General features: G+C 41.7%; 5 protein-coding genes across 9 annotated transcripts in view; 4 read left to right on the top strand and 1 right to left on the bottom strand.

The window, feature by feature from the left end:
- The first annotated feature begins 8,468 nt into the window (after positions 1-8,468).
- Positions 8,469-70,608, top strand: camkk1 (calcium/calmodulin dependent protein kinase kinase 1). Its single transcript, XM_022745899.1, has 17 exons — positions 8,469-8,539; positions 31,146-31,599; positions 39,860-39,907; positions 42,798-42,851; positions 46,008-46,059; positions 47,355-47,488; positions 52,903-52,939; positions 53,330-53,351; positions 55,950-56,038; positions 59,454-59,653; positions 61,055-61,108; positions 61,419-61,492; positions 63,323-63,410; positions 66,084-66,212; positions 67,706-67,809; positions 69,271-69,318; positions 69,735-70,608. The coding sequence occupies exons 2-17, from the start codon at positions 31,267-31,269 to the stop codon at positions 69,805-69,807; spliced, it is 1,539 nt and encodes a 512-aa protein (XP_022601620.1). The 5' UTR covers positions 8,469-8,539; positions 31,146-31,266; the 3' UTR covers positions 69,808-70,608.
- Positions 70,609-74,972: 4,364 nt separating this feature from the next.
- Positions 74,973-86,852, bottom strand: p2rx1 (purinergic receptor P2X 1). Of its 3 annotated transcripts, none has more exons than XM_022745851.1 (14): positions 86,554-86,852; positions 83,227-83,371; positions 80,352-80,423; positions 79,893-79,962; positions 78,527-78,614; positions 78,237-78,317; positions 77,714-77,855; positions 77,418-77,563; positions 76,245-76,335; positions 76,092-76,157; positions 75,894-75,989; positions 75,391-75,480; positions 75,222-75,266; positions 74,973-75,131 (listed from the first exon to the last, which is right to left on the bottom strand). In XM_022745851.1, exons 1-14 carry the CDS (start codon positions 86,688-86,690, stop codon positions 75,126-75,128), a joined length of 1,275 nt encoding a protein of 424 aa, XP_022601572.1. In that variant the 5' UTR covers positions 86,691-86,852; the 3' UTR covers positions 74,973-75,125. The 3 variants fall into 3 exon arrangements, with proteins under 3 accessions (XP_022601572.1, XP_022601573.1, XP_022601574.1); XM_022745852.1 differs by having other exon boundaries at positions 79,905-79,962; XM_022745853.1 differs by lacking the exon at positions 75,391-75,480.
- A 5,161-nt stretch (positions 86,853-92,013) lies between these two features.
- Positions 92,014-100,441, top strand: dhx33 (DEAH-box helicase 33). The gene is made up of 12 exons (XM_022746035.1): positions 92,014-92,329; positions 92,604-92,764; positions 93,270-93,497; positions 93,694-93,864; positions 94,149-94,334; positions 94,557-94,668; positions 95,864-96,023; positions 96,272-96,360; positions 96,449-96,576; positions 96,759-96,962; positions 97,075-97,161; positions 98,306-100,441. Exons 1-12 carry the CDS (start codon positions 92,119-92,121, stop codon positions 98,612-98,614), a joined length of 2,046 nt encoding a protein of 681 aa, XP_022601756.1. The 5' UTR covers positions 92,014-92,118; the 3' UTR covers positions 98,615-100,441.
- A 1,069-nt stretch (positions 100,442-101,510) lies between these two features.
- Positions 101,511-103,996, top strand: c1qbp (complement C1q binding protein). The gene is made up of 6 exons (XM_022746037.1): positions 101,511-101,894; positions 102,256-102,406; positions 102,503-102,593; positions 102,742-102,837; positions 102,965-103,090; positions 103,181-103,996. The coding sequence occupies exons 1-6, from the start codon at positions 101,642-101,644 to the stop codon at positions 103,328-103,330; spliced, it is 867 nt and encodes a 288-aa protein (XP_022601758.1). The 5' UTR covers positions 101,511-101,641; the 3' UTR covers positions 103,331-103,996.
- A 98-nt stretch (positions 103,997-104,094) lies between these two features.
- LOC111222332 (carbohydrate-responsive element-binding protein-like) overlaps positions 104,095-125,287 on the top strand; it is a 21,565-nt gene continuing 372 nt past the window's right edge. The window contains exons 1-17 of one of the 3 annotated variants that reach the window (XM_022746034.1): positions 104,095-106,316; positions 107,885-107,991; positions 108,185-108,267; positions 108,426-108,515; positions 109,183-109,224; positions 113,635-113,809; positions 115,320-115,400; positions 118,440-118,591; positions 118,705-119,317; positions 119,431-119,504; positions 120,301-120,571; positions 121,842-121,957; positions 122,175-122,297; positions 122,484-122,611; positions 123,353-123,476; positions 124,955-125,084; positions 125,180-125,287. The exon at positions 125,180-125,287 is cut by the window's right edge and continues 372 nt beyond it. In XM_022746034.1, the coding sequence (XP_022601755.1) occupies positions 106,051-106,316; positions 107,885-107,991; positions 108,185-108,267; positions 108,426-108,515; positions 109,183-109,224; positions 113,635-113,809; positions 115,320-115,400; positions 118,440-118,591; positions 118,705-119,317; positions 119,431-119,504; positions 120,301-120,571; positions 121,842-121,957; positions 122,175-122,297; positions 122,484-122,611; positions 123,353-123,476; positions 124,955-125,084; positions 125,180-125,287 (2,683 nt within the window). In that variant the 5' untranslated portion in view covers positions 104,095-106,050. Of the gene's footprint in view, positions 106,398-107,884; positions 107,992-108,184; positions 108,268-108,425; positions 108,516-109,182; positions 109,225-113,634; positions 113,810-115,319; positions 115,401-118,439; positions 118,592-118,704; positions 119,318-119,430; positions 119,505-120,300; positions 120,572-121,841; positions 121,958-122,174; positions 122,298-122,483; positions 122,612-123,352; positions 123,477-124,954; positions 125,085-125,179 lie in introns of all 3 variants that reach the window. The other 2 variants (XM_022746033.1, XM_022746032.1) reach the window with 2 other exon arrangements.

The raw sequence follows: 125,287 nt of genomic DNA, 5'->3' as shown, positions 1-125,287 counted from the left end.
ACTGGTTTCTGCATGGTGTAAAATCTAAAGGGAAATCCATCCTTAAAATCTTCAGTCTGCTGTTGCTTGGAGTTCTCTATGTTGTTGTTTTCATCTATTTTGTTGCTTGGTGATGTTTTTTTTGTTTTTTTTCTTACCCCAGAGGAGAACCAGCCAAACTTAGACGGCATGACATCATTGAGTCCAGATATTTCCAGGTCCACATTCTCTCTGGGGTCATGGTTGGAAACGTACAGTAGGAAATCACTCGCTCCAGCAGAAGTTGATGATAATTAAGGGGAAGGACACTAAAAAGTCAATAACAACATGTCAGCAGAAACAACATGCTCTGAACATCACAGAATAATGATTTAAGGGTGGACTGTTCCTTTAATTTTTATCCCAGACGCTAGATTTTTTTTTTTTTTTTTTTTTTTTTTGACATAAACCTCCTTTTTTCTTCCGTGGTTTTTTCGGTTTTTTTTTTTTTTCCTTTTTTTTTTTTTTTCACCCCCATGACAATGACAATGTGGCACCTCTGTCCAGACCAGCAGACACCCGTCCCCGTCCCAGGGCTCCATGGCTCTGTAACATGCTGGCACTCTGGCCACCGGGCACTATAGGTCTGTATAGCCTTGTTATTTACTACTGACTCCTCAACTCTGTACAGAAGAGGAGAATATGATCGCATGGAACCTTGTTACTGTAATAATAACCTATACAGTATATAATATTTAATTTTTGATAACTTTAATCAATTAAATCTACTTACCAACAACAGACAGACTTGCGAAAAACCATTTTTTTATGTTTCTTTTTGAGCACATGTTTTTTTTTTTTGGTTTTTTTTTGTAGAATAGAAAGGTTGTTTCTTCATTGTTCCCGTTTGGTTTTTACAGTTACTGGGGTTTTTTGTGTCTTTTACTGTAGGGAAAAGAATATGACGTTATCACTTTAAAGATAGACAAGAGTCATGCTTACGCTAATTAAATGATGATGACCCTGATCATGTCAGTGATAGTTATCCAGTGTGAGAATGTTCAAGAATTTGTGAATGAACTGTGTCTGGTTTACACTGAGCGATTAGCAGTGATGAATCCTGGCTTATGAAGTTTTATGACTGTATATTGAAGGGCTTGGTGAGGATGCAGGCTCTAGAGACCCGTGACAGTCCAGCGCGGTTCTCAAAGTCATCTGCCACCTATAAAAAAAAAACAACCTCCCTTCCTAACAGTGAAGGAGTGATCGGTTTCATATCAAAAACATTTGACCAGTGGTTTCCTTTTATTCATTGTCTGTATAGACAAGTGAACAGTCTCTAGAGCCTGAGTTCCACCTCTGAGAAATTAAAGGATTCTCTGTATTGCCTTGTTAATATTAATTGTGGACACATAATTTTATAAATGACAAAGACGTGGAAATAAAGATTATTTATCTTGTTATTTATTCAGAGCTTGTGTTATTTTTCATGCACCTTTTTCTTTGTGGATTATCCTGAATAAACAACAAATTGTTTTTATAATATCATTTTTTTGGTTGCTTTGAGGAGCCCAGACACAATTCAGAGTATTCAGAGTGGGATAACTGTAAACTGGGAACAAAAGATAAAGTTATCTGCACAGCTAGACGCCACGAGGGGGAAAGGTTTTCTTGGTAGAAATGGGTTTATGCATTTTTCAGACAGTTTTTCTCCATTTTTTTTTTTTTGATGCGATGTAGGAAACAAAACATCCAGTTCTGAGAATAGGTGACACATGGAAAAAAAAAACCTAAACACGTGCTGCAGAAGGTGCTGTGTCCTCAGAACTGTTCATGACCAAGAGTGGAGCATTCACATCCAAAAAACTATAAATCATCCAAACAGAAAACAGTGAGTATAGAAATAATCATATATTGCAACAAAAGATTTGAAGACTGGAGACACAGGACACATCAAACCTTGAGCTGAGACCTGCAAACATTTAATGATGAAAACACAGATTGCAATAATATTTGGGGAAGTCTGTTCACTACCATATTTCTCTCCTCACCACACATGTAATATCAGACAACTTCACTCAACTCAACTTCATTTACATTACAACAAACTTTACAGAGACTCTGCCTCAAAGTATCACAAATATATAAGATAATTAAAAATCAAAATGACTTATCATGCAAAAATCAGAAGTCAGATTAGCAAGCTGTTAAAATATGCAGAATGTCAATTAATTACAAAGACAATCAAACTAAACTAAAGAAAAAATGACATGTACCTTAAAGTGCTACTTTATAATTCAAACGTCACATAGCTTCAACCTGATGATCCAGCGTTACGATACTGTGAACGTTGCTTTCTCTTTAAGGGACCGAGCTGAGACATGTAAACTTTTGTGTCATCGTCTCTTCGGTTTTCCCAGAGTTTATCTGAAGGTTATGAGATTACACACCTCCCGCCAAACACCGTGTTTTCTCCTCGACAAAGGTTCCGCTATGAACATGAGTCAGCTTTTCACTAAAAGCTTTTTTTTCCCCACATTTTGACACATTCTTTTAGTCAACTATTTACTCAATTTAGACTATTTTAAATAAACTAAAATTAAAATAAGGCTAAAATAAAAATTGCCTCAGGCTGTACGACATGCTCAGAAACATTTTCACCACGTGTTCTCTCTTTAAATGTCACTTAAAATAAATAGTTTGTTTTAATTTGAATTAAATTTTCCAGCATATGGAGGCTGTTATGTCGCTCAGGTAGCACAATCCAACTGACAAAGAACCGTTTCTACTGAGTCAACTCAATAGAGACACATTCCTCTGTAATGTGAGCAGAAGACTCTCACTCAGTGTCCGCATGAAAACGTGCACGCGAGCATTTGAAGCTGTGATCACTGTATCTTGCAGCATCAGCAGAAGGTTTGCAGTGCATGAAATCAATGGAGAGGAAACAGCGACACAGTGTGTGCACTGAACCTTTTCGACCAGCAGGGGGAGATACACTCCACCTTTACTGTATGTGTAAAGCTGCAAGGTGGGAAATGTGAATCCATCCTTTACAAGAAGAAGCATGAACTGATTCTGTAACACAATGTCAACACAAACACATCTGCTCAGGTGGAGGAAATGAAGCTTCTCTGTCACAGATGAACAGAACAGATGAAGAAGGAGTTTTTGTTCTGTGATTTCTCCACGAAACAGACACAAACACTTTGGATCTGCATTTAGCTTTTTAGGTTTTTTTTAATCGGCTGACTCAACGTGTTTACCTGCACCTACGCCTGCCTGTCTGCATACAAATTACCCACACAGCAGAACTGCTCTTGCTCCTGCTCATGCTTCCTCAGCTCTCACATGTGAGAATGACACACGGCCCCTCTCCAGAGGAAGTTCCTGGAGTGAAGGTGGGATCCCGAGGGGCTGCGGGGAGAATAGAAAAGCATCTCATTAGTATTAGGCGGTTATTTCCACCCTGAGCCTCAGGAGGATGCAGGAGAGGGAGCCTCAACAGGGCCGGTGTCCCAGTGAAACACACAGGCCAGGGAGCTGCTGGAAAAAAAAAAAAAAAAACTTAATGCAATAATGAACCAGTGGAAAGGTCGAACACAGGGAGAAAGGTGTTGGAATAGAAGATGTTCTTTTTTTTTCTGTCTAAATTTTAATTGAAGTGGATTATGTGTTTTTTTCTGCTGATAATTTTATATCAGCGTGACCGCTGCCCGAACAACAAGGTGGAAGATTTCCTCTGATTAAACTGGATGCTCTGCTAAAGCCACAGCAACAGGAGAGAGGCACTCCAAACGCACAATCATGAAAAGTGCCTGTGATAAGCATTATTTGGCAATTTCAGTATTTTTTTTATATATATATATTTAAACTGAAATCAAAGTTTAATGTTGATGAAACGCAAGAAAAAAACTGGACTTTGTGCAGATGAATAAGAAGACCCTCGGAGCTGTGGACACATATTTAAAATGACAGACAAAATCAATGCAAACATGACAAGCACAAACAAAGGCTAATGTGAGCTGCACGACAAGAAAAGTCAGAGAGGAGATTGAGATTAACTGAGGACCGTTCTCTTTTTCTTTCTCTCTGTGACTCATGTCTTTGTTTTTCTGAAACTGACCACAGTTCTTTGCAAAGGAACACATGAAAAAAAAACTTTGGTTTCATTATAGGCTCCCACTCGAGGCTTCATTAAAACATCACTACTGTTGAACCAGGATGGAGCTCTGACACAAACAGGGGTCACAGATCTCTGCAAACCATCTGGTCATGCACCATGCCTATATTAAGCTGGTCGTACTATGCACATACAAGGCTTGGCTGTGGCTGATTTGCACTATGACTCATATGAGAAGAAGCAGAAGCTACTTGCTGTGCAGCGGGCTGTGTGAGGACACACGTCTAGAAAAGCGCCTCGAGACAGAAAGGAAGACTTTAAATTTGCGGGGTGATTGTGCTGTGAGGGAGGACATTCTGCCCCTTATCCCGTGGTGTCAGTCTGTGTTGTGCTGTGAGGCTGAAGCTGTTGCCAAGAAACTAAATGAACTTGCTGTGAACTTCCCCTACGGCTGCTACGGGGAAGAGAGACAACTCTCGAAGGCTAGAGCACCCATAAAAACCACTACACGCTCGGTCCAGCAGTTACTGCAGTTGTAGTGCTGATAAAGAGTCTAATACACTGTGCAGTGTCTACAGCGGACTGTGGGGGACAGACAGTCGTAGAATGTACAGTAGATATATATACATACATTTGCTAAACATATGTATTTGTACTTGAGTATTCTTTTCATAATATTAAGTGACAGTAACATTAGCTTCTAATTCTGCCTAATACAAATGTAATATTGATATGAAATGAAACAATGACAGTTACTTTGCCTGCCAATAGTAATATATAGTAATGCTAATAGTAAAATGTTATAGCCTTAGCTGATTTAGTGGCTATTAATTTTAATATCTAAGTAAAGTATAATGTTTTCAATAGCTATAGCTGCTAACTTTGGTCATCACAGATCTAATGTTTAGATAAAATCTTAAAAGGTGTCTTTAACATTAGCCGCTAATTTGGTCATCAAGATTTTAATGTCAAAATAAAAAAAATCTATGCTACTTTAGCTGCTAAGTTTCCAACAATCTAACGGAAAAGGAAAAAGTGACAGTCACATTAGCTACTAATTCTGCTTCTTACCAATCTATTTTTAAAATGAACAACAGTAAGAGTTAGGTTAGCTGCTGGTGTTATCTGCTGACAATGACAATGTACTGATACTAAACTGAATGCAATGTGAAAAAGGTCAGTAACCTTAGCTGCTAAGTTGGCCATTAACTATAATGTCTAGATAAAAGATACTGTAAGGTTGTATTTGTTTTGCATGTTGGCAACTTTGGTTTTAGGATGTGAAGAATGTGAACCTTAAAGCTGCTGACCTTTGGGGGAGCAGGATATCAAGGAGTCTGTCACACATCTAAGTTTTATGGTTATATTGGTGTTTAGGAGGTTATCTACATCCTTGCAGAGATTTAGTGATGCATGTACTTCCAGGAGGATATAAGCCATAAAAGTGAAACATTGAGAGAAAGGTTTTGAGGTTAACAGATGATAGTTACCACGCCCTGATCAAGTTAGGATATAAGCAGCTCAAGTTCTGTCATTCAGTGAGAGACTTGGTGCACCCAGCACCAGATCTGTCCCTAACTTGTTAACTTGTGGGTCTGATTTGTACACTTTTCCTTCTCTCGGTCACAAGAAATCATCTTTTCACATACTTTCAATAGCATTAGTTGTTAACTTTGGCCACCACAAATCTAATGTTTAGATAAATTAGCGGGAAAACTTTTTGATATCACTGACACAATCATTATGTATGCCCAAGCGAGGAAATTTACACTTAGTGCTGGAAGACATGACACCAGGACGCTATTTCTTATAGTAATATAATCATAATCTATGAAAAAACAAACAAGTGAAAGACAGTTTCGACAGTTTAAATATTTTGGGAATTAGACTGTATTTCAGACACAGTATCAGCTGGTAATTATAACTTTGCTGTTTGCAGGTAGACAGCATACACCAGATCAGAGAGGGCAGAAATACTGGCTCAGAAATATTAATACATCATACTATTTAAATGTTATTGCAACACTGTGTATTAGTTGTTTATTTCCTAAAGATGAGACAGTTCTGAAGGTGTCAACTCTGCGTCCCCCATCCTTCCACAAGAGAGGAGGAAAAGTCTTCAGACTCACCACTGACGAGTCCCACGGGTCATTTACTGACAGTGAGTTTTACTTTACATTAGCTGCTTCAGTGAGGGTGGACGTTCACTGCTTCGCCTGCTTGATAACTCTCAAGGTAATTAAGGACCAGAATGTTTGACAGGAAAAAAAACAAACAAACTGTGAATGTAATACGAGACTCAAAGATGATAAAATTAAACCAGTAAATGAGAATAAACTAAACACTTTGCCTGTAAGAGCTGGTGTGTGCAAAAAAGCAGTTATATGCTAACAGTTGTGTGTCTTTTAATGTTAATGACAAATATCAACATTAAATTATTACTTCACAAATTACAAATTTAATGTTTTGCGATGTTTTATTTTTTTACATACTTCCACAAAATAAGCTTGATAACTTACATGTCAGTTATATTGCAACACTCAGCGACTGATGTGTAATTAACAGCTGGAGACCAACATGGTGAGTGTTTACAGAATGCAGAGACCAGTCAACCGTCCCTGCACATCTTGTACCTTGGGGAAGAGATGACAACGTGCCAGCCCTTCACTATTATTTCAGGCCGCGCCATCGAAACAGATTCTCCATGTTTGATATCTATTACACCAGGCAGTGCCTCGCCGCCTGGGAGCTTCTCTAGCATCAGGTGTATTGTTTACATTTGTATTCGTGCATGATAACCTGCAGAAAATGTGTAGAATGTCATTAAAATGCACATTTAATAATAGTTGTATAATATGCCAATGTTGTTGTTGTTGTTGTTGTTGTTGTTGTTGTTGTTGTTGTTGTTGTGATAATAGTATCAGATCATTGAGACAGGAAATAACCTAGTGTATGAGTGATATGTGACCCAGATATAGAGGTAATTTCCCTCACCAGGTTGGGTCAAATGAACAACAACATTCTGGGTTAAATGGTAAAACCCAACGCTTGGCCCAACCCAGCACCTGTTCTGCCCCACAGTTAATCAGAGGTGGGGTTAGGGTTGGGTTATTTTTTAACACAGTTTTTTTTTAATGCATGAGTAAAAATGTGTACCGGCTACATGAAAATACAACATTTTTTAGGAAAGGTCATAAAATTTCAGGCATAAAGAATTTCATTCACATAGTTTTTAATGCTCTTAAATGGCAGCATGGGTCAAATTTGACCAAAACAGTTGTAAAAACTAAAGACAGGTCTTTAATCTTGCGCAATATATCTAATAATACATAAAATACTCTCAAAGAGAAGAATGTTTTGGGCAGCAACGTGACTCCTGTTTTATTTCTTTCTAAATCCAATCTCCTTTATTTATCGCTCAGTGTCTAACAGTGTGAGGCGACAGTAGAACTCATGGCTCAGCCCTGACATGTATATGTATGTATCTGACTGTGAGGCACAGAACCACTGCTCAGCAAATATTCCCTGGGGGAAATAAAGGTCAAACGTATCTGTTGGGAATTAAATTGATTCTGATGGCCGGAGCTGATGAATTTGTTCCTACAACATGTTCAGTCGGATAAAGTGGAGAATGAGTAATTAGATCACTAATTCACTAATCACTGAGATGCTCAAGTGAATTTTGTCAATTGGATAATAAAGGAGGAATATGGCCAGTAGAGGCGCAATCACACATTCCCCACCACATTCACTTTGTGGTAAATCCAGTCTGTAATGGAGGAGCAGAATGGAAGAGTGTCATCTGTGAACGTTTGATCTGTTCACTGCGGGTATAATGCTGCAGCTTATCACATAGAGATATAACGCTATAGGCTGCCTTACTGTATAAAGCGGTAATTGAGATACTGTGGTACAGCTCAGGGGTGGCTGGTCATGGTGCGGGAACATGGCGGATTTTAGGACCCATGGAGTCATTCCCTGTCGAATAATAAAAGTTGGGGTTATCTGTGAGCTGTCGATGTGCGACAAAAGCAGTCAGTCAGTGTGTTTCCAAGTGTTTGTGGCCGGCCCCTCTGCCGCCCTGTGCACATTGCAGCGCTGCAACAATAGCCTGCTGCGGGCTGTGTGTACGTTCAGCCGCTGGGTGTCTTCACTCTGCGTGGCTTCACTGTAGTGTGTGGGCTGGTCTGCCCGTGTTTTCCGGAAGAGAGGGTGTGAAACATGGGACACATCTCAGGTCAGCGGCTGATCCTGCCACACATCTAGTGTGTGTGTGTGTGTGCGGGTGTGTGTGTGTGCGTGTGTGTGTGTGTGTGTCGGGGTGGGGGGGAAGCCCGTGCGGATGCGTCTCTTGTCAGTGTGTGTGAATGATCGGCTGTGAGCAGGGAGAATCAAGCGGGACATCCCTCTCGATCCCTCTGACTGAAAGGCTTCAGGGGCTCAAACACGCTCATTAGGGTAAGTGAAACTTTTAACATCATCTCGGTGCGAGTGCGTGTTGCCTCGGGTCTTGCAGGGGTCTGTCGCTGCTGTGTAAATGTGGGCAAGTGGAGCTGAATATGCCCTTGTGCAATGCAGCTGGATCTCAGTGCACGTGTTTCCCCCCGCCGTGTTTTATTGATACTCAGTGAATTGCTCAGTGGCGGGTACGTACGGATAGTGCATCCTCTGCAGTTTGTTGCACTGGATTTTTTTGGGGATTTTTTTTTTTTTTTTTACCACTTTACACACAGGGGCGGGCACTTTGCACCGGGAAATTGGAAGCTGCAACGAAATGCAGCACGCATGCACGACAGTAATGTGCCACTGATCTGTATCATGCACCTGACATGACATGATGTTGCCTCACAGTCACACAGGGCATTTCACTGTTTTGCTTTGTAAACTGAGCTCCGGGTCCCACCGTGGACCCGTGAAGGAGCTCCCAGTAATCTGGGGATTTCTTTTCAGTTTGCTCTTTAGGAATTAGGATGATGTCTGCTTTGATCACAGGTTTTCCAGATTAATTGATCAGTCAGTGGATAGGAAATTAACCAGCAATAAGGCTTCTGATTATTGATGAATCATTTGGGTAATTTTTCAAGAAGAAACACGGCAAACAATTGCTGGTTCTGGTTTGTCAGATAAGAGGATTTGCAGCTTCTCTGGTTGTTTGCAAATGAAATATCTTTGGCTTTCAGACTATTGGATGCACAAGAAAAGCAATTTAAAGATGTTCACTTGGTCTCTGATTACATTTTTTTTTTAAATGATCTCATCCAGGTGAGTGTAAACCTGTTTTTTTTTTTCTGTTTGTCTCTGTGGCATTCGTTGCTCCAAAGGAACTTGGTGTCTGGTTAAAACAATGGCTTCATCTCAGCCTCCAGTGGTGTTCATGTAACCCTGTTCACAGGTTGTTTAAATCCTCGTTCAGGAGGCGCAGGGCTGAAGCTTCCCTTTGAACTGACTTGAAGGATGACTTGAAGTTGAATCGACTCCTCAAGCGCTGCACCTTGAAAAACACTCAGCAAGTATCAGAATGACATGCAACAAATTACTGCAGCGTCTCCACTTTCTTTCTTTTCTTCTAAACCCTGCCTAATGGATTTGTCTGCATAGTGTTTGTCAGCAAAGCCAGTTCCAGTTGTGTCTTGTTTATAGTGTGATGATTTAAATATTCACATGCTAATATTTAAAACGAGTTCTGCTGAGATGGCCAGAGGCTTTACTCAGCGCTGCGTTTGCGGAGTTGTTCTTCTCTCTTCCCTCTTGTGGGTTCATATCATTTGTTCTGTATGCAACTTTATGAGCATTAAATACCAGAAATGAGACTGTGACACACACTGTGGTGCGACAGTGCTGTATCAGGACTAAGAGAGAGATCTTTCCCAGCTTAACAACGCAGCATCATGTGACTGCCTTACATTTTGTCCTGTTCAGAAATTGCTGATTCTTGAATCAAAATTCTGGTCTGGTCAGTCGTGCTTATTTTGATAGAAGATTGCTTTGATGTAACATTTCTGACTTATGTTTGCATGTTTCATGCTCGAGACGACTGTTGTGCTTTGTGTAAATTAGCAACCCCAGTATCACTTCTGTTTCTCTTGGCCACTTTTGGCTGCTGAATGTGCTGACGGCTGTAACCCCCTTAACACTTCGTCTTGCGGGCTCTGGTAATCATACCAGAGCTACAACCCAGCTACTGACAAAGAGGACATGTCAACAGCTCCCAGCTCCTTCAGCCCCTCTGGGAAATCACTTGAACAAGGTTTGTCGAGAAAGAAACCAGCAGAGTGTGTGTGTGTATGTGTGTGTGTGTCTGTCTGTCCTTGCCTTGTGTGAATGTGTGTAGTATTATGTGTTTATTGTTCTAACTATATTAGTGTCTGTAATAAATGTCCTAAACAGTTTCACATGGAGGCCTGGACATCATTCACCCATATTATGTCAAGCACAGCTCCACTCTGAGGATCAGAGAATGAACAGGGAGCGTCTCTGCTCCGTGATTGGTCCGTGCTGGTTGGTGAACACTGCTGTGCCTCTCTTACTGCAACAATTTTCAGTTTTCAGTCATCATATCAATTGATTTTGCTCATTGTAGAGCCACAAACAACTTACTGGAAGTGCTCAGCACAATCAAACCAAAAGGCCCTTCAATTTATTTGACATGTAAAAATCTTAATTTATCCTCAAGTGATCATCATCAGGAGGCTGGTCTTCTGAATGCATCTTTGTGTGTGTGTGTGTGTGTGTGTGTGTGCTACAAATTTACAGACATGAAAATGGATGAAAATAGAGGTCCGTGCATGACCTTGATCTAGAGGGATTAAGCATTTTTAGTGTTTGATGCTTTGTCTTGCATCCATTAAAAGCATGGGTTATAATTTTCACAGATGCTGCACTAAAAGACAGCCTATAATTAAAGTGAAATGTCATTGGACTTTTTTTTTTTTTTTTTTTAGCACAACAACCTTAATGAGTCATTTAGAAAAAGCTATTGCTGAGAGTGGTGTAAATGCTTTCACAGAATAGTTTCCCTCAGAAGTAAGACGACTCGTAATGTGTGTGACTCAAGTGTTTTCCAGTCTGCGCTGTTAAGACGCTCGGCCCTGTGGAATCCACACCGAAGAGCTGTTTATTTGATGTCTAACAGGCTTTCATGTTACAGCTGTGAGAAAGGAGCAGCAGCCGTACCTGCTGTGATGTTTCTGTTCGTACTGTTAGCACTACATCTCCCACCTCCTCCGTGGAGACGGCCTCCAATTCCTGGAAGCTCTTGAGGTGTGTTTGTCGACTTCCACCGTCATGGAATCACTCAAATGCGTATTTGTGCTTGAGTTGCAGTGTGGACTGACACTGGGAGTGTTAACTGGCGATCTCTCCGTCAGGTCAACATTCCTGTTGATGCACGCTCTGTTTGTCAATTGCACTGTCAAAAGCGCACGATGCTTCACATCTGCGATCTTAAAGTTGTTTTTACTGTGTTTTCAAATCGGGTTTCAGTCCTCAGTTCGTGGTTTATATTCAATCCTGAAAACTTGAAGAAACAAAATCTTCCCTGTGATCCGGTTACAGGGAGACTCTACCATATTTGCCTTTACACATCAAGGCCATGTTGAGCACCATTCCACATGACAGGTAACAATAGTTGTATAATGTCTTTTGTGGCTCTGTCTGGAGTAGTCCAACATCTGATGATGTCATGGTGATGGCACCAGTGTTATCTCATCTTGAGGTCGGAGATGACAAAAATATAATGGAAAGCCTTGCAAAGGTTAAGTGCTGCTAAAAGCAAACCAGAGCTGTACTCATTTCTAGGTAATTGTATCTATTGTTAATCGTCTTTGTTTGACGGTTTGTAGCTTGTTGTGCTGTTGTCTCTTTTTAGACTGAACATCTGAATATTTGTAGCTCATTGTAGGATATCAATTGTGTTGTCTGTTTTGTGTTGTTTTTGCTATTGACTGTTTGTTTTAATTACATCATGCATGTCGAAGCCCAACTACAGACGGAGTGGAGAATTAGCAACAGCTGTAAACAATAGTTTCATACCATGTTTTGAAACTAGGTTAAATTGCATTGTCTCTATCAAATGAAAAAACTAAAGTAAACCAAACTAAACAAACTGGTGTGCAGTCTGTAATACAAATATATTTACAAGTCTAACAAAAGGTTAGACCTCAAAAGGTTTCATTATGGGAAATGTAGGAGTCAGTGTTTTTAGGTCTTGACCCGTACTAGAGACTAAGGCCAGGGAATCTGTTTTGACTGTTCTCTTTTTAGCCAACGCTGTGTGGCTCCGAGGATGGTGATGTTGGTTGGTTTGTCTCCCACTCTGGTCCAGACTCAAATCTTTCAACAGTTATTGGATGGATTGACATGTACTTTATTTCCTCCTCAGGCTGAATTTGTAGAATCTCTGTTGATCTCCTGACTTCATCTTTAATTTATTGTTCAAAACTAATGCTAGCTTGCTAACATGCTGAAGTAGGCTGGTGAACATTATACCTGCTAACTTTCAGCATTTTTGACATTGTGAGCTTTTTAGCATTTAGCTAACATAAAGTTTATATCTTACAGAGGGGGAGGTGTCTAGCTAGCATTAGCGGTCTCTGTCTCATGGGTTCAGTTGTGGCGATGGCCAGTGACCAGACTGTCAGACTCACAGAAACAGGAAATCCTGTCACCTCGGCACTCCGTACTTCATCCAGTGATTCAGGTCGTGAGACAGAAAAATGCATGGATGGTACGGATGTCAGTTCCCTGCTGGGTAACTCCTGTGTGAAGAGACTCTCAGGGACTTGTGACAGTCTCTTATTCCCCTCAGTCAGAGCAGCAAGAGAAAGGACAGGAAACACACAGAGTGTCGAGGGGGGATTGGCAAGACTGGGGTTGAGTCTGCACAATTCTCATTGCCACCTAAGCTTGACATTGACGGAGGGAGTTGCAGCCACTCTGCCATCTTTACATTGTTGCTAGAGTAAGAGAACGCTGATGCAGAGAGATCGACTCTGTTGCAGGATCAGACAAGCAGAGACAAGTTGCATCATGCATCTCTCATCATTTCGGCTTGATCCAAGTAAGCACCATTAGAGTGTGGACGGGGGCGGGCTAGAGCCCCCTGAGGACCAGAGTGAAACACAGTGGAAATATTCTAAACTCTGACAAAAGTGATTTTTAAACAGTTTCTCTTCAAGTGCTTGTGGATGCATTTTGTTGTGGTTCAGGTAAAAAACATAGTAAATGTATGCATGTTCATATACTCTGTGTGTGTATATATGTATATGTATATATATATATATATACACACACACACACACATAGTTTTCTTCAGCTCAACTGAGTGTTTAGCCAAAATGCTAAACATAAGTCCATGGTAAATTAACGGCACAAAAAAATAGGCTTTATGGAAAAAAGAGACACAGCGTCCGGTATTGAGCGTTATCTGTACATTCCCATGTACATTTATGCAGAATTTACACTGCATTACACTTTTTAGGCTGCCTGGTTTTCTCCTGTAAATCCAGTCTTATTTTATTGTGACAGCATCTCTGTGTCCTGTGGAACCTGTGGAAGCACATACAACAAACGCTGTGTAGAGGAAGTACTGACAGGTGCTGATTCTGAGGACAGACAGGGTGAACACCTGCGGTATCTGAAACATGATGCATTAGAAATGCTGAATAAAATAACTTGTGTGTAAGTGGTAATCAGCCCATACGTGTGTTTAAGAATCTTTTTCTTTTCAGTTTTGCATATTTGAGTGAGTCATCAGCAGCTGAGCTTGTGGCAGGTTTAAATATCCTTCATATGGATCATGCTGTTGATCCTGCTGTCACTGCTTCCCATTTCTGGGTGCAATGTGTAAGATCTGGCCAGAATTTTAGTTTATAAAATGTTCAAAAAATTAGAACTAACACTATCAATAGTATGTGAAGGAGCCACAGTGATGATGTCATGACCAAGACCTCCACTTATTGTATTTCAGAGATATCTACAGAAATGAGCATGCTAACCAGCTAGCTCTGCACACTGTGTAATAATACCACTTCGTGACACTACATCCTGTGTGAGTCAGTGTAGCTTCTAGTCTGCCCTCAGTCCCACGAAGAAGAACAGCTTCCTCCAGAGCTTGAAGTTACACTACAGCTCCCGACTAGAAAAAAAAAAAAAAAAAAATTCTGGACTAGCATCACAGAAACACAGAGATGACTGAAGCTCCTGGAAAATGATCTTTATCTCCATGCCAAAGGACGGCCTCCGACAAGAAACCACGTTCAACGGCAAAAAAATAAGCAAATTCGGGCGAGTAAAGAGATGCTGTTTGATGCTGAGCTGCAACTTTTCTTTTTGGATTGGTGAGTAAAATCTAATGTTGGTCTGTAGCGAAAAGTGTCATTAGTGCAAATGACAAACCGTACCGACAAACATTTCGAGTGGCATAAATGTGTGATTAACCTGTTCCTGAACCAGCGGGTTCAGGATTTGCTTCTTCCCCTCAGTTGTCACCCTGCTCCACTCTGAACCACTCTGTACCACTTACTATTTATTATACACACACAACAGACCTAACATGTTTGAATATAAAGAACTTGTATGATTTAAACTAATTGTCCTCTCACATGTTTGTCTGTATCAAGACCAGGATTCCAGTCCAGTCATCCTCAATGATGGACCAGCACCTGTCTATGTATATTTATCTTTTTGATCTTTTTAATGTTATTTCCTGTAAATGCTCTAATTGGATACTGCACCAAACACCAAGCCAAATATCTTTGTAAGTAAAAACCTACCTGGCAATAAACCTTATTTTCTAATTCTGCCTTTGTGATGATGTCATCATCCCTTCCTCATGCTGCTGTAGCCTGACACCCATGTGTCATGCAGTATCCCCTTGCCTTCATATTTTTAAGGTAAATTGAAACATACTGTTTGTACTACAAGTACTCATAAATTGTTTCAGTGTTATCAACAATTTTGCACATATAAATAATAAATTATAAGGAACATGGGGAAAACAACAACATGATTAATTGGACTGGGGCAAAGAGGTGAAATGCTGCCCCCTATTGAGGTGGAGTAAGTAGCACGATCTTACACATTATACCTTTTAAGTATAGACTATAAACATAATATACGCTGGCATGTAAGCTGTGTCACATATCCAGGCAGCCCCACCTCAATGAAAGCAGCCTTCTCACTCGACTCAACTGTTAATAAATAGGTAAATGGTCAGGTGAAAAGGTACATTTCACACAATGAGAATTTAATAATGATGTTGATGATGATAAAGAATAAAGACCATGCATCCCTGATGCTTAAGGAAGCCATGCTAGTGACATTGCTCCATGGACCGCAGTGTCTCTCCACGCGGTCCAGACTGAAGTGTCTCAACATCTGTTGGGTGCATGTATGTTCATGGTCCCTAGAAGATGAATCCTAGTGACTTTGATGAGCCCCTGACTTTTCCCGTGGAGCCAGCGGCCAGTCAGAATATTCACTTAAACCTGTGAAATATCTCAACATCTACTGGATGGATTGACGCAAATTTTGTAGATATTCATGGATCCAAGTGGATAAATGATTGAAATAATTTTTTTGATTCCCTGCTGTGATTGAATGTCACATTTCACATTTGCGTTATATTCCAGGTATGACTCATGTTACTAAAAGACACGTAATCATGAAACTTGAAGTGAGCCGAGTCAGTTGCAAATGTTTTTGGGTGTTTGTGGAGAGTGGGAACATGAATACATTTACAGGTCCTCATTAGTTTGTACTGTGCCAGACGCACAATCGCATCTGCATATTAGCCTTCATTATTCAAAGCACGAGCAGTAAGGACTCTGGGGGTTCTCAGATCTTTTAGTTAACCTCATCCAAGTGCTAGCCTGCTCTCCACCCCACTTGCACTTCTCTCCCGTTCTCATTAGTCTGTGTATGAGAGATGCCAGCGTGAAGGAGGCACCAACTGGGAGCCTACACCAGTTAATGTCTTTTTATCGGAATATGTTCAAGAAGAACAGTGTGGCTTAGCTCTGAGGAGGTAAATCCAAATCACATTAACGATTCACTAATATGTTTCTGTTGATTTATTGAATTCTTACACCTGCTTGAAAGGTTTGGGTGGTAATCTGCTCGTTTATTTTCTTTCAAACTGTATTTTTGGCTAGGTAGTTCAATATGAAATTGGGATGTAAGGCAGTGTTAACAGCATTGTTGGGCTTTGTGGTCTTCTACCCCTGTCATCTTTAACATAGAATATGCACCACTTCCTAGAAAAAGCTCAGATATCTTTTAAGTTTTATTTCTAAATGTTTTATATCTAAATCTCCTGGTAGATGATGTTATTCAGCTGCACGTCCCCAGAGTTCTGCTGTTATGTCCGTATGGCTGGTGAGCTAACTGGAATAACTGATGGCTGGTTGAGTTTTGTGTCTGTCCTCCTGAGAGGTTTGTCTGTGAGCTGTCCGAAACTCCTCCTCAAACCCTGACACCGGCTTTCTCCCCTGCCGCCACTTGTCACAGTGGACTCCTTTGGGTATACAGTTTACAGCCACAGTCTTGCCTCTGTTCCGCACACTGGGCTGGCAATGTGCAGGAAGTTATTGATTTTTTTTTATTTTTTTTATAGCTTTGATAATACATAGAACAGTATTTGCTATTTTTAACTATGTGAAATCAAGTGAATGCCCACACACTCGCAGAGGCCTTTGTAGCACCCATCCCACATGTTGCAATGATCTGCTACTTACAACAGTAATGAAATATGCATTAACAGATGGTATTTTCTTTGTTTACATCAGATTGGAGTGGTACACGGGTGGACTTGTTAATTGCTTGGGTACCTTTTGTATTATGGCCAGGTGTGTGTTGCACACTCAACCTTGTATAGCTACAGTGCAGTGCAGACTGAAATATCTCAACAACCATTTTATGGACTGCCATTAAATTTGACGCGGACCTTTGTGGTCCTCGGAGGATGAATCCTCTGATGACGTTGGGGATCCGCTCCAGCGCCTCCAGCATGTTGACATTTATGTTCTAAACTATTGGATGTATCGCCATGAAATTTGGTTCCGACATTCACGCTCCCCTCAGAATGAATTGTAGTAACTTTTCATCTTATGCCCACATCACATCAAAATTTCAGTTTGTCCAATACTTTGCTTGATGACCAAATACTATTTGCAGTGTTCAACGTTAAGAAGGCGGGTCTTAACCAATCTGAGCCTATCAGTGACAGACAAACGGAAAAACAATCAGTGTAAGAAAGCTGGCGTGTTGCAGATGTTGCGGGTAACTCTTTTGTCGAGACTGTGATGGACAATGAATGACGGCTCTCAGCTCTGAGGTGTCTGGGTGTAGTTTCCGTCTGGGTTTATATGTTGACATAAATGAAGTGAAACCAGTTCTGAGCCGTGAACAGTCAGTGCACGGTTGGTGACATGCACGAGGACACTGGGCCCGGCTGCTCTGCAGGTGAGTTGGACTCGCCTGGGTCCCAGTAAGGCCCACTTCCTTTGTTTGGTGTCATCAGTTAGTGACACTCAACATAAATACGTTGCAGCCAAACTGACGAGACTTATCATCGGTGTATTCCACCAAACGCAACAACGGTTTCTCCTGCACTCCCTCTGCAATGACGACATAAAAATCACTAATTAATACATTAAAGAGAAAAGTTTCCTTCTCTACTTGTATTAAGTATGTGGGCCGTGGTGGTGTAGGAGGCTCTGGCAGGTTGTCTGCTAGTGCTGAGCAGTGACAGTGTTGCCGGGGGAGGATTCAGCTCTCATGGCTCCAAAGACAGGTTTGTGATTTCAGAGAGACTGCCAGCCAAAGAGAAGGAGCTTAAACCTCCGTTAAGTACTCTCCTCCTTAGGCTTCTCTATATGACATGCTTTACTATTTCTGCTCAGGTCTCCTTGCAATAGCCTTGTAGAAATATTCCTCTGTGTGGATGATGGAACTGAAAGACGCTGGTAGTCTTTTTGTTGAAATCCTGGAGGAGTGAGAAGCAGAACCTGACCCTGGGCCAGCTGACAACCAGTGCCCTCCTTTTGAGAAAACAACCTATTTTGGTGAGCAAACCATTCCTCAAATCCATTCCAGTTTTCGAGAACCGACCAACCTCGGCCCCCCTCTCCTGGCTCCTACATCTAAATTTCTCTTTGTAGCTTGCACCAGGGTGGAGAATAAGAGACTCTTCAGTGCTGCTGCTAACATTATTGATGAGAGGAGAAAGAGGCTCGCAGCCCAGAGTCCTGAAATTCTTGTATTTCTCCTTCCCTCCCGCCGTAGGAAGAAAAACACAACCGACACATCAGACGAGGGCCGAGAGAAGTCAGAAATTGCTGTCACTAAAAGTAAAAAGGCAGCTTCTAAAACCGAGTGTTGTGTGTTAGATTACAAGTCAGTTTTGGACTGTGGAAAAATATAGGGGTTGCTCAATTGCAGTGGATCTATGTTCCATGTACAGTAGCATGGAAAGGACAAAATAATTGTTCAGTAATCTTAAAAAAAAAAAAAAAAAAAAGGAAATAAAAAAGTAGTTTGGTTTTCTGCAGTCTTAGAAAAGTCTTAAAGAATAAGAGCAAGGAAAAGAAATAAGATGTTATTTGAGTTACGAAAGGCTACAACTAACAATCATGTTCATTGTCAATTAACTTGTTGGTAGCTTTCTTGATTAATCAATTAATTTAGTCTATAAAGGGTCAGAACAGTTAAAAAATATCCATCGCAGTTTCTCCAAATCGAAGGTTGTGTCCTCAGATGTTTCGTCCGACCACCGGCTCGAAACCCAAAGATATTCAGTTTACATCGATATCAACCAGAGAAAAGCAGAAAATCTCTCTATTTGAGAGGCTGATTTTTTGGCATGCTTTTTGCTTTATAAATTATTTCAATGATATTACTATCAAAATAATTTCTGATGATCGAGTAATTGATTAATCAGCTGATCACTGCAACTCTAGAATTAAGATGATGTAATTATCGAAGACCTTTATGTTTTGACTTTGGCTTGTAAACTCTTACCATTTTTAAAAATGTATCATTATTCAGTGTCACTTAAAGCTGCAGATATTCTGCTTCATAGGAAAATGTAAATGAGAATTTTTAATCAAATGAGCTGTAAAATATGTAAATAATCATCCTCTGTCTTTATGGTGTAACATTGTTGGGATGAGTCATCAAAGGGCTGCTGGGCTAAACATTTGCTCCATCTGTGATACCAGGAGCTCGTCCATGCATTGAACTTCTGTTGTCCTCTGCCGCTGACCTTTCCCCAAACAAAGAACTGCCTCAAGTCTGATTTTGTTGAACTTTGTTTTCTTTCTATCTCTCTCTCTCTCTCTCTCTCTCTCTCTTTTTTTCTTAAACCACAAAATCCAAAGGCTCCAATAGGAACCTGTTTCTGAGAGATAAGAGCTAAAAGAAATTAGCATTTTGTTTTGATGTTTTAAGTACCGTGAGAGAAGATCAGCTTGAGAAGAGGGCTGCTCAGTCTGTTTCTTGGCGGTGATGATTCTCTGGCAACACAATGCAGGAGGGAGCTCAGGGAGCAGTGATGATTACATGTGACTAACATCAAGGGGTCAAACCAAGTCACAGAAGAAACTGACATGAAGTCAAGTTACTACTGACTGCGGTCTTTGCTCATTTAGAATAACTGGCAGCAAGTGTAATTATCGACTAATTGTGTTCATTAGATCATTATCCACAGTGAGAGGCTGTGTCATCCTGTTAGTCATGTTGGCATTTCAGACACCTATAGTATAATCTGCACTTCACACATATACATTCACACAGTCGGCTCTCACTTGTTAGACTATAAACACACACACGCGCACACACACACACACACACACATGAGCATGAAGACACCCTGGTGGTAAAACACCTGTGACTGTGTGCTGTGTGGAGGACAACTGTGGCTCTTGCTGTTGATCATCTCGACACTGTCTCAGAATATCAAATGCACAACACCTTCCACAGTTTCACAGTCCACACTCTAATGCCATAAATGACACGGTACATGAAGATTATCCAAATGATTTCTTTTGTGTTTTTAGTCCTGTTCGTGTTGTGGACCTGTGCATGGTGACGTAGATCTGTCTCTGTCTCTTTTCTCCTTTTGGACTATCTGCAGTGAGATAAACAACTCCAGTATTATATGGAACAGTAACACAGTTTGTGTGTTTGCATTATTTGCTGCCATAGTTTTTGATATTTACTTTAATGATTACAGTAGGTGCATTGAGTAGATGCAATTTATCGTGCACAGTGATGCCACTACTGCAAATGTTGCACGGGTTTGAAAAATTTTTGGAAATGGAGCTCGGACTTTTACTTTTTAATAAAATGATTCCTCGTTCTGGGGATGGCGGCTTTATTCCAAACAATTTCACTGGATAAACTTGGAATGTTGTAAATCTTGTCATGTGTAAAAGTTGTCCATGTCCTGATGTGCATAAAATGTTAAATAAGACACACTGAACTAAGATGGTGAACCTGGTAGACGTTACCCTTGATAAACTTCAGCATGTTAGCGTAGTCACTCCTGTGCATATATGTACAGTACAGCCTCACACAACCAACGTGTTCCTTTAACCTTGGTCAGCTAGTCGACACACTGATCTGCTGTAAATTTTTCCTTTAACCCCTGATTAAAACAATATGAATTCAGTTCAGCACTTTCTCTATCGCCTGCATCGTTACCGCTCGGTCTGTAATGAGAAGTGAGACTCTGCAGCTCACAGCTTGCTGGATCCTGCATCGGTCAGTTAGATGAGAGTAAACTGCAGCCAGCAGCAGCATTTGTGCATCAGGACCTGGCAGGCTGCCTGCCACCTGACCACAGGTTCCTCAAAGCAATGAGATCACTGGGATATTCTGCCCCTCTGGGGGATTTAGAGGGCACTGAGTATGAGTCCCAGTGGAAAAGATAGATGGCTTCTCATTTTCAGCAGCAACAGATTAATCCTCTGCAGGTTCACATCACCACAGTGTTCCAGCATCGCGACATCCAAGGCTCTGAATGGGAATTTTGATTATGTATTATATTATTATATATTAACTCTTTCAGCCTCTCTTGTTATCACTTCCAGACTGAGCCCAGTGCTACTACTCCTTTCTAAAAATAGATGATGAAGTAGTAGCAGGTCCAGCACCCAGGCAGCCTGAGTAGTGTCACAAGGACAGAGGGCGGAGCCACCGTCAGGTCCCGCCCACCCTGCATACATATTGGGTCCTCTTCATCACAGATCTGCAGATCAGTTTTCATCTGCTTGCTGTCTGGAGGTGGGAGGTGGGAGGGGGGATTGGAGTGATCTTGGGCTGGTCTGTCTTCGTTAGAGGAACCCTTGTCAGGCGACATTTTTAAAATTCCAGGAAGGTCAGCCGCGCTGGAAGCCAAAGCCTCATTGTCAGTGTGAGTAGAGGAGAAATAATTGGCTCATCCAACTTGCCAGTTTGCACTCTTATATCCTGTGTAATCCTGGGCTTATTATTGCCTGAGGCAGCCAACCTCAGAGGGGGTGGCCCTGGATTTGGTTGAGATTGTCCCAGAGTTTATTTCTGTCCAGTCATTGATCGCTGCTCATGCACCCTGTGTCCAGCGTCTAGCTGGGTGGGGGGGGGGGGGGGCAGAGCTGCTTCCTGTTTAGTCTATCACGTCACATTGATTGGCCGTACAAGAACGTGTTTAACTGGTTTACGGATACGGCTAGTTGTGTCTGGTACAGCTGCCTGCTAATCCTGTGGATTGAATTAAAGAGTTCCAGGGATTAGTCTGTGACCGGTAACACACAGAAAAATTATTGCAGTTTCGCTGTTTGTCCCCCGTGTGTTTAAGGATGAAAGAAGGATTTTGTGAAGGTAGTTTTTGTTGATGGACATAAACTTCCTGTGCTGCCAGCTTTGACTGTTTATCATCAATAACGTGAAGAATAGAGTCTTTGTGTGAGTCAGGACCTGAGCTGTTTTTGCTTTGGGTATTAAACTGTAGCAGTGGTTGTTGGATTTGACGTATCCTGATTGATTCTCTTGTTCACACACGGTTAAAAGTTTTAGAACTCCTCCATTTTTCCAGTTGTGACTGAAATTTACACAGTGTGTCTCAGTGTTTCTGATATTAAAGCGTAGAACAAATGAATAATAAAGATAAAAAAAAAATACACACACTGAACACACTCGTGACTTCCTTTCTACATTGAAAATCAAACATCGATCGTTCCGACTCTGTTGCAGAAGTTTCTGTGACTGTGTTGCACCTGCAGGTTTCTTTGCCTTCACATTCAGTCCAGTTCTTCCCAGATCAGCTCCATGGGGTTCAGGTCTGGAGACTGTTGCTGGTCTTCCATCATGTGAAGCCTCCGTCTGCATCAGAGGGTGGATTCGCAGAGTTTGTACAGACAGAGGGTTTGTTAGTCATCAACCTGTAGGAATTGTCTGCATTAACTTCCAAGACACTTACTTCATCTGCTGCAGGAAAACTGGAACTAATATCTGAATCCTTGAGAAAAGGCCTGTTTTGACTTTTCAGTTTTTGGTGACCTGAACTTTTTCTTTTTCAATATTTTCTCTGATCACCCTTTGCATTTAAAACAGCACCACGTCTCCTCAGTACTCTTGCACCCAGTTTTTTTTTTTTCAGGTTGGCTGTTCCCAGCATGTTGGAGAAGTTCTTCTGTCAGCGTGTCTCCTGTCTCCTCATGTGATCCCAGACTGACTCTATGATGTTGAGACCAGGTCTCTGTGGGGGCAGGACCATCTGTTGCCGGACTCTGTTGTCTCAGATGATGGGTCTTTCGTGTGTTTGGGGATCGTTGCCGTGCTGCAGAATGAATTTGGAACTGATCAGACAGTATTACATGATGCTCCTAGGGATGGCATTGTCCTCAGTCCACCACTCTGCTCCCTGACTCCTCGTTAGTGTCATCCTGAGATTGACATGAAAAGTCTCAACAGCTATTGAATGGATTTCCATGAAATTGACTTCACAGATTAATGCTGCTGAACCGCTGACGCTGATGATGCTTTTTAGCCACTGACTTGTCGTTCCGTCTCTGTTATTGTCTCTAAGAATAAGTTGTCTTTGACATTAAATATATTCATCAACATTCACAGTGCTGACAGTTTCCCTTGATCACAGTAGATAGCTGATTACTATGCTCTCTCACTGGTTCCAGAGGCCCTGAAGATGCTGCACACTCTGCTCCATATGAATGAGGCTCACTCAGTCAAAAATGATGAGGCATAATCACTGCCAACTGTTTGCTACCACAACAGGAGGAACATGAGGAAAAGCTAATTCTCTATAGTGCGTGTCTGTGTGTGTGTGTGTGTGTGTGTGTGTGTGTGTGTGTGTGTGTGTGTGTGTGTGTGTGTGTGTGTGTGTGTGTGTGTGTGTGTGTGTGTGTGTATAGGGGGATAAAATGTCTCCCTTAATCCTTTTTCCAAAAAAACAAAACAAAATCAAGTGTGTGTGTGTGTGTGTGTGTGTGTGTGTGTGTGTGTGTGTGTGTGTGTGTGTGTGGGTTTGTTTGTGTGGGCAGGTGTGCGTGTGCATGCATACAAAAGCCATGCAAATCCAAGCTGTTCCCCAGGCTCCCTCTATCATCCAACAGGAAGAGCCAGGTAACGTCCCCGCTGGGCTTTCCCCCCTTCTTATTCCTTATTCCTGCGTTTTTGTTTTTTTTTTCCTCAGCAGTTAATGTGACCTATCTCCTTGAGTATGATGAAATGTGACGGGAGAAGGCACCAGGGGAGAAGGCCTAATCAACCTGTGGGGCCCGGGGAGAGGGGAGCTGCAGGAAGGGAAAAGATACAACAGCTCTGATTTGATATCAGGAAGCGTGAGGTGGACGTGTTAGTTTGGGCTGATTGTGGCTTTTTATTGAATATGGGATAAGAGCCCGTGAGAGTGCTGTCTGTAGTCTGTAGGACTCTGCCGTAAAATAGTGTTTTCTTTATTATCTTTTAACAAGATGCTCACTGCCTTCAGGAGATTTTTATTACCACTTAACTACATAAACGCCGATCCAACCCGGCCAAGACTGCAAATACTGGACGGACGGAGAGCACTGAATCCTTGTTATTTTACGATTGGCTTGACATTAAAATGGTCAGACATTAAGAGAAGATATTGCATCTGTAAATTGTCTATTAAACTGTCTATTTATTGATTTTATAGTTCAAATTTAATTTAATTCATTACAGCCCCTCATAATTAAACACATATTTGTTCCTTGCTTTTTGTCCTTTAATCAGCTGAGTGTTTTTTTTTAATGCTGTGAACAGTGGAGATGAAGCTGTCCATATGCACTGCAGTGCAGTCCACCATAATGGTTCTTCTAAGCCTTGATGTCAACTTCTGATCAGGAGTAAAATGCAAACAGCACCCAGCAGAGTCTGAGGCTACAGCATACACAGAGCTCCACCAGGCTAATGTCTGCACACTGCCTCCAGCAGGACTGTAAATGTTTAAAATTTGCCCTTTTCTGTGCGGGCGCAGGAGGGATCAAAGCTCAGAGATTGAGCTTGTACTTTCGAACGCGCGATAAGACGCAGCCTATTTAATTTCTTTTGATCAGCTGACATTTACTTTGTGTGGCGAGATTACCTGGCAGTGTGTTTTCCAGGTCTGTGTATAACAGTGATGCACTGTGCAGGTCAGCAGTCTGTAGGTGCGCCCCCCCCCCCCTTTTGTTGCTCAGGCTCTGAGCTTCAACATATTTAATTTAGAAATAAAGGATACTACATTAAAGTGCCGAGTCTCAGCTTTAATTTGAGTAGATTTAGATCAGTATAGACAGAAGTGTGTGGGAGACAGTGAGTTTAACACATGGTGACCCAAAGTTTAGGGGTCCAAAAGTAACTGGACAGATACACATGAAATCAAACTAAATCATCATATTTGATATTTAGTGTAAAATCCTCTTCGAGCCGCAGGCATCAGCAGACAGTTCGTATCGTCCCTGGTGATTCTCTCTCAGACCTTGTTGTGGCGTCTCTCTGTCTTCAGTCTGGTCCTCAGCAGGTGGACTGAAGATGTTCCCCGTCTTCGCTCTGGAAATCTCCGTGGTTGACTGATGAGCTCGTGGCTCTGGGTCATGAACTGTTGTTTTTTTGTTTTTTTTTTTCTCCACATTTTTCTCTTTCCATTGTTTTGATAGAGGTTGATAGGGAGGGTCTTCTCTTCATCGTTGACAAGGAGACATGTCCGCCTACATCCTGGAGAGCATTCTTGACTTGCTGTGCGATCATTACTGGGTTTTTGTGCTCCTTGTTCCATCAGCTCGTTTGCTATTTTCTAGGTTTCCTGTCCACATCGGCTTTTTTTTTTTTTTTTTTTTTTTTTTTTTTTTACAATGTGCCCAACTGATTCTGGCAAACCAACGACCTTTGATACCTCTTACCTCTTTATTATCCTCTTCATTTGCATGGTCACCTCTTTACTCCACATAATGACAGTCAGTCTAAATGGTAACTCTCAGCTCTTCATCAACTCTCAGACACGTGTCAGCTCTTTTGTGCGTGAAGAAAAGTTGAAACTAAACAAAGTTGAACTTTGTTGCCCAAGAAACATCTAGTCGCCAAGCGTTCAGGGACTTTTGAACCACTGCAATTCGGGCACCAGGTGTTACAGGGGCTTTATCTCACCTACAGTTCTTTCTGTGTTGACCGATTTTAATGTAGCATCGTTATTGTATTGCAAATTGAATGTGCTGAAGTTCAGAGCTTGAAGAACAAAAAAAGGATCCGTTTGGGCGATATTAGTTTTTGTCCAGTTCAGTTTTCAGTTTGCTAATACAAGGAAAAACAGCAAATATCTTTATTAATCCTGAATAACATGCACACATTGCATAAAGATGCTAGTCGACCAAGTCATCCTGGCGGCTGAATGTCTCCACACTGGTCTCTGGAGGACATTACCCACATTGCCCAGGTTTGGACACTCTCCCACAGCGCTGAAGGAATTTTGTATCACTACACATTATCAAGACGATTACAGGGTGATTCTGGCTGCAGTGCACCGCGGTTAGCTTCACATATTGCACAATGTCAGATCCTTGCTAAGGTTCATTCTTACTAGGGGAAGCACCGTGGCCACAGCGTGTCGTCCATCAACGTGAGCTCTGTTCCACCTGAGGAATTCAGTTTGTCAGTAGCATCACACAAACACATGCCTCTGATCTTACAACAGAGGAAACCTCACACAGTGACGCACACACTGCACCTTTCAGTGTGTTTTTCATGTGTTATGCATATGCAGAGACAAAAAAAAGATCTGTTTGGGTTTAACATAATTGCAGTGCAGATTGTCGTCCTATGACATCTTTGTAATCAGAGAGCAATCAAAGTTGATTGCCTTTGATCCTGTTGAGAGAGGTGGTAGCTGCACCTCACTTAAAATATTCACAGTGGATGAGAACGAAGACGATGAAGAAGAAATGTACTGCCGCCTCCTGTCAAAGGAAGAGGGTGCCAAACATATGCCTCCAACATCCCGCTACATGCCCCCTGCTCTCAACGTGTCCCTGTGTACTGCAGTTACGTGGTTAAAGACTATATTTTTCAGAAAGCATAACTCACTGCAGGTCTGCAAGGTCAGACCACAAGCCTTTCGTCTCTCTCTTTAATATTAGCTGTAGATTGTGTGCCTGCCCCCGGAGGAGGTAAAGAAACAACTAAATAAACATCAGAAAATGTGAGAGCAATAAGAATGAATAAACTCTTGATGACGGGTTTTGTTTGGCCTTGGCTGTCTCTTTCTGCACACAACAGAATAATGGGAGAGACAAACAGAAGCCAGGTTAAGGGTGAAAATGGTTTTCTAATGGAGCCAAATTGATTCATTTGTTCACCCTCCACGGAACCCCCCCCCCCCCCCCCTTCTCCTACTGTAATTGGCTCTCCTGAAGCTTCTTTCCATCTGAACCAGTTGAAAGATGGCAGCTATTGAAAACACTTCATATTCAGATGCAGTTCTCAAGGTTGTCACCGGGTTTCACCTATCCATTTTATTTTTCCTCAGTTTGTTTAAGCTAATAAACGAAAGCCGTTGCAGTTATCTGAGCTTCAGATGTTGAAATTTGTCACTGCAGCAGCACATTTTGTGTTTAATCAACAACAAAATACGGAGCAGCTGCTAATGAGCTTTATTCATATACTGTATGTACATGTATGTAAAAGGCAGTTTGATCATGCAGATTAGATATCCAGCACTTCTACCAGTCAGAGGTCTTTTTTTTTTTTTTAACAGTAATGGCAATGACAAAATAAGATAATGTGACAACCATGATTTTGTGGGCCGACTCGGATGTTAGTGTCACTCTGGTTTCCCCGACAAAAAGTTAATGGGGTTTTTACGTTGGTAGTTTGGATGAGTGCAGGAAATAAGATGTAACAAACAAAAGTTTATGATCCTGACACATTTTGTTCAGCAGGATAATCAACAAAAGATGATAGAGTGATCCAGGTGTGTGATATCAAGGTTGAAGGGGGAAATCCCCATTGTGCCTCATCCTCCGGCTCTGAAAAAATACACAGAAAAACAAAGACTGTATCTTTAAAGGAAAATGTGTTACAACTTCAAATGTTTTGCTGCATTTGTTACACAAAGACATTTAACAGTCACATCACGTGTAAACCTAGAGACGAAACCTACCTGGCTACGTTTAATTTAATCCCTGATACTTATGTGAAAAGATGGATGGATGCAGTGGAAGCTAATAAGATTAGATGTGAAAGAAAATATGAAACCTAATAAAAAAAAAATACATTTTTAAAAATGTGTCCTCCGTAATGAAAATGTGGGGTTACCTGCTTCTGTAAACAAATAAAAGTCTCAGTGCAGCTGAAATTAATAACCAGTGCGCTGCTGCTCCCCCGCCTCCCACTTCCACCAGGATATTGCTCACACATACAGTGGGCTGGATGGTGCAACAGTGGAGATAGATATAGAGAGACAGATAATCACTAGTTGTGATAGGAATTAGCAAAATATGATGGTTCCTTTTTTGTTTTTTGCTCAAATGAGTAGCAGTCAAACAACGCACTTCCCCTCGCAGCTGACAGTTAAAAGCTTTTTCCTGCCATCTGAATTTAGTTTGAATAACAGTCATCTGAAATATGCAAATGATGAGTGTGTGTGTGTGTGTGTGTGTGCGCGTGTGTGTGTGTGTGCGTGCGTGCAAGGCACAATATGTGACATTCATGACAAGCCATTACCCTACTACAAAGAACCGGGGCGGCAGTGGCTCAGCAGGTAGAGCGCGTTGTTCACTAATCGGAAAGCGACCACAGATTGTCCCCCATGTATCATCGCTGTGTGTGTGATAGAAAAACACTGTGTGAGTGTATGTGGCTTGTAATGTAAAGTGCTTCGAGGGGTCAATGAGACTACAAAAGCTGATTACAAATGCAATCGATTTAGAATGAAAATTGCTGGCCAGGCACATAAATCAAAAAAAGTTTTGTAGTTTGCAAATATAAAACCTCCATGGTGTGGAAATTCTTAGTAGAAAGAGGATTGCTGTTCCAGGTGTTGTTCAGCAGCTTTACAGATGTTGCTTGTAATGGTGGTCTGTGAGGAAAATGCTGTTTAGAATTTATAATAATATGGACATTTTTTTGCCCTCACTTGCATTAAGTTGACATATTTCAGCTGTCCATCCCTCCCTTGTAGCTGATCAACCCCACGTTGCCTGGAATCCCACAATGCCTTGCAAAGCCATGCATGGGGCTAAACTTTGCATTGCCTCATGTTGCGCTCAGTGGGTCTTCACTGTAGCAGTCTACAGCCATGCTAGCAGCGCTGTGACACTGCACCTAGACGCAGCGGTTTTTGAGCTGAATGCTAAAATCAGCATGCTAACGTGCTCACAGTGACGATGCTAACGTGATGTTTAGTAGGTATAATGTTTACCGCGTTCACCACCTTAGTTTAGCATGTTAGCATGCTGACATTTGGAATTTAGCACTAAATACAAAATAAATCTGAGGCAGAATTTTTTTTTATTTTTTATTTTTATTACAGGTTTATAGAAATTTTGACTTAATGTTGCCTGATGAAAAGTTAAGATATTTCAGTCAGGACCAAAGTGGTGGAGCGACTGTCTGACATCACCACCCCTAGAGCCGTGCTGTGCAAACGCATGAATGACTGTGACCCACCTGGACGAAGTGGAACAGTTAGCCTATTTTTGAATGTGAAGCTCTACCTACCTGACACACTTCAGGAATAGCATAGCATGGCCCATTTACTGCACACCTAATACCCACAGAAGTGACTTTGTATATATACTGTACATATGTATATTTGTTTCTTTTCAATCTTTCACAGCACATTTGCAAACCCAGGTGGCAAACAACCACCACGCTTATTCCTCTTGATTCCTGCTGTTACATACGGTCGAGGGAAACTGTTTGAGTGGGGATTTAAGTGCCCTTTTCCTTGGATGACTGTGCAAGGCGCACTTTGCATATCTCTGTTCTTCCACCTGCAGAACAAAACCTGAACCAGATACGCGAAAGAGCTTTGATTTTTCCCTGTCTGTGGCAATCTGCCGCTGACTTGATTTTCATTAGAGATGAAAGGAAAAAATCCACAATAAACAAATCCCGCTAAATGTCTGTGTGTATGCGCACACATGCTAAATGTACACAATACCGTCAGTCTTTTTTTTTATGTGTGTATCTCTTTGTGTATCAGCCCACCCACAAACATTTGATGGGGATACAAGGTGCAATGACCAAAGAGGAATAAAGCATAATTAGTTTTGCAGCATTTGGTTAGGGTTTTATCAGGGGATTTATTTCAGTTTATGATCGCATGTCTGTAGGTAACTTGACCCACCAGTCCACCCACACACACATACAGATGACATTTTCTCTTTTATCTGTCTGCTTGATTAAACTTTAGTCTCAAAGCTGCTCTGGCTGCAAGATGTGGCCAGCCAAATATCTATAATAGAAGTCAAAGGTTCAAAATCAGTCTTTGCAATCATATAAATCTGTGTGTTTATTATCAAGTGACAATGCAACGTGACGAGCAGCTTATGGCAATTCTGGAAAAAGAAAACTGTAATGTGGATACGATGGTCAAGAATACGATAAGCAAGTTAGTGCGGATGTTGTCGAGCTAAAACGGTCAAATCAGCTCAGAAAATGTAATTTAACTGTAACACAGCCTTAAACACCAGACTAAAAGACAATCATACCAATCAATATCTCATCATTAAGTCTGGCAACATAGTACCCATTATACTGTCTAATTCTATTATAGCCAATAAAAGGGAAAGGGGCAGTTCACAAAATGAGAGCTTTGAATTAAGTTATCAAATACGAGAGAACTGAGGTTTTGTCAGACAATCAGAAACAGCGGACAAAGTTAGACGCACTAGCGCCTGCAATGTCAGCCGGTCCAGACGCTTGTTGATGGATTGCTATGAAATGCTGCACAGACAATCTTGGTTCGCAGATAATGTCTCCTAATGACCGAGGGTGTGGGTTTGGTTTCAGAAGTGTGGGGGGTTGCATGTAAATTGCAGCATTAATTCAATCAATACACTAACAACACTTTTTAATGATTTATGATAGATACATTATATTTGCTTCTGTCCTTTACCTCTTTATGTTTGGCTGATGTTCAATCTCTTTAGGAGAATACTGTCGACAAACACTAACATGCATTAAATGATTTATTTTACCTGAAGGATGTGCAGAGAAGTCTGCAGCGTTTTTACAGAGTAGTGTTTGAAGGTCTTCATCGAACATACAGACATGCCAAACGAGGGTGGTAAAATACCTGCTAAACAGCAGCATATTAATATTGTATGTACATATTAATATCATGAATTTCCCCCAGGGGATAAATAAGTATCTACTATTGGCATTGTGAGCATGTTAGCATGCTAATGTCAGCCAAACATATAGCCTCACAGAGCCACTAGCATGGCTGTAGTCTAGCATGTTAAAGTAAAACGTTTTTTCTTTTGATCCAAATGTGGATATAATGTAGATCAGCTTGTCTTGCAGTATCTGATTGAGCTCATAGCCCCTTCCCCCTCTGTTCCAGCTCCGGTGAGACGTCGAACATTGCGAGCACAGGCTGGCCCAGGTCACGTTGATGCTGGTGGGCAACCCCCAGTACTCTCCCTGTCACCTGCTCTTGCACCGCTCCCATCCCCCCGCCAGCCATGGCTTCGAGCAGTGACCCTGGCTGTGAGAGGCTGGACCCTGACTCTGACAAACAGACCAGCAGTCTCATGGACACCATGGCTGCCATGACGACAAAAGACTCAGGCGGCTCAGCTGCCAATGGCGTGAGGAATAGCGGGGCTCAGCAGGACTGGGGTCAGGCCAAGAGGACTCATCCGCTGCGCCCTCATCTGACTGGAAGGAAGTTGTCGCTGCAGGAGAGAGGCACCTACCTGTCCTCAGGCTCTGGAGGAGGCTTCACGCATATCTCCCCCCGAGTGGCTCGCAGGCCCACAGTGGAGTCTAAACGTGTGTCTATATCAGACGCTCAGGTGAGGAAGTCATTTTTATTCATGTTTTATTAAAATTAATAATCATTAAATTGTTAAATTTCCTTAACTGCATGAGAATTGATAGATTTTCCATTTACAGTGACACAGAAAGAGCCAAGAATCTTACACCTAGAACTTTCTCTGTTCTTTAAAACTATATTCCTCTGATGTGGAATTGCGGACATGAATTTGTGCGTCAGGTGTGACACCATAGCAGGGGGTAACACACAAACTGAGAGAATGCAGCTCCCCTGTGGTGATGAAAGCAGTCGTCATGACTAGAGACAAGCGGCATATAGTTCAGTATATCTGCATTATAACCAAAGGAAGAGGAGCAGGAGGTCAGTGGAGAACATGACAAGTAGGAGGAAGCCTGTGAGAAAGTGAGCACACTAGGCTCCCATTAGCACAGATCATCATAGAGACATGCCAGTGTCTATTAGCTGACTTATGTTAACACATCATTATCCCAGCTTCTGTCATGGATGTGCAGCCTGTATGATACCCCATGCCCTGTACTGTTAGCACGTGTGTGTGGTAATGACGTGAGGGCGTTGTGTTCTGGGGTTAGCTTTGACAAGAGCACTTTTGACTGTTTCATCAGACATGACATGCATTCAGGCCAACATTGTGCTGCTGGATACATGATAGAAGAAGTGGGTGAGGGGTGGCAGCAGCTGAGAATTTGCCATGGTAATCACATGTAACATTTCTACTTGTTTTTCTCTGCGTGTATATCTGTTTATATAAATTAGATGTAGCCTGTTCAGGTTGTTACACCGTCCCCTCTCATGCCTTCCCCCTGCTGGCTGTTGCATTTCTGACGTTTTTACTGCACATTCAGAAAAGAAATTCACGGTGTCTGAAACTACCTGCTTCATCGCCTGTTTTCCAGGGTTTCAGGGATGCAGGAGTGAGCTGACAAACCCCCACTGATGAACACACCAGATCTACTGGAGGTTCACTGAATGCAGCCAATAGCCTTCAAGTTTTACACAAACATACACAGTGTGGAAACACTTGGGTGGTGCATCTTTATATCAGCATACATTTCAACAGTTACAATCAGTCAAAGCCTCTTCACTGGTGATGATCTACATTGTATTATATTAGCTTTTTTAGACCCTTTTAAAAATTGCTTCGGGGTAAGCAGCTTTTGCACCTAGTTAGTCATGCTTGTAGCACCTTAGAGGAATAGTCGGCCATTTTGAGAGATATGCATATTTGCTTTCCTGCCAAGAGAAAGGTGAGAAAATATTTATGTTAGATATGAAGCTAAACAGGAACAAGCAATCAAAGCTTTTTGACTCTTCACTGGTGTTGCTCTACCTTTGCTTTTTAGATCCTCTTAAATATTGCTTTGAGGTGGGCAGTGTCTGCAGTTACTCATGTCTGTAACACGTTAAAGGAATAGTCTGAGAAAAAGGTGAGAAAATTGATACCACTCTTATGTTTTTATGCTAAATATGAAGCTAGAGCCAGGATATGGTTAACTTAGTGTAGCACAAAGACTGGAAACGTGGGAAAAGCTGGCCATCCTCTGTCGAAAGGTAACAAAATCCACCCCTGTAGCACCCCTAAAGCTCTTTAATTGGTGCATTATATCTCATTTGTTTAAGTAGTAGTAACTCCAGGAAGTCACTGCATCCAGCCAAGAAATAATTTCACACATAACTCACATTCTCATATGCTAGCCCTTGTTGAGGCAAGCATGTACTTCCTCCAGGCCATACGGCTCTGGGCAAAACTCCAGGCTGTGCTGTTGTTGAAACCCCCCCCCCCCCGAGGTTCTCCTGCAGTAGAGTAGTCCAGGTTGTCCTGACCATCCTCAGGGTGGTGGTTTCCAGAGCAGTCGGGTAGGTTTCATGGTGGATCGGACCTGATGATGTGGTCCTAACCTTCTAGTCCTGATGACTGCTGAAACTGGTAATGCAGCCAGGCATTGTAACCCCATGGTACCACCTCAGGCCTTCTGTGCTGCGATGTTGAAGGCATCAGGATGTCTTTTCTGATTTGAGGACAGAACAAGTCTGCAGCACACAGGAGAGACAGGATCGGGATGTTGTACAGTCTCAGTTTGGTAGATTGGCTGAGCGGTGAGGGTTTGGGGTGGAAGTTACTAAAACACTTCACCTTGGTCTTGTGCCTGTTGATTGAGAGGCCTAGAGGTTGGGTCTCCTCATTCATCACATGCGGTGTTAGTTACATCACCCCCAAAATCTAGTCCAGCTGTGCTACAGTCTACAGTGGTTGGTACAGTAGTTGGTACGGTGGTTGGTGCAGTGGTTAGTACAGTGGTTAGTACAGTGGGTGGTGCAGTGGTTGGTGCAGTGGTTGGGACGGTGGTTGGTGCAGTAGTTGGTGCAGTGGTTGGGGCAGTACTTGGTGCAGTGGTTGGTGCAGTGGTTGGGACGGTGGTTGGTGCAGTAGTTGGTGCAGTGGTTGGGGCAGTACTTGGTGCAGTGGTTGGTGCAGTGGTTGGGACGGTGGTTGGTGCAGTAGTTGGTGCAGTGGTTGGGGCAGTACTTGGTGCAGTGGTTGGTGCAGTGGTTGGGACGGTGGTTGGTGCAGTAGTTGGTGCAGTGGTTGGGGCAGTACTTGGTGCAGTGGTTGGTGCAGTGGTTGGGACGGTGGTTGGTGCAGTAGTTGGTGCAGTGGTTGGGGCAGTACTTGGTGCAGTGGTTGGTGCAGTGGTTGGGACGGTGGTTGGTGCAGTAGTTGGTGCAGTGGTTGGGGCAGTACTTGGTGCAGTGGTTGGTGCAGTGGTTGGGACGGTGGTTGGTGCAGTAGTTGGTGCAGTGGTTGGTGCAGAGGTTGGTACAGTGGTTGGCACTGTGGTTGCTGGGATGCAAGAATTCAGTCTGGCGTTGACCATCCAGGTGTAAAACCACCATGCTGCCATCTCTGCCCCTACCCAGTGGGATGGGTCTGCTCCGTGCTAGCAGGATGTAAGCAAACACCCTGACTTGGATGCTCAACGTGGTGATGCCCCAGTAGTTTGTGGTTTGGTCTTTTGCACCCTTATTCTTCCAGAACAGAAATATCACACTCTGTCTCCAGTCATTAGGGACCTGAGTCCCAGATGACCTTGAAGAGTGAGTGTGGCTGTGTTACCATGGCACCTCCTCCATACTTCAGGGGTGTTTCTTAGCTCGTAAATCAAGTCGGGTCAGGTCAGATCCATCACTGTCTGTCTGAAGGTGTTTGCGTGCTGCATTCTCAGGTTTTTTTGTGGACGGTTGCTGGCTTGTCACACAACCTTGCCACAATTTGGAAACAGCCTGGCAGTGGAGTCTCACTGGGAGCCATTTGACCCATATCTGGGGCAGTGGTTGGCTTGGCACCAGGGAATGTCCACATGCCAGATGATGATGTTTAGATGATATTTAGGGCAGGCCACCAGCTGAAAACAGAAAATGCAGTAGGATTACTCACACTACTCTAAACTACTGTTCTTGAATCACACACTCCACCTCAAACACTTAACCTCCCATAAAACCATAGTGATGTTTTTACACATCGGCTTTTGTACAGAACAAACAAACAAGATATAATGTTTTAATTAGTGATCTTAAAGGTCCTGGTAGGCAGATTTTGTTACCTCTGGACAGAGCAGACTAGCTGTTTCACCTTGTTTCCTCTTTGATAAGCTAAGCTAACCAGCTGCTGGTTGTTGCTTCATAGTTTACAGACAGAGAGGTATCAATGTTTTCATCTAAGTCAGCAAGGAAGTAGATAAGTGTATTTCCCAAAATGTTGAACTATTCATTTGAAGCAAGTTCATGTCACTTTTGCCGAGCAGCAGCTTCTGCAGCCACAAGTGGTAATTACAGGACACGGGCGCATTAAAACCTGTTGGGCTCCATGTCCGAGTGGTTAAGGGCACTGGAAGCAACGTCTCACTACAAAGGGGCAATCACACTGTCCACTCATGTGAGGTCAGCATTTAGATAATCTGATCTGACTAAAAACACCTGATCCCTCAGAGGCTGTGTGCTAATATGTAGATGCTAGGAGCTAGTCTCTTTGCCTCCGACGCGAAATCCGTACTGAGAATAACCAGCTAGCTTCTTCTTGTAGCTGACGACCTGGTGGCGTGTGACGTTGTGCTGTAAAGCGTTAACGCACTTCTCACAGCAGAAAACTAGCTCAACCCAAGAACAGGCGTTCAGGGTGGGGAGTGGGAATGAAGGAGTCAGTGTACCAACTAAATGATTTTCAAGCTGTTATTTTAAGCTAAAATTGTTGCATAATGTTGCTTTAAAACTTGACCTACAGAAATGGTTGTAGATTTCTTTTCAGAATACATGCAGGTGAAAAAATTGAATATCAGTGCCATTGTGCTAACCCATGAGAACTAGTAGGAGTATCATGTGGGAGTGGGTGACTCCTGAATTTCCATTTTCCTCTGACTTTTTTTCAATTCGGAGCGAGCATTAAAAATTCATGACATCTGCCAGGATGTGGAACCCCTCTGAATTTAACAGACTGCTGCCACAGACTCTCAGACCTGTCATTGTGTCCTTTCCTATCTGAAAATGGAGTTGCAGCTCTCGCACTGAACCATGAAAAGGATTCATGTTGCTTGTATTTCCCTGCTCTCACTGGGTCTACAGTATGGCACAGCAGAGAAAGAGAGAACATTTCTGTCTTGCACAAACATCAGTAATGACTGACATTTCATAAGGCCTGTGAGGAATACATACGAAGCAATGAGCAGCAGCAAGGGGTTTTCTCTTTTTGTTGTAGCTGGCATGTTTTTTTTTTTTTGTTTGTCTTTGTGGAATTTCAGTTTTTCCCTCTCTGCAGTCGGAGCAGGTACACAGATGTTTCTGTGTCTTTCACTGTTACTTGCTGTAACAGCAGTTACCGCACTGGGAAAATGTATAGGAATGATTTACGCATGCATGTTGTTATCCCCACCCTCATTATAGAGAATTGTCCTCCCTGGACAATGTGGGAAGTCCCGCACTGAGCCATATGAGGAAATACTGTGTGTGTATTTCTTATATAACATTTTAACTAAAGCACAGAAGCCTCTTAGCTCTTTTGTTTTCTCTCTGTGTTGCAGGAAACTTCTTTGGGTTCTCACTCCTGACTTCACCATCACTTTTCTTGTTGTGTTTCGCTCTGTTTTGTTCACAAGGTGTCTGTAATCTTAAAATGGGATGAATTTTATAACACAATGACTTCTCTGTTTTGTGCTTTAAGTTTAGGATTAAGAAAATCCAGAGATAACAACCAGAAATAAATAGTGCTGTGTTTGCCTTCAGTTTTCAGAGCATGATGTTCTGTGTCAAAGCAGGATATGAGGTCAAGTTTATTCATATAGCCATTATTCACAAGGATACATAACACCCACATTATGAAACAAATAAAAATGATGCATGACTATGACCCCCCCCCCACCCACCCACAACCTTAACCAGTAATGAGAACAAGGAAAAGATCCCACAATAAACCTTATTAAAGGATAGAACCACATGCTAGCAGTATTTTTCTTAAGACAGTCCACGCATGCTAATATGTACATTGACAGTACTGTTTTGATGCTGGCTGCAAAGGAATCGTTTTCAATAGAAGTGGTGGAAAAAAATCCACAGTCCTTTTTCTCTCTCAGTTAAAGCCTCATTAGCTTTGGCTCAATTTTTTTGGAGTTAATCTTTGTGCAGAAATGGGACCATGGATTAAATCACTTACATTGGAATCACAGGAGGACCAATTACAACGACAGTTCGTGCTTTAAATGTAATAATAATAATTTTATTCATATAGCACTTTTCTTAACACAGTTACAGAGTGATTCACAGAACAGCATAAATTAAACCATATCTCAAACATTATGCAAAAGGGTCTGACAATAGGTGAAGAGAGTGTGTTGTTTTCCAGAGAGGACTTGAATGTGAACCCATTCTTTATAGGAAACAAATGGAGGACGTACTTCGAAGGGCCTGACAAGATAAGAACTGTCATTGTAATGTGGTCAGATGGTTGCTGAGAGTCCACCAATTAAGATTAAACACTGTCCTGTACTGCAGTAATCTGTGACAACTCTCAGGGTCATTTTGCAAAGTAGGTTTTTGCAGCTTTATTACAGACAAGTCTCCTTTCTGTTTGTGTTCAAGAGCCTGCAGCTTCTTTGCGGGCTCTTACATCAAAATGAATTAACCTGAATTATTTTCTGAATGTTGACTATAAAAGCTTGTGTTTTGTTTTTGCTTTTTTGTTATTATTATTACCCATTTCCACATTTTCCGATCTGTCCCTTTTAGAAGTTTCTTTTGAAAAGTTAACAAAGCCTTTTCCTGTGTATCTGTTGTGTCTGACTAACTCTATGTTAAAGCTAGCAGCAGAAGAAATTTCAAAATGAGCCACTTTTGCAACCCCCTGAGCAACAACCAATGTTACTATCCTTTTCATCTTCACAGTACATTAGCACAGTCAATGTTGTGGTTATCTCAACTCTTGTCAAGTACAGCAGCAGCAGTAGTTGACAGTGGACACACACACACACACACACACACACACAGAACAGAATCTGTACGTGTTACTTAAATATTTCATAATGTGTCTTTCCTGTTTTAGCTGGTGCTCCTTCATTAAGCCACAAGTCTGCTCTGCTCATTTCAACCGTTTGCACCTGAACCCATAAAACAAGACAGAATAAACCACCTTCCTCTGCACAGCCGTTATACCAATCTCTCAAAATTGATTTTTAAAATGACAGAATGGGGAAAGTTATTTTACACTTACAGGCTTTAAATACGATCAAACACAAGTTCCCTTTTTTTCACACTTCCTGTGGCAGACCTGCGCATCATTTGTTTTAAGAATGAAATGCGCAGTCATTGGCTTTTATTGGCGCACTGACAGTGATGTATTTGTTAGGCACTGATATTGATCAGTTCTGTATGTCAGTATTGGATTGGAGAGATGTGGAGAGTTTGGTGCAGATGGGAGGGAAGGGTGTGTTTACATACTGAGGGAAGACACTGTTTATGTAAAGCAACAGTCTAACGTGACAATGTGATACAAAAAGCTCTGAAAGATTTATTGTGGCCCCGTGGAGCATTTGAGTTGAATTTGTGTGTGTGTGTGTGCTTGTGACAGATGTATTTAAGGCTTTCTGCCTGGCCCTCTTTATCCATCAGCCCTGACAGAGTATTAACTGCACTGCAGCGCCCACTGAGCATGTGCCAGCAAACTGTGAACCCAATGGAAGTCTTCACAGACAATCCCTCCTACTGCTCTTTTCTTCCGATCCTCCTCATTTGCCTTTCCCTTTATCCTCCCATCGCTCCGTTTTCTCCGCTCTCTTTATCTCTCTTTAACAAATCAAAGCGATTCTTTTTCCGAGTTGTGCCGCGCGCTTCACCTCACAAAAGCAAATCTTCTGTTCTATCTCTCACCCTTTGTCATAATCCCTGCCCACAGTACTTCACACCATCATAGCTACAGTGCATAACCCTCCTCACATCTCCTGCAGCACCAGGAATATTCAGCACAAGCTACATAACCGGCGCGTTATGTAACCCGCCATATAATGTCATATTTTCTAAAATACCTTGCCTGATGCCGAGTGAGGTCCTGTCCTACACCGTGAGTTGGTGCTGTACTTTGAGTCTGTTTTGTAACATCTGTGTTCTGCCACCGCCTCTCATCCTTTAAACATGTTCCAGTATGGTCTGGCTCACACTAAGCACCCCCACCCAACTGTAACGAGACAACAGCTTTAAATCCGCTTTCTCCACTGCTCCATCCCCTTTGTTTTCGCACTTAAATCACTGCTCACTTTGTGCTTATTGACTTTGCTGTCTGCCCCCCCACCCCCCACCCCCTCTGCCCTGCTGTGGTCTACTCTCCTCTGCCGTGCCCCTGGCTGACTCTGTGCTGTAGCTGGTGGTTGCTATGGAACTGCAAATCAGCCATTTAAGCAGCAGCACTCTAATGGATTTGAAGACAGTAAACAGAAACTACAGACTGCATCGTTACCTACATCTGAGAAATAAATGTCTTTCAACACGAATACACACACACACACACACACACACACACACACACACACACACACACACACACACACACACACACACACACACACACACACACACACACAGAGCGGGAACATTTTGTTCCTGCACCAAAGACAGTCCTGTTTCTCTTTGCTTTGGAGGATGCAAAACATTTACTGTGGTGCTGATCCTGTTTATACTGATGATTTAGTTCCTCATGCCCCCTCCTTTTCTCTTCCCTCTAACAGGACTGTATCCAGTTGAACCAGTATAAGCTGAAGAGTGAGATTGGAAAGGTGAGTTTGTTATGTTTCTGCCCTTTAACTCAAATTTCAGGTGGTTTGGGAAAATAACAGTAGCTTGGGGAAGATTGGCCGTTTGCTCAATTTACCTGGGCATCGAAATCATTACAGCGTGTGCACACTAACAGTTGTGTGTTGTCTCCTCGTATGGCTTGTGGGTTGTTCAATTTTACAAGTATAATATATTATGATATAGATAGGAGGGTTTGTTTTTGGACCTATTCAGGTGCATAACACCCCTCCATCCACCGTGAAGACAGGTAAAGTCATGACGTCATGTCTGGGCCAGCCTCCGTCTCACTAGCTTCATTCAGCGATGCTTTCATCAGCCTCTATGAGGGTGAAGCATTTTCCTGAGGTTTACTTTCCATATTCAAAGATATATCAACAAAGAATAGAATAGAATAGAAAAGAAAAGAAAAGAAAAGAATGCCTTTATTTGTCATTGCACAGCTATGCAGCGACATTTAATGCATCTCCGTAGTGGCACAAATGTTCAAGATAGAAATATAAAATAAGACAAAAGAACCATACACTAAATAGCATAAATAGCATACACGTGAATCATAAAAACAGGTGCGAATAATAAAGAGTCTGTATTGCACCGGTTGTTAAGAGTTTAGCTGTATTATTGCACCTAAACAGAGAATTATTGCACAGACCCAGCCTCAAGTATTTTAACAGAGTTCAGTTCTTTGATGGCACTTGGGTGACTGTAGAAGTCTGGAAATGCGGGTCTTGATGGACCTTTAGCACCTTCCAGAGGGCAGCAGCATCCACCACAGAGGATGCTGTAAGAAACTGAAATCTTTGTGATTTTTAGTTTAGTTTTTTTCAAGTTTAAGTCAAGTAGGAAGTTGAAAAAGTGACTTTCAAAGAGAACGTTGGTGAGTTGACACATAAAACTCTTTGAAAGTCACTTTTTCAACTTCCTACTTGACTTAAACTTGAGACTTGACCTCTAGCTCCCAGTTCAATAATGTTGTTTCCTATTTTATCCTACAGTTTTCTAAATCAACAGCTTTTATAGCTGCTCAAGTTCTTCATTTCAAGAAATATACTAACATCCTGCCATTTTGAGCTAAATGCTAACCTCAGCATGCTAAGATGCTCCCAATGCAAACAGATGTGACAATGCAAACATGCTGATATTTAGCAGGAGATGTTTACAGTGTCCATAAGAGCAGTTTAGCATGTTAGCATCATAACATTTGCCAGTTATCACTAAAAACAAAATGTCAACCTCGTGGTGGTGCTAGAAGTAAAGTCAGGAGATTACAGATGCCATTAGGATTCATCCTCTGGGGACCTGAATCTTTAAACAAAACTTTATTGCAGTCCACCCAACAGAAACATTCAGTCTAGTTTGAAGAGGTGGACCGACCGACCACCAGGTATAGGGTCAGGTACATATCCAGCCCAGATAAATGTGTCAGTGTGACAAAAACATTAGATCGGATATCAACATATAAAGTCAGGAGGAAATGAAAAGAGAAATGGCAAAATTTAAAGTCTGCATCATCGGTGTTTTGAAGGGTTAGAATTAGAGTCGAAATCTGCAGCATTTTAAACTTCAGAGGTCACACTGACCTGCAGCATGTGTTATTGCTACAGTTACTGTGACAGCTACAAGTTTTCCTTTTCACAAAGTGTCGCTTGGAGAGAAATACTCTTGGGTCTAACACAGGGGGAAATTCACTGTGGCAGCAACAGAGGTGAAAATTGTAAAACCTGGCAATTTAAAAAGGGAAGTGCCCTCATTGTATGCAGCAAGGCCAGGCACATGCAGAAAGTGGTGTAAAGATATGAAGGTATCGTTAGCAACAGGCGTTAAAAGGGCTAATTAACAGTAGGTATATTAAAGAGTAAAAAATTAGTGTCAGTTTATTAGAAAACAGAGAGAATATAAGGTGATGTTTGGAAGAATTCACACTCTGACAACGTGGTAACTAAAGCCCACAAATAGATCTGTGTCTGTCCATGAGATAGAAGCAATTTTGTTCTAAGGACGATTAAACCCTGAGTCATTTATGAACTGCCAGCTGGTGATTCTGGCTGTGGAAGACATTGAAGGTGATATAACTCAGTTTATTTAATTAATGTGAATGTTTCAAGCAGTTATGGTTCTTGTTTGCTGTTATCAAGAAGAAACCAGTGGGGGAAAAACAGGGCTATGATGGTAAGATCATATCCCGTGGCAATGTGTGTGTGTGTGTGTGTGTGTGTGTGGGTGGAGCCATTCTGTGCTGTCAAAGAATAAAAATGTTGTTTTTGAATGGAAACGGTGCTGCCTTCAAAACACTGTCAGTATGGTGCTGCCGTCTGTTCTTAAAGTGATGCTATAGAGATCTGAACAGAATCTACCACCACCTCAGCCCATCAGCTTCGTAGTCTGAATGTGTATGGAACTCCAAAATTATACAAATACACCGTGGAAATTCAATTATTTAAGCAGTGACTCAATTCACTATTATAAAATGTCATTCCGTCCATATTCTCATAAGAAATGACTTCATTTTATTTTGTACTAGATATTTTTATTTCGAAATTTCAGAAATCTGCTCGTATTTCATCATTACATTTTTCCGATGAAACATTTCATGTCAAGTCATGTCTACACTGAAATATAAAAATGAATGATGAAATAATACTTCATGATAATGACTTGAGTTTGAATAACTTCTTCAATTATTTCACAAATTGTTGGTTGGTTTACACACTTAGTTCATATGATTATTTCATAATGTTTTTTTATTTATTCAATATTAAACATAAATGTGGAGCTGAACCTCCACACCAAGGACTGAACCATCACTGAAGCATGTGTTGCTGTGAACGAGTCGGTCCGTATATGAAAACGAGTCTCTTTGTCGTTGCTTTGCAGGGCTCCTACGGTGTGGTCAAGCTTGCCTACAATGAGGATGATGAGAAACATTATGTAAGTCAGAGCTTTTTTCTTGCCACACAGTCTCAGCTCTCCTTTGAGATTTCATCCATTCTCTCTGCAGCTATTGTCTAGACAGAGGAGCTTTACACCTTCTCACCAGGGCTATTGATTTTTTTTTATTTTCCCCCTCTTCCACCTTGTAGCTTAGCTGTAAGTTCCATCCACTCAAATTGCATCAGTTGCCTCGGAGGAAACGTGGAAATGAGAGTGACTTCTGGTGCTACTTTAGGTGCATCCAAGACTTTATCATCTTCAAAGCAGCTCAGCTGTAGCTTTGTAGCTGCTTTGAGGTCAGCTCCTGAGGGAGCGTCTGGATATGAGCCGGCGCACTGACATCAGGTCATTTCAGCTGTTTCCATTAAGGTGAATTGTTTCCCGTAAAAGCTCGGCAACCTCGGCCCCTCTGCATGTAAGCTGTTTTATGTCTTAACATAGCTAAGCTTCCCTGTACAGTAACAACAATGAAAGTGTTTGGATGAGTCATGTGGACTTAAGCTGCCAACTCTGGATGGGTTTAAGATGTACTTTTGAACTGGAGCCAGTGGGAGCTCAGAGCTAAACACAACCAAATATTAAAATGGGAGCTTGTAAACGTGCTGATGCTGAACGGTAAACAACAAGGGTTTATATAAGGGCACAGACAAGGCTTATAAGACGAGTGAAATATTATTCCAAGCTAGCGATCTTATAAACTTTCCTGGTGGAGTGGAATGTAGACACACAGCTCTAAAACCATGTCGACCTGATGAGCTGGTCAGACATGCAGCAGGATGCAAGAACAAATGGCGTCTGTATACCACAAATAAGAACAGCAGAAATCCATTTTGTGCGAGACAGTGTTGCAGTCTGAGAGAATCCAGCCTCAGAGAATCATCCGGTCTGAAGTCTATGATTCAGCTCATTCTCTCCCTCTACATTCTGTCCCATCTAAAGTATAGGAAACCTTCATGTCTGCTGTTCAAGTTTCTGCATTTCCATCTTTCATTTTCTGGTTTTATTTGGAAGTGTTCTTGTATTTGATGCTTATTGTTTGACGCTGATAGAGAAGACAGACTGCAGGTCGCTACAGGCCGCCTCAAATGACAGACTCATCTGTAATAACACTGACAGGAATCAGGAGGGGAACAGATGAGTAATGGTGCCATGAAAGGGTGGTCGTATTTCCCGGCAGTCAGAGTTGGTTTCACAGAGAACTGATTGGATTTTTTTGCATCTGGGGTAGCACATATATCATCACACACACACACACACACACACACACACACACACACACACACACACACACACACACACACACACACACACACACACACAGATTACAATGCACAGGAAAGATAGTATCTCAACAGGCTCCTGTAGGCTCTTGTATCTCACCTGTATTTACCTGCTTCCTATGAGCTTGACAGAAATGTATTTGTTGTATCATTTCATTGAGTTAATTGAGATCGTTGGCAGCATGTTTGAGGAAAACTGATCAATTTCTATGTTGATGAAGCAGCAGTTCAGTGGTCGGCTTTACAACGGATGGAAATGACACAGTTTTGCACTCGGGACAAAAATAAAATGATGAGTAATTCTTCACAGTTTTATGTATTAACACAAGTGAGAGTTGGAAACAGGCGTAATCAGCAGATTACTAAAGGTCTTTAGTATGAGGCGTGTGTTTGTCGCTGCGTTCTGTTTCATGTAATTACCCTGCTCACAACTTGATTGGCAGACATCCAATTGTGATGAAGCCATGTATCAGTGCTGGAGGGGGAGGGGGGGGGGCATTCACTCAGCTCATTTCAAATTGGAAGAGATGAGTTTAAAGAGCTAACAGTTCGCAGATGCTTTCTCTCAGAAGTAGCAATCAGGGGGAGAGAGGTGACCGAGAGCCCAATGGTCACTCTGGCTGAGCTCCAGAGATCCTGTGTGGAGATGGAGAAACTTCCAGAAATACCAATTGAGGTCAAACAGTGTTTTATCAGCCCGGAGAATCTTGTTTCTCACAGTCTCAGAGTCCTTGAGCTGCTTTTCTGCAAACTTTGACTGAGGCTGAGTCTTCGTCTGGACACTGAAGCCCAGGTTGGTGGAGAGCTGCAGTGATGGTTGTTCTTCTAGAAGTTTCTCCCGTCTCCACACAGGATCTCTGGAGCTCAGCCAGAGTGACTCGGTCACCTCTGTTACTAAGGCCCTGCTCCCTCCCGTTGCTCCGTTTGGCCATCCCTGTGATTGAGAGATGCTTTATTTACCCACCTTAACTACCCTCCCCCACACACACACACACACACACACACACACACACACACACACACACACACACACACACACACACACGCATACACGCACACACAGACTCAGCAAACCATGGAAACTGCACAGGGGAGGATCTGCAATCTTGCTGGTTTCTGCACAGTCATCGTGATGGCGCCACAGTTTTAAAAGAAACTACAGAGCTGTGCATCACCAAAACTCTGGTGAAACGGTGAAATAGAACACAACGTTCCACCTCACCATGAATTAATGAAGACTGAAATCACTCTGACAGCACAGTGGCTCTAGTATTTTTAGAGAAATGTCCAACATGTGGTGAATGTTATTTACTGTGTCTCTTCTTCCTTTGCGTCACCAGCTCAAAGTTTGTTCACCCTCTCAGATTCAAAGGTGCTTTATTGGCATGAAAGTGTAAAAAACACTACCAGGTGGTGGCTTGTGGGTATGTCCTGTCTCCTTCTCTTTTTGATTTTGAGATGTCATTTACCTCACTGAAATGTGGATTTACAGCAGTATTGCAGTATATGTGCAGCTGTTGGGTGTAGTCCCTGTAGAGCAGGAGACAGTAGAACAAGGTCGTCAGCATAAAGCAGAGACTTCACCTCTTCACCTGCAGCACATTGATACGGTTTGTCCTTGAGAAAACAATCAGAAGATCCCATTGCCTCAGACTCACCTGTTCAGATTGTCCCCCGACCTTTTACACAGGACAATAACACAGATAACAAATCCAGCTGCTGATGGTTGTATCAGCACAGATGTTTGTAGTTAGTTGCATTCTTGTTGCATCATTTAATGTCATTAATTCATTTTATTTTATTGGTGCACTTGCTTGCAAGAAAGCTGTATGTGATTACACTGTATGATCTAAATCCTTTCTCACTTTCCTAGGCCATGAAGGTGGTGTCCAAGAAGAAGTTGATGAAGCAGTGTGGGTTTCCACGTAAGTCCCGCTCTATTCTTTTGTAGCCAAACAAAACAAAGCAGGTAAGAGATGAAGGAAGTGACCCACAGAGAATGATGGGGCCGTCAGCGAGGGCTCGACCAATTCCATCTAATATCAGATAATCTGATCGTCTGAGGACACACAGAGCCCATACCATGAACAACGTTCACACAATTCACTGTCCCTACGGGTGATTACAACAGCTGCTCACCCTGAAAAAACATCATCATAATTACATATAGAGAAATGAAAGTTGAATGCCAGTAAAAACTGTTTGTCAGTTACAACCGAGGTCTGACAGTCGGCACACTGATAATATGATTGTTCCACGAACAGCTCCAGAGGAGTGAAATCATCTGCAGCAGATTGCAGGCGCATTGCAAAAGGATTGTGTAAAGAAGACCAGGTTTCAACACTGTGACAGCAAACACCTAGAGACAAACAACAACAGGCACATTTCACAGAGAAAGAGGAACAGCGTGACAGACATAAAGAGTCTGTAGGAGGGTGACAAATACTGCCAATTAGCAGCCGGTTTAATAGCAGTGTTTTGTCACTTAAAGTTAAGATGTCTTTATTGTGTCTGCCTCATAAAGATGCAACACTGTATTCAATACTTTAAAAAGGTTTTAACAGATTACGGCTGGTCTGTTCACATTTAGAAAAATGTCTTCTTAATCTTGTTTTGAATATTTGCAGAGAGACAGAAAGTCTTGAGAAAAATGCTCTGCTGTTATAGCTTCATGATTGACAGATATATACATATATATATGTATATGTATATACATATACACATATATATATATATATATATATGAATCACCTGTAACCTAAACATAACCATTTGAGTAGCTGTTTGTTGGTGGTTGTGTTTCTGATTTCACACCCTGCTATCAGAGAGCACAGGGTGTAGAAAGGGGTACAGCAGCATACTGCTGCAGCAGGAGGCCTAGTGCTCCTTGTGATGAGTAAACTGAACTTCATGTGTAAAAACTGGTACACTGTTCCTTTAAATAATCTTTCAAATTAGATTTTGTGTGTAGAAAAAATGACAATCCCGGTGAAACTGCGTGAAATCTTTGCTTTCATTCTCAGTTTCTCTGACATTCATTTAAAACTATTTTCAGCAGGGACTGTATCACACTTTTTTCTAGAAAAAGGTTTTCTTTGTCTCATTTCCTTATCGCTCATATTTTAACACAATAGAGAAACCTCTGTATCTGATTCCTCGTGATCTGTACCTGAATCATGATCAAATGAATGTGTTTGGGGATTTGTGTGGTTGTCTGCAGGTCGCCCACCCCCGAGAGGTCCCAAGGCAGCCCAGGGACAGCAGCCCAAAATCTTAGGACCCCTGGAGAGGGTCTACCAGGAGATCGCCATCCTTAAAAAACTGGACCACATCAACATTGTCAAGCTGGTGGAGGTGAGAGTCTCTCCGTCTTCTGGTTGTTGAACACACAACAGTAAATGGTAAATGTCGTGTTTGCATTTGCGATAAAAGAGGAGATCGATCAAATGAGGTCAAATGCAGTATGATAGTATTTTCATATTTTGCCTATTTTTATTTTTTGCCTATTTTTATTTTTTCATTTTTAACTTCATGAGAAATCAATGAGGGTTCTCTGAACAAACATTTTACATTGAGAAAATTCAAAGTACTCGATGAGACTTGATGAGAGCGTGTTCTTATGTTAGTGGCAAAATACTAAGAATGTTAATGTCAGCTGGTTGGTCCACGGCTTTGGCCCGGGCTGGAGTATTAGATGGTTTAATAGAGGCTCTGACCTTTGGCAGATTCAGACGTGGTTCCAGTGAGACACTGTGGGCAGTAGAGAGCGTCAAGGTCGGTGAATTTGTTTTAGGAAGAGCAGTGCACAGACATCCATGCTGCTGGCGAGATGTTGCAGTTGTGTGTTTGTGTTCTAGAGGAAATGATATATACAACAAATGAAAATGAACATGACATTCAGAGACATACAGCTGCTTAATGTTGCCCTTTAATTCAGGAGCAAGTAGAAATACCCAGCTTTGAATATAAGCAGGTGTTGAAATTGCTGCTGATTAAATACTAAATATAATAGCAAATTACTGCAAACTACTTTACATTACTGTTCATAAACATCATAGCCATGAATATTTATGGTTAACAATAGCACACTGAAATAAACAGCACAAATAGCAACGCTGCAGTGCCCCTCTCCACCACTTGGCTGATTATGATCCGTTTAAGACTAAATCAGTAAAATAACTTTCAACAGCAGAATGCCATGGAAACATGAAGAGGACTTACATCGTGTTCATTTACTCAGCAGCAGCGTCCAGACGTTTCTCGTCTGATCCGGCTCTGCATGCAGCGAGTGCAGACACTGACTGTCGCGCTGGCACCGACACTCACCGATGAGTCTCGGCAGGTTCCTCACGCATGGATGGAACTATGTGTTTGTGTTTGTGTTTTTGCCACACTCAGAAGGTAATAGGTAGCTGGCTTGTTAATATCATGGACGTTAACATTTGTTGGAAAGTCAGTGAAAGAAATGCACAACAAGAAATAAACAGCTCAAAAGAGACGGGAAAAAAAAAACAGCAGAAAGATACAGAACAACTAGACGACTAGAGACCATCTTGTGATGGGATCACACCAGCAGCGATGCCCGTCACCACGGTGATGTCACCCATGAGTACTCACTAGTCATTACTACATTATTACACAAGCACTGCTCATCTGGTGGGCCTCCCTTCGTGCACAGTGACACCCTTACAGATGGTCCAGGAATGCATCAGGTCACATGTCACTCCTCGCTCCTCATCGACCTCCATTGGCTGCACATGGAGGTCAAACTCAAGTCTCACTAATGCTGCCTTCAGAGAGACTTCTGGGTCCGCGCCCAGTTACTCAGATCTCAGTCACTCAGCCTCATGCTCCTTCTCAGCCTCTGCGTTCCTCCAAGGAATCTCGTCTGACGCTGCCACCCCTGCACACGAGACAGTCTCAGTCCAGACCGTTCTGGTCTGTGGTTCCCCCGATTGTGGAACATGCTACTGAATGTTATCAGAGCAGGGGTGTCCCTCGCTGTCATCTCTCCTAACACCTCTAACACCCCAACATGCCTAACTGGCACTTACCGTGCACTTCTTAGCTTGATCTCCTTCACTGTTTGAATAGATGTAGTACCTTGTACTTACACCAAGGCTACTGCACTGAAGCTTTAGTGATGTCCCTCTCTTGTAAGTTTCTTTGGATAAAAGCGTCTGCTGAATGACTAAATGTAGTTATTACTACATTATTGTTACCTGAGTACTCGGTACTCATTGGTCGGACCGCACTCTGCCTTTATCTTCATCTGAGCTACATACCTGTAAAGTTTCATGACTGTGTTATGCGGTTGTGATGCTATCACAGTGACAGAATCTGTCCGCTGACATATAAACACCTGCTGAAGTACTCAGAGCCTCTGTGGTGAGAGGTGAAAGGTGAAAGCTATACCAACCACCCTGTCACGGCTGGTAAAGATGTAAAATCACCACAAACAAATGCAAAGTAACTACAAATGACCTCAAAAAGATGCAAAAGATCAACTGCATAGAACTGATCTTGGCTGTAAACTTATCTTTCAGCCTTGTACAAATAATGATGATAAAGATTAAAAAAATAAATCAATACAAAATGACGACAGAGGAACACAACGCAAGCAGCTGTGTTGTTTAAGCTGTTAAGTGTTTCTCTCAGTCTGGATGTTTTGCTGGATGTTTTGTGGTGGATTATCCGTTAGGACTGTATCGTCAGATAACCTTTGGTGCTGTGTGCCCTGACTCATCTTTTGTATTTATGTCATGTCAGTTTATGTCAGACAGAAAAGGTGGATAAACCTTGTGCTGCCAGGAAACAGGTGGGAAATAAGAGACTGTTTGCCCTGCAGCACATCTCTCACGCTTCTATCATTGGACCTTTATGACATATTCTAGAAAAGCACAGTTTCCACCCTGTAAGTAGCTTATGTTTACAACAACCAACGCTCTCAAACTGAGTAGGGAAATTTGAAGATGGATTGATTCCAGTTTCTACAGAGGCGGCTGTTTATGAAATACGATAGCCGACTTTGAAGATGTGATTCAAGATGTCCGCCGCTCCCTTGCGATATTATCAGAGCATTTTTCAAATCTTGGCCAGATGGCTGGGGCAGCGTCGCTGTGGCGGGGAGTTAAGATGAGGGAGTCGGTGGGAAAGCCGTCTGGCTTGTTCAGGTGGAGAGTGTGCCAGCGAGAGAGAGTTTTTAACTGAAAGTTGAGCACTTCTGCTCCTGTGTGCTCACTCCAGCAGAAACAACACACACACACACACACACACACATAAACCCCCATCTCTTCCGTTCTTTGTCCGCCCTCACTTGCATAATGGCCACACGCAGGCAACGGGAAGACCTGCTCTCCCACTTGCCATCTCTCTCTGTTCATCAGTTTAAATGGGCTGTGCCTGGGTCAGAATCATTATGGATATCCAACTGATTCCTGTGAGACTGCAGCCCAGTCCATCTAATTATAAAGAGACATTTTCTCTCGTTTTGAAACGTTAAAGCCCATGTCGATTGGAGCAGATTAAAACTGATGAAAGTGATATGGTCATTTGTCACAGATGGTTGGGAAGAGACCGAGAAACCGGCCCCATACTCGCCAAGGCGTGCGGTTGTTATGAGAGTTTAAATCCTGAACTCAATTTATGTCATTTCCTCATACATCAAGATACCAGGACCAAGATTTTAATGCATCTTAACATTGTTCAACATCTACAAGTAAAAAGACAAGGCTGCTAATGGTTTGCACTTTGCACACAACAACAGCTCATTTACTGTTTATGGCTTTTTGTCCTTTCACTTTAAAAAGGGGAAGACAGTGTGCAATGCAGAAAGAACTGTTGTTATGCTAGTAGCGGCTAATGTAGCCTTGTTTCATGGTGTGAAACTGTCATGTGTAAACAGTGTTCCTGTTGCTTTAGAGGTGATTACCTGCCCTTGTTTTTCCAGTGCTGTGTCCTTGGCAGACGTTACCTTCGCTGTGGTCATTTCAGTTCACCAGGATGTTGTATTTGGACACGTGCTCTGGAAGGACTGTGTGTCCCGTGGTTGGAACTGTGAGCTGTTGCCTTGCTGAAGCGCAGCATATGGGCCATGTAGTCCTGTGGGAACGCCTGTTTTCACTAACCTGGCAGAGGCTGCGTTATCGACCAGGCAGAGCAGGCAACTGCCCAGGGCCACAGATCTCCAGGGGCCTCTAAAGCTCCACGCTTAGTTTGTGTTGATCTAATTTAGCATTTATGAAAATATCACCCATAGAGGATAATATTAACTTACAGGTAGGGCTCCAAGGCAGGTCCTGCTTCTATTTTTACTTATAAGAGTATTCCACTGATTTAGCAATTCAGTCCTGTAATATGAAAGATAGTCTGAAAAAATGAAATGATCAGAACTGATGCAGCAGAACTAGTAATATCTTCTTTGTTATTCCACACATTCTTCTTTCTGGTCAAAACCTGATGCCTACATTAACCACAATGCAACTTGAACAGCCAGTAGTTTGGTTGTAGATTTAGGCTTGTTATGCTAGTAGTGGCTAATGTAGCCTTGAGCCTCCAGCTTCGAGCAGAGATGAGGAGCGGACTCTTTAACTCTACCCCAGATGTATTTCATTTTCAAACTTGTAGATTTCAGCCCCAGCCATTGCTGACTTTGCACAGCACAACAGGCTTTATACAAGTAGATACATACATACGCAGTACAGTGTAAATATTAGTCTTGTTTTCACAATGACAACAAGATTAAAACTATATGAAAAGTAACTAGGACTATGACGATGTTTTACATTTCAGTCTAATTCAGCAACCTGCGTGCAACATCACACAGTGTAGCCCCTGATTCTCAAAACACACTGCACACAAATGCAGACAGCACATCAACATTTATAATAAGGTTAGCTAATGTCGCTATTAAGTGCTGTTGATGCGCATCTAAAATTAGCATTGCTCTGAGTCAGATACCTTTAGTGTTTATCAGGAGGAGAGAGCAAGTTTCAAGATGAATGTTGGCTGTCAAACATCTAAATAGTCCTCCAGATGTTTGCTAAAGAAAGATCGCAGTGTTAATGTTTTCTGATATTACGGCGTTTCCTCTGAAACCAAGACGATGGTCTGCGGTGAACAGAACAAGGAGCTACAGTAACGCCATGTTAGCAGGAACATTAGATTAGAGAACGGCTCTCTTCAAACAGACACAGATTGGAAATGCTAACTGGATTCACTGAGTTCAGTCAGTCTGTGTGGAGATCTCGCGATAGACACCTGTAACCATGGTAACTGTTTAAAAAGATATCAAAAGCAGCTGAAGCCTCAAAATGCTTAGAGGACATAAAAAAAAAAATGCATGACGAAAATGAGACAAACATGTCGCTGATGAAAACAGGACTAAAATGGAATTGGTAATTGGGGCTGGGGGCAGGGGGGTGGTGGGGGTGGGGGGGTTCGCCCAGGGGCCCCACAGCATGTTAATCCGGCCATGAACCTGGCCAAGTGTCAAGAGCAGAAATGTGAATTTGCACACATTATGTAGAGCTGGTGTTTTACATTACAGCTCCCACCGATGTCCTGACTGTTGAGAATAACAAACGGCTTTCTTAAAGGCCAGAAGGTCATTTTCATCCAGTTGTTTCCAAGTGTCAAGGGCACTGTCATCACAGCTACTTGTTAAGGAGGAAACGACTCGCATGTCTCTCACACCCACCTGCGCCTTTAAGACCTTGAGATTTCCAACTGGACAATCTCCATTCATGATGATTATGTTCATATTGCAGGTGCTGGATGATCCTGCGGAGGACAACCTTCACATGGGTATGCCAAATCCAAATCTTTCTCTCTATTTTTGCCCCCCTCTCTCAGCCTTTAGCACTTGACACACATGCCACCAAGGAGCATTCATATAACTTATTCATAATTCAGATCACCCCTTGCTTCCCTCCACACCACCTCAGGGCTCAGGCATTATGCAGAAACCCTCCATCAGCAGTGCCAGGTCACAGTCAGGACACCTGTTAGTGTAAAACTTCAAACTCTTTGTGCTTCATGTGGCACATACGGCTAATTCAGTGACAGTGAATAATGTGATGCTGCCGTGTTGCCTCAGTGGCAGCAGTGATCAAAACCCAGCTGAATGAATGAATTAATGAATAAATTGTGTGGTCTGACATGTTCTCATTTCCTTCTCCCTCCCTTTCCTGACAGTGTTTGAGCTGATGCGTAAAGGGTGAGTAGAGAACATGTCTTTGTTTTTTTGAATAATGTAAGGCTTGTCCCCTCAGCGCCGCTACCTTCCACTCCTCATTTCTGCATCTCTCCATCCCTGCCTCGGTCTCTACAATGTTCTCCTTCATTACTCCAAGCTGACTGAGTGCGGGTGTTTGTTCCATCCCAGGCTTCAAAGGGACAGATAATGTTCTTAGGTTTTCACAGTTATTACCAGCGGCAGTCAGCCCTGTAAGCGTTTCAGGCCCTGATGCATGGGCTGCTCCTTCCTACACCGATAAAATATTTGCGATGATCTAATGATCTGAGACCTTTTGCTAGTGTAATTGAATGGAGGTGGGAGGGAGTAGCTGGTATCATTTCACACATTTGTGTATAGATAAGTTATATTGTCCTTTTAATGGGAAGATATGCTCTATTTGCTATTTGTTGGCTGTTTATAATGAGAGAGAGAGTTTGCTCTCTTATTGCCCCCAGGAGGAAGATGATAGACAGCTGAGCTGATTAATACAGCTGCTATTAATCTGTCTTCTGCTACTCATATAAATAATCACTTTTTTTTTCTTCTTTTATACATCGGATGCAACTAAAAGTGTTTCTGTTGCCACGCAACAACTGGTTCTACCACAGCCAACAGTGTTATTAGTATTAGTACTATGATAGCTTTTACTATTATATTTATTGCTACTGCAGTAGGATTTCAAGCATCAGCTGGTTCCAGTTTCTCAAATGTGAGGATTTGATTTTTTTTCATCATTGTAAATTGAATATGTTTTGGTTTTAGACTGTTGGTCGGACAAAACAAGCTGCACACGTACGTGACCTCAGGCTCTGGGGAATTGTTATGGGTATTTTTCATTTCTCATGCCATCCTATGAATAAAGGTTCAGCTAATTAAATGAAACAATGGTCACATTAAACCCCCATTTAACATGTAAAGGCAGCAGTAAATAAACAATCAATGAATAGTTAGGGCACTATATTATTATATTATTATGTTATTACTTATCTATAACTTATATATCTATAACTATCGATAAGAAATAGCTAGTGAATGGTTGATAACTCAGTGTGTCAAGCTGTAATTCTTAAGTAGATTTACATCATTTAAGATTTTAACTGTTATAACATGTAAAATTGTCTTTAGCTAATATACAAATATCTTATGTTATCATTTATTTAAAGATTAAATTATATCCATTCATACCAGGACATTAGAAACTAATGTAAATGTCATTCATTACTTTACTACAAACCATAAAATCATAGTGAGGAATTATGATTTTATAAACACTGAAGGAACCTGTTGTTTCTGTTTTCAGTTTTTTTCTGTCCTTGTTTAGTGAACTTCCAGTTAAAGTTTGCTTTCTTTATCACAGTCCTTCTCTACACACTCACACTGTCATTTTTATACAGTACAGTGTGTTCGTGACACATAAATGTTAAAAAAGCACTTTGTTTAATATTCCTTTGGTAGTTTCACTTTAACTGCATAGAAGAACTTTCAGTTAACAAATACATTAACACTTAAAAATGTCCTAATACCTGCTCCACTGTGGTGTTTTATAGTGTGATGAACCATTTATTCATTGTTTGCATACAGTATCAAGAGAGGGGCCCTCCTGGTCGCCAGTCTTATACACTGACCCTGTGCTAAGATCTAGTTTTACGACCTTAATTATTTTAATTAACATTGAGCTCAGTTGCTGTAAAGTTATTTCACCAAATTGCTTCAATTTTAAATTAACACACGGGAAACCTCGGGCAAGGCAGTAATATAACACAGATGAACTGTAAGGCTGCAACCACTGATTATTTTAATAATTAGTTGATTATTTAATATATAAAATGTCAGAGAATATTATTCCCTGAAGCCCAAGATCTTCAAATGTCTTGCTCTGTGTGAGCAGCTGTCAAAAACCTCAATATGTTGAGTTCACTGTCTGTGCGAGCTGTCAAACCTGAGAAGCTGCAACCAGTGAATTTTAGAAATGACAAACAATTTGTCAATTATCAGAAATGTTGCCAACTCAGTATCTGTCAATCGACCAACCATTTAAGCTTTATTGTGCTTGTTAGTCTCTGGGGGTCAATAGGGGCCAAACAACACATTTTTGCCCCAGGGCCCCTAGGAACTTTATATGGCCATGATCAAATGGCATGAATCCTTTTGTGTTCATATCTCTGTGGGTAAAGGTGGAGTTAGCTGGAGTTAATTCCCTTTTAAGGCAGGCTGAATATATATAATAATAATATTGATATTGATACGTAGTGAAAGGGGTTATAGCTTCTCTCTAAAAGTGATTTGATTAAGTGCTCTATTTACAGCCTGAGAGAGTCAAACTGAGACTCTTGCTGTTGCCTTTCTGATTCATACAAAGACGGTCTTGACTGTGAGACTGTGAGTATCAGTGCTGTTTGATCAGGACGTGTAATGTCTGTTTACATGTGTTTCCCATTTGAATGTCTTCACATTTGGAGTCAAATTCCAGTGCTAATGAAAAGACTGACACTCATAATCTGTGGATTTGTCTGCTTCACTGTCTGTTTGTCTGTGTCTTTTCTACGCCACCATGACTCTGCCTGTGTGGATTTGCAGTCCAGTGATGGAAGTGCCAGCGGACAATCCTTTGTCAGAGGAGCAGGCGAGGTTATACTTCAGAGACGTCATCCTGGGCATAGAGTACTGTAAGTATCTTATGAAAGCATTAGATTTTCTCTTTATGATAAACCTTATGATGTAAAAGCAGAAACATGTGGACTGCTGTGAGCTCTCTCGCTGCTCTGCTGATATGATAGTATTCTCCTGAAGGAACAAAGTGTTCCCCGCCCTGTTTCCATGCCCCTGGGGTCTGGCTGCAGTTGTGTGCTGTCCACCTCATCAGTATCGAGCCTCTGTTCAGATTGTTTTTTTCACCAGCTGTGTCCTCATTTGCTGCACTGGATCAATTTTACTTGGCTATAAGCCCAATCATTAGTGATCAATGCTGCCTCTTTCTGAGCTCTGGGGTCCAGAGACTCATCACACACTTTCAGTATTTCCACTTTTTTTTTTTTTTTTTTTTTTGGAGTGGTTACACCTCATACACCTCAGGAGTCGTAGGTCACATTTGAGGATCAGTTACATTTCCCGCTCAAAGGCAAATCAGCAGGGCGGAGGAACCATGTCCCTCTGGCGGAAAAGCAACTTTCTCATCACTTTACTTTTTATTGCCGACCCTCATAAAAATTATAACCGTGGACTGTGTAGGAGTATGAGGAGTATATTCATATAAATAGAGTAATAACTGATGACTACGAACTATGCAACCAGCATGTGTTCAATATTAAATGAATAAAAAACAAATTATGAAACAAATAATCATATGAATTAATTCTGTGAAATATAGAAATGAACCAACAATTTACTGCATAATTGAAGAAATTATTAAAACTCAAATCATTGTGACGAAATTTCGTCTTTCATTTCCGTAATAACAGATTTTAATTTGATACTACTTTATTTCATTATAGACCTTTTGGTATCACTTCACAATAAGACGACCCTTTTAAAGGACTTGGTTTATGATAAGGTTATTCACTTGGTTGTTAACACTTTATAAATCAAAAATAAAGAATTATAAACAAGTTATAACAGTTCTCATACATCGATGCAGCCTCACTAATTGGCATGATTAAGGTAATGCTTGCTTCTCATTAATCTTACTAATTTATTAATGAGTTACTATTATTTATAAGTGGTAAAAGGAGCCTTATAGTAACTCATTAATAATTGGTGATGTTTCACACTTTACAATAGGGCTCCTTTTACCAGTTATAAATACTAAAATACTCAGTGATTAATCATTAAGATTAATAAGTATCAAGCATTAAATTAACCTTGCCAAATAGTGAGCCTGCATCAACATACGAAAACTGTTCTAACTGTTATTGTTTGTGATTGTTTATTTCTGATTTATGAAGTGTTAACTGCCGAATTAATAAGCTGAGTGGTACTGACCGTTTTTCAAAAAGTCTGGTTTGCTATTGTTTACAGAATATTATTGAAATTCTTGTGTGACAGAGACAGACTCTCTCTGAGGAGCAGCGCTCGGTTCAAACTTCAGGGGGCTGAAAGGCTGAAAGGTCATGACTGCTGTCATGAAAAGTGACATTATGAAATAAAAATAAACTCCTGTAATTCTTATAATGAAAATAGGAATGATAAATTAGCATCTTGAGTTGTTTTAATTATATTATAGTTAAAACTACTTTTTCATTCATTTGATATAGAACATTTAGAGGCTTCCATAACAAACCACAGAGGTCAGTGTATGATTGTCTCTTGATGGACTCCAGTGTAGTGAAAGTGAAATAGCTTTTCCTTTTTAAAACCTGAATTATCCTGAATTCTAAACCTCAGTGGTCATTCTTTAGGTCACTGATGTTGTGTGTTTTAATTTGAGCATTATCAGAGCTAACAATGTTTAATTGCCAAGGCCTTTAATAAGTAAAGTACTTCATGGTTTTAATAAGACCTCTTCAGACGAGAAGGCAGCACTTATCCAATCAGTGAGGCGTCGAGGGCTTAGCTCCAGACGGCTGCTGAGTGTTAAGGCATAGACATGCACTTAACTTTCGGTTTCAGATGACCTGAAGTTGCTTCACATCATTCTGACACTGCAGCAATCAGACAGAGGTCAAACAATCATTTCTTAACTATATGTTATTTTTTTTTAAATTACAGATCCCTGTGTCTCACTTATACTGTACATCAGAATGACAACTGACATGCACCTTTATTAGACACATGGTTCATTTTAATATGATATGAATGGAAGTAAATGTTTCAGTAGTGTGTGTATTATATGATAAACATGTGCTCAGCTGCAGTGGTATAGTGGAAGTACATTTACCTGAGTATTTCCATTTATTGCTTCTTTGTATTTACACTCCTTCACTGCATTTCAGAGGGAAATATTGTACTTGTACTTCACTACATTTATCTGACAGCTGGAGTTACTGGTTACAAACCACGTGATGAGCTGAACAGTTGTCAACCTGTTTGGCTTTTGACACCCTCTGTCTGGTCGGAGTCATGTCCACTAAACTTCTCACATGGCATCAGATTAAAGTTAAAAAATCCACAAAAAAAAGCAAATAATAATAATAACTAAACAACTGAACTATGTATAAACTAGTTTAAACTTGCTCCGCCCCGACCATCTACATCAGTAAAATGCTCCTGAGACGTTAATCCATCTGTGTTAACAATCTGATAATTATGAAGGACAAAAAATAACTAAATAATTAAATAAGTGCATAAATAAATAATCAAATACCTCATGTGCTGCTATTTTATCTTAATATTTTTCACATTTTACAGTTTGTCTTTCTTGTACTGTCTCGTACTTTGCTGCTGTGACACTGCACACGTCCTAATGAAGGAATATCTTCTTTTAAATATGTTTTGGTAATGAAAAATGTGTTTTTATATATATTTACGTTTCTTAATTTAATCATGTGAGTCTGTATTTATTTATTTATTTATTTATTTATTCATTCATTCATACTGTGAATACATGTCATTTTTTTGTCTGTCATACTAGCACCATCTTGCTCCATGACACGGTGTTTCAATAAGAAATACAGACATGGGGCGTCGAGTAGCTCAGTTGGATGAGCATCCGCTCCATGTGTAGAGGCTACAGTCCTCGCTGCAGTCGGCCCCGGTTCGAGTCCCGCATCGGACAGCCCTTAGCTGCATGTCACTCCCCCTATCTCTGCCTCCCCATTTCCTGTCTCTCTACTGCACTGTCAATAAAGGCACAAAAAGCCTGAAAAAATAAATAAATTAAAAAAAAAAAGAAATACAGACATGTAGATAGAGAAATAGAGATATCAAACTCTACTCTGCAGCAGAGCGCCATAAAAATTTACGGAGTTCATTCAAACTTCCCCCTGAGAATAAACCTTTTAGATACTGCTTGAGTTTGTTTTGTTTTTTTTAGCCGCACTGCTCACCACAGTCCAAGAATAACAAAATCATCAGGATGTTGTTTGTTTGGTTTTTATTATAGTAGCTCTTAAAAAATCAGACTAACGACGCCCTCTTTGTCCTCAGTGCACTACCAGAAGATTGTCCACCGGGACATCAAGCCTTCTAACTTGTTACTTGGGGATGACGGCCATGTGAAGATAGCAGACTTTGGGGTCAGCAACCAGTTTGAGGGCAACGATGCTTTGCTGTCCAGCACAGCCGGCACTCCCGCCTTCATGGCACCAGAGACCTTGTCAGATCAGCGCAAGAGCTTCAGCGGAAAGGTGAGTTAACCTTACTTTCATATATGAATGCAAAGTGCTTCATCTGTGCTCGTGTGATGTGTGTGTGCGTGAGTTTTAACTGATGTGATTACAGCAGCTGCAGGTGCTGGCATAAGCCTTAACCACATGATTTGAAAATGAGAACCAATAAACCAAGATGAGATTTCAGACCTTTGCTGGCCCGCTAATCTGAGGAGCTAATTGCCATTGTCAGTCGTTTCCCCTTTGTGTTAGCTGGCATTAGTAACGAGGATGCTGCAGAAAACAAAGGCATTACCAGAGTAAAGAAATGGAACAAGGCTGTTAGTTTTACATATCTGTTATTGATTCGGCGATGATTCACATCATTATACAGAAGTGTTGCTGCTTTGAAGGTCGAGCAATGATCAGTCATGTTTGTCAAGGACAACCTGCCACTCTTCCATGATGCTGGAAGTGAATACCTCCTGCCTCCACACTAAATCCACATTATTTGAAAACCATGTTGTCGCAAAGCTTTAATTTTTTTATTGCAACTGAAAGAACTCATTGACGTAATTCCTCCATTTTCAGTTTTTCAGTATGAGTGATTTTTTTTTTTTTTTTTTTTTTTTTTTTTTTTGAGGCTTGTGAATCAAGCCTACCTGCTGATTTATGAACAAGTAACAACAAAGCCTCGATTCTCAACCCCCGACATCCTATTCATATCCAGCATGATTGGTACAGGTCGTGTTCCTTTCTGCGGTGGTAATCACCGAAGGCAGACTGATGGATGTGCTCCTGGAAGGAAGTTGCATGTCTATAAAAGAGGGGTCAGAATAGAATGTTTGATTGCAGACAAAATGCTATCAGGATGTAGGAGCACTTCAAGTGTCTCGGCCCACTGTTTCCCCGAGGCTCCGAGAAGTATATGCTGTGTTAACGGGCCGCTTTTTCTCTGATTAGTCCTGCTCTCTTCCTGATTTGGATTTGTTGTAGCCATGTTCCGAACAGCTCTGTGTCCATTATTCATCAACATTTGTGATTTGATTTGAAGTTTAAGTCATCAGTGAAATATTTAACATCTGACACTCAATCAGTTAATCCCTCAGTCCCAGTCGTACATCGGGCCATTAGGGCGTTAGTTAGTCATACAGAATAGCGGAGAGGAACTACAAGCCTGATGGATAGTCGTTCTGCCTCTGCTGATCATACACATCCATCTCTAAGGTGTCTGATGGTAGACGGCCCCAGAAAATAAGCTGAAAAATGTCTCATAAATCACAGTAGGCAGTCTATATTGATTTAGGTCTCAGTGTTTTTTTGTTTTTTTTTTACATGAGCAGGTGTTCGGATCGTTTCAGTGTGTTTCTAAAAGTATAGTTGTGCAGTCTGTTATGTCGTTATGTCGCATTTAACGTCACTACTGCCACTCTCTCACAGGCTCTGGACGTGTGGGCCATGGGAGTCACTCTCTACTGTTTCGTCTTTGGGAAGGCAAGTACGCACAGTTTCTGCCCCTCGGTCACATATCAGAATCTTTGCTCACGAAAGGTTAACGGTAAAGGCTAGGAAAATGTTCATTTCACAGACTCCGATGCTTGTAAACAGCACCGAGTGGCACTTTAGTAGGAACACTCTGTAGCATCGGTTTTGCTTTATGTGTCATACTGCAGAAGCTGCTGTTGTGTGTGTGTGTTTTTTTTTTCCTCTGTCGTCTTCAGGGATACAGATTTTCCCCGGCACAGTAGTAATTCAATGTTCCTTCCTTGTGTTTTTCCCTCGCTTTCTTCTGCTTCACCTGCAGTGCCCATTTATTGATGAGTACATATTGGCTTTGCACAACAAGATAAGGACCAAGCCTGTGGACTTCTCAGAAACGTGAGTCCATCTCTCTCCCTTCCCTTTATTAAAAGAGACAGCGGTGACGTTCCCGCCACCTCCTGTCCACAGCTGTAGTCACCGTCTTCGCCGATTGCCATCTTCTAATCTGCATCTCCGATCGCAAAACCATTTTGTTCTCCTCTCCGGTTACAAATTGCACCTACAAAAATGTGAATAGTTTTACGCAGCAGTCAGTCGGTGCCAGCACACAGTAAATGTCACCGGCGTGTGATCAAAACAAGCATTGAAAAAGAAAAAAGCAGGGGGCATCAGCAGCCTGGACACATACAAGCTGCTGTGCTTCCCCTATCTTCCTTCCCCCCGAAAGGTTAAAGAAAAACATGGAGGTCTTGTCGGGTGAATAATACAGACCAGAAAAGAGAGAACAAGAGATAAAAAAGCCAGGAAGAGGCTGGCTGTGGTGATAGACTGATGAAGTATAAACATAGCATGTGTGAAAGGCCTGTGAGTGGCAGTTGGAGTGTGTGTCAGTGTGGGGGGGGGTCATATCAGTAATGAAAGTGTCTTCCCCCGGCGGGCTCAAGAGACTCCGGCTGTGTGGAAAGCAGCTCATTCATTAAACACCACCCTCCGTCAGAACAGAATAGCACACCAACTAATGAAATCATCTCCACACTGCACATATCAATGACAGTTAGTGGCGCCTTCTTGTCAGCTCTGATGGAGTCATTACACTGAAGGTGTAGTGCAGTTAATGTTGCTACTGCCATTATGAGAATCTATCTATCTATCTATCTATCTATCTATCTATCTATCTATCTATCTATCTATCTATCTAGTAGCGTTAGCATAAACTTACCTAGCTAACCGTTTATTTGTTGCTTTTAGCTGCTTATTTTGACCGTTTATTGGTTAGCTAACTGTTTCATTTGTTAAGTAATTCAAGTTCCATGAAGTTATCTAGTTAACCACCTTTATCCATTACTTTTAGCTAATCGCTTGCTTGCTAACTCCCTCTCAATCACAACACATGTTAATGACTGACTGACTGACTGACAGACTTAATATGCTGAGGATATGCTTTTCTACTTTGTTTTGAATAAGTTGAGCTACTCCGCAGTCTTTCCACGCAGCAGGAGAAGTTAGCCCTTGGGGCTACAGCAGCCCTGGTTAGGACTCACTGCTATAATTTGTTTTAGAAGATTTTTTTTTTAAAAACTTAATTCACAGCGTCAACATTAAAAGTACCCATGGTGTAACACTGAAACATAAAAGAGGAAAGCTTATATAACATATGTCCACCAACCAGTCCAGTTGCAGGAGACACGGTCAATCTCCACTTCTGTTCCTGAGTTACAGAGTTGAATCATTTTTTCCTTAATAGACATTTGTGTTATATTTAATCATAATAATGCATGAATTCTTGAGTTATGGCCAAAAACGTTTTTTGTGTTGACCACCAAAATCGAATCAGTTCACCCTTGAGTCCTTTGTGCCAAATTCCCTCGAGGCGTTACTGAGATATCACATCCACAAGACTGGGAGGGACGGACGGACGGCAGCATCAACAAATTATTGTTTGTTTATTTTCCATAAATAAATCATATTCATTCAACTTAGTTTCACTCTCTGTATTTCCCCCCTGGTCCACTGATCCACACACACACACACACACACACACACACACACACACACACACACACACAGCCTCCCTCCCTCCAGTGGCCCAGTTCAGAAAGTTTGATCCAAGTCTGTATATATTGACCCTTGGGTCTAAACAGGACCATGAATGGCTTTGGTATACATTCTCTACTTTACATGGGCCTCAAATCTTGTTCTGTGTCATTATCATGTTGTTTCATGCAGACCAAACATCAGTGAAGAGCTGCGGACTCTGATCTTGCGGATGCTGGATAAGAACCCAGACACCAGGATCACCATCCCTGAGATCAAGGTAACGTAGAGAGAGAGCAAAGCAGCTGTGGAACGAGACCTTGGGGTCGGTCACTTATTGTTCAGGATGACAGGCAGCTGAGTTGAACACAGTCATTGCAAGAGGATTTCACCGTCGATGTTCACACACACGACAGGAATGCGCTTCTCTCTGCAGCGATTGGCTCGTCTGGCTCTGACCTCACTGTGATACATGGAGCAGGGTTCGTCATACATGCTGTGTTGCTCCAGGGCATGATGAAACCTGTTTGTCCGTGCGGAGGACTGGGGTAGAGGGGTAGGTGAGGTTCAGGAGCAGACGTGGACAGACGACATTCCCCACCGTGTTTCCATGACAGTCTGATCATGTCAGTGAGTGGTTTTCTCACCAGAGACTGTTTATACAACAAGACAAGATTAGGCTGTCAGACATCATACATGTCTTTTTTGCACAAACCACTGGCTACAGTGTAGGAGGGACAGCGAGACCGTTTGTCCCCCCTCTCTCAGGTTTTAAGCTAATAAGGTCAGTACTTAGTACTTTTAGAAATAAGCCCAGGGGACTGAACCTCACTGTGCTACAGTGCTATTTGTAAGTCGATAGGCATATTGGATGTAAAGTTTTAATAGGCACACAAACACACATGCAACAGTTCTCGCAGTGAAAAATATAATGCTCTGCATCAACAGGAGCCAGGATCCTCATTTTCAGTCAGCACCCACTTGTGTTTCATTTCTAATGTAAGAACACACATGAAGTGTTTCTCAGAAGAGCTCCGTGCACCATGGAAGGCCTATTGTAGACCACTGCACAAAAAAAAACACTGCTGACATTTTGATGTGAAGTACCCTGATGAGAAGAGGGAATGCATTTCTTACCATATTTTAGTCGTATAAAAAACAGTAGGAGGCTGAGACTGAAAGTTGTTAATCTCATTCTGGCTCCACTGACACCAACGCACAAGATCATCAGACTGATTGATGGTGAGACTCTGACCTCACTGTGATAAATAGAGCAGGGTTCATCAGACTTGCTGTGTTGCTCCAGGGCACGATGAAACCTGTCTGTCCCCGTGGAGGACCGGGCTGAAACTGAGTCAGCCAGTATTAGAGGGGTAAGGAGGTCCGGGAGCAGCCATGGACAGATGACATTCCCCACTCCCCGCCGTGTTTCCATGACACAGTCTGATCATGTGTCAGTGAGTGGTTTTTCTCACCAGAGACTCTGTTTGTGTTTATAGAACAAGAGATGTAGTAATTAGGCTGTGAGGGATCATGCATGAATTTGTGCACAAACACACAAACACATCTTTTTAGTTGACACAAGTTACGAGAAGAAACTCAGAAAACCCTTCAGTCAATAGAGATAATTACATTTACTGAAGATTTAATGTCACAAAAAGTCACGTTATTTTACAGTTTAATTAAATGCAACTTAAATGTAATTAATTCAAAGCAAAATCATGTTTTAGCCCTGAACTACACTGTGTCCTATATTATTGTCAAATGATTACAGCACACTTCAAGTCGAGTCACTGTATAAAAACGAACTTTAAGAGATTTGAAAGTTCAGGCAGGTAAATCTGTCCATTGCTTTTTCCTCAATGCGTATTGATGCTCACTGATTTGAAAGGTTTGCAGATCGTCTGCTGTCTTCCTGGATTGTGTGGATTTTTGATTGATTGGTTCTTCATTTGTGAAGAAGCAGCAGTGATGTTCATGATGTTCTGGATGTCAGAGCCTCCCAGGCAGCGTGCGAATGAATCTCTGCAGGCACTTTAAAGGATAAATCTAGAGATACTCAATGTCGTCAACGAATCCTATGACAAGACCAATGAAATGATCATATTCATAAATATATATGTGCGTCAGTGGATCCTTACACTGGGTGATATGTTCCTTCATTATGATAAACATAGACACTGTGGTTTGTCAGTCCCAGATAAACCATTACTCCACCCAGAGCACCTGATCCATGACAGAAAATAGTCCCCAACAAAAACAGTTTCCTCCTGTTTGAGTAACGTTTGGTAAAAACTACAGTGCCCAGCTGTTTTGAAAATGAAAGTATATACAGTACACCAGTGACCTGTTTTTATAAAAGTATGTCTGCAGTAGGAATGAGAGGGCTGGAGATGAAAGTCGGGAAGCACTGATTGACAGACGTACTTGTATTTGGTCTTTCCATTTGTTTTGATGGCAGTAAGAAAATATAGAATATCTGCAGCCTTCGAATTCAAATCACTGTGATCAATAATGAAGCAACTTGGATAAAAATCAACTGGGGCTGGTTCAGTTTGATGGAGCATTTGTCTCAAGCAGCTTTTACGTCGTTGCTTTTGGATTTTTGGAGCATAATGAAATGAATCGAAACACAGGGCGGCTGGGCTGCTAGAACATTCTCATTTATAAATCTAAACATGTCCTGCTTTAGAAAATGCTCGGTAGCGATGTAATGTCTGCATGCTGTGCAGTACGAAGGCTCCATCCTAATTCAAAAAGGCTGTCGCCCTTTGCAACAATTTAAAGATGAAACAATACAGAAATGTTCAGATGCAAACTAACTCCGGCTGATTGTTTTGAATATTTTGATTATTTTATGTTGTGTGTTGTGTGTGTGTGTGTGTGTGTGTGTGTGTGTGTGTGTGTGTGTGTGTGTGTGTGTGTGTGTGTGTGTGTGTGTGTGTGTGTTCAGATGGACCAGTGGGTGACCCAGGGCGGTACCGACCCCTTGCCTCTGGAGGAGGAGCACTGCTCTGTGGTGGAGGTGACCGAGGAGGACATCCAGAACTCAGTCAAGTTTGTCCCCAGCCTCTCTGCAGTGGTAAGACGCGCCGGGTGTCCCCTGTTCACCAAGCTCTTCATTCAGCAGCGCTCAGAGTAGCTGCTTCCTCTGTTCAAATCGAGGACAAGGTTGTGTCTTCTCTTTGTTGAGCACTGAAAGAAAAATCACCTTGATGCCCCAGTTTGCAGTTTGCAGCTGTAGTCCTGTACTCGTACCCGTTTGTTTTTTTTTTTAACATCTTGAAAATAAAAGGGGGGCAACAGGTAATCCTGATTTATTTTTCAGCTGCATCCACGCACTAACTTTATGAGTGATTCAAGAGGAGAGCAGGAGATAAAGGAGGAGTGTGTTGACGCTGCAGATGTTAATCACCGGATGAACATCCATCATGATACTGGAATTGATTCGGAGGCCGTTCTACAAGAGTTTTATGTAATGTGCAGAAGAACTTCAAATAGACAGGAATACTATTTGATTTTATTGTCTGATGTGGTTTTTTGATTGGTTACTGTAGCAGCTTGGTTTGGTCTTGCTGTTGTGTGTTGTGTATTGTTATTACTGTCTTTGTAGTTAGTTAGCCTGTTCTTATGATGATGATGCTGAATGAGGGAATCTGTTGCTTAATGTCGACTTTTACTGCACGTTTCTCTGGGATATTCAATAATAGTACATAATAGTATGTTGTAGTCTGTTATTTCGCTGCCGTTGTTGCTGCTGCGAAGGAACCACGTCCCTGAAAACAGGAAACCACATTCTGCGATGTGTGACTCCCGTAAATGTTATAATGTTACACCCGTGGAGATGTGCTCACACAGGCGAAGGCACGCACAGTGCAGCAGTGGAGCACGTTTGAAATTCTCACTACAGTCGATCCTTACCTTTTTAACAGTCAAGGGAGTGGGGGCGTAGTGTGTCATTGCAGTATCGAGACAGCTTACATATACTGTGTACGTACACACACACACACACACACACACACACATCAGTCTGCAGCTCGATCAATGGTTGCACACTGAAGCTCTAAACACACATCAAAGTGATCATCAAATCATTGATCATACAGATGTAAACACACTGTAGGTGTGAGCTGTCTTACCTTAGAACAAGTGTTTCCTCCACACCAGCTTCTGCCTTATTGATGGCAGAGCTAAGATCAAAGGTCGAGGTCAGTGTGACCTCACAAAACACTTTGTAGCCCCTACTCAAGACTTCACACAGAAATCATGACAAAATTTGACACAAATGGTTGATATTTTATACGACTCTGGATAAACAGAGATGTAATCTATAACTAGTCTGAGTGGAGGAGGCAGACAACCGCGAGGAGGTGATTGTAGTTTCTCATGCAGTTAATTGCACAAACACAACATGTTGATTTCCCCATGAGAGCACAGATCTTCTGTTTTGCTTCACCCCCTGCGCGCAAGTCTCACAATGACGTTGCTTGTAAATCCAGCTACTCTCCACGCGCACGACCACAAGCTCAAAACTGCTCACACCGGTAACCGTCCTGTGTTCTGTGACTGTTTCAGATCTTGGTAAAAGCCATGCTGAGGAAGCGCTCCTTCAGTAACCCCTTTGAATGTCCGAGCAGGAGGGAGGAGAGGTCCATGTCTGCGCCCGGCAGCCTGCTCATGTAAGCACACACACACACACACACACACACACACACTCGGTCCAGCAGCCAGATATGTCCACACCTCACTCACACACTTAATGGTTGCAAATCTTATCAGTGAAGGGAAAAGCAAAACTAAAACCACGCAGGCTCTTATTGCTGAGATTGCTTGAGATTGTAACACAGATTGATACTTCACACCTGTCTCCTCTTTCTGCTGTATCAGGTTAACTAGCACTCATTCCTGTGGCAGCAGCTGCTGCTTTGTGTTGCCATAGCACCATAATTCATTCTTTCATTGTATGCAGTGGAGCTTACAGCTTTTCTGAGTGTTTCTTTGTGTGTTGCTTCCAGCTTTGAAGGGCACAAAGATTTAGAGTGAGACAGAATGATACAGATCCACCAGTGCCTCGGGCTGACCTTGGATTTTCTGTTACATGGATTGGAAACAATTGTCCTATCCCATCATGCAGTTTTAACATAATACAGCCGAGGGCAGATTGGAGCATCTATAGCTGTTCCCTGCTGTCCTGCCGGCGTCCTTGGGACAGTAATCCGTGTTATGTGTCCAGCAGACTCTGTCATGAAGATGGACTACTGTAGTGCTGAATGTGGAACGGACTCTAATCTCCTATTGTGAGGGCGTCTTTTCGTCTTTTTGATGATTTCTTCTGTATGTAGGTCGAGGTTTCCTCCGTTACAGTCTGAGCAGTCAGAGCTGAAGCTGCTGTCTAAGGTAAAGGTGTTTTCAGAGGACATGTATGTTTGAGGCAACGCTGCCCCCTGCTGGAGGATGGGGGGGGGGGGACAAGACAAGTAGAATTTTTCTTTATCACAGGATGCAACTGGACATGATTTCATATTCATACTAATTATGCAGAGGTTTCAGAACATAAAATAATGGTAATGATTATTCATTTTAGTGATTAATGGAGCACTCCGCTGTCAGGGATCATAAAGAGACAATTTTACAAAAGAGTGATCCAAATCAAAACAGCAGATAGTAAGATATCCTGTTTTATAATCCCTAATACGGGTCAAGCTCCAAAAACATTCAGTCCTACATTTTTTAATAATAGCACCATTAGTTAGATTTTCCCTGCCTACCTCAAGTACCGATCATCCATTTGTAACGCACACTAACACACACACACACACACAAAAATGTTTTCAGACCTTGAAAAAGCTCCGTCAGAGTCTCAGAAGAGATTGTATGTTATATATCGGTGTGAAACAGAAAAACTGGTCAGTTCTTCATGTTAGAAACAGTAACTCAAGCGTTTAATCAGTTGTCAATGATCAGTGTTGACTGGCAATCTCAGCATTAACACTGAAATGTAGAAAATGACCTTCATGTTGTGGTGGGTGGGGTTAGCAGGGGGGAGGTCATCTCCACCGGCAACCTTGTTTTTGACCTCCTCAGGTGACCTTTGCCCTCTCACCTGTGACTTCTCCATCTTTTCTCCCACTGTGCTGCAGGGACTCGTGGCCCTTCCGGCCCTCTTTAAAACTTCACCCCTCCCTCAGGTAACACTCTCTCAGTACAGTGTGGCACGCCGTCTGTCAGCCGCTGCGCCCGCCATCATCTTAGACTCCTCAGCTCCTGCTTATCCCCATCATGAGGGGTGATCGGAACCCCCCCCCCCCCCCCCCCCCCCCCCCCCCCCCCCCCCCCCCCCCCCCCCCCCCGTCCCCCCTGCCCCTCCCATTCAATCTCAGAGCGTTTTGTCGTCTCCCTGCTGCTGTCATTTAGTTCTGTGTTTCATGGATAAAGCATTTTGTGTCTTTAACATTCATCATGTAGGAAACAGGGAAAAAGAACTTCTCTGAATGTGCTGCATTAGGAGAGAAGTCATAAGCTTTTAATAGCGTCATCATTCAGATCTCTGTCTTCACTGTGCGTATATGGTATTGATCTTTCTCTCTCTTATTTCTTCTCTCAGAAAGTGCAGCACAGGAGATGGACCCAGAGAGGGAGAGCTGGAGGACCTGCATGAAGACGAGCCCTCCTCTTGAGTCTCCCATCCGCAGAGCTTTGTCTTGGACTCCGTCCCTTTACGTCCCTTTGCTTGAACCACTGTGCACTCACCCCTTCGTCCTCCAAACCAGTGACTCACTACGGGCCTCTCCGTCTGTGCACCGAGGAAACACTCAAGGTTTTGAATCTGATACAGTGCTTGTGTTTGCAGTCAGACTTGTGCGCTTGCTTTCGTTTTTGCATCCAGTCTTTCCTTTCTCACCCTGAAAATTTCCTTGGTCACTGTGGAGTGTTCGATCTGCGGAGGTTGCTCGTTTAACCTGCTCAACCACTTACTGGCATGAGTGAAGCGAGGAGAGGAACTCTGCCAGTTCTCTGGATCGTTCACAGTTCACGTTATTGTTGCAGGAAAAGATGAGAACCTGTTCGTCGGCTTGTATTACACTGTAATGTGGAAAAAAAAGAGTCAAACTCTTTTGTTTTTTGTTTTTTGCATGGTGAATAGTTATGGCTCATCATCAGGCTGTCCACGGCCACCTGTCACAGTCAGAGGCTGATGAAGAGAAAAGAAACTCCTCTCTGACACTCATCACAGACTCCCGCATGTGAATGACACTGTATTGTCTCTTCAGCGAAGTACAGGGCTTTTGATTTCTGATCAGTGATCAGTCATTTTAATATTGTACATTGATGTCTTCAGTGCTCTCGTCTCGCAGCCCCATTGTACACGTGCCACCCATAGCTTTTATTTTGAAGCGAGGTTATAAAGGTTGAAGTCCTTCCTCCTTCCTGGTCGAGCTCCTCTGACAGGAGGGAGAGGAAGTCAGCCGTCTGAGGGCGATCACACAGAAAGGGCAGAGGCTTTTTTTTTTTTTTATGCTTCAACACATCTCGAAGTGACTCTCCTGCTGTGTGATGTGTAATTATTATTTTTTTGTTAGAAGTAATCTCACACTTCTTCTCCTCCTGTGTTCTGTGTTTGTTTGTCTGATGATTGTGGTTCTCTAACGCTGTCACTTTGCTTCCATATCGTACTGTTTCGGTCATTGTGACAGAAAATGGAGCATTTGAAAGTGAATGTTGTTTGATGGCGAGTGTGAACAGACTGAAAAAAGGACTGTAAACCGCTCAGATTGTCCACATTTCGGTCTATGCCACATTAGACGTTGTTAAGTAACATTCATGGATGCAGAGCTGATTTAAAGGCATAAATAATCTCATTGTCCAAGTTAAACATCAGTGATCATTCTTGCAGATGAAATTGAATCAAGTTGTGCAACGGCAAAGGGACTCTACACAAAATATTAGGATGGGAGAGGAGGTCAGAAAGGGGGGAGGGGTTACACGTGTTTTCTTTTTGTTGAGGGGAGGGTAGTCAGACTTTTTTGAGACTTTGACATTTTATTTTTAATAACCCAAAATTATATTTCAAGATTCATTTAAATCAATCCCAATTTTAAAAAAAAAAAAAAGAAAAAGAAAAAGATGAGTTCACACAGTGGGTCATACAGGTGTTCGTCATCATGTGCAAAGGACAATTTTTTTTTTTTTTCCAACAAAAACAAAGGAAAAAAAATGAAATGCCTAATATAAAATTAGCTGATTATCTTTGTGCTAAATTTAAAAATTGCTAATTCATATATATAAAGGTTGAAATTGACATTACATTATCCTTAATTCATTCATTATCATTCTTCATGCTTTGCCTTTTTTTTTAGTTATTAATTGTTGAACTAGTTGCACCAACCCAGTAGGGAACATATTTTTAGTTAAGGTTAGAGTCCAAATAAAATGTTAATGGTGCAGAAAGTCATGCAGTTTTAAAATGTAACCCCCTCCTCACCTGAGTCCTTTTTGCACAGTCCTCAATCAGTTCGCCTTGGCTGACGAGCCATGCAAAGTAATGTTGGGATTAAGGACGAATAAAAAAGAATGAATGAACATTTTGTAAGATATGAGTCCTTTGTCTGCCATTCAAAGTGGTTGGCTAACTTAAAAAAAAAAAAAAAAATCTGTGGGTTGTTTTGTTTCCGCCGACTCAACTCAATGAGAACATTTGTGCCTCCGCAGCAGCTCTGCCTCAGATAAAGGTTTATATAACTCCGGAGTCTTTCTCCTCCTGATCTGAATGAAGCGTGCTGGCGGGCAGAGCGCTCACATCGCTTGAACCGCAGTGAAAAGGAGCATTTTAATATCACGATTAGGCTCATGCTGCCAACAAACAACAAACAACAACAAACAACAAACAACAAACAACAACAACAACAACAACAACAACAGATCCCCATCCACTTCAGTGCCGTCTCAGTGAAGGACTCTGACTGAAGATGGATTGGTGGGAAAACATTTCACACGTTGCTACTGAGCCTCTGTGTTTAGGGCTGTACATGTTCACAGAGGCGGGGGCATCATTGCATCGAAATCATTTGTTATCACGCGGGAGAATGAAGATCTTTATATCTGTTTTTAATTGCATTATTCAGTCGGTAAAATAGATACGTGAAAATCTTTGTCTAACTGTCTAAAAATGTCTTAGTGTGCAGTTTAAAGTGAAGGGTTGTGGACATTAATGTGATGATGTGACGCTTGTGTTTGTTTTCTCTGTGATGAGGGTGATGTAAGGTGAAGTACACCTGTCTGTTTGCAGAGTAACCTTCAGTGAAGGGCTGATCGAACCAAAAAGTATGAAGTCTGAAACGTTGTGTTGTATTTTTATTTGCTTTGAAGGTGTAACACTCGTTCTTATAGGAATTCATTTTTACCCTAGGTGTCGCCAGCTTTACATGTGTGTGTCTGCACAGACGTTTTGTCAGTGACAGAGGTGCAATATTGTTGTCGTCTTAATCATCAGTGCATTATTGGCTCGTTCCCCTGCTGTCGGATGCACGCGGGCCAATCATCCTCGTGCGCGTGTTTTAGTTGTTGAAAGTTAAGCTCAAACATTACTTGTATTTAAATATTTGCACTTTTCCACTTACAGATACATATTGAAATTATTGTGATTACATGTAACACTACTGATACCTGCCAGCCATGACGCACTGTACAGTTTATGATCAAGAGAAAAACTGTGGTTCGCCTGTAAAAGACCACATTTACTGTGTATCGGTATGTTCTCACGATCTCCTGTGCTTTTTTGAGGCATTGCTCTTTGCTATCGATCTGCATGTCACAGCATTGCCGCGTGGTTTTTTGAGAATTTTTACTTATGAAACTCAAAATATGTTTCCATTTTTCCAGTAACTTATTCTCCTGTCTGTGTTAAAATGCTGTAACTGCAGCAACAGGATTGGTTTTGAACAGCTGTTTTCGTTGTGCATATCTATATGATGACAGAATTGTGTGTGTGTGTGTGTGTGTGTGTGTGTGTGTGTGTGTGTGTGTGTGTCTGACTGGGGCAGCGGAGCTCTGGGTTTTACTGCTGAAATGATGCATAAGGCTAAGACACTGTAAATCTCATCAGAGCACAGGAGCAGCTTGGACCCTCTTTTCATGCACCCAGCCAACTGGTTATTTAAAAGCTATTTCATATTAATTATTACCTCAGAGATGATGAATTACATTTTGGGGCGAATGGAGAACTGGTGCAGAATCCACCGCCATCTATAAAGCATTTTTATTTATTTATTTATTTTTTGTTTTTTCATTTGTAATTCCTGAACTTAGTCCAGCATTTGTCAATAGATCCATGTAGGCCACGCCCATTTCCACCTAGAGACAAAAGAATTTCATACATTTTTTTTTTGCCAGTCCTCACTAAATTTCAACGTAACATATCTGATTGAACCTGGGACACTTTTTACTTTTTTTGTTTGTTTTTTATAGGTTTACATCTTGAACACTTGAAGCAGTTGACTTCTGCGCACACCCTTTCAATCAGCTGATTGAGCCTGCTAAATTTCAAGCACATGATTAATTCATTTTAAATGGGTATAACTTAGTGGTCACATATATGATTCTTTTGAAACAGCACAGGTTATCCTTGTAGAGAATCCTAAAACTTACACATTTTGGCTGCTCTCCAAAACTCATAATTTTCCATCTCTGTTTGCTCTCAATGCAGAATACAGGTGTATAAAACATAGTGGATTTGGCAGAGGTTGCAGACTCAAAAATCTTTCCAGCTTTGTGCTTAGTTACAGCAGTGAAACACAGAAGAAACATTAATGGTTTCCAGTTGCAGCACAGGAAGTGAGTGACAGGACTAATTTGTCATGATTTCAGGTCATTATTATATCCAAAGGAGGAAATGGGAGCAGGACTGTGGGAAGGCGAGTCTGTAGATAATACGAAGTCAGGGACGATTGGAACCGCTGCTGTGTCTTCTGTGACTGTCCTGACGTGTGTGTTGAAGATGCCTGCTGTCTCTGTGTTTCTGGACGTCAGTCTCGTGCCGTCCTGTGCATTTCTCTGAATGTACTCACTCGCCTGCATAAGTCGCTCATATGAAAACAGACGCATGGCACGTCCCTATGGAATGCAGTTGTTACAATGTAAATATGTACCAATATATATAAAGAAGCTATTTTTTGCATGCTTTTTGTACACCTACACATAATCAGACAATAAAAAAAAAAAAAAATTTGAATCCTTTTTGATATTTTGTCTGTGTTCCTCTTTGCTCGCACTGTGAGACAAAAGAACAAGCAGGAATATCACTGTACATTTTTTATTGAACTCAGTTGTCGATCACAAGGTGCACACAAGGGATGAATCACTCTGACAGTTGTGGTACATCCACACGTGATGTGTGTATATCTTGCTGTGACAAAGACAGTGACAGAGGTAATGGATGACTTACGGATGGGTTGTGTACACACAAGAGCACCCAAGGGCCAGAAATTGTTCTTTCACCCGCACAGATATGGAAACAGTTAAGAGGTGGAGGTTACACCCAGAGTGCACGAACTAAAAGCAAACCGAGCTACACCCAAAAGAGTACACATACGTCTGAGCTACGCCATCAATAGCAAGAGTCACAGTCACTCGGGGTGGTTTTAAAGAGTGGGAGGATGTTGTTGGTAGAAGATGCTGCTGGAGATCAAAAAAAGAAATAGAGGGCACGGAGAGCAATGTCATTTGACACTGTCCTTTCCAGGCCTGGTCCCTTTTCAGCCCATTTACAGTGTGTGTGTGTGTGTGTGTGTGTGTGTGTGGGTGTGTGTGTGTGTGTGTGTGTGGGTGTGTGTGTGTGTGTGTGTGTGGGTGTGTGTGTGTGTGTGTGTGTGTGTGTGTGTGTGTGTGTGTGTGTTGTCTTGTCTTGTCTTGTCTTGCAGGATCTAGTGAAGGGCTCCCACGCAGTACAGCTTCAAATCAGCATGGCTATGGGCCATGGGCTTGAAAGTTTGTCCCCAGGTCACTTCTACACAAGAATAGCAGATGAACAGATCAGCCACCACATAAGTAAAAGCAAATAGGCTTTATTTATTAATCCAAAAAAAAAAAATCTTACTTTAGATACATCAGTCTCTATGCTACCTGCCTCTGAATCAGGATCCTGTAAAATAAAAGTCAAAGCCACAGGACATTTAGGCATCTCAGGTAATGTGCCAAAGGATTTGCTTCATCATCACATGACAAAAAAAAAAAACTCCACTGTCTGGACTTCTACATGCACTCACGTTGGACAGGTCAGTGCCTCGGACTTGTCTTGGATTTGCTTCAAGGGTGTAATAGACACTTGTGTCTAAACCGAGCGACTCGCTGTCATGCTGTAAATACAAAATGTTCTGCCTGGTTCAGTTACAGAGGGAAACTGTCTGGGTGAGATAGGAGGAGATTTCATCTTCTATCAGATAAATGGCTGCACTGTACCATGGTTCTGCAGTGTGCATGGATGTTATGGGCATAAACACAGCATTAATCTGATAGTTGTTGAAAGTTTACTGTTCTTGTGCACTAGCGTGGTTTCTAATTCTGGTGTGTAGCACTCCTTCACAGCAACTGAAATCCACCCAAAAGATGTTCAGATAGGGAATTAGACAGCTAAAAACTTTCCCCGATGTCTGCTCTGTGTCGGTCTGGACTCCCTTTGTAAAACGCCTCTCTGCTTCCATCTTGTGTTCAGACTGATTACAGCACAGTTTACATGTGATAATCAGGTTTTATGCAGAATAGATCTTACCTGTACTTGTGTATCTGTATATTTGAATTTCATGTTCTTGTAAAATTCTCTTTTTGGCAGCAAATACAGCAGCACCAAGTCACACACTACAGTGGCCTGAAGGATTATTTGAAGAAAGTAGAATTATATTAGTTTGCATGCAAAGTATTCCTCAGACAATAAATAATTATTGCAGGTATGAGTAAGGCTACAACATACCACTCCAAAAATGCCCACTCCAGAGCCTATAGCTGTCAGTGTTGGGATGATGTCAAACTTTCTTGCCTGTGAAGGACAGAGGGCCAATTATTCAAAAGCTTTTTCTCCCTAATTCTCAAGTCATGAATATGAATGAAAAATATTCAAACTTACCAGAGATTGCACAATGATATCGATTCTAATCCCAAACACTTTGAGAAGAGTTCTTTTTGGGACTTTGTCCTCCAGATAATGCTTCGCATACCTAAAGTATGTCACAGAATATTTATGACAAAGCATTTCCACATATTCCCACCATCCATTTGAGATTATAATTTTTAGGAACCTGCACAATAACACTCATTTCCCATATAATAAACTATTGTAAAACATCAGGGCTTTTAAGTCTTTAGAATTTAACCAGAACAAATGAAAGGTTTCACGTCCTCCTCCTGAATCATCCAATTAGAGAAGAATAAATAAAGGACAGCACGGTATTACCCATGCAATTAGAGTGAACAATTAGCACTGTCATAATATAAATAATAGCCTGATAATGACGATGCCCGGAGTATGTGTGAACAAAGACATCAGTCTGTGCTCAGAAACGCAGCGCCATGTTGAGCTGCTTGACTCAGGGCGAGGAAAGATTATAAACTTCAGGCTGTCTGCACTCCGCGCAAACTCAAATGAAGCAAGCAAAAAATAGTACACAGGCTACTGCATATGGAGACAGTATATGGACATGAAAGTAGAAATTCCCATCACCAAGAGACAAGACTAAACAAAATGGTGACAGAGCATCAAACCTGTGTTTAAAAAAACTTCTCTTTGGTTAATATGCTTTCTTGCCAAGAGGAAGAGCTAGACGGTATAAAACAGTTAGTCGTTGACCATGAAGCTACAGCCACTGTTAGCTTAGCTTAAGATAGAAAGAGAAACAGCTAGCGTGGCTTATCCAAAGGTAACAAAGTCTCCCTACCAGCTCCTCTGAAGCTCACTAACTAATATATTACATTTGATTTAAGTCACTCGGGAAAAAAAAATTAAAGTGAAGAGAAGAACAACACTTTGTGGTTTTATGCTGTGTTATAATGTCCCTTAAAGCAGAGCTAGGAGAGCTATTTCCATTCTTTACACTAAGCTAAGCTAAGCTAACCAGCTGCTGACTCCAGCTTCCCTCTTAAAAAGCACAGCCATGCAAATTGTATCAATCTCCTCATGTCACTCTCAGCTGAACTCCTTTCTCCAAACGTCAAACTATTGCTCAAGCACCACAGTCAGGACCAAGAACACGGCCTTTTCGTGCCGAGTCCACCTGAGTCCGTGTCCATTTTATTCTCACACCTGAAGTTGTATCCCACTGATGCTCTGGCTTTGTCTGTCTCCGCTGGGTTTCCATACAGACCGTGGAAGTTGTACGTCGGTTTACAGTGTTTTACATCCACATCAAAGTTACATGTCCAGTCGACCACAATGCCAATGGCCCCTCCCTGTCAAGATACGAGCGCATTATTATGTCATACAGGTCTCCAATACCACATGAGAAACAAAACGCTAACAATAGAAAGATAGAAAATCTGCTTCCAATCCACCTGGAAGTCGTTCCTATCCATTCAGTGTGGAGTAAAGATGAAACTTACCTCTCGGGCTATTGTTTCAAAATTAAAGCCAGACTCTTTAACTATGTCTCCCAGTCTGAATATTGGACACAGTGGAGCTTCCTTTGGATCGTGGAGGCATTTGCTGATGTATCTGGCATCAATACCCTCCACCAGATTACTCCTGAAAACACGACTGGATGTTAGAGAGAGAGAGAGAGAGAAGTCCAGGAAAACATTGTTCTTGCTTGCATATTTTTTTTTAGCTTGAAGCGACGCTACGCTGTCTCCAAAAATACTGTTGACTGACACCATTTGGGAGTCACTGCTTTCTTCACTTGAAGGCATGATGTCCTCTTTCATCCTTCACCCTCATCTACAGCATGACTGAAGTGGATTTTAAAAAGAGGTTTTAGTTATTTATAAAAGATCAGGTTCTTTCTATTTCATTTAAAACTTGCTTTTACCAACAACATGAGTTTAAAAAGGGTTTCATTAATTATTATCCACCTATCTGTCGCACCTGCTGAAGTAAATGTAGTTTGACATGAATGAGGACCATCACCTTGTGACTTTAAATAAGGGGAAGGTTACAGAGTTTTTGATGAACAGAGTGTAGTTCTCTGCAGACATCAGCAGAGGAGGGCTGGAACGGAAAAATAGAAAAGAATCAAACACTTTATGTTGAGGAGCTTCATACAAGTATTCAGCATAAATCATCACAAATTATGTTTGTCCTGTACAGACGATTATTTAATCCCACAAATGGCACAGAATTGCTGCAAATTTCAGTCATCACGTGCATTACAAATCAGTACCAGCGTGCAGTATGAATAATTCAGTGTCTCCACATACTCTGGTATGTTGTGATCGTCCTCCACAGGGCACCAGGCCAACACCTCGCAGGTCTTTGTCTCATTCACACAGACTCCCGTCATTTCCCCTTGAAACAGAAACACACTGGAGTTTATCATTGACACCAAACTGAAACTGAAGCAAATGTGTTTCAAGCAAAGCAGCAAGAAAAAAAAAAAGGCATAGGCTTTAACATTAAAGCAATTCTAAACATCGTCCGCCTCCACTCTCCATCTTATCTTGAATTAGCATCGCAAGCAGCAAGCGAAAAGTCAGGCAAAGCAAACGCTGACATGGCTGTTTCCTTTATCTTGCCCTGATCCTAACATATATAACTTCGCTCCACGTGATTAGTTTGTTGGTATCAGTCTCTCTCATCATGTGCTGGATGTGTTCACAGACACTTCTCCAGCAGGCGCTTGGTCACCCTGCTTCGGTCTCTGACCTTTCACCAGCGCCCACCACTGTGTTTAGCTACAGGGCCCCCCTCCTATGTTTACTTGTCTACAAGCACAGAGACAGTATGTCGCCTCTAAAGGGACACTGGCACCTCAAGGTGAATTTGACTGGTCTAAAACAGACAGATCTAAAGCTTTGGCTGACACTGGTCTTATTGAAGGTGATGTGAGACACAGAGGACTTGAAAGGCTCTGGATTTAACCGTGGGACAGATGGAGGACAATAAATTTATGTAAGTGCTCTTTGAACTCGCTGTCTGTACTGTATGTATGTATTTATGTTTGGACCTATTAAAAAAAGGCTCTTGTCTGGAAGGTTATTTGATTTTAATGTCTCTGTTTGCTTATATTGTGTGAGCTCATACTCACAAGTTAATGTAACAACTGTGCGTGTGTTTATACGTATACATGCACATGTCTACTTGCTTAAGGCAGGGTTGTGCTTGCACGCATCACTGATCAACAAGCCGTAATACAACACACACTCACGCACGCACACACAATGTGTTTGGCTGCTAAGACTTACATTGTTGATTTTAATCCATTTTTTTCTCGGTGATGGACAAGAGCAATGTCTGAATTACGTATGAGGTGTTTACTTTAGCAGCGATAGCGATGCGTCAGATCTGGTGTATTTTAGTTTCTACCTTGTGCGTGTGAGCCACAACCCATTTAGCAAATACACTGCTCCATAACCACAACCTGACATGATCCTCTACCTCCCTCTGTACATCGCAGCCCTGTCACTGGCTTTAAGAAGTTTAAGACAGGCTTTCGGCCCCTCGCGAAACAAAGCACGATAATGAAAATCCAGAGATCTGGACTGATCCGAGTTCGGCCGCAGGCAGACAGACGGTTACTCAGTGAGGACTGCTGAGATCACACACTGTCAGGCCGTCAGGATTTACCATGTCCCGTACGTTTGAAACTCCCTCCTTCACAGTCGGCATGTGAGCTGCAGTTGTGCTTCCCTTTGAGCTGTATCGTGAAGAAGAGAACACTGTCAGCGTGTGTGTACACAACTATAGGAATGAGGATGTGAAGAAACCAGAACATTTTAAACATGAATACAACACAACAATGTGAGAAGAAAGTTTTGCATTTACTTTCATATTCTGCAGCAAGCAGAAACCGCAGTTTGTCTCATCTTGAAGCCATTAAGTTTAAAAAGACTTTTTCGGCAATTTCACAGCTACACAATTACCCAATTACACAAACAGTCTCGGAATGAGACGCTGTTTCCGTTTTGTTTTTACTGTTTATGGAAGTGTATCAGTCAGAGAGGGAGTAAACAGAGAGGAAGAAAAAAAAAAAAAACAGCGGGAAAGAGAGATGAAAACAAAATATGTGGGAGCACTTTCACATACCTCTGGACATTTTCCCATACTCTGCCCTTCAGTTATAATGTAGTTTGTCATCACCACAAAGGATGAGTCCCCCTGTGGTAAAAGAAAGAACATTTTACATATTCAGATGTATTTATACCATAAAATGACACAATGCAGTAGTTATTATACAACATGCAAAGTTTATTGTAGGCAGCCTGTAGAACATGAATCAGCTGTTTCCCACTGGTGGCCCAGATGATATTATAGACACATCTAAACAAATACTTTTTCATCCCCCAGAGTATTCAACTTTAAGCAATAGTTTATTTTGGGATTTTTTTTTTTCTTTTTTTGGCTTTCTTGAGCTGTAGATAAGAAGGTTGATGGTATCTGTATGCTTTGACCTAAAGCCTGGAGGCTGTTAGCTTAGCATAAAGACTGGTAGCCTGGCTCTGTCTGAAGGGAAAACAAGACCAGGTCTAAACATATGGCTGGACTGTGTGTGGTCAATGTGCAAAATTGAGGATGTAGGTGAAAGCTGTTGTGAAACCGTGGTAAACAACTGACATCATTGCTTTCTATTAGCATGCTGCCTTGTGTCAGCGGGTTTCAGCTTCTATCTGTTTGCTCCTCTCCTCCTCTCTGTGCTCACATATTCAGTGTTTTAATGCAGTTGAATTCACATTAAAGCTGTTCTCACTGACATGTTCTCTGCTCCTGTTGTCAGACAACAGAACAAGTGTGAAATAATGACCGAAACGCAGCTCATTAAGACTGCTGCTGCTGCTGCTGCTGCTGCTGCTGCTGCTGCTGCTCTTCCTGATTTCATAAACAGTAACGTCCAGCAAAATCACCACACACAGGAATACATAGATACGGACATAAATTAAAGAGGTGTGCTGTGAGTTTAGATATATTTATTTGAAAAATGTTCACTCCAGAAAAAAAAAGAGAAAACATTAGAGGCAACAGATTATAATTCTTATTTTGTCTCTCACATTCTCCGTCTGGGTGACGCACTGCAGCTCCGCCTCTCTGCCACTCTTTGACGAGAGCAGACACAGTGAGAGAGGGCGTTACTGGCGCCAATGTTTGTCCAAGACGTTGCTACATTTGTCGCTGGATTTTTTTTTTATTTTTTAGAAAGTCTCTAAATTTAGTGACAAATGTGCAAATATTGCTAAACTGCAGGTTGTAAACACCCCCTAATAGAAACTAGAATAGATGGCATTTCGACAGAGCAACAGCCAATGGGAAAACGCCAACTCAGTCACGTGGTGTTCAGCTGACCAATGGTCGAACTGTGATCACTCAGTCAGTCATACAGTCTCAGATATTCACGACTATTGGGCTGACCCCACTGTTGTGGTCTAGCTAATTATCTACCTAGCACCACCTCTAAAAGCTCACTAATTAACATGTTTTATCTCCTTAGAACAGAGCTAGGTGAGCTGCTTCCCCGTTTCCAGTCTTTGTGCTAAGGTCAGCTAACTGGTTGCTGCCTACAGCTTCATACTTGACACAGCCACAAGATGAATATCAGTGTTCTCGAGACTCTGCCGCAATGTAAATACTAAAGAAGCGTTTGCTCTATGTCATATCTTAATCAGTTCAAAACCCAGAGCATCAAAACAAGTTGTGTGTTACTGGACTACTCCTTGGCTGAAGGTCTTCCTGGACAAAACAAGTCGTAACGCGTTCATTTGTGAGTTTTTAAAAGGTTTTCACACGGAGAACAAAGTGTTGGTGCAGTCTGTGTTGTCCTACAGCTGTGTACCAACTGTACAGATGTTAGCTGTAAGGTAGCAATAGATGCACTGACCATCTGTTGTAGTGCGTCTGTGTGTCTCGGTCTCATCCTCTGACTGAACACAGTTTCCTTTTTTCCCTTTATCTCACTAGTATCTTTGCATCAATTTTATGCCGCCCTGGGAAAATTAGCATTTTATTGTCTTTTCACACATTTTTTTTATGCGCTCAAGCTGTTGTGAAACTGAAGTTGATATCATTGATATTGTTAAGCAGGAAACAGGATCCTCTACAACAACATGCTGCTTTGGTGTTTATGGTCACACAGGCCAAATTCAGAACATCAAATATTGACTATTAGGTTTAAGTTCTCTCAAAATAAATCATTACTACAGGAAAACATCCATTAAAGTGATAAACTCGAGTACAACAACGACCTTCTGTGGAGTTTTCACAGACAAAGGGATGAATTTCAGAATAAAGATACCTACCTGATCAAAGTGTGACTCATTATATCAAAGTGTTCTTTTCATCTTGGTTGGTTTATCATCCCTAACTATGAGCTTATTCCACTCCGAATTAAATAAGGCCCACGCCTACACCTCAAAGCAAACATTACAAACCTTCATTGTGTATTCTTTATTTCTTTCCCACAGATAACAGGAGCCAGCAACATTTTAGGCAAACAAAGAAATATATTTGACCAGAGTCCCTTTTGAAAGACTGTTTGCTGACTTCTTTACAAGAAAGCACAGGGACACCTTGATGTTGACAAAGCCATATTATCATCAGGGTTATAACCTACAGTAACTCTTCAACCTGTGTGTGCACCATTCATTGTTACCTCAGTGACTGGATCTAACATAAAATCAAGCTGACGCGGTCACGTACGTTTTAAAAGTGTGACCAAACCTTGAGCTTTGTCAGAATCTTGACGTCACTCGTCTCACTCAGCCTGACGTTTAATTGCTCTGACAGTTTGAATCACGGACTGTGGATGTTGACCTCGTGACATCTGACTCTGCCCCAGATTTACTTAAATCCCAGCAATGGTCAGTGATTTGTACCAGGTGCAAAACATACGCTTGAAAATTAGGAGCCAAGTGATCAGCACACACTAAATGTTCCTGCATGCGCGAAAGGCTTCAGCCAACCAGTCACCAACCTGCGGGGGGAAGACGTAGTCGGCCACGTCCCAGACTCTTTCGCTTCCGTTCACGTTGGTGTAGCCCACACCTTTCATTTTGGTGAAGACGGAGCTCACCGCTGTGTCTGTGGACTGGTAGCCTTTCTCGTAGATGAAAACCCACCTGTACGGGACACACAAAGCATCCTGTCAAGCCTGTCAGCACCTCAGACTCCCGCTCCACCCGAGCCAAGCGTCCAACCCCACAGGCAAGGGCATGTATATGGGTGATGCTGACATTTTGCACAGCTATCCCCACATACCAGCAGCAATACCTCAGAGGGACACGTGCGTGTGATTGTGGTTGCGCAACCACCATGATGTTGTACTTCATCATCACTAGGACAAATTGGACATATTGAATCTCAGAGTACAGGCATTTACAATGTTTTTTCAAGGTGGCAACTTGAATGGGTGGCAACCAATGATTGCATTAAACTTACATGTCTGTTAAGCAAGTGAAAATAGATCAAGTAGAAATATATGTGATGTCACAGATGATAGCACAGACCACCAGATAGTTATTTCAAGAAATCTGAATATCAGCTTGGTTTTCCCTCATTCCTGCCCCATTCATCAACTCACGACCCCTCAGATTAATCTTGTGACCCTTAGAGGGGCCCAACCCTTAAATTGGGAACCATTAGGCTAAACTGTAACAGTGTATAAAGTGCGTTACACAGGGCTTACACATTAATGCGTCTGTATTCGCACCTTCGTGTATATTTGTACTTTTATAATTTTGCTTGGACTTTGTCATTGTTGTATTGGTATGTTTACTGAAGTAAAGGATCTGAGTATTTCTTCCACTGGTGCTGATAATCTACAAAGACGTTTAAGACCTGCTTCACAACTTCTTCTTTTAAGACATTGCTTCATATACCAAAATGTCAAATAGTCCGGTTTTGTTCTGGTGAAAAACTGCAGTACTGTCGAGTTGACTCAATTAAGAGCAAGTGCCTGAATCCTTCATCACATGAAAGGATTCCCATCAAGCAGAAACCGGCTTCAGAGTCGGGTGCTTTTTGATTTCTGCAGAGTGAAGCTTCTCATTGTGTTACTCAATCTGTGTGCGTGGCCAGGAGGTATGGGTAACAGCTGGTATGCACTGGACAGATAATGTATGTACACACACACACACACACACACACACACACACACACACGCACACAGGAATATTTAATATACTGTAGGGTGTGAAAAGCAATTATCCCATGGCAGAGGGCCTACAGGACGGCATGCGTTGCAGCACACGTTCATTTATCCGCGCACAATGAAAGCACCTTACAGCAAACACACTGAACAGAGACGTCGTTCAAACTGCAGAAGAAAATAAGGTGCACAATGAGCTAAAAGCCCCAACTTCTATCAGTTGAGAAAATCAAATTATGTAAGTTGGAGCTTACACTGAAGGGGAAGTGGAGAAAAATAGAGCACATTAACAGAATAAAGAAACCCATGAGCATGAAATAATGGAGGGATGTTCAGAAACAGCGGTCTAAGTGAGATCTGTATCTGCTCTGACGGAGGGAGAATGGGGAGGCAGGGAGGAGGCTTCTCGATGTGTGGGGGGCTTTTTCTTTCCACCATATTGTGGCGCTGAGATTAGTGTTCGTTTTGTGAACACAAATTAAAATGACAAAAATCAACCTCCAGCTAATCACTGTGAAACGCAAACAGTGAACTGGCAGCTTTGTTAACTTAAGAGTGACAAGATGGGAACCAAGTGAAAGAAGAGTTGCGATCTCTATTAAATTAGTCTTTGCTTTTTTTCTTTATTAAGAGATTTACTTTCAATTGGTATATCATATATTTTCAAAACCATTCATGTGCAATTCCTTTTTTTGAATTCATGCAGAGTGGTTGGTCAAGGAAGGAAAATGCTGAGAGAGTGAACGCACAAAAATAGAAGCATAAAATGAATCTAAAATGAAATGCAAAATTCCTGACAAGACAGCGAGTGATTCACTGGTTCACTGGTTCGGTGCCTTCAGGGACGTAGCCTGAGTGCTGCTCCCACCTGACAGCCTGCTGCCTCAATCCCAAAGAGGAGAATCTGGACAGTTTTATAATCACATCTCCAGTCATGCCCATCACTGCCCAACCTTAATGTGGCCTGATGGCTGAAAGAGGCAGGTGATGGGGGGTCAGGATGCAGGGGAGGCAGCTCTGTCATGCACATGTCATGCCTTGATACCAAGAGAGGCCGAAACAGTCGAAAACACTCTTCCCTTTCTTCTTTTTTTTTTTTATCAGTGCGCAGTTCCGACTAAGAAAGATGTGTCACAGTTATCGCAGCAGAAAAGACTTTCAAGGTTTAAAATTAAAGAAATTATCATAACAAACTTTTTCTGACTCTGGAGATTGTCGAGATTAAAGCGCCATTGACCACAAAGAGAAACCAACATTTCAAATCAGTTTAAATCAGCAGGCTGTTTCCTTTTTTATAAACATAACCTTGCCATTAGCAAGAAAAGATGTTCTTAAATTTGTCTTTTCTTTGTTCACCATCAACATCAGCAGCAGAAGGTAACATGTCTGTGCGCTGTTTGGCAGGGAATTGGGCAGCAGTTGATTGTTATCTGTGTTAGCATATGCCTCAGCGTGTTCATCACACACAGCTCCTCAGGTTCTGCTGCTCAGAGGTGCAGAGACAGAAAAAACTAAACACACACACACACACACACACACACACACACACACACACACACACACTTATACACATGCACAAACAGCCCATATGAGTGATCTCAAATGAACAAAAAAAAAAAACAAAACATAGTGCTCTGAAGTGAGATAAAATATCCCTCCCTCTCGGGGAGTGACTTTCCAGTGAATGACTCCAACATGTCAAAGCAAGTGTGTGGAGGTAGAGAGTGTCCGGTGTGAGTGAGTGAGTCATTGTACGTAAGCTAACAAGCATGCTGCTTTTTTGTCTCGACTTGAGAAGGGCAGATGATAAAAATGATTCTGCCATCACTCAATCAGTCAATACTTTTTTTGCAGTGTCTATTTGCTGTGCAACAGCACCTGGAAAGTTACTGTATCCTGATCAAAAAGTCAAATAAGATTTAAATTTTCTAATGTTTTTATAATGCAGTGCAAAATGAAGATATCAGGGTTATGTCACTGTGAACAACCCAGCCAGAAGTTGCTGGAATCTGCAGGGTCGCTCTGAGAGGTCACGCCTGCATCAAACAAGCTGGAACATGTAAATCCTCTCCACAAACAAATCTGCCTGTTGCCCCTGAACGGAAAAACAAACCAAAACTAAACTAAAAGAGAAGGTGTATGTGTTGGTCTTACCCGATGATGTAAGCCAGGACCCCCAGCTGGATCAGACGGCACACCACTCCCACCCTCCTGTTCCTCACCAGCACCTGGCGCGGGGTCTCATACTCAAAGAAGAAGTCGGAGAGGGCGTTGGTGATTTGGCTCTTCATCTTCTCTCACCGGCTGACCCACAGAGAGGAGGGTCTCTCTCTTCACCCCGCTCGCATATAAGCACCCACACTCCAGTTCCTCTTCTCCCCCTGGTCGCCTCTGCCTCGTTCCTCACTGGTGGCGAGGATCCTCTGCCTCCTCTCATAAGTGACGTCTGAAGCCTTTCATGAGAAGTCCTGAAGTGTTGGACTTCCTCCTTCCCCCCGCTGCTTTATCTCTCTCCCTCCCTCTCTCCCTCCCTCTGACTCTTTCTCTCTCTCTCTCCCTCTCTCTCTCTCTCTCTCTCTCTCTCTGCACAGGGTCATTTGTGCACCTTCCCATTCACCTCTTCACTGCAGCCTCTGACTTTTCATTGCACCTCTCTCATCTCTTTTCTCATACACCACATTGGGACATTTTTTGGAACTCACTCTTGACTTGGTTGCAAGTTCAAATAGCTCAACAGCTGCCACACAAGCACTGGACCTTCCTCTGTGTGTGTGTGTGTGTGTGTGTGCGTGTGTGTGTGGGCGCAATCAAACCTTATCGTCTCCACTGACACTCTCTTCCTGCTTGCAAGGCAGAGATAGAAGGCACATAAGCTCAACATAAACACACAGTGCTTATGCCTCAGTTCAGCTTGTTTGCCTACTCTCGTGTCACCATTTGCAGACATTAAGCCTTCTTATGTTTTATCGTCATTTTTTTGTGGAGGGGGCACAGTTTAAATTTCTCACCCCACTCAACAATTCACTCTCCCCTTTCATATACTGTGAGGTGCTTTGCATTTCTAATCTTCACTCTCGGAGGAGAGGAAGTGGCGAACCTAAACGGCTAATTATAATAAAAGTGAACCATTTCATTTCTGTATGAATAAGTTGATATATTAAGAATATTACATAAAAGGTTTTTTCCGTCTGCAAAAATGTTTTTCTCACTTGTGTGCAGCGCTTTCTAATCTCCAGAGATTAGGGAACGGAACATCTTATTTTGGAATCGTGTTTAAAATCCAAATCTAAATCTGGTTAAGCCCATTCCAAGAGAGAGAGAGAGACAGAGGAATATACATTGGAACCTGTCACAAAATGGCCATGCATAGATTTTATTAGGATTATAGCAAGGAACCAAAAATCTGAAATCACTTTCTCGTTCAATGATTCACTGCTACTCTATTGTGAGCAGTAAATTAGGATTTCACACATTTACTAATCATTGTCATTTATTGCCATCACTATCAGCTGTAAAAAAAAAAAGAAAAAGTAGTGCACATGCCAGGCACACTTCTTTCTTCATTTGATTGTGCATGATTTAGGGCACAAGGCTGATGTAGTGGAAACATCTACGCATCATTTACGCACTTTAACAACAGCAGACCGACGCTGCTATATGGGCGAATTCAATGAACACTTTCTGTGTCAGAGTCTACAGCCATACTAGCAGCTCTGAGGGGCTGTGAAACCATATTCACTGTCCTAGATGAGAATACCAACATTTGCAAATTAGCACTATAAAGATCAAATGCAGGCTGAGGCTGATGGGCATGCCATTAGTCATTAGTGTGGAGATTTGAAATCCATCAGATTGAGTGGAGATATTTTAGCCTGGACCAAAGTGGTGAATTTAAGTCTCAGGTTGATGAGTTAGTTGATGTTGACAGAGATGGATAGATGCAATGATGAAGCAAATAAATTGGAGATTATCTTAATTTATTCCCATGCAGCATCAGACTGGCAGGTTGTCCATGACTGTCACTGATTAGGTCTAAAAGAGGATTTCTAATCTGTATTGAAGAACCGGAGGGTTACTGAGGTGACTGCATTGTTGGGTGAACTACATGGAGGGAAAAAAAGGAACATCAAATAATTACAAAATGCACGGAAACGGTGATCAGTGGCGGACGAGCACTACAGAGTGTCACAAGCAAAAACATACTGAACAAAAAAACACCATTAGTAAAACACCATGCGGAGGTTTGAAGAAGGGGCTCTGTTTTAACTGCTGCCATGAGATCTAACAGTGGGTAAACTGAACACGCTCTTTGTTCATCCACAGCAACATGTAAACACAGACAAGCCAGTCAGGACTCAGACTTTCTCCCAAAGAAGGGCAAAGAATTTCATTTCCCCTGAAGGAGAAATCGAAAACGCTGTTCACTGCTTCATTAGTTGCACCTGACCGAACAACATGTCAACCACATTACTGACACAACTCCTCTGCATTGTTCACCATTTGCATAATATCCTGTGTGTTGCCACATGACTGTCTTGAAAGGGCAAGTCATGTGATGCAATGTAGGTGTGTGATGCCCTGCCCTGATTATTACAGGGAAGGTTTAATACTGAGTTATCTGAGGACGCCCCCCCCCCCCAGCTCCAGATGTTAATGCTGTTGTTTCAAATCAGACCTGTTGACACCTGGACCGGAGGCAGGAGAGGGTGATAATAATATGTCTAATTGCTAATAATTAAAGAGGAAGATGACGACATAGTTTCACTGTCGAAATACTTCCGTTATTTCTGTTCGGCTCGAGAACCTAAAATAGTTAGGAAATTCAAAAAACCTTTAATTCAGTGACAGCTTTAAATCCACCATCAAATATGAGCTAATCATTTCATATCAAATAATCCCAATATCTCAGTGGATTATCTTCTCTATGTATTCCCTAATACAATAACTTTGATTAATGAGTTGCTTTCAGTTGTGAACAGTGTTTACCGAAAACATTCGAAAAGGTTTTTATCTTATCTTATCTTATTAATAGGGCCGGCCACCAATTAAAAATCATATTTTATTGATTTTATGAGGAGTCATGTTGTGACCGTGTGATCATAATGTGTTATCATTTCACAATTCCAGCCACATTAGAGAAGCACAATGAAAGGTGTATTTTATTGGGGCCCAAAAGTTAATGAAGATTTAAAACGTCTCAATAAAAATTTGCCCCAGTGTCTCACCTGGTAGAGCGCGTATCATGAAGGTGTAGTCTGACCGCAGCGGCATGGGTTCCAGTCCGACCCATGGCCCTTTGCTCTCCCTGACTTTCCTGTCTCTCTCTCACTTACGCTGTCAGAATAAAGGCAAAAAATGCTCTAAAACATAAATAGAGAAAGAAGAAACAGTAGTGTAAGTATAAGTTGGCGAGCATTAGCTTGAAGTAAACAGAGTGGTTTAACGGAGGAGGGTAAACTAATGCTACAGATAAGAACAGGGACTACTGACAGCCTTCTGTCTCTGTCACTTCTGATCTGATAACACAACAAACACATTTCAGAACATTAGTGTTATAGGCTTTCTGCTTTCCTCAGTGGCATCAAGCTTATTCACTGCAAAATGAATCCATCTCACATTCAGCCCTTCATGTAATTCTAGATATCTGTCTTGACATCCATCAGCATTAACTTATACTCCATCAAACAACTCAGTGTTAACTATAAGCTCACAAACTAACTCTAATTAGCTGTCAACACATAAAACAATTAGTGTGTGTTTCCTGCTGTACAAACAAAATGTCTTAAAGCTGCAGGAAGTCGGTCACACATGTGTCTGAATGTGCAGTGAATAGTTCAGATGAAAGTTTGTCGACATGTTCATGGCTGCCATTAGCTCATGTCCGAGGTGAGTTGTGAGTTGGTTCAATGAGGATTAAAGTAGTGTGCACTGACAAATTAGCCATTAGATTAGGGATAATTATAAAAGTAATAATCATAACTATATTAATTATAACAATTCTAACAATTTGGATAGGCAGTGACCATACAGCTACACTTATTTCTAAACTGACTTAAATAATATATCACAAAATAAAGCAAATTTTAACATAGACATAATATTTCTGTTTATAAAGATGTATTTTTATTCAAATGTGGTGATATATCTGTACATATTAGAACACCACAGAAGCAGCACTGTTGTTCTGCTAACCAGTAAAACATTCAGCTTTACCTTTTGACAAGTGGTAGCAACAGTATAATCATAAAAGTATTATATTTCAACTCTGAGAACAAATTTAATCTTCCAGGAATTACAACACTTACATCAAAGCCAGTGGCAAATTACCAAAGGGCTTGCTGAGACAGAACTGTGCGGGTGGACAGCACATAGTTACTGGCAGGTCTTGCCTGTTGGGCAGGTCCATACAGCTCAGTAAATGTCAGAGCAAATTGACATTGTAAACTGACCAAGTATTCAAACTAAGTTATTATCATATTTAATTTAATAAAAGGTTACATAAGCAAAGGCCTCTGTTACATTTCTGTTTATTCAAATCAAGCCCTTCACTCTGTTTAGCATCCCATCCCCTGTATGTTGTTTTTGTTCCATTTCCGGATTTGGCTCATGTGTCCAGTTTGTTCTTTCTTTCTTGTATGTGTTTTCATGTTTGTGGTGTTTTTGTGTTTTGAGTGTGTTTGCCTTAATGCTGAAACAGAAAACACACCTTAGTTCTCACTGTAGTTGTGAGGTGTCCATATTTGTCCTCACTTCTGAATCAGTCAGTTCTGGATTGGATATGTCTGAGTTTTCAGAGTTTCATAGTCACAATTACAATTTTGAAGTTGATGTCAATGCTGTTTAAAAGTTGGAAATTCATACTTATGTGAATGGTTGATTGTATTTCATTTTTGTATTGACATATCTTTCCAAAAAGAAATAAAACTCCTTTGCAGCTCCTCGTGAAAATGAATGCTTTGCATCAAGTATTGGCACAGTCAAATTCAGTACACCTTTTCACATTGTTTTCAGTCTTGCAGTTTGATTTTGATGTTGTATGGAAAATTCATGCCACAAGGAAAAATAGTTCATTCAGTTCCAGTACATAACGACAAAATGCTTAAGTGTCCTTTTAACATAAGTTTAGTTTAGCTTTAATTATTACTCACTAAATGCACACACATAAAGGCAATACATATCACAATGTGTACTGTATTTCACTTTATTTTTCCTTTTTAAATTGTTTTTATTGAGACATTCTTAATCTTCCATATAGATAGATAGATAGATAGATAGATAGATAGATAGATAGATAGATAGATAGATAGATAGATAGATAGATAGATACAGGAGATAGATACTTTATTCATCATATTGGTTAAACGGAACATCAGAAAATTCTTTTGTTGTGAAGTGTAATTAAAGGGTGCGACTGAAACATTACGCACCATGACAAATAATGAAATCATGAACGCACTGATGTACAGTACATTCGTGGCTTGTGTGAGTGAACCTGACAGTCCTGACTCGGGTTAAATTTTACCCACAAGAATGACGTCAAACGTGTGCGCCGAGTTTTACCACGTGGGGACGTTTTTGCAGAGAGAGCAAAACATCCGCAGTGACGCTTGCGTGTCTGTCAGTGAGCACGAAGAAAACTTTTTTCTTTATTTTTGACGTTAAACGAGCCCGAAGAAAGAGCCGCGAAGGTTTTGCTATCAGAGTCACTTTTTCTAGACCATGCCCCACGACCCCGCCCCTCCTCCGGCTAAAAAATTCAAGCCGGGGTCAGTTTTTTTCCGTCTCGATAAGAATAAACCTGGAATGCTGCTGCCTAGAAAGGGAAATGCAACCACTCCGATAGAAGTCCAGAGGAAGCAGCTTCCAATCTACCAGGCGAAACCTCAGCTGCTGAACCAACTGAGACAGCTGCACAGTGCTATTCTCATTGGTAAAGTGCTCTCAGCTACTGTTAGCTAATGTTGCTACAGCGTTAGCCGCTGCCGTGCAACTCAAGTTAAAGGGAACATCCACTCTAAAGTTCAATTATCTTGTCAGCTCTAATATTACTATCTTGTTTTCGGTTCATAATTTTGAATACTTCTCTGATTTACAATAATAAACTTCTTTAAATGCCTTAATTATTTTTGTATAATTTACACTTTGCGCTTTACAGTGTGTTACTTGCACCATACCTAACTTGTCCATTCCCTCTCATGCACCAGGTGAGACTGGCTCTGGGAAGACCACTCAGATCCCACAGTATCTGTATGAGGCCGGCATCGGACGACAGGGCATCGTTGCCATCACACAGCCCCGTCGAGTCGCTGCCATCTCACTGGCAGGAAGGGTGGCAGAGGAGAAGAGGACTCAGCTTGGCAAGCTGGTATGAACAGGGGACAGGTTTCCCACATCACTGCTTAGTCTTTACTTTAAAACACAGGTTCAAAGGCTCGATAAAAGCTATATAAGTGCTATAGTAGAGACCACACAAAGCGCTTTACAATATTTACCACAGTCACCCATCCACTCGCACATACATCACACACACTTGAAATTATGGGTTCAGTATCTTGCCCAAGGACACCTTGACATGCGGACTTGAACCTCTGACCTTCTGATTAGTGGATGACCCACTCTCTCCTGAGCCACAGCCGCCCCAAATGATATATAACTATATAATTGTCACCATATCTATGCTGTAAATTGTTGAAATAAACTTTGTACAATTAAATGGCACATGTTCAATATATAGAATCATATGTAGAATAAATTCTTCTGGCTGCTATCATCATGTTACAGTCCTGGGATGGATGTATGAGGTGATATAAGAACATCAGTGCTAAATCTCACTGGGCTGTTGATGGTAAATGAATCAAACTCCTTCCTAGGTTGGTTACACGGTGCGTTTCGAGGATGTCACCTCCCCTGAGACGAAGCTGAAGTTCATGACAGATGGCATGCTGCTGCGCGAGGCCATCGGAGACCCCTTACTGCTGCGCTACACCGTGGTGGTCTTGGATGAGGCTCATGAGCGCACCGTGCACACCGATGTGCTGTTCGGCGTGGTTAAGACTGCTCAACGCAGGCGCAGAGAACTTAATAAGATTCCCCTGAAGGTAGGAGGACAGCTGCAGCTGCTCTGGCTCCAGTAAGATATTTAACATTCATAGTAAACACCGGGCTAATCCCTTCACTGCCTGAGAGATGAAAAAGCTTGCTCTACATTAATTCCTGTAAGCTCATTTTCTGCGTCTGCTGTCTTGATCTGCTTAGGCATACGCTTTTTTTTTTTTTTTTTTGTAACGCATGCAGGTCATAGTGATGTCAGCCACAATGGATGTAGATTTGTTCTCTGAGTACTTCAACAAGTCACCTGTACTGTACCTGGAGGGGAGGCAGCATCCCATTCAGATCTACTACACCAAGCAGCCCCAGTCAGACTACCTGCAGGCTGCACTCGTGTCTGTGTTCCAGATCCATCAGGTAGTCTTTAATATTTACCTTCAACTAAACAGAAACTTTTGTCGTGCTGGGATAGTGATGTCTTGCTTCTTCTAATATAATGTATTTCTTTATTTAAATTGAATACAGGGGGACCCTGACAAATCAGATTTTCAGTTGTATCTCCAAAAACAATAGAAAGTCTTTCATTTTATATCTTAAGTAACCCAAACCTGTGAGTAAACAGCTTCCTGGGTGCATGTTCGTGGACTGTGATGATTCTTCGCGACACCGGAACAGAGCAGGATTTTGTTGTGTGCATGCAGGAGGCTCCTCCGTCCCATGATATCTTAGTCTTCATGACGGGTCAGGAGGAAATCGAGGCTCTGGCGAGAACGTGTCGGGACATCGCCAAGCATCTGCCTGACGGCTGCGGTCCCATGGTAGTTATCCCTTTGTACGCGTCGCTGCCCCCAGCACAGCAACTCAGGGTCTTCCAGCCGGCTCCCAAGGTAAAGGCAACGACAGACACACAGGAGAAACAGAGTACTGCAGACAAACAGGAGAGAATATGTGAAGTCTGCGTGCTGCTGTTCTCAACTGGGTTTCTGTTAATTGTTTTGATCTCTTTAAAGGAGAAGAGGCACTTAATAGTGAATTGCTTTCTTGTTATTGTGAAGCTCTATTATATCACTCACTCACTCAAAATGTTTGTGCCCTTTCCCTTTGTGCAGGGCAGTAGGAAGGTTATCCTCTCCACCAACATTGCTGAGACGTCAGTTACAATCTCTGGGATCAAATATATCATAGACACAGGGATGGTGAAGGCCAAACGTTTCAATCCTGGTGAGACACACACACACACACACACACACACACACACACACACACACACACACACACACACACACAATTTTATTATTAACTAAAACCAATCAGGTCAATATTGATTTTAGAAGGTCCACAGTCATCAGTGGAAGAAAGTAATAAGAACATTTACTGCATAACAGCTGTATTTGTGCAAGTGTAATTTTGATTTGTAATTTCGAGGTTACACTTCACTTTAGTGTTTCCAGTTTGTGCTACTTTGTTCTTCCACTTCACTACGAATCAGAGGGAAAATATTGTACTTTTTTTACTCCACTAAAAACAGCAGTAGAGACTAGTTACTTCTCAGATCAAGATTTTACATCAAAACACATAATCAAATCATGAAGTGCAACACATAGTTAAAGATTACACCTTCAGTTTTCATCCTTTTTGGCTTGTGATCCCCTTCATATGTCCATGAGTTGTTAATAGTTCCACCAGAGAGAGACTTCCTCTCTAAACTTCTTGTTTCGTCCTAAAAGTGAATTCTAATCTCGTGCAGCAGAACTTTGTTTGTTATCTCTCCTCTCACTTTAATCACCTCACGACCCCTTTAGATTTATCTTTTGACCCTTTGGAGGCGCCCGACCCCTGGATTTGGAAACACTGGACCAAACTATCTGTGCTGTATATAAAGTAGTTAAAACAACAATAGATTTTAATACATTTTAATAATCTCCTATATCATACTATATCATCACTTTTTTAGTACTCTTAGCTGATAGAACTTATGATCTTAAATATTTTTACTGAACTACGATTTTAAACGCAGGACCTTTACTTTCACAGAGTAATTTTATTGTTGTATTTGTACTTTTACTTTAAAGTATCTGAATGCTTCTTCCACCACTGACAGTAGTGGCTGTATATGAGCGATGCAAATTATTTCTTTAAAAAAATCCAGCTGTTAAAATTTCTACAATTACCCAGTGATAATTACACACTTCTAATTAATTTACCTCACTCCTCCCAAAATGTAACAGTGTTTGTGACTCAGTGTTGAGAAATTGATCCCTCTTTTACTTTTAACAAATATTCATCAATTACATCCTCCGAACCATAGCAGCAAGAATGACTTATAACAGTATCACAAACAGTGTCTTGTGGGGGGTTTTTTTCCCTTCGCTTCTTTTGTTATGATCTGATCGTACATGTGCTGTGTGACTCTCAGACAGCGGGTTGGAGGTGTTGGCAGTGCAGCGGGTTTCTAAAGCGCAGGCGTGGCAGCGAGCGGGCCGGGCCGGCAGGGAGGACTCCGGCTCCTGCTACCGTCTCTACACCGAGCAGGAGTTTGACAACCTCATCCCCATGACTGTGCCTGAGATCCAGAGGTAGGACGTTTTCGCACGGTTAATAAATCTCAGTACAGTATGTGCTGATGTGCAGGAGTCTGAGGCTCTTCTCTCCTGCATGTTGATACATTTGGGTCAGTCTGATTGATTGGCCTGTTTGTCTATTGTTTTTTTTTCCGTGTGTGTGTGTGTGTGTGTGTGTGTGTGTGTGTGTGTGTGTGTGTGTGTGTGTGTGTGTGTGTGTGTGTGCGTGCGTGTGCGCGTGCGTGCGTGTGTGTGTACTGCAGGTGTAACTTAGCCGGCGTGATGCTGCAGTTAATGGCTCTAGGGATTCCAGATGTGATGAATTTTGATTTCATGTCCAGGCCCTCTCCAGGTAAGATGCTACCGATCATGAATCACTGTGCTCCTCTGGTCACTCGGGAGGGTCGGCAGGTCATAGTAAGTTGCTGTGTTTATCCCAGAGGCCGTTCGTTCTGCTGTGGACCATTTAGAGCTGCTGGGAGCCGTGGAGAGGAAGGAGGGGCAGGTTTTCCTCACCGCTCTGGGAAAGAAGATGGCAAGCTTCCCTCTGGAGCCGCGATATGCCAAGGTAAAGAGTGCTTTACACCACTAGATACTGCGTTCAGGGGGGCTGCTCAGATCTTTTTGTGTATTAGTTAAAGATGATATAAAGTGACAGCCTGTAGCCCGCAGCGCCACATAGTTCACATGCTTATAACCCAGACAGAATTAGGTTTTAACACCTCCTGCCTTGTTCACTGCGTGTCACAGACCATCCTGTTGTCCCCGGATTATTCCTGTTCTGAGGAGATTTTGAGCATCGTGTCTCTGCTGTCAGTGGACACCGTGCTGTACAACCCTCCAGCCCGGCGGGAAGAGGTGCTCGCAGCACGCAAGAAGTTCAGCTCCAGCGAAGGAGACCACATGACGCTCCTCAACATTTACAGAGCGTTCAAGAAAGTCAGCGGTAATAAGGTGAGTGTATGTGGACGAGCAGGGGAAGAAAGTACATGTGACTAAGCGCAACCCATAAGTCATATTATGTGGCTCAGCTACTTTATAATCCAGCGTATGTCTGCTGTTACAGGAGTGGTGTCGGGAGAACTTTGTCAACAGCAGGAACATGGGTCTGGTGAAAGAGGTCCAGGCGCAACTCAAAGAAATCTGCCTTAAGGTACACACCCGTAAATCCCTGTGACCACAGACTGTACTGTGTGAATGTGAATGTGTCAAATATCACATTCAATTCTGACATTTACCCCCAGTAACCCTTAATGACAAAATATCCTATAAAATACACCTGTGCACAGGAGTCTCCATCTGTTCATACAACTATGAAAATAAATAATATGAGGCCAATAAATAAACTTTTATAGCTTCTGTTATCTCATCCATCAGCTGAGTGTTTTAGGGTAGGAAGGGGAACTCCATGTACAGGTGTTTTGTAGTTTGCAGTGTTGTAGCTGCATTGTTGGTAATGTAGGAACCAGGTTTTGAAAAGGAAGAAAAATGGGTGGATTGATTTTAATACTTAAAAACGAACTAAGTTTCACCCCGTCACTTGACTCAGCTGCTAATGAACAAAAGTCTCTTGGTTCTTGAGGAACTCAAACACAAACTGCACACTGGCATATTACATTTATATTTGCTACTCGTCTGTAGTGTTGGTCTTAAATTTGCTCAAAGTTTCAGTCTAATCCAAGTCAGGCTGTTTCAGAAAAATAAAAACTGACTAATTTTAAGCCAAAAAAATTTGACACCTTGCCCCCAGACTAACTCAGGCCAGAGACCAATGTTACCATGGTAACATTCAATAGTTTGTGGTTTGCTTACATTGTTGTAGAGAGAGCATGAGAAAGGAATTCACTGAATTTCCAAAGTAAAACACCCATGTAACTGTTGAATTCTTCCCAAAGACAAGGGGTAAACTGAGCCGAGAGGTTGGATATGGTTCCTTTATCGGCCATTTTTTTCCCACTATTATACAGTATTTTTTTGAGTATTTACATTTAGCTTAGTTGTTGCCCTGTACCATGTTGACTGAAGCCAGAGTGTGTGGACACGACCGACACGACGTCTTTCTTTGTGTAGCAGCTCTTTCTCATCCGCCCCCCAGCTGCATTTCTGCAACATTTGAGTCACTCCGTCTGTCTGAGTTAGACGGGACACACATGGTCAGTGACATCACTGAAAACAACGAGGTGGAACAGTGCTCGCTTGACTTATGAAATGAGCCCTCGAGTAAACTCTACTGGTTGTGTACAGGGACAGCAGCACATTTGAGCTTATTAATAACTAAATTATTTTTGTCTTACCAGCTGAATTTGAAGCTGGAGTCCTGCGGGGCAGAGACAGGAAATGTTCGCCGCTGCCTTGCCCACGGGATGTTCGTCAATGCTGCAGAGCTACAACCCGACGGCAGCTACTTAGCTCTGCACACCCACCAGCCCGTGGCCATCCACCCCTCCTCTGTCCTTTTCCAGGCCAAGCCGGCGTACGTGGTCTTCAACGAGCTGCTGCACACCTCCCGCTGCTACATGAGAGACCTTTGTTTGGTGGATGCCGACTGGCTGCTGGACGCAGCACCAGAGTACTTTGGCCGCAAACTCCACCCAACCAAGAGCTAACCAACAGAGAAGCAGTACACCTCCATCAAATCACCCAGTGACAGTAATACTGGAACCATGGATTCTCTTTACAAAGCCGAATTTGGATGAAGACACTTGATGCAAATCAGAAAAGAACATTTTCTGTGCAGTAAACTTCTCTGGATTTCACTACCTCCCAGCTGACAAGCATCTGGCACGCGTCAACGCAGCAGCAGAAATCTGCAAACTGAGGCCTCACAACTTTGACCTCCTCCAGACTGTAATTCAGATTTTATAAACTGTTTCTTCAGCCTGATAATATTTCATCTTGACATTAGGGCCACATGTTTAATACCTAAAAAGGAGATCGTTTCTTCTTCAGTTCTTTCGACATTTGCATGCATTTTAACAGCACAGACGACCTCACTGCAGCACAGTTCTTTAAATAATAAGCAATGTCTCGGTCTGATATGATTTATCTGTTTGTTTTGTCGTCAAAATCAAATTCATTTCACAAACTATTGTGCTTAATTGTTATTTGTTCCCATCAAGTTAATTCAGAAAGATAATGTATACTGGTTAGTTGTTGTTTTCAGTGTTAATTTGAATGACACAAAGTTGCAACATGTTAGCTCTTCAGAGGCTAAGAGAAGCAATCTCTTCTTAAACTTTCCCGCTGTAGTTTTGGGTTTATACAGAAGGGTTTTTATATGTGAAGACAGAAGCTTTGTCTTAATCTATGACGTTATGTAATCACAAGAAAACATGAAAAACACCAAAGTTAGAGTTAAATATGAGGTTTTCACATGTCACAGTGACATGGTTTTACTTAGTCTACATGCAGCACTTGTCTTGTTAGCGTGTGCATGACCTTTTTTTTCACGTCTAAGACGGTATCACCGCTTTCATGAACACGTGCACGTCAGGAGAAGCAGCATGCCTTATTCTCCAGGTTCTACTCTTTGTTGTTGTCGTTGTGTTGCACAGATCCTCAATCAGACCCTGCACAGACTAATCAAAGGTGTATGATGACAACAAAATGTATGCAATGCATGGAGGTTATAGTTAACGATCTGATCACTCAGGTCTTTCATACTTTGTAGAATGTAAATCACACCATGTTGAGGAATAGGATGGATGCTCCTCTTGTCTTTTTTTTTATACCGGACTCAGGATTGTACAATATAAACTGTAACCTGAATAAATGACATGAGCTATTTGTAATTTTACAAGATATCAAACACCAATTGCATCTGGGGTTCATGTAGAGAGTTATCAGACTTACTGTGACATACAGGTTGTTTGTTCAGCGGCTGAGTCTCTTACAGATCATGCTACCCATGAGGGTTTTTAAGATTTTTTTTTTCATTCACAGGAAAAGTAGACGTTTAAGATCTGCATGTTCTGTTAAAAACTCCATAAGATGAAATGCATGCCTTTGATGAGTTTATGATGACCATATTTAACATGATTTGTTATAATCTCACATATTCACAGTTGTTATAATTTCTAATGAAAAATAAACCCACTGCCTCAGAGCTCAAGTCTGCATGTGGAGAGTAAAGATTCAAAGAGGCACATGAGCGTTTTCCACTGCTTGGTTTTGACACAGTAAAAGTCAAATGTGTCATAGATGTGTTAGTGTCTGTCAAAGAGCTGAAAGCTTTTAAACTGTGGTGTTGAGAAGTCTTCTGGGTGTTATAGAAAGCATAAGGCATAGTTCAAGTGCATTGATGAGTTACACTAACGATAACTTATTTTATACTAGCGCGCACCACTTAGTAATATGGTCTGTTGACAACTTAGACAAAGTATGTTACTTGTTTGTGTTAATAACTTATCCTAGACTATGTTTGTTTTAAGAAAATATAGAAATACTCTGCTTGGAATAATAATTTGTGTCCGACATCATTTTCCTCAAAAAATTGAATTAATTTATTTACATTCGCTGCTCTTTCCTCAAACAAACTATGAATTAAAAGATATTGTTCATTTCAAAAGTTAAACTGCAGGATACAATTTGTCTCCTACTTCGCTGAAAGTCTCAGTGTATATGAGCTGTTGGGTTTAAGTTTCCACGTCACATTTGTTTAAGTTGCATATTGAACCACCACTGGCTAAAAAAACATGTCCATGTGTTAAACTCAGATGCAGACAGCGCATGTGGGAGAGGAGGTGAAACATCACCTGGAGGAGGGGGAATGCAGAAATATATAAACGAGCACCCGGGGCCAACCATACAGTAGATGCAGTGAAATGTGAAGTCCTCGGGTACTTGTTGGAAAACGGCTCCATCTTCTGGCAGCAGGACAATCATGTCTAAATGATGCAACTGATTCACCTCATTACACTGAAACATACAGACATTTTCCCCTGGGGGATGCAACCCTCCCCCCTCAATGACCACTACTGTCCAGAAACTGATTTCTGTCCTGATTTGATGGTACAGCAGATCCTGTGCGTCAGGGACCTTTATTAGACATTGACAGCAGGTCCTTGTTGTGATGATGATGATGACTTAATTTAGACCTCCCTGTCCATCCATCTCTTGTGGACAGATGCTGTACTTACTTTCTACTTACTTACTATTCAATGCAGGGCTCATATACATGCAGTGTTGTTTCATGGACAGCTTTAAAAGCTGAAACCTTCAAGTCTTTACTGAGGTCAAAGCGCCACTTTGAAGCTTGAGTACCTGAATTAAACCACAAGGGGGGGCTATCGAGTTGGATAAAACATCCATACCTTTAAAAAAAAAATATATATATATATATCATATATATATATATATATATATACAACTTCATTATTTCAGATTAGTTATTCATGGGATATAAAATTGTATCGTATTTGAAAATTTTAAAGATACATGTAATAATTTCATTTCTTTCTTTCGCTTTTAAAGTAGCCTATTATTTCCGGTGCAAAGGTCGTAGTTACTATAGGTCAATGTGTCCTTCCACACGTGTGTTTCTGTGATCTTCCAGCAGCAGTAACGGGGACTCAGCCGGTCTGTGTGCTGTCAAACTCATTTATTCTGTCGTTACACGCCTTAATATTTCTAATATGCTAAAGTCGGTGGTCCGCGCGGTGGGAGCCGCTGTCCGCATGTCCTCAGCCACCACGTCCACAGCCCGGGCTCTGCCGCTCAGCTGCCCGACTCTGTGCTCTCCGTGTTCGGCTACAACGCGGCCCTTCACCCGGTCTCTGTGGATGCTGAACAGCAAAGGAGCCTCGTCAGGATACAGGCCAAAACTGTTCAGTTCAAAGGTGTTGCAACCCACGGTGTCGTGTGGATGTGGAGGACTGCACACAGAAGGTGACGTTTGATTTAGAAGACAAGTTAAGCTAAACTAAGCTAAGCTAAGCTAGCTAGTATGAGGCAGTACTGCATGACGAAAGAGCAACAAGCCGTGGGGACAGACCTCAAAATTAAGCCTTAATTCAATTAAATACAACATTTTTTTCATTTACATAAACGTGTAGCCATTAAACACAGTTACATAGGCTGTTGTACCTGTCGCAAGTTAAGCTAACAATCATAGCATCTTGTATCTTTAAACAGTTAGCATTCACCTTGACTGATACAGTCAGTGGATGTAACAAGAAATAATTTTGTGTGGTTTGTGTTGACATGAATCGATGATTAAGTCATGTAACCTGTGTTATACTTTATACAGGTGACAAAGCATTTGGTGATTTCCTGTCTGATGAACTCAAAGAAGAGAAGAAGATCCAGAAAAACAAAACTCTTCCTAAGATGTCTGGAGGATGGGAGCTGGAGATGAATGGCACAGAGGCTAAACTCACAAGAAGTGTTTCTGGAGAGAAGTAAGGCCGCAGCCGCTGGTGATACCACCATTGTCCAGTGATTGAAGGAGAAGTGGTTTACTAAATTAACTTCTGATGTGTCCTCTTTTTGTACAGAATCTCTGTCTCATTCAACGTCAACAACAGCATTCCTCCTAACTTTGAGGAAGAGGCAGAACAAGGTCAGCAGAAGTCAGCAGAGGAAGAGGTGAGACACAGTGAACCTGCTAGTCACCTGATTCTTTAAGTCAGACGTGTGTAAAAATATAAGATGTTGGCCAAATGATGGACTGATTAAAGCTGTTAACGTTCAAGTTTGTACATTGAAATAACTATAATTCTGTTTCTCTGCACAGCCTGAAATTGTGTCAACTCCCAATTTTGTTGTTGAAGTCACAAAACAGGCTTCAAAACATTCCCTGGTGTTTGACTGCCATTTCCCTGAAGACGAGGTAAGTTTAGGTGAAAATGATTGAATATGTCAGATGTGTGATGTTGTTAGCAGCAGTATGTCTCTGACCTTTCTCTGAGATGGCTAAGTTGTGAGGTCATAAAGCAAAGTTGAATTTGCACTTGCAGATGAGTCATGGTGAAGGAGAAGAGGAGAGCGACATCTTTGCCATCCGTGAGGTCAGTTTCCAGCCTGAGGGAGATACAGACTGGAAGGAGACCAGCTACACACTCAACACAGACTCTCTGGACTGGGTAAGACAGGAAACAAAAAGTAATACGCAATTAATCCACTTGATGAGAGATATTGACTGATGACTGAATTGTTGCTGTGTTGTCTGTCAGGCCCTGTATGACCACTTGATGGACTTCCTGGCCGACCGTGGGATCGACAACACCTTTGCTGATGAACTGATGGAGCTGAGCACCGCCATTGAGCATCAAGAGTACATTAAGTTCCTGGAAGACCTCCAAGGCTTTGTCAAATGTAACTAATGTTAGATAGAAGCTAAATTTCACTTTTCTTCAGTACACATCCGGAGATAGGATGATACAGTAAGACTAAAGCAAATGAAAGCACTGAATGATTGATTTGTTCAGCGAACTGAGGAGACTGATAGTAGTGTCTGTGACAGTGAGCTTTGTTGCCAGCAACTGTCACTAAGACTTATCTGCAAACATCTTTCCTTTGGTGAAATGTGACTTTATTTTTCTGTAACTTAAACAACATAGTTTAAATTAAATGTTTAAAGGCCATAAATAATGTAGGTCATGATAATCGTGCAGAAACCGTCATTATAAGAAATGTCTCTCAATTTTAGAGTTCCTGTCTTAACTGCACGGCTTCAGGAGGGTCCAGTCAGTATTTATGAATGTTCACTTTCCAATAAAGGACAAATTTGTCAAGGTGCAAATTCAAAACAAAAATATCAAAAAGTAAACAGTTTACAAAATCAGTCCTCACTTCAAAATGTATGTGACAGCTTCTGGCAATCCTGCTCCGAGTCTGACTTCTAGCTGGGCTTGTTGAGGGAGTTCACGTTGACCAACATTGATTCAACTCTGCCAGACCATAAGACATGAAGTCTACAGTTGAATGATATATATCCATGTATGTTAAGAGAATGGAAGTTCTATGTCCATTAAAACAGTTTGATAAGAGTGGAAGATTATGTTGTTTTTTACGCCAAGTAAGTCAGACCTCCAGGTGTTACTGCTGCTGTTTGAAATGGAGACGTGGACACATGATATTTATTAGAACCAAACAATTAGAACCAAACAAATGACTGAAACCAACCAGCACCATCTGTGAATTCTTCCTGATCAGAGAACATCACTGTTTTCACATTTCTAGGTTACAGGCCTAAAGGAAAATGTGTGAGAGCAAGTCCATAGAAATGCAGAATATTTTAATGTTTAAAGATAAGAAAGGAATCTGCTGTGTTGGCCTGTGTTAAAATACTTCTGTGTTTTACCTAAAATATTCAATGTGCAGTATTTTCTCTGTTAATATTTGACAAAACTCACAGGGGAAGTTGATCCATTCAACTGTCAGAGCTTCTGTGACTTCAGAAAATAGGTGAGTTTCTTGTGTTACAAGTGCAGAAAACGCCCAGGTCAATACTAACAACCTACATACATAAGGTGTAGTACATAAGGTGACAGAGCTGTGACCGGATTAATATTTATTCATGTGACAATATATAAATCACAGCCAACTGTGCATCTAAGCCACAACTGCTCAGTTTAGCAACAAAACATTTCAGACATTTCAGGTCTGAGTTTATTTGGACATTTGAAAGATTATTAACTGTTTATAGAGTTTAGGATGTTGGTGTCGCTCAGTCTTAAACTTCTACAGTCTCTTTATTTATTTTAGAAATGAGACAGGTCTAATGAAATTTTGAAAAGGCTGTGAACACTGGTGGAAGAAGTATTGAGATTTTTAATTTACAACAAAAAAATTGAATTTACTTAAGTGAGAGAACATAAAAGTTATCTGCACAGTTTGATCTGTGAAAGTGCCGGTTCAACATGGTACCGGTCAGTGTTACACGTGTCATACACACAGTACTGTCCCGAGGATGCTTTAAAAGATAATGCCACGAGCAGTTTTTATCGATCAGTGCAGTGAACAGAAAAAAACCTAAATCAAATCAATATCTGAAATCATTATTTGACCACCTTTTGCGTTAAAGCACCAGTTCCCCTCAGTACAGTTAACAGTTGTTCCAGGCACTTGGCAGGTCGATCGTTCCAGCATCTTGGAGCGTCTGATCCCAGACTGACTCCATGACGTTGAGATCAGGTCTCTGCGGGGGCCAGACCATCTGTTGCAGGACTTCCTGGTCGTCTCAAGTCGTTTAAAAACGTGTGCACACCACGTTACCCCCGATCAGCCACAACATTAAAACAGGTGACTGGTTTTAGTGTTGTGGCTTATAGGTGAATTCTTTTACTTAAAAGCCATGAAGCTATGGGAAGTAATTGAAACAAACAAAAAAAAAGTATTAAATCACATTACTGATGGTTCAGAATGAACTCTTTCAGAACAGGCCACAGATATACACTGATCAACCACAACATTAAAACCAGTTACCTGTGTTTAATAATGTGGCTGATCGGTGGATATATTAGTGAAATATGTTTATATACTGTTGGATAATTTAAATCTATCACAATGTATGAACTGATCCATTGTTTTAAAGTCTTGTAATGGAGTTCCATATAGTCCCACAATATTTCTGTCTGACTTCTTCAGTGTTTGAGTAAATGTTCTTAGTTACTTTGCAGTTTAAATGATGTGTTAGGTGGGAATATCTTACTATGCAATTACTGTAAATGATCAGGTTTCTACTATAGTATTTCATTTGCAATCCACAGAGGCCGCCCTGAAAGATGACACAGTCTGTATTAAAGTTATGTATCATTTAAATAGTTTGATTGTTTTTTTCCTACTAGGATTGGTCTATTAATAATTAGCGTCCTCAGCCAGTTGACATAATGATAGTATGCTGTTACACAACAGTGCGCACATATTGTGTTGAGAGGTGTGTTGGGGGGGAGACAGTTGTGTCTCAGCAGCTGACAGATGTGAGCAGACGGCGGCTGTTTGAAGAAACACTGGACCATCTGAAGAAACAGGGGAGGAGTCATCTGAGGAGAGAGTTCACCGTTTGTTGGAGGATACGTCGATAGTGAATGAAAAGGGCAGCATGGCGGGGAAAGAGGGAGTTCGTTCAGCCGGACAGAACCAGCTCCAGGACTCCTCAGACTCGGACTCTGAACCGGAAGGGGAGCCTGTCCGGGTAGCCGGTGCCGGACCGTCCGCCGGGTCCTTCCCCTGCACCCAGGTGATCCACAGCGGACACTTCATGGTGTCGTCGCCGCACAGCGACTCGGTGCCGCGCAGGAGGAAAAGCGGCAGCTCCATGAGATATGACTTTGACACGGTGAACAGGACGTGGTGCCAGACTTACCGGTATGGCCCATTCAGCTCCGGGAGCCTGAGCATCGACCCCACTCTGACCCGCCTGTTTGAGTGCATGTCCCTGGCCTACAGGTGGGTCTTGTCAGGGACAGTATAAAACCCACCTCTGCTCAGTTGAACTCACTTTTAACGTGCAGATTTGACTGTCCCCTTCAGGTTTGCTCAGTCTTTTTTCACTTGTAGATCTGTAAATAGGTTGGTGCCTCATTTGAAGCTCACAACATGGAACTGTTTTGAAAAATGAGCCTGCAGCCTATAATTGATAAGAATATGTACTTTCCCCTGCAGTGATCCCCCTCTGTACATAGTCTGCCTGTGTTTGTGAGAGCCACGCAGTGTTTACACAGAGAGCTCCACGTTAAACTATCAGGGAATGTTTCAACAGATTCCCCTTTTTTAAAACTTGAGGAAGAGTTAAGGTTTTGTTAATGAGTGGATGTGTTGAAAAGAGCAGTTTTGCAGAGTCTTGTGCAACAGCTTGGAAAGTCTTCCCTGAAAACTGGACTTTGATTCCAGTTGGCTGCGCTGGACAGATTACAGTGTAACTGAGGGAAAGGAGAGAAAATCCTGAAAAGATGCCCCTGATTTTTTTTTTTTTTTTAAAGTTGCTTTGACTTAACACAGTGCTGATTTTAGATTAAACCGTTCTTATTGTATGTTATTATATATTACACATCATAAATGGAAAGATACAACATGCCATTTTGCATTTGGAATAGTCCAGTTTTTTAGCTCTTGTCTTGCGACAGGACAAAATGACAGATGTCTGGAGCAAACCTTGAAAAAGGAAGCACCTGCTCTCGCAGTCACGTCGTTCTCTTCAAGAAGTCAGCTTGAGAAAATATCACTTCTGCTTTACCAACTTTTTCTGAAGGGTTGCCGTCAACCTTTGGCCCAAAGGTTGTGCCAATTTTGTATTTTTTGAGATGAATATTGCACAATAAGCCCTGAAGCGAGGACAGTTACCAGTAAAATTTAGAACACAACACCATCATTTACCCTCAGGACATTTACATTAAGTGCTTTAAAATGCACCGTATGAGCAGTATTGTGTGGGAGGTACAATATCTGCACAAACATCTATTTGTCATTAACCAGACTGGTGTTAATTAGTTCTTCTCCTGACAGGTTTTGTCAGTGATATGCTGTCACTGCTGTTTCGGAGTGTCGGACACGCAGCGATGTCACTCCATTAAAACCATGTTGAAAATGACTCCCTCCGGCTTCCTAGCAACTCCCCAAACACTTGACATTGTGAGGCCTCTCCTCAGCACTCAGCGGGCTGAGGGACACTGGACAAAAGTGCAAACAGGCCGGCAGTGAATAAGCTGATTGGGCACCATTAGTCAAAGTCAGGACAGGTTTCCAGCAGAGGTAGCTGTGATGCCACTGATTGATTTTTCCACTGTGTCTTTTTTCTTCTCCAGAGTATCTTGACACTTCTGCATGGCAGTCCCTCTAATTGTTTTTAAAATAAGGAGAAAAAACAAGTGCTATAACAGTGTATTGCACAATGCCCATTATCCATGTGAAAACCACGGTTGCCTTTTCCTTTGCAGCGGAAAGATAGTCTCGCCAAAGTGGAAATCTTTTAAGGGTCTGCGGCTGCTGTGGAGGGATAAGATCCGTCTGAACAATGCCATCTGGAGAGCTTGGTTCATTCAGTGTGAGTCCACCGCTCTTCACCTCCTCTCGCTCACATCTCTCCACTCATGATGAAGAATATCATTACGGGGAAAACCAAGTGACCAAATATAAATGAGGAGTTGAACAAGAACCTACTTTTTCTAGCTGCATTCATGAACCATAGTAAATCTGTCAACGTGTTGATTTTGTCTCTGTGTGTCTGCTGTGTTTAGATGTGGAGAAGAGGAAGAACTCAGTGTGCGGGTTTGTCACCCCGCTGGAGGGCTCTGAGGCTGATGCACATCGAAAGCCTGAAGTGAGTCACATTCAATTTTAATCAAAGTACTACACGTTATTTAAAATTAACCTGACACTTAATGACGCATTATTGTTCATATTGCTGAGTTAAGATGTTTGTATTTTTTACTGACGTGTGATTTGTCTCATGCTCGTGTTTCTGCTTCCTGTCAACAGGCCATCGTGTTAGAGGGCAGCTACTGGAAGAGAAGGATTGAAGTGGTGATCAAGGAGTACCACAAGTGGAGGATTTACTATAAGAAGAGAGTGAGAACTCTTGTTTTTACACGACTCAGCTCTTGTATATTTTTAACCTCTTTAGCAGCGGTAGCTCTGTGGATGGCAGTGTTGGACTGTCGGTTGGTTCGGACTGAAATATCTCAACAACCGCTGGTTGGATTGAATTAAAACATTGTGCAGACATTCATGGTCCTCAGAGGATGAAGCCTACTGACTTTGGAGATTCCCTGGCTTTTCCTATAGCGCCACCAGCAGGTCAACATTATCTCCCAGATGGATTAGCACAAAACTTTGAACAGACACTCTTGGTTCCCAGATGATATATCCTAATGACTTTGGTGACTCCCCTGACTTTTCCTCTAGATTCACCATAAGGTTGGCATTTGTTGTGTTGGAGTGTAACGTCTCAGCAGCTGTTTTGGATGGACCTGCGTGAAATTGGTCCAGCTTTAGTACAAACATCCATGTTCCCCTCAGGATAAACTGTAAATCAAGGTTGAATTTTAAATAGTCAAGTTCTTTGGTTTATGATGATATACCTGCATAACTAATGACACCATCACCCTCAGCTGCATTTTGTGTTTAGTGCTAATTATCAAATGTTAGCATGAATGTGGTAAACAGCACCTGCTACTAGCACGACTCTTGTTTATTTTCAGATCAATAAAACTGTTTCTCTTCTTTTCCTTTGCAGCTCCAGAAAAAGAAAGATGATATTCTATCAATGCTACAAGAGGTATGGAAAAAGACACATCCTGCTTTAATATTAATAAAGTCTCTCTCTACATTCTCTTTCTATATGATTTAGAAACACACTAATGAAGACAAATATTGATTTTGACTCTTGAAGGCTGAAGCTGGCTAATTTACCCATCCTTCAGTGTGTGTGTGTGTGTGTGTGTGTGTGTGTTGGTGACCTGCTAGCATGGTTTACTACTGAATGCAGTTCAACATCATCCAAGTCCTCCAGGTGGCTATTTTTAGCACCTAGATTTAGCCTCCCCTGGTTAACCAGAGAGGGAAAGAGAGGATGAAAAAAAGAAATGAGAAACAGAAACGTGCAAAACAACTTAGTCTTACATTTGTAGGAAACTGACGTATTTTGGTTGCCAGCGGCGACAATACGTCTAACACCTCTTCAGGCACCTCTTCTTTATTCAAGTGAAATAGCTGCAGAATTTAATGCCATTTAATCAAATCTGACCTACTTGGAGCAGCGAGCGCGACGTCACAGTGGCAGAAACAAACAAAAGATCAGGAGGAAAAGAGGAGAAAGGCAAAGAGAAGGAGGGACTCTAGGGAACCACCTCATTCATGATAGTATTCACAGACTGTGAGATGTGCCCCGCACAAGTCACAGCCGTCCCACTCCTCCTTCTCTCACCTTTGTCATCAGCTTTAATCCGGTTTTATTCAGGTTTTCTCACTGGGGACCCGCATTTTAACTGAGGTCAAAATGAAGACCACTGCGATGATAAAACTGTATCTGAGCGTCTGCCTGTAGCTCGGATTGTTTATTGTATTGTGCGGCACTTGAAAGGGAACATATCAGCTCATAGCCGACAGGTCAAAGATCACTAAACCAGCTTTTTATGCTCCGTGTTCCCAAAGTGTTATCTCGCCTCTGACTTCCCAGATTATTGTGGCTGGAGAAAAAAAACAAAACATCTCAGCACCAGGTTGTTGTTGTAATTTTGTTTATGTCACATATTTTATAGCAGTTTCCATCTCGCAAAGCTTCATTTGAAATTTAACTGGCTATATCATTTTAGCATCGAATCTTATTCTCATAAAATCTTTAACAATTGGATTTGTGCAGCTTCATCAACTCAACACCAGGCATCATATTTCAGAAGCGATTCGTGTGCAAATCTATTACAGACACTATTACATAACGTACTACACTGTCACCCCGCATATTAAAACTCAGTCAGTCATTTCGAGAGTGAAACAAAGTCCTGCCAGGCTGCTGATTCAAGTCATAAATAAAGGCCTGAGCAGCAAAGCTGTGCTTCAACAGGGGGAGTGGACTGAGCGACCAATGAGAAGTCTCTCCTTTGATAATGATGGAATATTACTATTGATTTGTAGCCAGGCAAGCAGCACAGCTCTGTTGATACCAATGTTGGCTGTTGATTGGCTGATCCACCGCATTGATCCAGTGTGAAACATCTCAACTACTATCGGATGTGTTGTCATGATATTTTGTACAGACATTCATGGTTCCCAGGGGATGAATACTGGTGATCCCCTGACTTTTCATCTGGTGCCACCGGCAGGTCAGTGTTTATATTTACGCAGTACAGAGTACACAGTACACCTGCGCAGTCGGTTGCAATTCATTATAAAAAAGCTCTGGCATAAATCGAAGCTTTATGAAGTTTATGATGTTCAGTTTTTGGTGACATTGATAGAAATGTGAATATTTTATTATTTGTTTATTATTGAGCTCATATTCAAATTAGTGTTTAACTACATTATATTGAGAAGTTTTGTCAGAATATTAGAAACACCTCTGAATACAAGGAAGTGCAGCACCATCACTAACTTTGACCTCTATGCTAAAACAATTGAATTAACATCTTTATGACAGTATCAAAACTGAACATTAAAGGCATCGTAAAAATGAGGCTTTATGACAGTTGTATTAGATTGTAATAAGCTGTGCAAGTGTACTCAATAAAGTGGCCACTGAGTGTATCACTGCGTTTAAAAGATCGATCCCGAGGATGACTCCTAATGTCTTTAGTGATCCCCTGACTTTTCCTCTGATGTGAGCATGACGCTGACATTTGTAGTTTTGAGTGAAACGTCTCAGCAGCATTCATGTCCCCTCAGGATGGATTATATTAACTGTCATTTCCAGACAAAATTTACAAGTTAGAAATATATATAGGTAACCTTGAACTGAATTAAAAAGAGAGAAAAAAAACATTAATTAAAAACTGTTTACAAAGATTAGTCTTTTTTAGTCTTTAGTTAAAAAAAGGGGACTGGTTACTTGTCTAGGCTATTCTGTAGTTATGAAGCTCCTTCTGTCCTCTTTCTCAAGCTTCTCCCTGGGGAAACACAGCAATAGTTGGTCAGCAGATCTGAGACTATGAGCAATGGTGTAAGGAGTAAAAAGGTCAGTGATGTAGGATGGGCAACGCTGACCAGTGTCTTAAAGACAAGCATTAGAGTTTTAACATCAACTCTGGACACGACAGGTAACAAGGGCAGGGGGGAAGAAATAAAATCCTCTCTGCTAATGTAATTTAAAGGTTCCATAGGCCTTCTATTATTATAAAGCAGGTATAGGTTCTATATTAATAATGTGAGTATTGCACAAACACATATATTCAGAAACTGAGCCTTAAAACAGGCCTTCAGGATTTCCTGTAACTTTGTGATGTCACAACAAAGCCCCAATCCCCGCCCACCTGGACCCACCATCCAAACCTTCCAGGATTTGGTTTCTCTGAGTGTTTTTACCTGAAATCTGCTATTTTTCTATTGGATCACTCAGAAAACAGTCAGCCAATCAGAAGAGAGGCTCAGAGCCTCCTCTCTTCTGATTGGCTCACCGACCTGTTGTTACTAGAGCTCCAGAGAGAAGCCTGAGAGAGGAGATGGAAAACTACACTGAGATGGTTTTTGGTTCTTAAAAGCACAAATATATCTTATTATGGATCAACACTTGAAAAAAAACCCAGAAGAAGAAGAGGAAAATATGGAACTAGGGCTGCACGATATGCAAAAACAATCATATTGCGGTTATCTTGGCAGATGTTGCAATTGTGGTTTCAGTTGAATGGTCGTTTTCCTTTTCATTTTCATTTTCACTTGAAAAAATATAAAAATGATGTTGATGTGATTTTTGGTCTTGTACCAAACAAACATTGTTCCTTTACGTCTGGAGAATATGATTTTTAGGCCGGGGCGTCTCTGTAGCGCCACAACGCTTACGATGCACAACGTTGTGACACATTTTACCTGTATCAAAACAAAATCACAGCTCCTGTGATTTGGATATTGCACTTGGCCATATTGTGATTTCGATTGTATTTTGATTTGTGCAGCCCTATATGGGACCTTTAATTTCATCTTTTCGCTATCATCTCGCCTCATCTCACATTATGACATTACAAGTTAAATTCTATGCGACGGCCCACCTAGTTGCAGGAAAGCCCTCAAGAAATGTAAATGATGACCATCGGAAGTGAGAAATTTGGAGGCGCTCATATGCATGTATATTCTTTTTCTTCACTGAGGCAACAGCAGTTAGTGTTGTTAGGGGCCTCAGGTCTTCCTGTTTGTCTGCACGTGAATGTGACTGCCAGAATTAGGTCAGGGACAAAAGGCTTCTGCTCTTGTTGAAATGATGAGACATCAAAATAACGAAGTGAACAAAGCCGAAATAATCATAGCCTGTTAGGGGCTAGTGTTTTTGAACAATATGTCAAAGAGTGTTTTCATTTTCATCATGCACTGTAACCACACACACACATGCATATGCACACAACAATCTTACCTCATTTCCACTTGTACTCACTTATATTCTCCCTCAAAGAAAACAAATCGAGAGGTAAATAAATAATTTACTGGGGGGCATGTCGTGTGCTTAGACGTAATCAAAACAGTTTCCGGCTCAATCTGGGCTTCCCTATAAATGTGGCCTCAGATTTAGAAGTGGAGGGTAAAGACAAGAGGATCAGGGTGAAGCGAAGCATCTCAAACAGAGGGAAAAGGCAGAGTTCTAGAGCTTCATTTTCTGTGAGTTTTTTTTTTTTTTTACTGGGTTTCAAGAAGAGAATAGACACTTGGACAACGTTAACATTACGTTTCTGGCTCTCTGAATGCGATAATGGAGGAGATGCAACTGCTAAATGTGTGTAATTTTGTTTTTGTAAGTGTAATTGAGTGGGGGAAATTTGTTTTCTTGCTGTTTTGATGTTAGCATTTTAGTGAGTCTAGTTGTACTTTAATTTTGCACATGACTTACTAACTAAGAACCAAATGGCATCAGTGCATCTTTTTGCATTCAGGCCTTTTCAGCCCTGTTTGTAGACAGCACTCTAACAGATAGATCAGGGATTGACTCAGTGTGTCACTTCATAGAAGTTGGTCCTGTAAAGTGTTTTGATCTCTTCCTGATACACTCCAGGGTCAGATCTGCCAGGCCAGGCTGGAGAAATGGTCCAATCAGATGTACCAGCAGCCTGAAGCTGCACCGGTCGAGGCCCACATGTTTGACCTGGACTGCTTTCTGTCCGACATCTCCGACACCCTGTTCACCATGACGCAGAAGCCATGTCCCTGGGCCAGTGACCGACACAGCAGTGAGTAGTCCACACTCTGAAGATTGCAAATTGACTTTCAGCTGTGACTTTGCACTGAAACAAAATACTGTGTCAAAGGGTTAAAAGTGATTGATAGTAAGGATGAACAACTGGTGGCCTGTGGGCTGCATGACAAGATTAAAACATGTCCTCATTTACCATGTGGATGCATCGTTTGGCTGAAGATTAATCTGAATCCCCAAAACTTTGTTTTAATCATTTTTTATCAAATGACTGTCAGAATTCATAAACCCAGCTTTATGCCGTCTCTGCCATGAGCAGAAGCCTACGGGTAGATAGAAACTTCAGGATAGATCAGCCGAGATGTGGAAACCCAACTTAATAACTATACTTAATGTTTTAAAGCTCCTGAAAACCAGTTTTCCAAATTTCAGTGTCTCAACATAAATGATGGGATCTCACATGATAACATTTTCAAAGATTGAACAGTTTTTTTTTTTTCCCAGTTTTTCCCAATCAGTTCTGATCAAGTCACACAGATACAGTCCTGAAGATTTGATAGATAAAACTTCAGGATTTTATTTCCATAGCTATAAATTTGGTTGTTGCTTATTTAATCATGACTGTTTAAAGGAATGATTTGTTATTTAGGGAAATAGATTTACTTGTTTTCTTGCTGAGATAATCAACACCACTCTCATCTGTCCATTCAATATAAGATTACAGGCAGGAGAGGTTAGCTTAGCTTTAGCATAAAGACTTGAAACGGAGAAACAGTCCAACTATGTCCAGCTACCAGCACCAGGCTCGACTAAACCTCAAGACAGTCTTCTGGCCGGTTGTAGGGACTACTGTTAGCTGATGTCAACCTCACGGTAACAACAAGACTCCAGGAAGTCACTGTGTTAGTCCACAAATAACTTCCCATAATGCCACAAATTTAGTTTTCACACTTCAGTTTTTGTATGGATTCAATCATTTGTGAGCCAGGGCTTCTGGTAGGAGGACTTTCTCACCTTCAGACAGAGTCAGTCCAGCTGTTTCTCTCTACTTCCTGTCTTTATGCTAACCTATGCTAACCAGCTGTTGGTTGTAGACTTACAGTGGAACGAAAACATAAGTGAACCCTTTGGAATTATCTGAATTTATGTATAAATGTGTCTTTAAATATGATCAGATCTTCATCGAAGTTACAATAATGAACAAACACAATCTATTTTAACACAATCTATACTGAATGGTCAGATATTAGAGCGGTATCGATCTTTCCATCTAACTCTCAGCAAGAAACTAAATTGGCATTTATTCTAAAATGTTGAACTATTCCTTTAATCTCATAGAAAAATACTTCTTCAGGGGATTTAAGGTTTTGTGCCACTGTCACATTTTCATCACTTGGTGCGGCCTATGGTCACATTGGTCAGCATTCAGCCAGAGGAACCCACCCTACAAATAAGGAAATTCCCCATGATGAAAGACGACCTCTCAACAAGACACACTGACGGACGCGCTCACACGTATTTCTTTATTGTGTTCTCTTCCTCCTCAGCCTACACCAGCAATGCTGATATAATCCAACCAGGCCTGACTCCACTGCAGCCCAACTTGGATGATTTCATGGATATACCAGGTACTTGCTACCTGTCTGTCTGTCTGTCTGTCTGTCTGTCTTCAGGTATTGTCATAGAATGGCAGCAGATCAATATTTCCCATTGATTTTGGTTGCAAGTGCTCATCTTTGTCCAGCATAGTTCATTATTGGATAACAGTATGACACATTTGTGTTTGATTCAGTGAAGAAAAATATATTTTATAACAGATAGAAAATGTCTGAACTGAAAGACTCAAATTTTCAGCCACTGAGTTTTGTGTTTTTATGCAAAGCCACAATTCTAGGCTTGGATCCTGACCGACTTTTCCCCCACAAAGACAAAAAAATCAAAATAAAGAGTAATTTATTCTGGTATTAAGTCTTTACATCTAATTAAATTACTTCATTAAGATATTTTATATTCATTTTTTATGTGTTTCTGATGGGCGTTGCACAAAGAAAATCTGTTCCTGAAAGGCAAAGGCACTCCTTCTTTTTATGTGCTGTATGTGCAGTTTATTATTTGGTCCTCTGAGGTTAAAGGGGGGTCAGAGGCAGGTTTGAGCCTGGAGAATGAGGAAGTGGAAGAGGATGTGTTTAACCATGACCCTCGGCTCTGAAACCACCTATAAGGCGGTGGATAAAACTTAGTGATGGGCTGGGAGACGGTGGAATTTCCTTCTCTGAGACGAGCTCTGGATGTTCTCTGTTTAAAGTCCGGTAGAAGTTCTGATGAAGCTTGACTTTGTTTGTCTGAAGTTTTTGGTTTAACACTAACACCGGTTCCTACAAGTAAATTATTATCAAATCAAGTGGCTGTAATCAATATTTTAATATTAACTGCATCAAATGATTATGTGTAATATGAAGAGGAACGCTTACAGTGACAAACTCACTGGAAATGATCACATAATGCTGCAGTTCTTTGTTCTACTGAATGTCATAGCAACATTCAGCTCATTGATTTGATTTTTGGGACCACGACTTTACTGTTTTGGTTCACTCTCACCACTGTCAGAGCATTGTTTTTACCTGCTCAGCAACCAACTGGTGAATGCAGTGGAGCTTTAAACATCCAAAGAGCCTGATATTTCCCTCAGGAGTTGGTGGAGACCAAACACAGAGCTAAAAGAGAGGGAACACTGGACTACCATTCATCAGCTGGGCAGACATGCAACTACAAATGAATGCTCATGTTGCTTTGTATCTGCTGGATGTCTAAAGAGGCAGCTGTTAGCTAACTTATTAACTTCAAGTTGATAACATCTGAGCGTTTTGTTTACAGCGTGTTTCTACTGACACCGAGTGGCAAAACAATTAGTTAATGCAGGGTTAGGTAAACATCTTAGTGAAGTAAACCTAGGATAAAATGTAGAGCAACAGTAAATCTAAACAGCAGTCTTAAAGACCAAGTCATTAATATAATATAATATAATAAAATATAATATAATAACTCACTCTGAATTCTGAATCCTCCTATAAGTTAATACTTGATATGTGCCTGAGAGTGTGAGAGGCAGGGAAGGTTTTTTGCCTCGGGCTGCTCCTCTTGAGAGCAAACAGTTGGCCTGCAGCAAGACACAGACAGCAGAGGAGCTTCGTACAGGAGGGAGGAAGCAGGTTGGAGTTTAGTTCCTTGCTCAGGGGCACAATGACTGTGGTTGTTTTGGCCTGTGTGTTACTTTCAGTGAAGCAATCCAACAGCCCTCTGGCTACAAGTCAGCCTTTGTAACACACAAACAACCTGCTGCCCACTGTTGTAATATGTGTGTGTGTGTGTGTGTGTGTGTATGCGCGCGTGTGTGTGTGTGTGTGTATGTGTGTGTGCGTGTGTGCGCGCGCGCGTGTGTGTGTGTGTGTGCGCGCAGCTTCAGGACACAGCATTGGCAGTGTCCTGAAGGGATCAGCTGTCTGCCTCTCGTTTGGTCACAAGGTCTAGGGAGCTGGTGAGTGTCTGTCAGAGTGACACTGCCATGCATTAAATGTATTCAGAGCCTTCGTCAGAGCTCCTCTCAAATGGAAATACAGACCACTCGTCTGAGGCAGCGTGCCGTGCCAGTAGTTACAGAGATGAAAACACAGACACACTGGTACGTATTTGTGGATTGTACAACACTTATTGTGCGGTGTTTACAATGCTTGTTTCGTGCTGGGTTCTGAATACTGTACATGTTGATGATCGGTGTTCGGTTCCACACAGATGAAGTGAGTTAATATTTGTCTGCTCAGCTGCTCAGAAAACTCGGTTTGAATTGAGAAACTGTTTTTAATCACAGATGGCAGCCTGCCACAGTCGGTTGCCAGCATGGCTCCAGAAATATGTGACCTGGCAGATATAAAAGCAAATACCACGAGTGACCACCACCTACAGAGAGCTCTGCGCTGTTTTGGAGGGTGACCTGCTGTCGGATGTCTTGGCTCAGTGCTCTTACTCTCTGTTTTGTCGTTTGAATTTCCAAAATGAAGCTATGACTGTGATGTCAAACTGCAGACAGTAATAATTTCAGAATATACACAGCGTTTGAGGTAGGTTGAGAGTAAAGATTCGTTCTCTAAATTTGGTAATCACCTTTCATTTGTCTGCAGACTTCTTCAGGCTGAACTGTGTGCAGACTAAACTTAATATGTATGTTATTTATCAACTCACCTGTATTACTGTGAAGTTAAATGACTGTAATTAAGACCCTTCACATTTAATGTTTGTGGTGAAAGTCTGGACTAAACCTCAGTCACTCAACAGGTTCTTCTGGAGAACATAGGGTAGATCAGTGGTTCTCAAACCTTTTGACATCATGGACCTAAACTGGCGCAAATGAGACCACATTTATTACAGAAAGTGTTTGAAGCCCCATGACCAAATTATGTCGAGAGATTTACATCCCAGTGATGATATAAACTGGTAGATTTTCCAGTATCTTGTGTGGACTGAGGTGACGTCATACTTTTACATGTTATGTTAGAAGGAATATTTTGTCGCGGCGGCTCGGACTCACACCTGGATTCCTCTTTTACAAACCGTCATAACCCCTGTTTCTTTAGAAGTGACAGTTTGATTAACAGCACGTGTGGTTTTCTCAGATGTCTTTATGAACTACAGGGGCCAGTCCTCCGAGCAGACTGGTTTTGCTGACTGTGGTTATTTTGAGAGCTCCTCCAGCACGGCGTTCGCTCCAGTTCCCTCCCCCGTGGTAACGGCTCCTCAGCTACTGATCGACAGCCAGCTGGCTCAGGTACTGCTGCTGTTAACAGCTCCTCTCGCATGTGAGACGTATCGCTGCGGAGGTATTTCATTAGAAACTAATAGCACTATTTTTTAATCGGTAAAATACACTTTCTTTTCCAGCCCAATCTGTCGTCTGACAGTTTGCCTCAGCCCTCCCCATCCAACACCCGGCCAGAGCAGACCAGGCCAGGCGAGGACTGCGGCGACTACCACCCATCCAGCATCATATCCGGGGCCATGCCATATGGACACCAGTCGTTCCCCGATCCACCTGTTTCTATAGCGTTCACCACCAGCATCGAGCAGCCGGCCTCTGCTAGCGTTCCTTTTCTGTACCCGCTGCCATGCCACAAGTTTGGTTACTACACAACGACCAACGCGACCTCCACTGTCATTACCCACACCGCCTCCACCGCGGGGGCCCAGGGCTCGGCGCACCAGGCTCACAGCTTCCCACACACAGGGGACACGTACCCCCAGGTTCCCTTCCCCTCTCTTAGTTACCCTGCTGCCGTGTCTGACCCCGTCCAGGCGACGCTGCCCTCTGTCACCGCGCCCCACTGCTTCTCAGTCCCGGAGCAGGTGACTGTCACAGGGGTCAGAGGGAAGCACAAGCAAAAGACGGGAGGAGTGAGGACAGTTAGCGCCTCTGTAGCTCTGTCTTGCCCCCAGTCCACTGCCCCCACACCCACGAGCTGCCTTGCTAAACTTCTCTCCTCCAGCGCCCGTGAACGTGAGTCCGCTCTCTCCCTCGTTCTGTCTTTGACATCGGTTATTAATTAGAAGAAATGAGAGGGATCGTGTTTCTGTCAGAAGAAAAAGACTATTGTGTTTTGTGCTTTTCAGGGAAGCCATCACTGGGATTTGATTCTACTCTAGTTCCAGCCAAAGGTCAGAGGTCAACATCTCCCAGCTCTGCGGTGAGTCGTTCCTTATACTGATACAGTAACGGGCCTGGTACAGCATCTCAACAACAAATCAGTGACTGACTTAAAGGAATAGATTGATGTGTTTGCTTTCTTGTAAAGCGTTAGAGACGACTGATGCCACTCGTATGTCTGAGCAGTGAATATGAAGATTCGACTGCAGTTAAAAAAGTTCAAGTTTAGTAAATAGTTTGAGCTGTTAAAGAGGATCCAGAGTCATTATGTCTGTTTGGGGTCTCAGACACCACATCACTCCCCCTCCCTAAACCCTAAATAAATCTATTTGGATTTCTGTTATTTGTTCTCTAACTCAACAGTTTGTTCATAAGATTTCCAACAGTGATTTTAAACCTCCCTACATGTGAGGTTTGAATCACGTCAGAAGACAAGAAAGAAAAATTTAAAGGGGGGAAATGATTTTACAGTTATTATTATTTTTGCACATTTAACCGTGGTGCCTGTGGGACCCCACGTAAATACGATCTAAGCAAAAGACGAGGTTTGAAAAGCTTTGCGCTGCGTTTCTGACAGTAATTTCATGCTTTAGTTAATTTGTGTAGGAGTAGCTGTAGCTGAAAACTTGAACTTTGTGCTCCAGTGACCTCTCCTGTTCAGATGCCCTAAATGGAAGTTGGCTCAAATGAAAGAAAACACATTGTGGTTCACTATCACACATCAAGTCTTCTCAGGGTTCTATCTCACTCTACCATTAAACTTAAGTTAGAAACTAACCTAAACATGTATAAACTAAATGCTTTTGTATGACAACACATTCTCTGTTGTTGTTCAGCAGTCAGGCAGCAGCGCGCATGTTGCAGGAGCTTCATCGCAGCTGCAGCATGGAGCTGGCTGGCCTGCAGGGATCCCAGTGTTGACACCTCTGCACAGTCAGAGTGCCACCCTGGCTCACAGCGGCCCGCACGCCAGCACCTCCAGAGGCTTGGCGGTGTCGACCCTGCTCACCCACAGCTCCACCCACACCGGCACCACCCTCCTCATTCCCAAGACCGAGAAACTATCTCCTGTCCAGCTCTACGGCACAGACAGGAGCACCTTAACTGGTAATGATGAGCTTTTTGTACAACTGGTCGGCCTTCAGTTCTGCGGAACATGCAAGTGATGTGAAAACAGACACCAAAATCTAGCGCTTCATGCCAATACACTCTATGGAGCTTCATGGGCATCTGGTCAAAGTGAGTTTATAAGCAGCTGTTAGTGTCAGTTAATGTAAATAAATGGCGAGCAGCAGTTTATTGTGCAGAATCAACAACATAGGTAAGTGTTTTATACTGAAAATAATTTAAAAAGATAAGAATAACTCTTTCTACACAATATTTAATTATGATTCATTTTTAAAGTTCATTAATCTACAGCCATAACATAATTAAAAAAAACATTATTTTTAATGAGGACAAAGCTTCTGGTTTGTTATTATGTTTTTGTGGAGCTCAGAAAATGAAAGTCAAAGATGTGACTGTAAATATATTCGAAGTTCAATCATTCAAATGACGTGTTATAACAAATACAGAGCTTTGTTGAAGACGCGGTGAGGAAAGTGTCCGGTGCTTCACGGGGAAGATGGGTACATGCAGATAAGTGACCAAAACAAAAGTGGAAAACAAAGCAGTTAAAAATTAAAATGGCTGGTGAAAGATAAATTGAAGAGTAAAATCTCAACTGATTAGTGGTTAAAAAGAAGCAAAAAAAGTTTTTTTTTTTTTCATTTTCTTACCAACTGATTGGAGGTTCAAGGAAAATTAAAAAGCTTTCTCTTTCTTTGTGACTTGTCTGATAACCATTTCAACTCAACTCAACTTCTCTGTCACGTTTGGATAATTACCACTCAGCGCACATCGTGGTGTCTACTTCAAATGATCACATCTCTCAGCACACGGAGGATTTTGGCTTTTTCTTCACGTTCTCATCAGTTGCGAGGGAATAAGCTTGTTGTCGAAGTCAGTCATGTAGTTAAACTCCCATTGTTGTCCCGGAGAGATTTTGAGGTCCTTGTAAATAAGTGGTTTGTGTGTGAAGATGTAGACATGATCTAGTTCAGTGGTTCTCAAAGTTGGGAATAAATTATAATATATAATTTATTTTCACTCTAATTCCATTCATAAGTAACACAGTGACAGGATGTATGACTGTTTTGGTCGCGGGTTTAAACACTTTCAGTAAAAAAAATCATCTAAAAGCAAAAATCTTCTCAGATGGGATCTGTGGTCTCATGTGTGTCAGTTTATGGACCTTGATGTGAGAAGGTTTGAGAACCACTGATCTAATTTACCAGGAAATATTTGTGGTAAATGTTGTTATCTTTGTTTGTTCTAGTGAATTTTCCAGAACATCCCGGCCGAACATCACCACCCAACCCTTTAGACAAAGCCTCCAACCCCGAGTCCCCGCAGTCCGGCTTCTCAGGACATGGAAAGATAGAATCAAGTAAGGTAGGACATACTGTCTCATTCAGTCTGCTTTTAAACAGTACAGCGTGGCATTGAGGAGTCCTTGTTGAGTGCTAAATATAATATATATATAATATATAATATAATAAATATATAAAAGTAATAAATAATGAATATATAAAAGTACAGAAAAGTGATTGTTGACCCAGCAGGTCACTCTCAGTGTGATGAACTCATTTCTGAGCTGTGTTATCTGCAGCAAACAGAGACCAGGAGGATAACTCACATCTCAGCAGAGCAGAAGAGGCGTTTCAACATCAAACTGGGATTCGACACTTTACATAACCTTGTGACAACGCTCAGCTCTCAGCCAAGCATAAAGGTACTGTGAGAGGATGTGCAGCTGCAGTAGAGATAGATGTTTTTGAAGGTGGAGGCAGAGTTTAACTGGAAAACTTTGACATGTAAATGCAGAGAAAGACACATCATATTATTATTATTATTAGGAATATCTATAATAATTGTGGTGTGTGGCTGACGTGGTGATCCCCTCTGTCTGCTGGCACAGATCAGCAAAGCCACCACGCTGCAGAAGACGGCTGAGTACATCAGTAAGATGCAGCAGGAGAGAGCTCAGCTGCACGAGGAGGCTCAGAGACTCCGAGAGGAAATCCAGGTCCTCAACTCTGCCATCAAGTGAGTGTGTGTGTGTGTGTGTGTGTGTGTGTGTGTGTGTGTGTGTGTGTGTGTGTGTGTGTCTGCATTTCCACCAGGACTGGTTGGATATCCTGCATTGATGAAGAACACTTTGTTTTCGGTGCAGAGAAGTGCTTTATCATCAGTGGAGGACTAACACATGTTCACATCTGCTCTGTGCATTGACTCACAGTTAACCTACAGTTAGAGCCGTATTTGTTAAATGTGACACGCAGCTGTTTATAAGCATTTTATCATGCATTGTAAACTGGTGATCAGGTGATTGCATTGCAAATTAAATCCCTACTACTGGTGAAGAAACTGATAATGAGCTTCAAGAGATGTCTTCTATTTTCTGTCAATGTGATGAAGTTTGGTCGTGACAAACAGCAAACATTCAAAACTAAAGGATAGATAGATAGAGAGAGAGAGAGAGAGATAAATGGTCTATCACATTTTCAAAATAAAATAAAATAAATTTAGCTGACTAAAAGCTCTGCTTCAAAGTAAGAGTACTTCATAGAAATGTAGTTGAGTCAAAAGTACAATATTTGTCTTTAAGTGTAGTGAAGTAAAAGTCAGAAGTTTCCAAAGAAAAAAAAAACTTAACTAAAGTACAGATACTCTAAAAGTACTCAAGTAAATGTACTTTGTTACTGTCCACCTCTGCTACTTTATTATGACACGCATGCTGTCAGTTGTGGTGTGGGCACTGTTGACTCATTGTGTCTGTCCATGCAGTGCGTGCCAGCAGCAGCTACCAGCCACCGGCGTGCCCATCACACGGCAGCGCTTTGACCACATGAGGCAGAAGTTCAGAGAGTACGTCCAGGCACAGACTCTGCAGAACTGGAAGTTCTGGATCGTATCCTTATGAATGTAAATCTGCCAGAGGTTAATTAAAACATCACACTGCCACAGACATGACTTTAAAAACTTACTTAACTTTGCATTAAAAATTACCAGAGTATAATTAAATGTTGTGTATTAAATGTACCCATCTATTCCTGTGGGAGCTTCTCATGTTTCAGTACAGTATTTGGCTGCAGCGTCATTTGGCTTCTTCAGCCTTTGGAGGAATTTCAAATTATGTTTTGTTTCCAAAACCTTTTTTCTTTCAATCCAAATGAGCTTATTACGCCAAGCATTATGCCAATCTGGATAGATACTGATAAGGATAGTGTTTTTAAAGTGTGGCAGGAAAAACATCCTCTGAAATTTAGTCTTTGGTCCAGTGCATATGGTAAATTTCCAAACGGGGGTTTTGTACTGATTTAAGTTTAACACTGGAGTTTCAAATCAGAAAAAGCACATAATGAATCTCGGACCTGTCAGTGTAATCAGACAGAGAAAACAAATGTCTGTGTGTTGCATAAAAAGTGTTGTATGTAAATTTAATACATAACTCTTTCATTAATAATCACCTAATCCGCTGGCCTTATCTTGCAGGCGAGATAAGAAGATTAACAATTTTATCATATTTGTGTGTGCGCAAAAACACAACGGGGTGTGGGTGTTTCATCTCCATGAATATTGAGGTATTTTCTTTGGTTCCTCTAGAGATTGCACTTTTGTCTTTATCTGGTCTGATAGTATTCTAAATTAAAAACACAGGTTTCCCATGAGGGTTATTTTCTCTTAGATTCAAGATAGAAACGTTCACCAGATATTTGTCCACTAATTTAATTTTTTTGTTGACCACTAGTTTAATGCTACTTCTTATTGTTCTTACTGTCAACAAATAACACAAAAACTGACAATGTATTGTTTCCAGTAGCAGATACTGTGTGTATCCAAAGCCTGATCCATCATATTCCCATGTGCCATAGAGCTCCAGTGTGAACATTTTTAAACAGACATTAATAAGCTACATCTTTGCACTCGATATGTTCTTTTATTAACACGAACATGGGCACTGTAGTTTATTTTGAGTCCATCACATCTACCGTTCTGCTGCTGTAAATATTCATTAGCCAAATGAGTGTCAATTTGCAGCTGAAAATAGTCCCGAACAAATTCACTATGTCGCCCTGTTTGAGTCACATTCGTTAAAAACTGCAATATGAAATTGCTAAGCCTTTTTTAATGAAACTTTTTAAAGATTCATGTCTGCAGTAGGAGCCAATGGGTTCTGGCTGAGTGCCACAGACAGGGTAGAGAAGTCAGAGATGATTGAGAGATACACTCACACATTGTTGGCTTTGTTCTTTTTTTGGGATATAAGCTGTAGAATAACACCAGCGTTATCTTTTAAACACTATAAAACACTTTGCTGATGAAAATTCATGAGCTCACGTGTCGTATTTTTGACGAGCCAGACGTCTTTCCTCAACACAGCGTCAGTTCAGTATCATCATCGAGCCGCTGTTTGAGTCCTATAACGGGATGGTGTCCACTGCCAGTGTGGAGGACCTGTGTCGATCCACTCTGTCCTGGATGGACCAGCACTGCTCCCTGCCTGCCCTCAGACCCAGTGAGTCCAGTAGAACCGGTTACAACTATGCAGACGTTAAACCATGTGTTATTATCTGTAATTTGTGTTTATCATTTCTTTGCGTGTCCCCTCAGTGGTTCTGCGTTCACTCCGTCTCCTGAGTACCACCACAGCCATCCTGACAGACCCCAGCCTACTGCCAGAGCAGGCCACTCTCGCCGTCACCCAGGGCGACCCGGTTG

This window comes from Seriola dumerili, unplaced genomic scaffold, assembly GCF_002260705.1.
Source record: "Seriola dumerili isolate Sdu_G_001 unplaced genomic scaffold, Sdu_1.0 BDQW01000091.1, whole genome shotgun sequence".
Taxonomy (NCBI): Eukaryota; Metazoa; Chordata; class Actinopteri; order Carangiformes; family Carangidae; genus Seriola; species Seriola dumerili.
Note: the sequence above shows the minus strand (reverse complement) of the source record. Positions and strands in the feature narration are given on the sequence as shown.

Excerpts from the sequence above, each read along its gene's own strand:
- camkk1 (XM_022745899.1), top strand. The coding sequence starts at position 31,267 with ATGGCTTCGAGCAGTGACCCTGGCTGTGAGAGGCTGGACCCTGACTCT. Across the intron at positions 53,352-55,949 it reads TTTGAGCTGATGCGTAAAGG|TCCAGTGATGGAAGTGCCAG; the intron begins GTGAGTAGAGAA and ends GTGGATTTGCAG. Across the intron at positions 67,810-69,270 it reads GCGCCCGGCAGCCTGCTCAT|GGACTCGTGGCCCTTCCGGC; the intron begins GTAAGCACACAC and ends ACTGTGCTGCAG.
- p2rx1 (XM_022745851.1), bottom strand. The coding sequence starts at position 86,690 with ATGAAGAGCCAAATCACCAACGCCCTCTCCGACTTCTTCTTTGAGTAT. Across the intron at positions 78,615-79,892 it reads TTTCAAACGTACGGGACATG|GGGAAATGACGGGAGTCTGT; the intron begins GTAAATCCTGAC and ends TTCTGTTTCAAG. Across the intron at positions 78,318-78,526 it reads GACGATCACAACATACCAGA|CCCTCCTCTGCTGATGTCTG; the intron begins GTATGTGGAGAC and ends TTTCCGTTCCAG.
- dhx33 (XM_022746035.1), top strand. The coding sequence starts at position 92,119 with ATGCCCCACGACCCCGCCCCTCCTCCGGCTAAAAAATTCAAGCCGGGG. Across the intron at positions 93,498-93,693 it reads TTAATAAGATTCCCCTGAAG|GTCATAGTGATGTCAGCCAC; the intron begins GTAGGAGGACAG and ends TAACGCATGCAG. Across the intron at positions 94,335-94,556 it reads TCTTCCAGCCGGCTCCCAAG|GGCAGTAGGAAGGTTATCCT; the intron begins GTAAAGGCAACG and ends CCCTTTGTGCAG.
- c1qbp (XM_022746037.1), top strand. The coding sequence starts at position 101,642 with ATGCTAAAGTCGGTGGTCCGCGCGGTGGGAGCCGCTGTCCGCATGTCC. Across the intron at positions 102,407-102,502 it reads AGAAGTGTTTCTGGAGAGAA|AATCTCTGTCTCATTCAACG; the intron begins GTAAGGCCGCAG and ends CTTTTTGTACAG. Across the intron at positions 102,594-102,741 it reads AGAAGTCAGCAGAGGAAGAG|CCTGAAATTGTGTCAACTCC; the intron begins GTGAGACACAGT and ends TTCTCTGCACAG.